The 144,179-nt window shown below is 40.7% G+C and overlaps 2 protein-coding genes across 4 annotated transcripts; one reads left to right on the top strand and one right to left on the bottom strand.

Annotated features, from left to right (window-relative positions):
* Positions 1-62,601: 62,601 nt before the first annotated feature.
* Positions 62,602-67,097, bottom strand: LOC128445065 (4-galactosyl-N-acetylglucosaminide 3-alpha-L-fucosyltransferase 9). 3 transcript variants are annotated; one of them, XR_008339241.1, is made up of 3 exons: positions 66,973-67,034; positions 63,872-65,911; positions 62,602-63,019 (listed from the first exon to the last, which is right to left on the bottom strand). XR_008339241.1 is itself a non-coding variant. In XM_053427825.1 (2 exons), the coding sequence occupies exon 2, from the start codon at positions 65,792-65,794 to the stop codon at positions 64,820-64,822; it is 975 nt and encodes a 324-aa protein (XP_053283800.1). In that variant the 5' UTR covers positions 65,795-65,811; positions 66,973-67,097; the 3' UTR covers positions 63,757-64,819. The 3 variants fall into 3 exon arrangements, 2 of the variants coding, with proteins under 2 accessions (XP_053283800.1, XP_053283799.1); XM_053427825.1 differs by lacking the exon at positions 62,602-63,019 and having other exon boundaries at positions 63,757-65,811; positions 66,973-67,097; XM_053427824.1 differs by lacking the exon at positions 62,602-63,019 and having other exon boundaries at positions 63,757-65,911.
* A 15,858-nt stretch (positions 67,098-82,955) lies between these two features.
* On the top strand, positions 82,956-143,249 carry LOC128444797 (chemokine-like protein TAFA-5). Its single transcript, XM_053427453.1, has 5 exons — positions 82,956-83,046; positions 103,523-103,672; positions 128,101-128,235; positions 142,861-142,997; positions 143,157-143,249. The coding sequence occupies exons 1-5, from the start codon at positions 82,956-82,958 to the stop codon at positions 143,247-143,249; spliced, it is 606 nt and encodes a 201-aa protein (XP_053283428.1).
* Positions 143,250-144,179: the final 930 nt, after the last annotated feature.

Below are 144,179 nucleotides of genomic sequence, written 5' to 3'. Positions count from 1 at the left end.
AGCAGCAGCCTCCTGGGGCTGTTAGCTGCTCACCTTCACTGATATTAATGAGCTCTCTCTGCTCATTTCCTGTATTTATTAACTGCTAACCGCCAGAAGAAAAGGGTGTGTGGATGTGAGTGTGTGCGTGTGTAAAGGACTCAGCCGTTTAAGTTTAATGTCGTGTTATATTTACGCAGACGAGGCTGTTTTTGTTTCTGGAAAACGAAGCAGTTCTGTTAATGATGATGATGGCAGCGAGTTTTGGGGATGACCTTGATGAAGGAGAGTTTCTAGTTGACAAGATGTTGCAGCTGCGACAGTTTGGTTACAGGCAAAGTGACGAAGATGCAGTGAAAATAATAATAGAAATGATAACAAAGCAGTGATAATTATAAAATGAATTCCATATAAGAACTTACAAAGCACCATACAAAATGATGTGAAAAATAAATGTAAAAAGAAAGAGGGGAAAAATGATCCTCATCTGGATCAGGATATATGAGGATCTTAAAAAGACAAAAAATATGAGAACATCATACCTCACAGAGGATTGAAATTGTAAGGATTCTTATTCTTATTATTGTAACCCAAATGAATTGGCTTTTTGAGGGTGCTAATTATTTGTGTTTTTTGGACATTTAGTGTTTTTGTACAACGTAGTGGTTTTGTATTTTCTTTTTGTGTCTCTTTGGCTTTTATGTCTCTCTTTTTTGAGATATTTTGCAGACCATGGGTCTCTGTGGTTTTGAATGGGTCTTTCATCATAAACCACTTCCAGCTGGTGCATCAGTGATTCAGTGTGACTGCAGAGAGGAAGAGAAGGGGTGTGATTGGAAAATGCCCAAGGTCAAAGGTCAGACAGGGAGTGCAGGACTCAGCAAATTCCACCACAGCATTTTTTTGTACATTTGATGACCTCTGACCTTGTTTGTCTGGGCAGCTACATCAGCTTCACCACATCTCTGTGATTTCTTGTGTCGTGCATTGTCTCTCTCTCTCTTTCAAAAACACACACACACACACACACACAAAATAAAAACCTTGAAGTCTGGCATTTGGGTTTAGTATTTACTGACTTTCTTTGTGTCCTCTTTTCCAAGAGGAGCAGACAATTGTGATGCTCATGATGGCGCTAGAGGACAATTCAGGGGATCCACAGAGACGGTTGGATTCATCCTCTGCAGACCACAAATGTTTGCCAAATTGGGAAAAGAGACTGGAGCATCGAGATAAATTACTCCCAAAGATGATGACAAATGCATGTTACATGAAACACAAAAAGAAACATTTTAATGTACATGTATTATGATCTGTCCAAACAAATAATCCATTTGAATAAATGCTCAAACTCTATTCTGTTTTAAATGCTTGTTTCTAATTTTATATGAATTAAATCAATTATCAGTCTACAGTTAAATAATTATTTATAATATTAGATGGAATATAATTTGCTTTTACTTTAGTAACTTTTAACTTTAAATTCATATTCACTGACTCCTGCTTTATAATTTGCTATTTAGAAATGACATTTCACAGCTCCTCTGTGCCCCCCAGTGTTGTTCCCCTTCCCCTTGTGTTTCTCCCCTGTGCAGGTGTGTGCCATCTCCCTCTGATGGCTGTGCGGAGGTGCGGCCAGGGACAGCTCAGCACCTCACCTGCAGGATATCTGCCCTGCTCCCAATCAGAGCCAGTCCGTCTTCAGCTCTAAAGGGGTAGTCGCCCGTTCTTGGCCGCTCTGAACAGTGCATTGAGCGTTTCCCCCCGTGTCTTTACTCGTGTCCGTTCACAGTGTTTCTCTTTGTACCTCCAGGATTCACCCTCCAGTTTTCCTGCCTTCCCTTCTCCTCTCATCCTCGTGCCACCTTCGATCAGAAAAGCACCTTGAACTGGTCACACTAAGCTCTAAGCTCTAATAAACACTAAGTTCATTTAAAACATTCTATTAAAAGTGCTTCCTCTCATCGAACCTGAAAGGCCAGGAGATAGTTTTACAGCTTCCTTCTGAGAGATGGACGGTTGTGAGTGTGAAAGCTTTCCTGCATCAAATCATCCATTCCAGCTCAGGATGACTTGATGGAAGAAGACAGGAGGTCCAGGAGGAGGAACAGGAGAAGAGCAGGACGTTCAGGCTCTGATGACTCAGTGCCTCTCAGCTCTTTACCCTGACTCTGAGAGCATTGACTCTGAGAGCTGGAGGCTTTGAGAACAGTAAAGGAGTCGAATCATGTTTCAACTCAGATTTATAATTCATTCGTGGAACGAACAGGACTGACACGGAGACAGAGATAGCAAAAAACAAAACCAACACAATGTCAGAGGACACAAAAGCATTTAAAATGAAATGTATAGTTTCATTTTTTAATTGTTTTTAACGATTATGTCTGAGGGCTTGATTAGTAGAAATCTGCATGAGGTGTCATCAATTTCCCTGAATCCCTCCCCAAATAGTAATGCAAGACTTTTTAAAACAAAAAGACAAACCCGCTAAAAGAGAGGGAATAATGGACTGACACCAGAGACACAATATCTTATTACACTGAGTCTGGTTCTGCCAGAGGTTTCTCCAAGTTAATGTATACCTGATGAAGGTGTAAATTAGCAAATCTCCAATATCAACATAAAGTTGTGTCTCAATGACAACAAAAGTGAGGCAAAAACATCAGGAGTATTTACTCTAGAAAGCTACGTACACGTGTTAGGAAAACACATTTTCAACATTTTGAATTAAGAACATTTTCTTCCAAAGCTTTGTTGCTAGGCTGCGGCTATAACGACGGGACTAGCTGGTTTACGCAGTAAGTAGACCAGCATGTCTCATTTCCGTTCAGCCGACTGTTGGAGGATGCAGCCGACGTTGGCTGGATTTTTTGCTGCCTCCAAGATGCCTAAATTAGACAAAGAAAAGCAAACATAAAAACATTGAATGAATGTGCTTTAAAAGATGATGAACCTTCTATAAATTATAAAAATACAAATATCTCTGTTGCTATATTATTGTGTTTTTTATTGCAACTTCCTCTCAAACAGTTTTAACTGTCTTTCTATTCATACTTGAATTGTATTTTTCTTTCCAGGTTTGTAAGGCACTTTGGTTTAACTCATGTTGTTTTTAATATACTATATAAATACATCTTACTTGACAGAAAAAAACAGCTCTGGCCTTCAGGAGCACTGTATGTTTGTACCATGACATTTTACCTTAATGTACTTTTCCTCACCTGTTGAATGAAGTATGAAAGGTCTGATGAGCACATGTTTCAGTTGGAACTCTGGAGATCATCAAACTGTATTTGGGTCCAAACTGCATAGACCAGTGCAAACTGTCGTCTCCACTGTTCTTGGATTGGTTATTATTAGACAGCCACAGACTTTCCAGCTTTAGTACAAGTTCCTCTTAGACCTAAAAACACAGGGCAGACCTTTTTAGGAGTTTCTTTTGACTCAGCCATTTAGAGGAAAACATTTAACTTTGTGGTAATGTGTGTATATGGCCTCTGATATATTTTTGTGCATCGTCCCAAGCTGAATATATGCAAAATAAATATTTTAAATTTGTATCCGCCTCTTTTATTAGTCAGAAGCCTGGTCTCCTTTGAAATGTACCTTCTGAAATTTTATAACCAAATAACCTGCATGAGAATAAAAGATACTGAATCAAAGTTTATAGGTCAACATGGCTGCACATTGGAACACATGCGTGGCTGTAGTGGGACCTTTTCACACAACAGGCCCAACTGGCACAAATCAGATTTCTTTCCCCTGATGTGGCCTATGTGACAATTTCATATCTAAAGCTGTTCTACCAAGGCCATAGGGTGGAACAATGCATTTTAGTAGGCAGAAAACTAGCAGGTTAAAATTCCTGCTGCCGCCCATGTATTTTCTGACACTCGTGCTAAACTGACACTTTTAAAATGGTTCTTTGTGATTTGGTCCAGGAGACCCTGATTGGCTAAACTGCTGAAACAAACACACATTAGATGTATTAACTGAGAGGCCGGATCACGTTCCCAGTCTTGCTTTGGAGAGAAAACATTTTCAGTTGTTCAACCCTCTGAACCGCACTGTTCGATGTCCTGCAAGACTTCAGGATTCAGTTTGCTTGTACGTTCTCTCCTCCCTAAGTGCTCTCTGCCGGAGCTCAGCAGTCTCCCTCTTAGGGAAATATCCTCCTGCATTCATTCTTATCGATCTATATAGTGTGTTGGTAACAGTGGCAGGGCGCTAACTGCTAAAAAATGATGGTGAACATCGTGTGACTGTGGAGAGTGAAGACTCATCAGTTTGTTCTTGTTGGATTTCACTGATGTCCTCCCTATCTGAACCTGCAGACTGTTTGAATCCAGATTTGGAGGTTCAGACGGTTCACCTCTGTGACTCTGATCTTTTTGGTCTCTGCTGTCAGCTGGAAGACGATGTGAGGGAGCTGATCTCAGTCGGCAGCTATATCTGGCGTGGTGGGGAAATCTGCAGAGGGATTTGAGCTGGTCAGTGAAGGATGCTGTAGTCAGACTGGACTTGAGTCTGACTGTAGGGATGTTTCTGTCAGAATAAATACTGCATTGCTTCTTTCAGCTGTTTCCTATGACTGAAAACTGGCCTTATGGTATTATTAAGTTATGTTTTCATCTGCAGGTTTGTGCAACGTTTGTTTGATTATTGATTTCTCAGAGAGTAATCCATGATTCTGGTGATCCAGTGAATTTAAATGTGGTTTCACAAGGGGACGGTTGGTTTTTGGTATGAACTGTACTGAGTGCCCTTCTGATTTTGTTCATAGACTTGAATGCGCCATGGGTGCTGATTGGCAGGGTTGGGGGTCTTCCATCTCAGAGGTATAATCGATCTTGAGGGCAGAGATTCAACATCAAATATAGGTCAAAGTGAACTTTTTCTGTTTTAAACCATCTTCCATAACCAGTACCTTGAGTTGTGAAGTCGTTGTTCAGACTTCCTTGTGTTCATGTACTTCGAAGTCAGAATGTGGACAAAACATGGACAGTGTAAATCAAATATTGTATTTAAATGTTTAGGGCTTTTAAACAACACCGTCCATACTTGCATAGTAACGAAGGGCAAAGAAAAAGGATTTGTGTCAAATAAATAATTTAAAACAAGTGCAAATGAATCATTACATTACGTTATGTTTACATTATGTGTTGACGTATAATTAGAGTTGTGAGATGGTCATAAAGTGCAGTACTGGTTTCGGTATCAAGATTCTGCTGATACGCAGTCACCAGTCATGAATTAGTCACTCATGACATTTCCTTGTGTGTTTATAGTACTGCATACTATTTAAAACCAACTTCCCAGAAAAACACTTGAACAAACATCAGTGTGATAAGACCTACCTCAAAATTACAGAAAGCATCTTTGACATTTGACAGGTACGTTGACATTTTTGAGTGGTCCACGTCCCATCTGCTAACATGGAGGGGACAGGGTTTACTGTACTGCAGTGATTTTCAACCAGTGTGCCGCGGCACACTAGTGTGCCGTGAGAGATCGTCAGGTGTGCCGTGGGAAATTATCTAATATCTAGTGTTGCACCGAAGATGTTTTCCGACATCTGCACATCGGTAATAAACTTGACTTTCACTGATATCATTGGTATTTGTGGTTAAACCGCTGGGCACGTGCCGCGGCTGGGGGAGCAGTCGCCCCGTTGCCCTCCTCTCCACGCCTCCGGAGACTCGGCGTGCGGCACGTCTCAACGTTTTTTGGGGGGGGGGGGAGGTCCTCTTCTGCGGTGCCTCACGGCTTCAGTGGTGCGGGGGCTTTCTTTCTCTTGGACCGCGGGGTGGTGTCCCCCGCCGGTGCGAAAGGCGGGCCGTTGGAGGGGACCGGGTACGGCGGTCGGCGGCGGCGACTCTGGACGCGTGTCGGGACCTTCTCGCAGATCACCTCAGCTACAGCGCCCGTTGGGGGAACCCTCCGTTCGCGCGGGGGGCCCCCTTCCGGCGGTGCGCCTCGGCTGGCGCCTAGCAGCTGACTCTGGTGCGGACCAGGGGAATCCGACTGTTTAATTAAAACAAAGCATCGCGAAGGCCCACGGTGGGTGTTGACGCGATGTGGTTTCTGCCCAGTGCTCTGAATGTCAAAGTGAAGAAATTCAATGAAGCGCGGGTAAACGGCAGGAGTAACTATTGGCACTCAAAACAGGTCAATCTGTTTTAGACAGGGTTAAAATGTCCTGTTTTAAATGATCCTTGTGGTATTTTGACAAAAATATGTTGCAGACATTTCATTAAGACCCCAAGGAACCATATCAACTGTGATAAAATGGGTATAATATGTCTCCGTTAAATAAAGTTTAGTTAAATCAAAGATTGTTTCATAAATCTGATTCAATACCTCATTAAAAGGTAAGAGTAATAAAGGGCTGAAATAATTTAAAATAGTGCTTTTTAATACATTTAGAAACTATAATACTAATTATATGTATTATATGTACTGTGTTAGGCCATAGAGTGTCATTTTGTGTCATTTTGGTTGGTGGTGTGCCCCAGGATTTTGTAAATGTAAAAAATGTGCTGAGGTAGCCTGGATGCCAGACGAACTTAGCCCCGCCCACAACAGATTTGGTCGGGCAGTTCGGTCTGGAGTCGCTCCATTGGGAAAAAATTATGGCCCGACCGGGCCAATCAGATTGTCAGGGCGGGCTTTATACGATGATTGACAGATGATCAACGGTAACGTAAGCCCTCGGGTTGAATTCGTTTTCAACAAACATGCCTGCCGCTGGCGAGCTGAGATGTGTAGATGCTGCCATTGAGTCTGTTTTAGAAGATATCGACAGCGCATTCATTTTGAAACAGGAACACAGAACGTGGAGGCTACGCCAAAGCACCGCGCTAATCCCTATCACCCCGGCGCTTGGCTGTTCACAACGGACGCTGAAACGACGCTGAACCGCCGGGCAGCGCTAATAATATCACCCGTTGATCCAGTAGATCGCTGCACGGCTTTGTGCCGGTCACACCGGAGGCTGAAGCACCGCGCTGCGCCAAGGCTGCCTCGCGGTGCTTCAGCCTCCGGTGTGACCGGCACAAAGTTTTAACATGGGAGTGGATGGGAGCCAGCTGTTATTTAAGGCTTGGCGCTGCGCTGAAGCGTCCGGTGTGAATCCAGTAAATAACTCACAATGCGTTGCTTAGCATACGTCACATACTACGTTGCTCTGATTGGTTGTAGGTCTATCCAATTGAGCGAAGAGGAATTTTACTTCCTGGTCAGTTGAAACACGCCCCATAATTTTTTCCCAATGGAGCGACTCCAGACCGAACTGCCCGACCAAAAATGTTGTGGGCGGGGCTAAGTTCGTCTGGCATCCAGGCTAGTGCCGCGGCTCAAAAAAGGTTGAAAATCACTGCTGTACTGTAACCAGCACTATAGGGGTGGATCAACATGATTTGGCTTCACTTTTAGGCAGCTGTCATGTCATCCTTCTTTATATACTGTTTAAGGTCTAAATGTAACTATTAAATTGAACTTATCACAGTAAATTGGTACTAAGTAAGTGTAGACACTGAATGGATGTTTGTGTTGGTGCTTCATTTCTCTGAGCAGAGTAATTGTTAATGTGTGAAAGTTGGATTTCTTCAGGCGATCGTTAAACTTTGATAATTTTTCATCCTGCAGACCGAGCTCTCCTCTCTCTGTGTCTCTGAATGAAATGAAAACGAGGAACATCCAATTACATAATGACATAATGCTGTAATTGAGGGCATAGCTCATTATGTCACATTAGTCTGATATAAATAGTGAGCTATTAGCACTAATTTATAAGGAGTACTTGTTGTCCACTGCGGCTCCTCAGTCACTACTGAGAAACAATTCAGTTTCGGAATGAGGCACCAGTTTGATAAAATGTCCAACTTTTTTTTTTTAATCTTTCTCAGCCAGAGCACTTTTTTTTGTCTGGGATTTTATTGAAAGGGCATTATTATGCATAGAGGTACATTTCTAGCAGACAACTGCTCCACCCAAATAGAGAGAGCTGCTGTTGACTTGTGTAATGATATAAAATCATGTGATAATGTGAATAATGTGTATGTGGAAAACCAAGCCGGTTCACTGAAGCTCACATGAGAGCTGCTTGATACTCGATGATACAGCTAGATGATACTTCTGGTGGTATTTAAAGAGATCCTAGCCTGTTTATGAAGTGAAAGTTGATAATTATCAGGTTTAGCATTGTGCTTCTGCAGTTTAAGTTTAAAACCTCTTTCCGAATCTTCTGTGTTTAAAGTGTCTGACACCAAAGTTTTCCCTTGTGTTTACCTCTGATCAAAAGGGCTCATTTATCATCACAGAGACTCTCTCTTTCTCTCCCCACCTACGTTAGAACAATAATATCCCTGCCAGGTGTGATGGACATCGGTGAGGTGGTGACAGCTGGCGTGGGTGTCCAGGCAGAAAGTGAAGCTGTAGCAGTGGAGACCAGCGTTGACATCAGGAGTGTTCATGGTGACATGGAGATGCCACATCCTTCACTTGCAATAAAACACCTCTGCTGTCCAAAAGTTTCTTCAAGGCTCAGCTGTGAGTGTGGCATCAAAAAACATAAGAAAACACTTCATGTCCAACACTGCGATTTATTGGATCAGTTTGTTTTCCACTTCTGAATATATTGTTTCTGGCTCGGTGCGCAGTAACTTATTGGAGAAAATCATGAGTCGGTTTTCTAAGCTCCCTGAGAACATATGAGGTTTGGTTTAGGAAGACATCTGCAGTTGAAGAGATGAATCTGGACTGAAGATGTTAATCTGTCTTAGCTTGAATAAACTCCTGGTAGAGGCACCGAAATCAGGCGCTGCGTTTCAATGTTGAATTCACCAATGCACATGCACTCAGATCCAAATTATTCCTGGGGGCCTTGGCAGCTGATTGGCTTAAAGTGTTAAAAATTGCTAAATGAAATGGTCAAACAAAGCAAAAACCACACAACCTCTTCAAACCATCAGCTCCCCTTGCTTTTACCCATATATGAGAGGTACAGTTAGAAAGACTGGATTTAAAGTATAGGTGATGATTGTGGCAAGATGGGTAGTTTGTGACTGGTTAGATTAGACTAACCAGTGTAATCAAGTAAAACAACCAGACCAGGGGTGTATGGCACAGCACACAAGAAGGAGACACCGCCACCCAAAGACACAAGCCCCCACCACCTTAGGCTCCTGCAACATATAGAGGACACACACGCATCAGTGGGGCGCCACACAGATTCCATCAAGAAACAAAAGTAAAGAGACATTCCGAAAACAATATTAATTTATATCAGGATCAGGATAAAATAAAAAAGAACCTTATCTACAAAAACCAAAAAAATCTAAATTACACAATAAATCTAAATCAAATATAGTCTACTCCGCACACTGTAGCAGCCGGTGGGATGACCTGGCACGTGAGTAACACCGGAAAAAAGGGACAAACCCCAGACAAACATGTGCACTGTGAAAAAGGCTCACCCTTAAATGGCAAACCCTCTGACGTGACACTTTAAATGAGCCAAGGCAAGATAAAGCAAAGTAAGACAAAACAAAGCAAGGTAAAGCAAAGCGAGACAAATCAGAGTAAGCAAAACGAAACCTCGTAATGAAGCAGCCCAACCCAGGCTCATTGTGCAGGTTGCAAATTTGATTTAAAATATGAGATGGCAAAGCATTCCATAATAGGGATCCTCTATAAATCAAACCATACTGCAATTGAGATTTGTTTTCATTTAAAGAAAAAGTAATAGGTGATTATATGAGAACAGATTAAAGAATGGAGGAACACTGTTTCTCACAGAACTGTGAACAAAAATGCATTTTACAACTGATCAACTGGATAAACAGTGAAATGTCTCATTCAAATACAAAGGCAAGATGAATTAGTTTTAACTTTACAGTCAATTATTCCCAAGACAGACTGAGAGAAAGAGGAGAGGAGGAGCTGAGAGGGAACAAGCTTAGAACTGAAAGGGAGAAAAGCTCTGGAGGAAAGTGATGCTGAACACTGCAGGGGTACATTCACCAGCAAGGGACAAGGGTTGAAAACAAATTTGAAGGGATTAGTCAGAAGATTAACATTCACATCGACAAAAGTTATTCATAAGAGAGCGAATCCCGATGAAGATCTGGAAGCTGAACACACCAGGTAAGTAAGCGTGGTGAAGGAGAGATGTAATCTGATGGCTTGATCACACTGGCCTACACTTCAATGTGTTTGTGTGTGTGTGTGATTAAAACATCACTGTGCTGGAGAAATAAATATATTCCATATGACAGCGTTACCTACAGACTTCCACAGAATCTTATTTTATAGTAAGTATTGATTCGTTCACTGAGGAAATTCAATTCCTCCAAATTGAAGAGTTTTAAACAAGCAGAACTTCTCAAGGCAAATCAAACTACAGTATTCTGCCATGACCTAAACCCAGGCCAACTTTGTTATAAATCTACTTTGACCTTGTCTAATCTGGCCTAAACAGTTATGTTTCAGTCTAAACCCACCCTCACCCGGTCACCTAGCCTGGCCAAACCCAAGTCCAATAAAGACAGAACTCAGTTAAGTTCAATCTTATTAATTCTATGGCTGTCAGTTTTTCCAAAAATCAAGTTTGAACAAATTTGACATGACACACATCTTCTTTGAATGTATTTGAATTTGATGTCTGTTGTTTTCATGGGAGTGTGTCTACTGCGTGTAAACAAAAGTAGACCTGTGTACTAAATGCCAGCACGCTACGGTATGAAGCCATTAATGTTCAATTAACAATAATAACCTTGTACAGTGGAAAATATTAATGTTTGTTACATATTTGACAGAGAGAAAGAGACACTGTGGTAAAACATAATTTCCCCTGTCTATTTTGCTATGAACCGCATCCTGCACGTGAAGAACTGTTGTTCTCATGTAGGAAACGCGCCTGAGACACGTGTCACTCTCTGCTCAAACCTGATAGTATGGCTGCCGAAATAAAAAGCAAGACGTTAAGCCGATGCACAAACGCGTGCTCATGCATATGTGAATTTGGCATTAGTCTCAGTTCAGTTAGGATGTATCTTCAGATCTTGGCACAGATACAAGTTCGTATTAAGACAAACTGTATAAGACATGAAAAGAGAGACGATAATGATAAGATAATTGGCTCCCGTGAATCGATACACAAACCCATCACAGAGAATCTTCCATCTAACTAAGACTCATCGATCTGCGCTGCAGTCGGACCCTGCGGGCGTCTGCAGCTGTAAATGTGCTCAGGGGAGTCTCTGGATCACGTCCTCAGTGGGCCTGCACCAATCACATCCAAGCTACCTTCTGGCAGTCCCTGAGTCACAGCTATTTACCTGAGTCAGAGTAAACTCTCTGCTGCTGTGCCAGATTACCAACCTGACAAATAGGCCAATTGCAGAGGAGCCAGAAAATGCTCATGCCATATTATGAGAGAATGTACAAAACTGGATTAATCACACATTTTTTTAAAAATCTCATCAGAGAAGTAGGATATTATATTCTTCATCTTGTAGCCCAGTCCAGAGACCTGCTGTCAATATCTACTTTTAAATACCAAACTGTTGTTGAGCTCATTTCTTGTAATATTGGGTTTTATGAAATTGCTTACATTTTTCTCTGAAGCAGCATAAACAAAACCATAGCCAAGGTCGGTGTCAGACAGCAAGTGTCAATCAGCAACCAAATACACTATTATTTCAGTTATCAATAGATCTGACAATTGTTTTTCTTTTAGTGTTTCAAAATTGTAATGTTTTTAAGGTGCAAAATCATTATGAAGCCCATCATAATATATTCACAGCTATGGGCACAAATGATGGAAACTAATCAGCTGAACATAAAAAAAAAAAAAAAAATAGAATACGGATATTTCAGACTTTAAGTTATAGTTACAGATATGTTTATGATTAACTTGATTTTTAAATTATATTGATATCTTTCACATCTGATACTATTATTTGCTCTTCCTTATAATACCAAATATTAAAAAAAGGTCCCCCCCATTTAATGCTTGCTTCACATATGCACTGTATGTGCGTGCGAATGGGTGGATGGAAAACTGTACTGTACAGGACTGATAATCAAGACAAGAAAAACACTATATAATACATTCCTCTTACAGACCATTCCATCTCACCTAAACTGTTGGTTGTCTATTTTAGAAGCTAGCTTGATTCAGGATAAAAAAGTATTTTTTAACTTGTACATGAATAACACATGTGGACTTGAAGCTCCAGTCGGTCATGCATGAGGTGGACAACAGAAACAAAGTGTCCGGGCTTTTACAGCCTGCTGTTAAACATCTCATGCAGGGTATTACACCGTGGTGCGTTTTACTACCTGCTGGCACAAACAGCCGCTGCAGGATGGACCCATAAATCCCTGAATAACAGTCGTATTAATGCCCCCATCCTCATAAATGTGATATGTTTCCTGCTGCTGACTGGATGATGAGGATCATCTGCAGCCACTGTCAGGCTTATATCGCTCCATCTAACAAACTGTCTGTGGAGAATGAGGAGGAAACAACTACACAGCCACGAAAGCTGGTGTGGATATCTGATTTGTCACTGTGCCAACATGTTATTACCTCTTTGTTGCTTTGTTTAATTTATCTAGCATTTATATTCTGCAGTGAAATGTGTCAGAGTTAAGGAGATGTCATTTTACACATTTTCACTGTGCTGCTTGTGTTTTGTCCTCTATGTGTGTGGTTATCCTGCTCTGCCCTATAATCTCCAGTGGTTTGAATGGTGTGTCTTATTCCTGGAACAAGTCATTGTGGTTAATTACTACATTCAAACTCCATTGTAGCAGGGTTTTAACCTTGGTTTTAGTAGGTTTAGTCTTAGTTTTACCCTGACTTTTATCCACATCTATATAGTTCTGAGTTCAGGGCGTAAATTAGAACTCACTTTACTGTAGTGTCTGACTTGTCTCAGCTGAGCAATCACATGTCAGATCCAATGCATTTCAGTAGTTAATACAGCAGCCAAAGCAATCAGCAGCATCACACTGCCAAGATGTTCAGCACAGTTTCTGAATGTTTCTGTTCAGTCGCTACTTCAGTTTGTTGCTTTTCCCATTGAAGCATTAGGTTGTAACAGTTCTGCAGCCACTTACTGTATTTATGACTGTTATAACAGTATTGCTTCTAGATCTTTTTCAACAGGCTTTTTGTAAGGAAGTTACGTGCTGACATGTGTGACATGGCTGATCAATCCATCCACCCTTAACTCCACCATACAAACACTTTATATTTAAGGGGAATATAACTTGAATGTAGACAGATTGTGTTGCATTGGGTCTTTGACTGGAACAAATTACCCTGTTATTGTTCTCTTCAAGCAGACACAACACTGTGTGAGTATGCGTCTACTTGTCTCAAACTGTGGTGCAGATGGCAGGTGGCACTCCATGCTTGGCTAGCATCATGACAGCATAACGACAGCTGATGACCTGTCAGCTGGACGTCTGTGATTGGCTGAGACATGGGGAAAGGGGTTCATGCAGATCCTAACCTTTCAGCAGCGACCGCTCTGAGTCAGTGGCAGATGGCGACTCACGGCTTCTGATGATGTTTAAGCTGTTAATGTCTTCAGAAGCTGTGAGACGAAATAGAGCTCCTGTATTCAACATTTCTGCAGCATAGGGACAGGGTATGAGGTCAGATGAATGTTTCTAAATACCACCTGTCAATCAAACATCACCTGACAGATTGCTGACAGGTGCAGACGACGTCAACACATCTATATCCTGTCACTTTTAGTTGATCTGGGTACCGACAGAAACCAAATTACCCTCCCATCGTCCTTTGTGTCTCACCAATGTTTGATGTGACATTAACAGGCTTAAACAGCAGTGCTGACATGAGAAACTAGTCCTACACACCAGACACATCATCTCTCTGACAGTGCACCCTCGAGGGCGACAGGTTTCCACGCCGAGTGAACGAAAGTGAGCCATTAAACACTTGACTTCCTCCAGCTCTGCAGAGCATGAATCAAACAGCAGATTATTAATTATTGACCTGGGAACAGGGAACGCACAGTCTCATATTTTAGGCGAATCTTAATTTGTGTCGATTAACATGTGAATCTTAAAAGAAATGTGTTCCATTCTCCCAGAATGTAATGTATTGTGAGGAGGGTTGCCAGGTTAGGTGGTTACTTTTATAAAATTTTAGCATTTAAAAAGGCTGGCTGTGATAGATTGAGATTGACAAGACAGTTTAGTCATCATGTTTTTTCAGGACATTATAGTTATTATTCTGTTAAAGCTCTGCGATAAACCCCCGATTTACATATTGTATCAAATCAGGATGACTCCTTCTTTGTCTTTCATCATTAAGGCTTCAGATCTGCACCAACATCCACTGCATCCAAAATACAGACGCTACCTTCAGAGGAGGACAGTTGGAATGCGGGAGTTTGACCACTGCTGCCGCTGAGCAACTATAGCAAACACATTGATCTGATATTAGAGAGAGCCACCACTGACAGGAGGAAACACCGCGTCCTGATAAAAAATACAGAATTGTTGCTGGAGCTTGTGTAGGCTGTTTGCAGCGTTGACTCAGGCAAATCAGCAGATCAAACAGTAGCCTCTGTATCTTCAGTGTGATAAATGATGATTGACAGCGCAGTTAATTACGCACAAAAAACCTGATGAGTGAAGAGCTGATCCTGGGAGCCAGAGTGAGGAGAATAATAACTGTAATCATTGATGCAAATACACAAATGTAATTGACTTCTGAAGGTTTATTGTTCCTCAACTGCAAAGAGAAGCAAAGCAGGTTATATTCTTCCACCAACAAGAGCAATTTCAGTTGACATACATAATTTTTTCAGACTAACATGAGGTCACTGTGACATTTACCTTTGACCACTGACATCTCAACATTTAATCCAAGTCCAAGTGACCACTGGTCAATATTTTAAGAAATTCCCTGCAAACAGATGTGTGAGAAATAATGTTTAATAACCAAAAAACATGTTTGGAGTCCACCGTGACCTTTTACCACTCAAATCTAATCAGTTCATCTCTGAGTCCAATTGAATATTTAGTGAGGTGATGTATACATTTTCTTTGGTTGATACATACCTTAATCACGTTTACAAGAACAAGAGCTCACTGTGACCTTGACCTTTGACCACCAAAATGTAAATCGTTCAACATTATGTCAAACTGAACACTTGAGAATATACAGAAACTCCCTCAAGGTGTTCCTTTTACGTTCACAATACCAACAACATGTTATGTGAGATCACCGGGATCTTGACCTTGGATAACTGAATTCTTATCCTTAAGTCTAATTGAACCTTTGTACAAAATTTGCAGCATTCTTGAGAAATCATGTGTTCACAAAATTGGGACGGGTGCACAATCTGAAAACATACCTATGGCCACTGGTTGTCACCAGCGCAGAGGCATAACAACACCATAAATATTAGGGCTGGGTATTGCCTACAACCTCACGATACGATACGTATCACGATACAGAATCCACGATACGATACGCATTCCGACACATTGCTTTTGAATAATGACCATGTCCTGCACAGAATTTACTACAACAGCTGTTCTTTATTATTCCATATAACAGCAAAGGTGAAGTCTTAGGGATTGCACTACTCAAAATACTTACAATTCTGGCCATTAAAAGATCTTAAAAGTAAAATTAAATAATTATCTTTCTAATCCCAATATTTAAAAAAAGGCGATGCAAAGAAAGAATCTGTCACCTTTTGGCATTATCGTGCACTGCACCATAGGTGAAGTTTCGTTTTCAAGACGGCCGTCAAAGCGTTTGATGGCGTATCGATACAGTGGCATCTGCATCGATGCGCGCATCGGCATGACGAAGTCACGATATATTGCCATATCAATTTTTTTAGCACAGCCCTAATACATATGTGCAAAAACATGGCAACTGAGGCAAAACCAACACAAAAAGAAAACATATTTTAAATAACTAGTTAAGCTATACGTTTTGTTTGAGATCGGCGAAGCATGAAATTCATGAAGTCATTCAAACCTGAAGGATCGTCCTCTAAAAGGTTGAAATGAGATTTGGATATTTTGGGACTCTTCTGAACACTCGTTGCTGAGGTATCTTATCTTTACTGCTCATCCAACAACTGTAACCATCAGCAGTTTGGACGCTTCCCCTCCTCTCAGAGTCATAACTCCAACATACATCATGTGCGGGCAGAAGTTTCACTCTTTCTCACTGTAAAAGTAAAGTTATCAGTTTCAAAGCACTTTAGAGAGACCCAACCTGCCTGGATCTGACTCATCAATAATGAATCAGTGAAAGACAAATACACCTTCAGAGAAATGAAATAAAGAGAAGCCTGGAGGAAACCAGAGGCAGCCACACAGGAGAGAGAGAGTTTGCAGCGAGTAAAAAAGTTTCGTGAAAAAAAAAAAGAAATGTTAAATGCCCTGGATCCTGTCCATTTACAGTCACTAGGCGGATTTATGCCAAACATGAGATGTCTACGAGGAAACAGTATTTGTGTTCATTTTCTGAAAGCTTACCGACACAGACCAAACAAACAGAACTGAGCTGTATCAACGGCTATATTGGGGCAGTGTAGCCAATAGCTACATGACACAAACATAAGCACTTGTTTATAATAGTTGACAAATACTACAATGCAGTAATCTTGAATGCCCTAGTTTCCAGGTGAGCAACATTGAGCCAACTTTAACATCTGAATTCATTTTGTACCTGTTCTTTTTACTTTGATAAAAATCAACGGAGGAGCTAAAGGGTGTAAAGACTTTAGGTGTAATGTGTGATCTCTTTTTGCTCTCAGTCAGCACTCATGCAGCAGAATTCCGGATTCTGGATTGTTTGTATGACCAGATAGTATTACAGAGGTCTGGTCTGCCGCTTGTGTGCATTAGTCTCACAGAGAAAATGCTCTTGTGAAACCACATGAGCTTTGCCAACAATCACGACTGCTAGTTGGTTTGATGTAAGTCCCAGTTTATTCAGTTTGGAGTTCAGTTTCTCTTTGAGCAGATTTTAACTTTTACTTTAAAGGCTGATAATCCAAAGTGTCCCAGGTCAAAAACTAAAATCTAATTGCACTTTTTCCAATCATGTGAAACTAAGAGACAAATAGTCCTCCAACATATATGAACTTTCATTGTCCTCCTTTTAAACATGTGGTTAGAGTTTAAAGAAACCACAACAAACTATTGTTATAAAACTAGAAACAAACAACATAGATGTCAACCCTGATGTCAGTTATTATTTCTCTATCAGAGCTCTTGAGGCTCTATAAAGTTGAGTCCACAGAAAAGCAGCTCAGCCCCTGTTCATACTAATATGGATATGTTACTAAACAAATTTTTTCTTCTACGTTTAAACCGCTCGTCCACATGCTAAAAAGCTGCCTTTGCACATTTCTACTGTCATGAGCATGAGCCAGGGACAAAATCAATGATGGCTATAAAATGCTTGACAGGAGATTTAACTCACTGTGAATGCTCACAATTTTCCTCTCTGTTACTTGATGGATAACTTATGTAGACTCTTGCGCCACCGACTGGCCCGGCATGGTAGTTTGACTGTTCTCGTCTGGACAGCGATATTTTGTAAAACGAAGCTCTTGTGGATGAAGATTTTTTTTTAAAGGAGGGAAAGTAACCATTCAAAAAAGATATCTGCAGTGGAGAGAGAGAGGGAGAGAAAGAGAGGCTGTGGCAAAGTTCAGACTCAAAGTGCTGATGCTGACGGAGCAGGACATGGACCTTAACACACCTACACTCCCTCCCAACAACCCGATCTCCCCCTTTCTCCCTAAGGCTGTAATCTCCTGAAAATAGTTGTTTTCTCTCTCGGTAGATTTTTTATCTCCTGATGCTGCTCTGATAAGCCTCCACATTATTGTCAGCATTGTCCTGCCGTGAAGCGTTGCCAGGGCGATGGTGACCTTGTCCAAGGGACTGCTGTATGACACCACTAATTAGGTTTGGGAGTTTGGGGTACTAAAGGTCCACTATGTAGTATTTAGGATGATTCATAGGTAGAAATGGAATATAATAATCATAGGCAATCAGGTTTTCATTATTGTACACTAACCTGAAAGTAAGAATCTTTGTGTTTTTATTACATTATAATGAACCCTTTATTTCTACTTTGGGAATGGGACTCCTCACATAGTGTGCTACGCAGTCTCTACGGTAGAACGAGAACAGACAGACCAAAATTGGGCTCTAAAGAGGGCCTTTCACATTTATTAGTGGGGAGAGAGGTGAGGGGTGTTCAATTGGTTGCAATCTGCTACCTTACCAGTAGATGCCACTAATTCCTGTGTTTAGATGGTGCAAATAGAGTCGTATTTCTAATATGATAAAGGGTTTTATTCTATATCACAAATCTTATAAAAAGCAGCAACCGGGTTCAGTTCATTTGTGGTGGCTCTGGTTTTTATCCCAAGTCTACCAGAATTATTTCTTGGTAGAGTAGTCCAAAGCATAAAAAATGGAAATTAATGTAATTGATAGAGCAGAGTAATACCAGTAAATGGCGTAAAGTTGTTAAAATTGAATGCTTAGGATTGTAAAAGACACGATGATGAGTCCAGCGTGAGACTTTAGATGAGCTCTATTATAAAGTTTGGCTGTAGGTTCAATACTTTATGTGGTACTAAGAGACCGGAATTGAACACTAGGAGAGTTTGAAGTTATGATATTAGAAACAGAAAGTGTGAGATATGACCTGCCGTGGTTATAAAGATATAATGACTTATTAAAATCCTTAATCTTTTATTAGCTTCTGAGTATGCACTTCATGTGGGAGGTGATAATAGATCAAATGCAAGATATTAATAATTCTTAACAGGGAAGGTTTTTTTTCTCAAACTGTGGGGTGGGAGAATAGAGGTACATGCAATCAGTTTTATCATGGTCAGATAGTGTGTCTGCAACCTATTAAATCAGAAATTGCAATCTGAAAACATAACGTAGGTCTCAGTCCGATCGAGACTGAGACACAGAAGCAGTTAACCAAGAGCAATATATAGTCTGTAATTACAAAAAATACGTCAGACTGACTGGCATTTGGAGGACGCATAGACAGTAAAAACGACAATTGGAAATGTCAGATGGAATAAGTTGAAGAAAAGATGCTTTGCTGCAATCTGTTGTTACCAACAAACTTACAGTTTGGCAGCCCTCATTAAACTGAGCTACTGTATCTGAAAGGTGTGATGGCCAGAGATGCTGTGTGAAGACATGCCATGTGTAACTGTGTCAGCTGGATTTCCCTGACAGGTTTATAATGCAGTTTGTGGAGAGAGAAGACAAAACAGAACGGGGTGAAATAAAGTTAGTAACATAGTCAGACATCTTCTGCTCACCACATTCAACATGCAATCTACAGATGGTGATAAATTAAAGCTAAAGAAAAATCTAAATGTGTAAGTTATGTTCCACCACAACATCTTCTCCATGTCATTAGTTCTTCAAAAGCACCGAACACTACCAAAGGGATGGCCAGCGTTCCTCTTGAGGACATTCCCTCTTTGGTGTTTTACTGATGCTGGTGAACACATCACCACAAAATCTCCCTTCACCACCTCTAAACTTAACAAAAACCTACTGAGGGACTAATAGGACATCCCAAGAGACAACTAAACTTCTTTCATTCAGACTATCCTCAGTGACCACTACAACCTCCTTGAACCTTCGAAAGAACCTCTAGAGCCTGGACATTGACCACTAAAATTACCGCTGCAACCTCATAGGGATCCTCCATAATTAGCTTAAAAAACACAGAACCTTATTTTTGTAAAAAACCTTCTAAAGCTATCCATGGAACCTTTGACCACTTTGGTGACCAAACCTTCCAAGCAACACCCGTAACAACCTGAACAACCTAGAAAAATGGCACTTTAATGCATTGAAAGTTATGTATTTAGATTACAAAATATGGGGAACTGTAATAATTTACAATACATATTTTAGCCACATTCTTGTAATTGATTCCAATAATTCTATTTCAAATTGCCTACATATCCAAGTACTTAAAACAACCTTTTGGTTTAGGAACTGCAGCAGAGCATTTTAGGTTGTTATTTAAATTTTGTATCCATTCAATGCTTTTGCAAAACAGAATGTACAATGACATTTTCTGAATTCTATTTCAAGAGGATTAGTTGCAAAGCAACAAACTAAAACGAAATGTTCTTTGGAACTGTAACATCACATTGTGTTTTTTTCTCATCTTCTTTCTCTTTTATACCAGCCATTCTCTCTCTCTCGCTCTCTCTCTCTCTCTCTCTCTCTCTTTCTTAAGTCAGTGTCTCTCTCTCTCTCTTTCTCTCTGGGTCTCTCTCTGAAACTGGTACATCTCTCTCGCGCTTAAAGCAGCCAGTCTGTCTCTCTTCCCCCCCAAAAAAGCGTCTCTTTTCGACCCGGACGCAGAAGGCACCCATTCGAAATTTCTCGGCAGGAGGAATTTTCTATTTGGTTTTCCCTGTAACTCGATGCAGTGGAAAATAAATTCTTCATTGCTTTAGAACTATCAGAGCAACACCTGTGTTCAGTCTACTTTAGTCAGCGTTACATGCAATAATAATGTAAGACAATGTTGCAGTAAATAAATATGCTTATCCACTTAAGGTATTTTGAATACTTCAACAAGTTATATTTAAGTTTTATAGAGAAAGATCTGAAAAGAAGCACACAAAATCAAAGGGACAAAAAAAAACACAGATAGTTTTCTGTTTTGTTAGATCAGTAGCTGGACACATTTTATTTCTCAGAGACTCAAAGTGCTCAGACATCCTCAGAATGTCTTTCCAAAAATCATCTCTCTTCTCCAAATGCTCCAGTTGCTGCCCTGAGCTCTGGGGGAACCTGCTCTATTTTCTCTTTGCAGTGAAGACGAGACGACTTTGAGGGAATCTGACAGAAAGACGAGCTCGAAGTTTAATCCAACACGACGACAGAACAGACAAACACTTTTCCCCTCACACAGGTGACTAATGAGAGCTGACTGGTTGACCTTGGACTGACCTCTGCTAACTGCCTCAGCGTGGCAGCTGAATGAAACCCAGTGAAATGAAGTCAGCTGTTAAAGCAGAAAGGAGCTGATGTGAATCCTCAAACAGACAGTGAGGATGTTTAAATAGACACATCCGACATGTGCTCAGCAGGTCCAGTGGAGTCAGACCTCCTCCGTGCTGTTCACTGTTACAGAAACGTGATGTGAAGCAGAAAATGCACTCTGCCCGATTACGCTCTCTGTGTGTGTTAGAGACGGCGCTGTGTGTCGACAAGGTGTCGCAGCTCAGGAGCAGCGAGGCGAGACGAACAGACAGCTTTGAACACACATTACAGAACATCCTGCATTTATCCTGCCCTCGTGCTGCTGGCTGGGGATGGAGGTAAATGGAAATTCCACCGATTTTCCACCTGATTAATTTATTTCAACCTGCAGTTTTATCATAATGTTAAATTTGGCAGACCATGTGAATGCAACAGAGTCACAATACCCAACACTACTGTCACTTCTGTTCCCTCATTCAAAACCACACTACTTGTAATAATGCAAAAAACTGAACAAAAAAATGTGCGCTGAGCAGAAACACTAACTTTGCATCACAAGATTTTTACCAATGCTCCAGTTTCTGTAAATCTGTATGTGCATCATAAACAGAACGTTTGGTCAACAACAATGAAACATGTACTTTGCACTTAGAGCCATAGCGTTGCTCTCTGGTATTTTATTCAGCTATTGGCCGGGCATGAGCCGATGATGACTTGAGCTTTAAATCTCGTCATCATATATTTTCATGTGAGCTGGATTTTATTTATAGAAATTATTGTAATATTGCGGTCTGTTTTTCCTAGAATATGGAAAGTATAGACCAGGAATACACTGTCATTTTTAGTCAGAGACAGAGATGGTCAATTAGCGATTGCATGAAAGACCCTACCCAGTTCTGTCTGCATTATAGGAAATATAGGATCCTGCATCTTTTGTAGAATTGATCATATCAAGTCTTGAAGAAATGATGTCTCAGCCTCTTCCACACACACTTTGACCGTTCTTTTAAAAAGATCTGTGAAGTGCAACATGAGAGGTCGACTGACCGTAAGTGACCTTATTAACAGGCATCAGTGTAATATAAATCCTGGGAGCAGTGAAGGAGAAACAGTTAAACCTGCTCTGGGTCACTTTTGTGCCTGACATTGTGCTTAAATTCATTTTAAATGCCAGCCTCAGACAGAAGTGCAGCACACACACGACATCACTTCATTTGATGCCTGCAACACACGCTGTGTTTTTTACAATCTGCAGTAATCAATATCCCTGTAGTTAATCTGACAAACAGATACCACTGATCAGCTCCTGGTCCCATTAACCTTTGACCTCTTAATTTTAGGACTGGAAGCATTGATGTTCGCTGGCTTCAGAGACCGATACAGCCACGATCAGGCGTGGCAGAATGACCTGAAGAAGTCTGGATCCATCCGCAGGTCAAAGGACAAGTGCTGCAAATTAAGAAGGGTCAGCGAGGAGGGCATTTGAGTGAGTGAGTGAGGAGAAAGATACCGATAAATCAATGGACAGAGGAGTGGGACTCAGATTGTGTGTGTGTGTGTGTGAGTTTGGAAGAGATTGTTGGACAAATTGATGGACTGGGGCTAAAACGAAAAGAATAAACAAAATTTAGCAAAACTGCAGCAATGAATCACAATATTGGACAAAACTATGGTCACAACAACAAAGAATATCCAACTAAATCCTCAGAGAATAGTGGAGAAATCAGCAGAGACTACAGGAGACATCGTGGCTGAAACACTAGAGAATGCTGTACAAGTTTCCGAGGTAAATCATTAGCTTAATTTTTAGGTAGGGCAAATGCAGAGAATGGTGCAACCAACAGCTGGAGGTTTAAAAGGTTTACTGTCACATGACTTCGCAAATCCAGTCCAGAATGGTTGAGAAACCACCTGGGGGCGGACAAGTTTTTCAGGATTCCGATGGCGTTTCGGAAGAAAAGCAGGTCAGACCGGGTCGTGATTAGTTTAGAGCAGACAGAGAGGCTGCAGCTCCACAGGCAGAGCAGGGCAGCCACTATCCAGAAGGTTGTTGGTCAGATACTAGTCTCCTCTAGTCTACGTATTAATGTGTGTGGTAATGGGGAATGTTTATTCTAGAAGTGGTGTGGTCATTAAGATTAGAAAAGAATAGAGAAGTCAGAAATAAATTCAGTGTATCAAATTAAGGCAGGAGATGGACATGCCTGGGGCACAGGTAAAGCAGAATTATGTTCTACAAATACATCAAGAAGATTACTGGTCAGATTTGGCCGTAGACACTGAGTTTGCTTTGCTGTAGTCAGTCTGAACACTCACACAACACATTGCAATGGTGCAGAAAGATACACTTTAAAAATCCTTCATCATAGTGTTAAACAAAAGCCTGATGTCTGTTTCGCTCCCCGGAGACTCCTCGGCCTCCTGCTGAGCGTCTCCTCTCACAGAGCCTCCTCTTCCTCTCCGACAGGAAACCAGCCTTTAAGACATCAGTGAGTTTTCTTCTCCTCTTCATTTCGTGCTGCTGTGTGGAGGGAACACTCAGCCAACTTCAGTGAACACAAAGGCAGAGCCGTTTGTTTCCACCCATCACACTGAGATTTTTGAGTTTGATGGTGTGATGATGAGGATGATGATAATGATTGAAGAGAAACTCTGGTTCACAACATAAGGACAGAAATACATTGTGAGAATGAAACATGTGAGATTCAACGGAAACTAGATCTGAATGTTATGAGGTAAATATCAGATTTTGCTGACATGTTGTGGTTTAAATGATCTGTATATAAGTTGTCCAAGTCAACCTATAATGTTAAGTAACGAAACTTATCATTTCATACTTGTCATTTTATGCTACAAAGATGTGTCATTGCATTTACTGTAATTAACCAGTGGTATGTTGTAAGCTTCACTGATCAACAGAACAAGTTGATGCTGGTTAGATTTCCTGTATCTTGGCTGTTTGATGGATGATTCTGTGGTTTAACAACGTAAAAAGTCCCATTTGACTGGTTTTACGTTCTATTTAAAAGGTAAAGGTGAAAGTGGAGTCACCACGGACATTTGGAACTGTTGCTATGTCATGTCTACATTGATCAAATGCAATATTAGGATAATGTCTCACATTAGTCGTTTTCAGACATGAACTCAGGAAAATGTCTTCACAATGGACAATGGCCGAAACTGAAGGTCATTTGCTTTTCTGGAGACAATTACAGTCTGAACAACAGAAGTGAGCGCAGCATTAATAGTTCCAGAGAAAGCTGAAGGTACAATGGTGGGAATTCAATGAAGTAAGTCGTCAAACAAGCAAACCTACAGTTCAAAACTTGAAGAAAGTACAAACCAGCAAAACGGAGCCTGGAGGAGATTTGAGGAAAAAACAGAAGAGAAGAGAATCCAGAGGTGCTAACAAACAATCTGACAGAGGAGAGTGGGGAGCACAGACTATCTTTGTCTGAAAGAACCAGCTCATTCACTACAGGGACTCAACAGTAAAGATAAAAAAAAAGAGCTTACGGACGGTTTATTTTGTCTGCGCCAGTAATAATGTAATTGTAGGGAAAATCCCCTTATACATTTTTTAAGTTTATTTTACACTTATTTTTAAGTAAAGGTAAAGAAACAGGCTGAATGACCATGTTAAATTATTGAAATAAACTTGTTTGCTGAAGTTTATGCTGAGAGGTGCTGCTCTGCTCATTCGTATTGCATATTTTACAACTACAACTAACTATCTCATCTTAAATGTTATATCATTATCATGATAACAAAATTGCAAATTCCCTAGTAGTTGACTATACATTGATTAGTGAGTGAACGGAACCAAACACAAACTATAACACTGATAATATAACTCATATAATGGCAGGTGCAGACAGAAAGTAACATAAGAGAGACACACAAGAAAAGATGTTTAAAGTAAAATGGAAAAGATAGAGCATATATTTCTATATATTAAAAAGTCCGTACAACAGAAAGATTCACAGAGGGAAAACAAAGATCCTGTAAAAAGTTCAAATCAACAAATTCTCTTGAAAGTGGGGTAGAATCATGACACAGGGATTATTTGGATCATATCGGAGAAACAGAAAACACTGAGATTGCTTGTATTTTAAAAGTAGATCATGTTTGAACAGTCTCAAAGACATTCAAAGGAATAATTCACAGAACAATTTAAATTCACTTACATCTACTCACCACTATGCTGATGGAGGGGTGGTTGAACTTTTGGAGTTTCATGAGTAAGCAGCGTTTTATGTTCTTATTCGACATTTACACTCTGTTTAAAGACCAAATGTCCGCTACCGGAAGTAGCGAAGCTAGCGGATGTAGCCACATGATGCTGTGCCCCAGAGTCGTGCATGTGAATGCACCTCATCGGAAGCTATCAAAGGACATTTAAGCTAAAATACGGTGTAAATGATGACGTTTCAAGTCGAACACAAACTTCGGGCCTTCCAGGCACTTGGATGATACAACATGAGCAGTCCGGAGCAATCCAATTTTAGTGGATTTGGCTGCAAAGCTGTTTACCCCTGAGACATCAGAAGTGTTTTTCTGGACTCAAACACTTCAGCAACCCCTCCATAGGCATAGTGGTTAAGGATCAGTCAGTTTAATAATCATTTCCTCCTTAAAAGAATATCATTAAGTTCATCTTATATAATTGTTGTTCTTCCAGTGGGTGAAACTGAAGCATTATAGCTGTCTTGGAGAAAAAATAATCATGATAATTACACTGTGAGGCAACTCCTGCCTCCAAAAACAGTTTGAAGACAGCAGAAATAGATTTTTTTTCCTTTGTTATCGTGCTGTGTTTTGTCCTGTTACTGAAGAAATCATCTTTTACAGGGCAAGAAAGTGTTGGAGTGATGAATAAAACATGTGCTTGGTTTTCTGATTCAAAGCAGCAGACAAACAGTTATCATCATGCACCAAAAACAACTGCAGTTGCACATTTGAAAGAAATCTGTAGAGCAGTTACACAAATTAACTAAAGTGTAATGAAATGATGAATAGATTTGCAAATGGGATGTCGGAGGACGTGATAAACTGAAGTAAATAAACGGAGGTTTTCTGAGTTTCTTTATTTTCACTGAGCCACGTTCATCTCATTATTGTAATGCAGGCACAGGACAGTTAGCCCCAGTTTGTGCCTCCTATGAATCATCACTTCATCTGAGTAACAGACCAACAGATACTTCAACTCAACTCAGGTGGAAACCCACTCAAGCTCAGATCTGACTATATTGAACAGTGACAGAGACTAATAGAAGGCACTGAAAGTGCTTAAGTCCACCGAGGCTACTACCCAATCCAGATACGTTAAAGCAGTGTTTCATATAAATTGTTGACTGTGGAGATGATCTAATTTGTCCAGCCAGTTTCACACTGATCATTTACTCAGATGGCTACCAGAATTCAATGGGTTCTTTTCTGACCCACCTGCAGGTGGAAATGTGTATGGTAGTTTTTGTGTAATCCTGCTAACTTTCAAACAAACAAGTAAAAACGTAACATAAACGTAATCTTGGTGGAGGTAGTAATAAAACAGACGGTAGTAGTCTAATTAGCCTTATTCCTTATCTTCCATTTTTTTTAAAGACCACCATGTCTGGCCATTGAAATTTAACGCAGATGTTAAAACAGGCTTAACGTCTTCAAAGTCTAATTGAGGGCTTCCAATTCATCAGGGATCATCCTCTTAATATCGTATGTCATCATATCCCAGTTGGATAGACAATCATTGTTTGGGCAGAAGGATGGAACTTTCAATAATTTATATAAATTTGAGTTTGAAGCACACAGTATATATTATGGATTTGTCTTATTATTATAATGACTAGTGCAGGAGTTCTTAACCTGCCTATTGGAATGGTCTGTTTGCTTGGCCTGCTGGTTGCAGCTTTCTTTCTGAAGCGGTTAGAGCCCAGTCCACAGAGCCCATAAGTTACCATAGCTGCACAAAAAGCTTTTCACGTGTTTATTCAAAGTTCAGTGAAGCTCGACTCAGATACAGAACCCTGAACTGAGAATCAATAGTTGTGAATTCAAAGTTGTCGTGATTGATGTCACTTACATTGATGAGTACCCGCCTGTTTATTCAAAGTGTATAGATATTGAACATATCACGTGTCCAAATCACACCAAACACACGCCAAGTGTGAAGCCACAGATGAACGATTCTTGAGACATGCATTCCTAATTCATATAGACAGACAGTGATATATAGAAAAAGCAGATTGATGGTAAGGCAGAGCTCTGTCCATGGTGACACCCCTAAACAGCATGGAAATGACCAATGCCCTGTCAAATGTACCCCTTAGCCCTCCCACTTGGCCTTAGCCCATCCAGATCTTCAAATATGTGACTGCAGCACATCTGTATTACTCTGTGAAACCATTCAAACTGTGACTTTTTTTCCGTTTTGAAGCAGAATTGGTGGACAACTTTCACTTTTTAGTATCTGATGACCTGAGTCTCTAAACTTGCAGTCCAGTGTGTGTGTGTGTGTGTGTGTGTGTGTGTGTGTGTGTGTGTGTGTGTGTGCGGATGCCAATGTCCTGTAAGTGAGGAGCCGGAGTGTGTTCAGAGCCAAGAAGTCATTACTGTGAATAATGACTTGCTGAAGGCGCTCGTGGCCTCCGTCTTATTAGAGCACTGATGATGACACCTCGAGCTGAGAGAACAGAGAGGAGGGGGGGGGGGGCAGGATCCAATTACCAACAGCGCTGAGAGCTCTCTATGGGTGAGCGGAGACCTCTGTGGTAGTGTAGAGCTCCGAGACACTTTTTGTCACTATTGGAGGTCAGAAGGGACATCCTGGTACTGGATGCATACATGTAATTCTTTTAAAAGCACTCCAGCTGCTGTGACCTTTGATCTTGTCAAGGTTGCTTTTTTTGAATCCATGCTTTTGTTGATTTGGATGTATGCTTTGGGTCTTTGTCATGCTGATAGGTGAAATTCCTCTTCATCTTCAGCTTTCTAACAGAAACCTGAAGGTTTTGCGCCAAAAGTGACGGGTATTTTTTAAGTGTTCATAATTCTTTCCACCTTGACTAAGGCCCCTGTTCCAGCTGAAGTAAAACAGCCCCAAAGCTTGATGCTGCCACCACCATGCTTCACTGTAGGTATGTTGTTCTTTGGGTGATGTGCAGTGTTGTTTTTGCGCCAAACATACCTTTTGGAATTATCACCAAAAAGTTCAACCTTGGTTTCATCAGACCATAAAAACATTTCCCCACATGCTTTTTGGAGACTTCGTGTATGCTTTTGCAAAATTTAGCCGGGTTTAGATGTTTTTCTTGGTAAGAAAGGTTTCTGTCTTGCCACCACCCCATAGCCCAAACATACGAAGAATACGGAAGATTGTTGTCACATGTAGTACACAGCCAGTCCTTGCCAGAAATTCCTGCAGCTCCTTTAATGTTACTGTCGGCCTCTTGGAAGCCTCCCTGACCAGTTTCTTCTTGTCATTTCTTCAATTTTGGAGGGACATCCAGTTCTTGGTAATGTCACTGTTGTGCCATATTTTCTCCACTTGATGATGGCTGTCTTCACTGTGTTCCGTGGTATATCTAATTAGCCTGGATGCCAGACGAACTTAGCCCCGCCCACAACAATTTGGTCGGGCAGTTCGGTCTGGAGTCGCTCCATTGGGAAAAAATTATGGCCCGACCGGGCCAATCAGATTGTCAGGGCGGGCTTTATACGATGATTGACAGATGATCAACGGTAACGTAATCAACCACGTCATCACAGTGCCCTCGGGTTGAATTCGTTTTCAACAAACATGCCTGCCGCTGGCGAGCTGAGATGTGTAGATGCTGCCATTGAGTCTGTTTTAGAAGACATCGACAGCGCATTCATTTTGAAAGAGGAACACAGAACGTGGAGGCTACGCCAAAGCACCGCGCTAATCCCTATCGCCCCGGCGCTTGGCTGTTCACAACGGACACTGAAGCGACGCTGAACCGCCGGGCAGCGCTAATAATATCACTCGTTGATCCAGTAGATCGCTGCACGGCTTTGTGCCGGTCACACCGGAGGCTGAAGCACCGCTGCGCCAAGGCTGCCTCGCGGTGCTTCAGCCTCCGGTGTGACTGGCACAAAGTTTTAACATGGGAGTGGATGGGAGCCAGCTGTTATTTAAGGCTTGGCGCTGCGCTGAAGCGTCCGGTGTGAACCCAGTAAATAACTCACAATGTGTTGCTTAGCATACGTCACATACTACGTTGCTCTGATTGGTTGTAGGTCTATCCAATTGAGCGAAGAGGAATTTTACTTCCTGGTCAGTTGAAACACGCCCCATATTTTTTTCCCAATGGAGCGACTCCAGACCGAACTGCCCGACCAAAATGTTGTGGGCGGGGCTAAGTTCGTCTGGCATCCAGGCTAATATCTAATACCTTGGAAATTATTTTGTACCCTTCTCCTGACCTATACCTTTCAACAATGAGATCCCTCTGATGCTTTGGAAGCTCTCTGCGAACCATGGCTCTTGCTGTAAGTTGCAACTAAGAGAAAGTCAGGAAAATCCACTAGAACAGCTGAACTTTATTTAGGATTAATCAGACTCACTGTAAATTATGGCAGGTGTGTACTGACTACTATTTAACATGAGTTTGAATGTGATTAGTTAACTTTGAATATAGCCACATCCCAAGTTATAAGAGGGTATGCACACTTATGCAACCCCATTATTTTCGTTTTTTATTTTTATTTTTCCCTCTAAAAGATTTCAGTTTGTTTTTTCAATTGAATTGTTCACGTTAAAGGTCACATTAAAGGTCGAAAAAGTTCAGACAGGATTTATCTTTGTCTCATTTGTTTACATCACAAGAACCTTGTATTTTAACAGGGGTGTGTAGACTTTTTATATCCACTGTATTCCGGTGGCCCCGTGACACGGAGCCGGTTGTGTTCTTGGTGGCTTCCTGCTCCTCAAAGAAGCCATGGAACCCAGCTGATCAGAGGGACGGGCAGAGGCGACACATTCCATCCGAGCCCGTGGTCTTTCTCGGCTCTGCCTCCTACGAAGATCAGCCGCAGGTGTACATCTCCTTTGGCGCTGCCTCCTACGAGAATCAGCTACAGGTGGACATCACCTTTGGCGCTCCCTCCTACGAGGATCAGCCGCAGGTGGACATCACCTTGGGCGCTCCCTCCATCCAGATGATCGAGACAACAGAGGACGAAGCTCCAGCGGCCTCTGAAGAAGCTGTGAGGAAGGAGCAGGTCCGGCCGGAGGAATCCGTCAGCTGCGTCACTGAAAACGTTCAAGCTTTCATGACGGATCTGAGTCACGAGGAGTTGGATGGTGAGGAGAGCCTGCAGGAAGTGGTTGAGCTCGTTTTCAAGAGGGCCGTGCAGAAATCACACTCTGCTGCAGTCTTCGCCGAGCTGTGTCAACACCTCTCAACAGTAAGTGATGCCTCATGACCGGAAGCTACTTTATCCTGTTTCTTACTTGGTTGAGAAGTTTATCTTTTTTGTGAACTAGAAGGGTAGCGATATAAAAAGTATATTTTTTTCAAATAATAAGAAAGGAAAATTAAAATAAGGATTTGTGATGATCAAAAACAAGGTAAACTTAGGAATACCTGAAATACCGAAGGAATCGTCACTTTGGTTAATCAAATAATAAGTTAATTTAGAGTTGACTGCATTTGGTGTTGATGTATAAAATGATTATTTGCATATAAATAATCACGATGTTTTCCTAGGTATGTGATTTGCATTTGTGTTATTATTTCTCTATGGTTTTCTCCTCTTCAGGTAGAAGTCCAATCCTTTACCGACTTGTCAGCCAGCGTCTCCTTCAGGTCTCTACTGGTCAAACACTGCCAGGCAGAGTTCAGGAAGAACTGTGACAGTGAGGGCAATTATCAGAAGAGTGGGTTCTGCCTGGAGCCAGTCAGGGACGTGAGGGTTATTGGACAGTTGAGGGAAGAGCAAAAGAACGCCAAACCTTCCGATCAGTTCCTCAATACGCTAAGGTTTATTGGGGAGCTGTTCCTCTCCAAGGTGCTGGCTTAGAAAGCCATGCACTGCTGCATTAGGAGGCTGTTGGAAAAAGGAGACGGGCTGTCTCTTGAGAGCCTCTGTGAGCTCCTCCAGCTGATCCAGCAGGACCTGGAGGTGGTGACGTCAAAGGAAGTTATGGACACCTACTATAACCAGCTGGACTTTATCGCAGAGAAAGGGAAGAGGGCACCAAGGCTCTCCCTTTTGTTGAAGGACACGGTTGACTTAAGGAAGTGAGCAGACTCCATCCCCACTAAGATTTCAATAGAAACTCATGGGGGAAATATTTGAAATGATTAAAATGTTCATATTTAATTTAGTTTTTTTTCTCTTCTTCCTCACATTTCAATTATTAAAACAAACGTGGGAACTATAACTTTACATTTTTCCTTTTCCCAAGAATCAACAAAAAGCACAGAGGACTGCAGAGTTCCTGGGACAAAATTTGACAAAAGTACATTACTGAACTGTTTTAGATTGAATCTAAATGAGAATTTAAGTAAAACAATTTAAGTAAAACAAGAGTAAATGTCACGATTACCTGTCCTATTTGAAGCAGTAGTAAGAGTATAGTGATGCAGCCCCTATAGCTCAGACAAGTACACACATGCTTATACACAAAACCACAAGGGGTCAAGGTCAGTTGATAGGTCATCAGTGCTGAAGTGTAAGGTGTAGATAAAGACAAATCAAATTAAATATAACGACTTTGACTCCAAATTATGGCAAAAGCGCAAGATAAGATAAGATAACATTTACCACTCAATTACAGCCGATGGATAATGTAGAGAAAACATTTGCAGCAATCTAGACACACTACACTAAAATATGTGTGGGAGGTGGCACCATTTCTAGTTACAATGTGAATTATATTAATTTACCATCTACTATGAGAAGTGAATGCGGGTTGAAAAACCATTTTTGAATAATAAAAGAACCATTATTGAATAATAAATAAATATAAATACAATTTCTAAAAATGTTAGGAGTGCAAAGCAGCACTGAGCGCGCCCGAGCACATGCATTTTGAGGCGTTACATCGTTTTGCAAAAAAATAAATAAATAATGACTGAGAAAATATTAACACATAGAGCTCTATGTGTCAATATTTCCTCAGTCAGTTCAGGCTTGGACTCTGATCATGAGACAGAAGTTTGGTGGTGATAGGACAATGCACAGTGGAGTATGACAATATCGTCTCCTTTGGCGAAGGATGAACCTTCGCCGTACATCAATGTTTACACGGTTTGAGGAAATGTCATTTTGTAATGGAGTTTAATCAAACTTTGACGCCACATCACGGTCACACCGTGCGACGAAAAATAGATCTTTTAATAATTGGCCATTAAATGCAAAATAGCAGGCTTCCTGTTGCGTTTTTCCAATTGCACCGAAGACTTTTTTGTTTGTCTGGTCATAATAAACCTGTGTATCGATTTTTGTCAAGATCAGTCACTGAACATGTTCCGGGGGTCTCGGGGGCACCATTGAGCCATTTTGCGAGGCCCATTGAAAATTCCTCCAGAATACGTAAATTAAATTGCCTGAATAATAATAATAATAATAATGAAAACAACCTAGGTCTGAGGAAATTATCTGATTATAGAGAAAGTTTTACCCTTAACGTCTTTGACCACGTCAGGCTGGTTTTGTTCCGTGAACAAAACCAGCCTAACTCTTTCGCCAGAAGATCAAGCACACTCATGCTATTCATTGGTTTGGGATCCAGTCTCTTGCAGTTTTCAATTCTAGTTTAGCGATATAATCTAACAAATTGATGGATTCAATCCAAAACACAATTTTCTTATCAGCTGTAGATGTTTGATTGGTGTGTGTGTGAAACCTATGTTATGCATATGCTGTGATGTTTCCTTTAATAAGGAACCATTTAAGCTTTAGTTCATTGCCTAGAGATCCAGTTTCTTGCAGTTTTCAATTCTAATTTAGCGATATAATCCTGAAAAATTGATGGAATAAATATATACATAATTTACTTATCAGCTGTAGATGTTTGATTGGTGTGTGTGAAACATATGTTATGAATATGCTCTAATGTTTCCTTTAATAAGGAACCATTTAAGCTTTAGTTCATTGCCTAGAGATCCAGTTTCTTGCAGTTTTCAATTCTAATTTAGCGATATAATCCTGAAAAATTGATGGAATAAATATATACATAATTTACTTATCAGCTGTAGATGTTTGATTGGTGTGTGTGAAACATATGTTATGAATATGCTCTAATGTTTCCTTTAATAATGAACAATTTAAACTTTAGCAGATCTAAGACGTTGATCTGCATACTTGTGCTCAGTTCCTTATCTTAAAAGCTCCATAGCCCAACGTGGGGCTCGAACCAACGACCCTAAGAGTAAGAGTCTCATTCTCTACAGAACTGAAAGAGCCGGGCTTCTTCCTTAAAACATAACAATAGAAACATCAGAATGCAAGAAATATGTTACTCTAGTATGAAAACAACCTAGGTCTGAGGAAATGATCAGATTACATAGAAAGTTTTACCCTTAACGTCTTTGACCCGTGTTCCGTGAATTAAGCCACCCTGAACAATGTTGCCTAACTCTTTCGCCAGAAGATCCAGCACATCCATGCTATTCATTGGTTAAGGATTCAATCTCTTGCAGTTTTCAATTTTAGTTTATCTGTATAATCTAGACAAATTGATCGATTCAATCCAAAATATAATTTTCTTATCAGCTGTAGATGTTTGGTCTGTGTGAAACCTATGGAATGTATATGCACTAATGTTTCCTTTAATAAGGAACCATTTAAGGTTTAGCAGAACTAAGACTTCAATCTGCATGCTTGTACTCAATTCCTAATCTTAAAAACTCCAGAGCCCAACGTGGGGCTCGAACCCACGACCCTGAGATTAAGAGTCTCATGCTCAACTGAACTGAAGTAGCCGGGCTTCTTCCTTGAAACATCACATCACAATAGAAACGTCAGAATGCAAGAAACATGTTTCATGAGAAGTAAAACACTCTTGTACAAAATTAACCTAGGTCTGAGGAAATTATCTGATTACATAGAAAGTTTTACCCTTAACGTCTTTGACCTGTGGTCGGTGAATTAAGCCACCCTGAACCATGTCGCCTAACTCTTTCGCCAGAGTTCAAGCACATCCATGCTATTCATTGGTTAAGGATTCAATCTCTTGCAGTTTTCAATTCTAGTTTAGATGTATAATCTAGACAAATTGATGGATTCAATCCAAAATATAATTTTCTTATCAGCTGTAGATGTTTGGTCTGTGTGAAACCTATGTTATGTATATGCTGTGATGTTTCCTTTAATAAGGAAGTTCATAGGTTAGGGATCCAGTCTCTTGCAGTTTTCAATTCTTGTTCAGCGATATAATGTAGCAAATTGATGGATTCAATCCAAACCAGAATTTTGAAAACCAGATGATACATCTCCTGCTTAAAAAGCAGTGTGAATGCTGAATGGCTGAAATGAGTAACTCCAGGAATAGTGCACCAACACAGTAGATGGCGGTAATGTTCCTTGATGTCGGTTGCCACATGCCAATAAACTGAGCAAAGAAGAAGACTTGATGAAATTCTTTGCTGAATAGAGCAAATATATAAAGTGTGGGTCAAAGCGGAATATTTCAACAAGTAGGAAAGCAAGGAAAAAACTATTGAAAAAAAATATCCTGAACATTTTGATAGATCAAGGGTTAAAATCGGTTGATGTAAGCAGGAGTAGTTGGAAATAGCATTTACAAAAATGTTGTATAAATTGTTACAACAATGCCACCTGGGAGAGTTTCACCCCCAGGAAATTACTTAAGCTAATGGTTAATCAGCAAGGTCACACTGGTTCATCAGATAACACTGGGCAAGAGACTGTTTCATTTTAAGAGGAAAATTAATTAAAAAAAATAATAAATATATATAAATACAAAATGTAGGACTGCAAAGCAGTACTGAGCGGGCCCGAGCAAATATAGTAAATATTGACACATAGAGCTGTTCAGGCTTGGACTCTGATCATGAGACAGAAGTTTGGTGGTGATAGGACAATGAACAGTGGAGTTATGGCAACATCGTCTCCTTTGGCGAAGGATGAACCTTCGCCGTACCTCAATGTTTACACGGTTTGAGGAAATGTCCAATTCTGAGAGAGAGAAAGAGAGAGAGAGAGACGACACCTTTGCAAGACATAAATATTCCTTTGATCTTTGAACAATGACACTGCAGGAGTGGACTTGTTTGTTTACGGCTCAGCATCAAAGGATTCACGGTCCAGAACATCATGTTTTAATGGCGGGCAATCAAACTTTGACGCCGCTCCATGGTCACACCGTTTGACGAAAATTGATCTTTTAATAACTTTTTATCTCCATCTTGTTGTGATGACACTGATCTCAATTTGAAGTTGATCTGATGAAAGCCCTGGTACAAGTATATCAAAGTAAAAATGTGGAATATGGCCAAAATGGCCCCTAAATGCTAAATAGCAGGCTTCCTGTTGAGTTTTTCTAATTGTTTGTTTGGTCATGATACACCTGTGTAAGGATTTTTGTGAAGATCGTCATTGTGAACACGTTCTGGGGGTCTCGGGGGGGCACCATTGAGACATTTTGCAACGCTCATTGAAAATTCCTCTAGAATACGAACATTTTCACCACTTTCTAACTTTCTGCAAATTTTGGTAAGAATTTGAGCATGTTAAAGCCCTCAAAAAGCCAATTCATTTGCCTGAATAGTAATAATAATAATCATTACAATTTCAATAGGGCCTACCACTGTCAGTGCTCGGGCCCTAATAATCATTACAATTTCAAAAGGGCCTCCCACTGTCAGTGCTCAGGCCCTTAAAAGAGCATATGATGCCAGGAAGTGAGGATTGTAGTGTTTGTTTCACGGTGTAATAAAAAAGATCTTTTGGGAACATGTTACTGCCCTGTGAGCACAAGGTAATTATCTAGTGGGAGCAAGATAAATAGGTTTTGCACACAGATTTTAAGTCATTTAATTTCTCAAGTTTTATGATTTCCCTCGGCTGAGCCTGTTTTCCTTCAGCACGCAAAACAAATCATTCCCCACAATCCTGTGTCTCTGGGCAAGAGCGACACAAATTTCATTATGTGATATTCACAGGTGAAAATAAAACTTGATTTGTTGAGTTTTCTCTATGCTACGGTACAAATCTGGTGGCTGTTTGCATCTGAGTGATTAAAACAAGATGGAAGCCCATTTCCGCCACTGTGATGAAGAAAATAAACATGCTGTATCTCATAATTATGACTTATTATCTCATTACTATGATTAAGTATCTCATAATTATGAGATACAAGATTTGTATTTTCTTCATCACAGTGGTGGTAATGGGCTTCCATAAAACACAAACATCTTCTTAGAATAAATATATTGTGTTCACAAGATTGTGGGCACAAGATGAGATCACTCTTATTTGTGCAAATCAATCAATCAATCAATCAAATTTTATTTGTATAGCCCATATTCACAAATTACAATTCATCTCAGGGCTTTAACAGGGTGTGACATCCTCTGTCCTTAACCCTCAGCAAGAGTAAGGAAAAACTACTAAAAACCCTTTTAACAGGGTAAAAATATGTAGAAACCTCAGAGAGAGCCACATGTGAGGGATCCCTCTCCCAGGACGGACAGAAGTGCAATAGATGCCACGTGTAGGAGAACATCATCAATAATCAAAGTCTCTAGCAGCATTTGATGAGGGTAGACATCCCGAAGGACAACCCCAACATGACATGCCAAGCAGTCCCGCTGCAAGCACAGTCCATGCTCAGCAACCATCCAGACCACGATGCACCATCCAGACCAGACGCCACTCCAGTCCTCAGTCACCGTCCACCGCCGCCCACCAGGACCCATCACAAGCCACCACGAGGTCCTGGTCCACCGCCCGTGCCCAATGCCAACGCGACACAGGGTCCGCCACCAGCACCACGATCAGCCCACATGACTCAGAATCCGCCACACTGGATCCAACACTGCGACCCCCGGTGCGCGATCCACAAACCGCAATCCATGGTGCGGCCACAGAGGCCCTGGATCTGCGGGTGATAAAGCAAAGGGATTCCGGGGAAGGGGGATAGGGATGGAGGAGAGGAAGGAGAAGCTGGAAAGAGAAGCTCCGTGTGTCATGTGTCATAAAATAGAACAAGTAACGTTCTGGCGCACTAATTAGCTCTAACTATAAGCTTTATCAAAAAGGAAGGTTTTGAGCCTACTTTTAAACGAAAAGATGGTGACTGCCTCCCGAACTGAAAGTGGTAGATTATTCCACAGCCGAGGGGCTTGATGGCTAAAAGCTCTGGCTCCTATTCTACTTTTAGAGAATTTAGGGACGACAAGTAGGCTTGAATTCTGGGAGCGGAGTGCTCTAGCGGGTTTATAAGGTACTAACAGCTCTTTAAGGTAAAAAGGCGCTTTATTATTAAGGGCCTTGAAGGTGAGGAGGAGAATTTTAAATTATATTCTAGATTTAACTGGAAGCCAGTGTAGCGATGCTAATATTGGAGAAATGTGCTCTCTTCTCTTTGTTCTCGTCAGGACACGTGCTGCGGCATTTTGGACAAGCTGTAGAGTCTTTAACGACTTACTGCTGGAGCCAGATAATAATGAATTACAATAGTCCAGTCTCGATGTAACAAAGGCCTGGACTAGTTTTTCTGCATCTTTTTGGGAAAGGACATGTCTAATTTTTGAAATATTACGCAAGTGGAAAAAAGCGGTCCTAGAAATTTGTTTTAAGTGACTATTAAAGGATAAATCAGGATCGAAGATCACTCCCAAGTTCCTGACTGTTTCATTGGAAGCAAGGGCAATGTCGTCTAGTGCAGCTATATCATTAGATAATGCATCTCTAAGGTGTTTGGGGCCAAGTATTATAACCTCTGTTTTGTCTGTGTTTAATAAGAGAAAATTGCGGGTCATCCAGGTTTTTATGTCCTTGAGACATGTTCGAAGTTTAGTTTATTGATTACTTTGTTCAGGTTTTATTGACAAATATAACTGGGTGTCATCCGCATAGCAGTGGAAATTTACAGAGTGTGTCCTGATAATGTTTCCTAGTGGAAGCATATATAATGAGAATAAAATTGGGCCGAGCACAGAGCCCTGTGGAACACCATGGTTAACTTTGGTGCGCACAGATGACTCATCATTAATTTGCACAAATTGGGAGCGATCAGAAAAAAACGATTTAAACCAGTTAAGGGCGGTTCCATTAATGTTAATTAACTGTTTGAGTCTTTGTAATAAAATTTGATAGTCAATTGTGTCGAATGCTGCACTGAGATCTAACAGAACGAGGACAGACACAAGTCCCTGATCTGAGGCTATTAAAAGGTCATTAGCGACTTTTGCCAAGGCTGTCTCTGTACTATGATTGGCTCTAAACCCCGATTGAAAAATGCCCCAAATGCCCATTAATGCTTTGTGTAGTGCACACTGAAACAACAAGGGGGGACACATATCAGTTTTTATACATGTGCTTACAAAATTACAGCTAAACTTGGCATTGTGCACAACTTCAGTGTCACACAAACGCCTCCTGCAACTATTGCTGTTGTACTACTGCCAGGAAAATGCATTTCTTCTTAACTTCTTTTTTGACCTATCATTACTGAGCTCTGAACTGAGTGTCGGCTATGTACAGAGAGGTTTTGTAAAAAGAAGGGAACGTTATGTGGACACACAAACATACACACACACACACACACACACACACAGTGAGCTCTTCCATATTTCATGAGGGGTTAGTGTTTAACACTGTGAGTTCTCAGGAAACACGACCATCCAGCAGCTGCAGGTCTCCACATCCCAAAACAAACTCTTGGATGGTTTCAAGAAATCCCGCACTATAAAAAACCTCAGCTGGCGTCAGAGCAGGGATGTTCAGCGCTGCCGGGCTCCTGTATGGGGAGAGCTCACGTCACGCCAAGACGAAATGGAAATGATGTTCTTCACCAGGCGGGCAGTGTGTCCATTCAGATAGTCTCACTCTGTTTATCAGCCAAACAAACTGTGTTTTAGTCTTGCTTTGTTATAAACACAAAGGAATGATGATGGAAATGAGTGTGACTGCCATTTCTTCAAGTTGCATCAGTTACAATTTTAATTGCGAGTTAAATCAAAAATACTTAGTTAACTCTCATCTGTCCAGAGTGTTTCATTACTTGAATCTATCCAGCAGAGATCAAGGAGTAGGACTACACCTCATCCACGCCTTCCTGGCCTTCTATAACAATAAATATCAATATATATGTATATATACAAATAAATATAATAAAAAAAAAAACTCCTAACGCTCTTCCTGGCTTTCACTTTCACAATCTTCAAAGAATCTCCTGCTGTGTTGTTCATGTGTGAGAAGCAGATTTCTTGTCTGAGAATGGCAAAAAGTTTCTTCCTTCCCTTCCTTTCACTTCCCTGTCGGGTCCTGAGGGGGGGTCTGTTGCGTCGGGGTGCTACGGCGGATTCCCACTCCAAAGAGAGGTAAGATTCCTTCAACCTCGCATACATCATTTGCATTGTCACAGCATTGATGGTGTGGTCCCTGCTAGTGAAACTGGGAAGAAAGGAGAAAGAAAAAGAGGAAGAGGGATGTGTTTGTTTTGTTGTACTAATGAGGAGTTCAACCTTGGCTGATACTGTAAACTGGAGGTAGGTACACACAAATACACACACCTTTCATCTATTGATTATCCATATTCTCACCTTGACTTCACATGTCATACAGAAAATCATCAGAGCTGCAAACAGACAGAGGCTGAACACACACACACACACACACACACACTGTGAATTTATATATCTCTCAGATCCCCACAATTCTACCGTACAAGAGAAGATGGTACTCACTGTAAAGTTTACCCCACTACTGTTGTTTGATGGCACGTTGTGTGTCCATGACTTAGGCTTTCAAACCATTTCTCTTCAAACGCTAACAAAACAGATATAATTCAAAAAGCATGAACAGCTCTTGATTTTTAAAGATGAAGGGAAGTTTCAGAGTTTTAATACAGAAATCAAAAGCTGAACAAGATGCAATGCTTTTTTTCTCCAACAACATTTAATGTTCTTGGAGCTTACAGTCCCTTGGGAAGATTGTTTGAGAGAGGTCTTTGAAAGGAAGCTCTGCAGGTACCCAGAACTGGTCAGCGACTTTTAGTGGGCTGATGGAGAGCAAGGTGCTTGCCAGTGGAGGTTGGGTGCTGGGGATTTGCAGCCCAATCTCCTGCAAGAGCCTTGAGTGTAATCGGCATCAAGGGAAAGAAGAAGAGGGGAGCAATCCGCAGCACCATGACAGGGCAGATAGGGCTTTGAGATGGCTGTAGGTCAAAAGACATCAGCGAAGGAGTCCCAAGAAGCTAGGCCCCTATGCACATTTTGGGGTCTGATCAGCCCCGGGCGGATCAACTGAACGAGGGTGTATGATGTTGAAAGACCCAAAACACACGACGATTCCAGGAACATCACTGAAGATGTGTCCAGAGGCATCAGTAGATGTGTGTACACGACGAAGTTGTGCACCATTTGCTTGGAACTCTTACGTGAAATTAGTTTTGTACAGAGGATCTGAATAGTCAGCTCAGATTAAACAACAGTGAAGCCAGAGGAACTGTTCATGAAGGTTGGGATGTAATCATGCAGAAGTTTAAACCTGATTTGAGCCTTTGAGATGAAGGAATTTGATCAGTCGATTCACTAACTGCAGTTCTCAGGTAAACAAATATCTATTTAGATATAAGTCTTTCAGTGACAATTGCAGGCACTCAAATGGACTGTTAAGACTTAGGGCCCCTTGATGAACGACTGGTCAGATGGATTAGAGAGCGTGAAATCCCACAGGTAACAGAGGTGATCAATGATCAATAATGCCTGCGGGGACCGGGCTGCGGGTTGTTAATTAAAGCTCAGGACAAACCGGAGCATTAGCTGAAACCCACAAACACATAGTACATGTAATGATTGTTTGCAGAGATTCTGCAGTACATCTCTTTCGGACCCTGAGGGACTTGACTCTAATCACAAGGTGCTCATCGTCTAGTGCAGTGATTTTCAACCTTTTTTGAGCCGCGGCACATTTTTTACATTTACAAAATCCTGGGGCACACCACCAACCAAAATGACACAAAATGACACTCTATGGCCTAACACAGTACATATAATACATATAATTAGTAATATAGTTTCTAAATGTATTAAAAAGCACTATTTTAAATTATTTCAGCCCTTTGTTACTCTTACCTTTTAATGAGGTATTGAATCAGATTTATGAAACAATCTTTGATTTAAGTAAACTTTATTTAACGGAGACATATTATACCCATTTTGTCACAGTTGATATGGTTCCTTGGGGTCTTATTGAAATGTCTGTAACATATTTTGGTCAAAATACCACAAGGATAATTTAAAACAGGACATTTTAACCCTGTCTAAAACAGATTGACCTGTTTTGAGTGCCAATAGTTACTCCCGCCGTTCACCCGCGCTTCATTGAATTTCTTCACTTTAACATTCAGAGCACTGGGCAGAAACCACATCGCGTCAACACCCACCGTGGGCCTTCGCGATGCTTTGTTTTAATTAATTAAAACAAAGCATCGCACCAGAGTCAGCTGCTAGGCGCCAGCCGAGGCGCACCGCCAGGGGGGATCCCCGCGCGAACGGAGGGTTCCCCTAGCGGGCGCCGTAGCTGAGGTGATCTGCGAGAAGGTCCCGACACGCGTCCAGAATCGCCGCCGCCGACCGCCGTACCCGGTCCCCTCCAACGGCCCGCCTTCCGCACCGGCGGGGGACACCACCCCGCGGTCCAAGAGAAAGAAAGCCCCCGCACCACTGACGCCGTGACGCACCGCAGAAGAGGACCTCCCCCCCCCCCAAAAAAAACGTTGAGGCGTGCCGCACGCCGAGTCTCCGGAGGCGTGGGGAGGAGGTGCGACGGGGCGACTGCTCCCCCAGCCGCGGCACGTGCCCAGCGGTTTAACCACAAATACCAATGATATCGGTGAAAGTCAAGTTTATTACCGATGTGCAGATGTCGGTAAACATCTTCGGTGCAACACTAGATATTAGATAATTTCCCACGGCACACCTGACGATCTCTTACGGCACACTAGTGTGCCGCGGTAGCCTGGATCCCAGACGAACTTAGCCCCGCCCACAACAGATTTGGTCGGGCAGTTCGGTCTGGAGTCGCTCCATTGGGAAAAAATTATGGGGCGTGTTTCAACTGACCAGGAAGTAAAATTCCTCTTCGCTCAATTGGATAGACCTACAACCAATCAGAGCAACGTAGTATGTGACGTATGCTAAGCAACGCATTGTGAGTTATTTACTGGGTTCACACCGGACGCTTCAGCGCAGCGCCAAGCCTTAAATAACAGCTGGCTCCCATCCACTCCCATGTTAAAACTTTGTGCCGGTCACACCGGAGGCTGAAGCACCGCGAGGCAGCCTTGGCGCAGCGTGGTGCTTCAGCCTCCGGTGTGACTGGCACAAAGCCGTGCAGCGATCTACTGGATCAACGGGTGATATTATTAGCGCTGCCCGGCGGTTCAGCGTCGCTTCAGTGTCCGTTGTGAACAGCCAAGCGCCGGGGCGATAGGGATTAGCGCGGTGCTTTGGCGTCGCCTCCACGTTCTGTGTTCCTCTTTCAAAATGAATGCGCTGTCGATGTCTTCGAAAACAGACTCAATGGCAGCATCTACACATCTCAGCTCGCCAGCGGCAGGCATGTTTGTTGAAAACGAATTCAACCCGAGGGCACTGTGATGACGTGGTTGATTACGTTACCGTTGATCATCTGTCAATCATCGTATAAAGCCCGCCCTGACAATCTGATTGGCCCGGTCCGGCCATAATTTTTTCCCAATGGAGCGACCCCAGACCGAACTGCCCGACCAAATCTGTTGTGGGCGGGGCTAAGTTCGTCTGGCATCCAGGCTAGTGCCGCGGCACACTGGTTGAAAATCACTGGTCTAGTGTCTCTCAGCTGACTTTCAAGACTGAAAAAGGTTGGAAAAGATTTTGGCAATTAGTCTCCATATGAGTAAGGTGTCTTCATTAAGTGTTGGCTCAAATGAAGACAGGAGATACGACAGCATCCCCCCAGAGACTAGACGGTGGTGGTGGAGAAGAGCCATCAGGTGGTAGATGGAAACTCTCAGCCCCTGTTGGGACCTGGTATTAACATCCATCCTGTTAGGGTTTAGTGGAGGAGATGGACCCAGGATGCAGAGGTTACAAACAAAAAGGTATTTAATATAATAAAAGGCTTTAAACAAGACAAAAACAAAACACTAACAGGTACGTACTGGTGACAAGGCGCACAGAGAACAAGGAAGCAGGAGAAGCTGGTCGAGACAGCAGAGACAAACAAACCATATCTATCACGTGTGGAAACATGTGGAAACGAGTAGCACAACCACGAGTAGAAAATAACGAGTACGAACCGACAGGGGACAAAGGGAAACACAGAGGCTTAAATACAGAGGAAAGGAATGGGCAATTACGCACAGGTGAAACCCATGAGGACTGGGAAGACAATCACCGAAAGGAAGTGACACACCCGGGAAGCTGGAAACACACAAGGAAGGAGAGACTACAAAATAAAACAGGAAACAGAACACACAAGGAGAAACAGAGTGCACACATGAAAACAGAGATCTAACAGTTAACAGAAAACACTACACATCCTATGAGATCTGATCACAAGTGGTGAGCTCTAGGTTCGTCTGGTCACATCATATATTAAAATACGTCTTGAACATGTCTCCTGGGACCACTTGTCATTTCTCTGCTCTATATCCAAATAATCAAGTACATCATTTATGTTTGCAAAGACCGAATCATGTTATTTTTAGCCAGTGTGACAGTGTGGCTTGTGTGTTGGTTGTGTGTGTGTGTGTGTGTGTGTGTGTGTGTGTGTGCGTGTGTGTGTGTGTGTGTGTGTGTGTGCGTGTGTGTGTGTGTGTGTGTGCGTGTGTGTGTGTGTGTGTTAGGGAAGGAGTGGTAGAGAAAGGGAAAGAGTGGGGCCAGGAGATGCTCAGTGACTCAATGCAAGTAGATTTAAAAGATTTCACTTGTTAGGATAAAAGAAAATCAATGTGTACTTAATGCATCTTGGGTGTTTTCACTCCTGTACATACAGCTGCTCACTCCGGATGGATGTGCATACCGGTCTGAACGAGGTCTCAGATGAGTTACTTTAAGTCAAGTGATATTACCGATATACAATCTATTCTATACTTTATGACTGCTCTATGCACTTAAATGATAATAGATATTTATTCTCTTGTTTTTAACTCTCTGAAAAACTTATTTTCTTGTAATATATATCTACGTTAAGAGACCACTGCAATGGATATGAAAATTAGAGTCATTTCACCTCTATAAAGGGATTGTGTGTTTTTGAGATTGATTCTGTTGGACAGCCCTCTACATCAATTTAAACTCCCTCCCCTTCTGAAACAGAGAGGTTTGTCTCTCTTTAATTAAAAGTCAGACTAATTGTTTTTTTGTGAGGGCGCTCCTTTCCCTCTCTCTCCTGCCAACCTTACATTTTTCAGCAACTCTTGGCCAGGAGGTGGAAGAGGGCCGGGGAGAAGAATGTTTTGGCAGTAAGCGTTAGGAATCCATTTTCCTTGGCCTGCTGCTGCAGTGGTGGTGAGGGTGGTGGCGGTGCCAGTGACAGGCAGCGGTGGGGGGAGATTAGGAGCCGATATTCTGCCTCCTCACCCGTCGCTGATAACACACAGCAGGATAATGGCTCTGCTATTTCTGCTGCTGCTGCTGAAATGATGTCCGCTGTTATCTAATTGCTGGAAGCTGCTGGTTAGAGCTCCAGGAGCATGGCAGACCCATCAGTCAGTATCAGTGATGGATTTATGGAGTTCCTGCTGGTAAACATCAGTGTTGGTGGTGCTGCTGTCTGACACATCGTACACAGGAGCGTCTGTCAGTTGTAGAGCTTATTTGTTCATTTGGAACAATGTGAAATTACTGATATTGTCGTATTTTATGCTAACACGTTCAATTTCAGTCATTTTATTGTGTTATTTAAAAAAATGTTCATGTTGGATACTAATGGATCCTTTCTAAAACATCAGTATTTCCATCTGTCATTCATCTGAATTTTGAAAGTGCTCTGTGACTCTGCTTGTGTCGAAGGCTGCTAAGCATTACATATGCATTAACTATCTTTGGGATATTACGAGGTAGCAGAACATCTATAAAAACAACATGTGACCTCAACAAACAGTTGCTTACTCATAGACCCAACAGACACAACAACAGAGTCATGTTAATGACCAAGTGATGACTTACCACAATATTTACTCTGCTTTCAGCTGATCATGGGTTTGTGTTTACAGCACATCAACACCTTTATTGACTCTTCCCACCAAACTTGTTTTTCTACGACGTTGTGTAATTTACGATGCCACCAGGGTCTCACCATAACAGCCAGAGACAAGCGAGTCGCTTTTCAGGATCTTTATTTCTTGCACGGCAAACATGAACTCAACAAAACTTAACGTATTAAAGTGTCCGGCAGTTAATACTGTGGTCCCGGCTTTCCAGCTCCACTCGGCTCTCATCGGTGTCTTATATCAGTTCTCTGCCAATTTTGTCTCACCCCGCATGTCTCTGTGTCTCCTCTGTGGTAGCTCTGCTGCTGCCTTTTGAACCAGAGGATCAGTTAGCCCACAGCCCTCAGCTGCTCCATGCCCACATACCACAATCACCAAATTCAGGCTTGATAACCATCTGGGAGCATTGTATGAGTAAACAATTATTATCTAATTCAATTATATTTAACATGTTTTTAGAGGCTTTATTGTCTCAGGATTGTGGAGGGGGCGGCACCCAAGTGGCCCATAATGACAAGTAGCCACTGGTTATATTAAAAGTTAGCATAAAGAACTTTCTCTCTCTCTCTTTAATTATTCATGTCCATTTTCAAGGCAAATAGTATACAACAACATATTGCATGCAGTAGTTGTTCCGCAACGCAATGGCAGCCAGTGTGGCCCTGAACTCCTAATCAAGACTTTTTATGAGCCTGAAGGAGAAACTCTCAAACATTTGTGTTCTCAACCACAGCCTCTCTGGATGATTTTTGACTATTTAGATAACATATGTATCGTGTTGAATTTCTAAGCAATGATGGTTTTTCCATAAAAAATGCGGATAGAATTACACATGACATCAATCACCACATCCGGAACTGGTTTTCACCTTACACAACATTGCTTCCTTGTCCAGTCTTTCCCCCTCCTCATCGTCTCATCTCTGACATGAAATAGGGTCTTTCTGCTTCCTTACTGTTCTGCTAACCTGTTGTACCCAGACGCAGCGTTTACCCTCTGGCTCCTCAGCTGTTCAGGAATCGGTTCTGCTGGGTCGTAGCAGGCTGTTGGCGCCTTCATGTGACTGTGTTTAGTGGTGCTGGAGTTATTAAAGACCGGAGCTATTTAAGTCTTGTGCAGCAGATGTGCACTCATCCGAATATGTGCTCATTAAAGTCACTCCATTCTATTCCTGAAAAAAAACATTTTTCATTCTTTTAATATTTCGTCTGTAATCTGAATTAGTCAGAAAATAATGGATTAAATAATATGCCCGCTCAAATCTTTATTTTACCGATCCTTCCTCTTCCTCTTTTGTTCTTGGTCTCCTCTAATATTTTCCTTCCTCCTTCTCCTCCATTTTAATAAAAACATATTGAGTTGTAATGCATTTTTTTTTACCTGAAATATTTAAATCAAGACAAAAAAAAAAAAGGCCAACTGTTAGCTTCAGTAACACCAAACCATCTCATCATGTCTCGATATTGAAAGCTTTGGATCTCCAAATTGATCATGTATATTGTTTCGTTTTTTCAGTTAAAACTTCATTTTGAATTCTGTTTTTCATTTTAAATAGTTCTTGCCACTGATATTTGTTCAAGTGCTATTTTTTCTGGCAAGTTTGGGTTTAATTATTTAAACAGGTTGAAACAACATTATTGACACCTGAGACTGACTGGCGATTGGTCGACTGTTTGTATAGGTTTGTGGCTTCCTCGACGTCCCACTGGCTCCAAAATGATCAAGATGTCAGTGTTCATACGAGTTGATATTATTGCTTAGTTGGACACGAGTCATCCATCTCCATATGCAGTCTATGAAATCAATTAAACAAACTGGCTTTGTAAGTCAGCATTGATCCAAAAGTTCCTTGATGTTTGTCTAGGTCCGTTCTTACTGGACCATCTTCAGTGCCGATGAACTGAAACACCCTAAGGAAGAAGATCAGAGTGAAAAAGGAATCTGCAGAAAGTTCATCTTAATCCTCTTGCAGAGAAAAACTGAAGACCAAACAGAGATTCTGACTGAAACATGTTCACCCTGGCAAAGAGAAGTCCAGGTCAAAGTTTCACATAACAGACTGAAATAATGAAAAGAAAATAGGGGTGATAATGTAAAGCACCAGACTGGAGGTTTGGTCGGGACTGCAGATGAAAATCAGCCTGAAAGAGTTAAAAACAATGAGAGCTGATCTTATTCTCCCCTTGCTACAGATCTCATTATTTTCCTGACCAAGAGAAAAATCTAAATTCTTCGGTTGATAGGATTTCAAGTTTCAGTCTATCTGAGTTCACCATCTTCCACTCTTTCAGGTTAGCGTCAAATAAAATGATTTGATGTATAAGTCCCAACAGACCATGTCCTTAAAGCTCACCTGACGCTGTTTCAGCGCAGTTTTTGGTTAAACTCCAGATTTTAATTAATATAAAACTAATATTCTTTTCTCTTTAGAATCCAGCCCAGAAACATTTATCAGAATACTTTGGTTGATATGAGAGTATACAATAAGCTTCATAGTATTAGAGAGTAATCCATCTGATCACTATGAGACACTCCTGATGGCTCCATTACTATCAATTATGATTATAAACCATCAATCCAATTTATTTGTATAGCCCATATTTACAAATCACAATTTGTCTCATAAGGCTTACCAAGGTGTGACATCCTCTGTCCTTAAGTATAATTTGGTATCATGGGATGAACTTTAACTTTAGTGATTGAGAGCAGTTGTTAGGTTGGAAGGTTCTTCACACCTTTAAGTTCAACAAACTTGAAAGATTTTCCTTTAAACTGGTCCAACAATTGTATTTGTTTACGTTGACTGAAGATTAAGATAAAAAGTAAATATTTACATATGGGCCTGATACTGTTGATAACTTATCAAAATCATAGTTTGTTAAATTCCTGTTTGTTGAGTTATGTCATTAAATGACTAACAGATCGAATCATAAATTATAAGTACTCACATAATCACAAATATTCACACTAGCAATGAACCTGAAAGACCCTGGTGGCGACCACGTCTAAAACACTAAGCAGCTTAACTTTATAAGCACTTTATTTGAATCTTCTTTTACAGTAATATGAAAATATCAACATGCGTAGCATGCCTAGTTTCCTTCACCTTAAGCGTTCTCATAGGCTCTGTTCCCTGCACTTGAACCCTTGTGCTGACAGTCATTTTTCAGGTAAGACTCTTGTTCAGTCTGAAGCTACAGTGACTGGTCCACACACAGCTCATATTGAATATGTGGTCTGTCCACAGAGGACCAGAAAACATCAGCAGTAAACACAAGGGTTGTGTTCAGGAAATAACTTTTAGTTTGTCCCCCGGCGCCACACTGTCAGTATGCTCATGAAATTACTGATGTCAGGAAGAGTGGAACTTCATTTTGGTGTCAACTTCTAGAGAAAATCTGACTAAATTATAAAAGAAAAGAAACACATTATTTTAGGGAACAATATTAACCAGTACCCAGTTGCTTATTAGCATGCATATTATTAGTATATTGGCTCTTTATTAATTATTATAAAGCACTTATAAATGCCTTATTCTGCACAACCTTATTCTACAACTACTAGGCCATTAACTAACAGTTTTCCCCCAAAACCACCTAATTACTGCTTATTGATTGTAAGTAAGGAAATTGTTGTACATGAATTACAATCTTAATGTGGTTTGTTCAGGATGGGCCTTATAAGGTTAGCCTGGATGCCAGACGAACTTAGCCCCCACAACATTTGAGGTCAGGAAGTTCTGACTGGAGTCGCTCCGTTGGGGAGAAATTATGCCCGGTTCAAAATCGACCGGACCAATCAGATTGTCAGGGCGGGCTTTATACGATGATGGACAGATGATCAACGGTAACGTAATCAACTACGTCATCAAAGAGCGGTCGACTTTGTTTTCCACAAACATGCCTGCCGCTGGAGAGCTGAGATGTGTAGAGGCTGCCATTGAGTCTGTTTTAGGAGACATCGACAGCGCATTCATTTTGAAAGAGGAACAGAGAAACGCGATCAAGGCATTTGTAGATTGAAAAGATGTTTTTGCCGTCCTTCCTACGGGATTCGGAACAAGTTTAATCTATTAGCTGGCCCCCATGGTCGCGAAGAAGATGGGACACGGGAATGTCGCGTTCCAACCGTGTTATTAAGTTCTTACAGGACCGACAAATGCGATACGATTTGTTTGATGTGTTGTGGAGCTGTAATCCTAAACGGAGAACTTGTTCGTACGTGCATTCACCTTTACTGTAACTGACTGCTACACCTGCCACTTTATGCATACTGTTTTATTCTGTTATTTTGTGTTGGTCTTATTTTTGCTTTACACGTAGCGACTCCCCTCGCATAAATACCTGCAGTTTAAGGAGCGGACCATGTTACAGTTTTTCTCAGTTGTTAACACACAAAAAGCGAAAATTCGCGATGATGTTTTCCTGCACGTGGCATCTATTGCACTTCTGTCCATCCTGGGAGAGGGATCCCTCACATGTGGCTCTCTCTGAGGTTTCTACGTATTTTTACCCTGTTAAAAGGTTTTTCCTTACTCATGCTGAGGGTTAAGGACAGAGGATGTCACACCCTGTTAAAGCCCTATGAGATGAATTGTAATTTGTGAATATGGGCTATACAAATAAAATTTGATTGATTGATTGATCATGCATCACGTCATGTCAGTCTTCTTTTGCTGTACAGTATGAATCCCCCCCACAGCCATACTCACTTCTATAGTGAACTCACTCCCAGACCTTTTTATTTGAAAACAACAATTGGCCTCCATGATCGTTCATATAAAGACAGAAGACGTGTTTAGATGTGTAAAGTAAAGCCAGGTGTGAGATACATGAATGTAAAACTATTCATGTTTTGATATTGCCATCTACTCAAATCAGTGATTGCTTGTTTTGTAACGTTTCAGTTCAGTTACACTGATGTACATTTCCTAGAAGATAGTGATATTGAGCAGGTACAACCCTAACCCTAACCCTATATTCTTCAGATATTCCAGTACAATTTTGCCCCTTAATGCTGGAATATAGTAGATTCTCCAGGATTATTAGTAAGTGGATGAAGCAGATTCCGTTTTGTCCTAAAATAAAATAAAAATGCTGTTCGATTCGAACCTGGCACTGCCAAAAGCGTTCACCTGATGGCTGCCGAAACCTTTCCTCTCCCTCTGGACCAAATTAGAACCCGTTATGCCATATTGTCCACTGGATTTATGATGTCAAGGTAACCAGTCGTTACCATTATTTGCAGATCTTACAGTGCCTTTCAGTTTCTCTTTTTCAGACACAGAAACCACATACCTGGGATCTAAAAGCATCAGACTTCAAAACCGTCCCTTTCTCTCTATAGCTGTGAATCGCCTGATTTCTCACAATCAAAAAATTTCAATTCAGTATTCAAAGGTTAAACCAATGAAGTGTCACCTCAGAGACGTTCGATCGCTTTGAGCTAATTGATCTTCGCAAACCTAAAAGGGAAGACCGTCCTTTGGACAAGGTGCATGTCATTTCACAGTGACACAGTATTGGTATGCCAGACACCAGCCAAACCGATTGTCTATTATCATGCCCTAGTCTCGGCATTTAGCTGTTTACAAAAATGTACATTAAGATATTGATGAAAGTTTATTTGTTTGTTTCTTTTCCGTTCTTAAGTGTCAAGTGTTGATGTTTTCGGTTTTCTTCCATACTTTGATCGATGTAGCTAGCATAAGGTTTGCAGAACAGTGCTGTCATTTTGTTTTGTTGTCATTAGAACATATTGGGGTGGTGTTGTGTTTACATGGTGCTGGGCTAATCTTGATGACGCAGCAGATGGTCAGTCGGACCAATTGTGTTATTCGATCGTTTATTTATTTGTTCCAGACATTTAATTGAGAGGCACAACTTTGATATCTCCCATCATGTTCAGTTGATTTCCCAAACGTCCACCAGGAAAGATTCAGTGAATGTGTTGTGTTGGGGGAACGGTTACCCCTGAACCGTTTGACCATGTTGTGCTGTCATGTTTCCTACCTGGGGGAGAAAAAAAAGAAGTATTTTTTTGTGGATTGCTCTGGCGTTGTGACTTCAGTTCTTGAGTTGCTTTTACAAGTTTGTGTAGAAGGAGGAAAAGGTTGAAAACAAGTGCTTTGTTTTATTTCATTTTTGTTCCACCATGCTTATTTTCTCAAAGTAAAGGTGGCTATGTCACCCTCCTCACTTTGACCATCACTATTAAAGAAAGTCTTGCTGATGGCAATGCAAGCCGTTAAGTCTGAGTTTGTGTCATTATCTGTGTGTCTGGTTTTACTCTTTCTAGCTCAAATGTGAACAAATTTTATCTGTGACATCCAAACAAAAAAGCTATTCTTGTCAATGTAGTTTGCTTTATTTATTTATTTCTAGTTACATTACAAATTTTACTACAGTAAGTGCAACTGCAATGTGTGCCAACCTTTTTTGTCGTAACAATTAACAAAAGTTAAAAGGTATCCAAACAATCCTTTTCAATTTTAATTTCAAGACGTTCTTAGTTCAGAAGCTACAATTCCATGTAGCTGACAACTGCTTGCAAGCTGTTAGTTAGGGCCCGAGCAGTGAATGGTGAGAGGCCCTATTGAAGTTTCAAGGATTCTTCTTCTTATTATTATTATTGTGACGAAACTGAATTGGTCTTTTGAGGGCTTTAACATGCTGAACTTCTTACCAAACTTTGCAGCAAATGGAGTAATTTGAAATGGGTCAGGCAAAATGGCTCAACAGCGCCCCCTGGAACAAGCCCTTAGGTTTCCCCTCGATCGATCTTCAGCAAAATCGGAACACAGGTGTATCGTGACCAGTCATAAAAAAAGTAGTTCTGACAAGTGTGGCATGTGAAAAGTTGTCCTCAGTAAACATGTTCCTAACTAGAAACATTTACAAATCAAACGTTCCATCAAATTCACACTTGCATACATGGGACATTTTTTACCCATGTGTGTAAACTTGATGTAGTAATACAAAAACTATTTTAGTTCAAAAATTAAGAGCGAAAAATGAATATAACGATTTGTGGTAATCAAAAACAAGATATTTGAATGAGTACTTTATAATATTAAATAATTAAATAAATAGATTTTAAAAGATATAGCAAAGAAGCACAGCCATTTATGAAATAACATGTGAAATGAAAACGGGTCATTTTTGACCCATGTTGTGTATCAAAGGGTTAAAGGCAGATTTTCCTTTGACCTTTATGTTGTCATCACTCCTTCTCCAACTCCTTGCTAAACATCTCCTCACAACCCACCAGATTGCTACCGAGCCACGACAGACGCATCATCAGGTAATTTACACAACTATATTCCCCCCCTGCTCTCTTCTTCCACCTTCATCATCATATCAGTTAGCTGGTGCCTGCATGCAAAAAAGGCTCCACAAGGGGCCTAAAGTCTCTGATTTGAAGCCCTGAACCACGAATTATTCCCTGGTTATTGGTAAAACTTGTCGGAAATGTATATAATGTTACTTTGAACTTTGCCTTAAATAAAGGCAGAACGCAGCAGGGGGTTGTTTCAGTCTGACACAAGACATTGTGTAAAGATTCTGCTCCAGAAAATGCATTTTTTTTGTTATTAACACATCAGAACAGGTTTCGGCCCTTGACATCTTTGTTGGCGTCTTCCACGTCTATAACATTTCTTTTGCATTCTGACATTTATAGATGTTTTTCTCAATTTTGCGTCCTTGATCACATTAGACGGATCGTGACCGACTTCTCCATTGGCAACATCAAGTCCATCGGCGAACTTTTGAAGCTCAAGATGACAATGGCAACCGTAATGCATGACTGCGTGGTCAAGCTGCTGAACCACAATGACGAAGAGTCTTTCGAGTGTCTCTGCAGCATGCTCACCACGATGGGCAAGATCCTTGACCTAGAGCAGGCCAAGGTGAGCTGGTCATAGTCAATTTAACATAAATCTTAAATTTATTTTATTACGGTCTTAGAAAGGTCTGAAGGGCTACAGATTGAAAGCTTCGAAATTTACAGGATAATATGCGGCTGGTTTCCCTTTCCAAAATTAAATATTAAGAGAAATGCGTTGTTTGCAGGGATGAAGATGTGATGTGAACTTTTTGTCAGCAGTGTTTTTGACATTAGTGCAGCCGAAGATCAGTTCATGTCTCTGCTTTCATCCCACCAAGATGTATTCTTCTGCACCTGTCAAATAAGTGATTTAAGAGGTGATTCTGATTTACAAGGACACACTTTCCAAGACATAAAAGAGATAAACTCCGGTGTTATTCAATCCCACAGCAGATGCTTACAAGTAGCTTATGTGGAAACGGGAATATCCCCTCATTGTCCCCACTGTGCCTCACTTGGTGACTCCCAGCTGGACTCAGCCGGAGTCCTCAGATACTTGGAGAGACATGAATGATCCCCTGGCCTTTCTGCTCTCTCTCTCTCTCTCTCTCTCTCTCTCTCTCTCTCTCTCTCTCTCTCTCTCTCTCTCTCTCTGCTACACTGTGATGTGTGATTCTTGATCCTCATCTTATACCAGTCACCCTGCAAACAAAACCTTCTGACCACGGAAACTTAAATAAGCTCTTAACTTCCCTATTGGGCTTGTTTGGAGTTTACTGTTTTCATGCTGCTGTTGATGAAATGTTCCGGTTTCATCTCGGGCGGTCAGGACTTTTCCAAGTGATAAACTGGACAATTGGTCAACTCTGTAGAATAATAATATCTGCATCTGCTGTCTCGTAGATTGAATGGAGACATGCTGAACATGAACTTCAAGTGTCAAATTAACCGTCTCTCTCCCTCTGTGTCTCACCAGCCTCAGATGGATCAGTATTTTATCCATATTAAAAAAATCCTCACAGAGGGGAAGATTTCATCTCGCATTCGGTTCATGTTGCAGGACATCATAGACCTGAGATTGGTGAGTGGGTCTTCGCGATTTTTCTTTCATTTGCACAATTGTAAAGAGTCCAACAGTCAAATTCTTCAAAGTAACATGGATTTTACCACAGAGATTTATTTCAACATTATACTATATATTCTGGTCATATTCTTTTTAACGAATATCTACACTGCTGTTGTTAAGGAGATCTAATGCTTTTTAGAAGGACTGATAAAGATAGATACATAGATCATGGCAAAGAAATGTAAATAACAGGGAAAAAAAGAAGAAACCTGAGGAAGACGTGACGACTATTGATCTTTAATGAATTCATCAGTGTGTCCCCAGTCAGGGAATATTCCTCTGTGATTGACTGATTCCTCTGTTTATGCAAAAATGTATTTAGCAGTGTGTGATCAAACCCACACATGCTCCTAAATTCTCTGATCTGTCAAAGATGAAGAGCAAAGAATCTGTTTTACACTACAGAATCTCTCTGATTCAGGTTTGAAGTCATTGTGGTTCTGTAAATTTTTTTTCTTCAGCACAACTGGGTGTCCAGAGGACCTGACCAGGGTCAAAAATCCATTGATCCAAGCCACAAAGTGGCAAAGATTGAAGAGCAGGAGGATCCGAGAAAAGTGCAGCAGCAACTCCTCGCCAAAGACACCAAGAGACAGCCAGGTCAGGCCTGAAGTTTAAATCCTCTTTAAGGCTTAGAATCACATCGACACAGCTATAGTGACTCAGTAAGCCAGTCTGTAGACCTCCTGTCCCTGTAGCCTGCAGAGATGATATTGTTCCCAACAGCAGACAGGAGGCCCCCTCCCTCCCATCTGCTAGCTGAGCTATATTTCATCTTGTAACACCATGCCACAGAAACAGTCAGATATGTCACTCTGTCTGCCACTTTCACAGCCGTTTGACTCCATTGTATTTCCTGTGAACTAATCTTAAACCTGTATTTCCCTGTTTGTTTGTTTTTATGTTTTTTGTGTTGGTGTGTCTCCACAGATCCAAGTGAGCAGAAGGATCAGCGAGTACAGAGAGAGGAGCCGGGCAACACTGTGCCCATGAAAAAGAAGGGTTAGGGTTAGGGTTAACCCTAACCCTTAAAATGTATCAAAACAAAACAAGAGAAGTTGAATATAGTATATTTTGAATATAGTATATTTTGTGAAATCAGCAGTGACCTCTGAGTAGAAATTGATCACAGACAACGTGAAAAGTTGCGTGGCAAATTTTTTGCTCTTTGCTGAATCTGGAGGCTGTTTTGAAAACTCTGTCTCGGACTTCCTCGTCCGTGGTTTCTGTTCTTACTTTTCTTTTGCAACTTTATAGGAAGAAACTTAAAAGATACATGTGTTCTCTTCGAATATACAAACTGTCAGATGAAAATAATGTTTCCTCGTCATCTCGTTATATTTCTCTCGTTTATGATGAAGAACAAGAGACGATCACATGTGTTTTTATGAATTTATTTCACTTCCATGAAAAATATCTTTACAGTGAATTTAAATCCTCAATGATCAAATCACATCTGGCCTGAGCAGAGAGTGTGTCATTAATCTACAGTTTATTGAGACTTTAGTCAAACTCGATTTTGCATTAAAGTTTTTCTCAGTTGTTAACACACAAAAAGCGAAAATTCGGCACAATTTGCACAACCTTCACTTCATGTACCAATCACTCGACCCAATTTGGCACTACTTCACACTGTTACGGTTTGAGGGAGGAGATGGACCCAGGATGCAGATGTTGAGTCTCCGACGCCGAAACACAGGGGACGTCAGCCGAGAGCCTCCGGCCTGGAGCTGGCACTGGAGCAGGGACTGGAGCTGGGTGCGGAGCTGGCACCGCGAGGATTTCCGACGCCGAAACACAGGGGACTTCAGCCAAGAGCCTCCGGCGCGGAGCTGGCACTGGAGCAGGGACTGGAGCTTGGTGCGGAGCTGATACCGCGAGGATCTCCGACGCCGAAACACAGGGGACGTCAGCCGAGAGCCTCCGGCGCGGAGCAGGCACTGGAGCAGGGTCTGGAGCTGGGTGCTGAGCTGGCACCGCGAGGATCTCCGACGCCGAAACACAGGGGACGTCAGCCGAGAGCCTCCGGCGTGGAGCAGGCACTGGGGCAGGGACTGGAGCTGGCTGGTGCCTGTGAGCATGCTGCTGGAGGGATTGGCTTCTGCTGTGGATCCCCCCTCTCCAATGTCCGCAACCCGCCAGAGGAAACCCCTTGAGGTTGCAGGGTCCCCAAAAGACCCCTCCGCTTCCAGCGGACAGGACTACGGCTGGGGCTGGAGGGCGGTGCCTGCGAGCTGGCCTTAGAGATGCGGGGGCAATGCTCCGACCTCTGCCACCAACCGCAGACCTCTGCTGCAGGTTGCAGGGTCCACCAAAAGCCAGGCGGGTTCCATAAAACAGGATAGACGATGGGACTCCATGGCTGCGCAGCTTCCTTAACCTCTCCTGCACCTCCGGAAGGTATTGCACGGTGTGGCTCACTCAAGGGCGATCCTTAAGCCAGGCCTCCACCACCAAGATCTCCCTCAGGGTCTCCACAGGGTCTGGGGATCCATCCTCCAGCTCGTACACCAGAAACTCAAAATAATAAACTTTTTCAAAAAATGAATTAACCTCTGCTGGGTCCATAGTTTGTTCGGTTTGTTCTCGTTGTTGTGCTACACGTTTCTACACGTAGACTTCTATAGGTTTGTTTGTTCCTGCTGTCTCGACCAGCTTCCTCGTTCCTTGTTCTCCGTAAGCCTTGTCGCCAGAGTTACTTGTGTTAGTGTTCCTGTTTTGTTTTTGTCTTGTTTAAAGCCTTTTATTATATTAAATACCTTTTTGTTTGTAACCTCTGCATCCTGGGTCCATCTCCTCCACCAAACCGTAACATACACTCCCTTATCTGCATTAGACTCTGACTTTCATTCTTTACACTTACATGTCAATTACACATCACCTTGTTGTCAAAACACTACACACAATGTTCAGTTGTTGCACACACTTCTCGAGTAAAATCTCATAGCATCAACCTACAACACACAAATACTCAAATCTCTAAACATTCAGGTCTGTTAAGCAATTTCACCGCATTTACACAGCCGAACAGGAGACTGAAATTGTAGATATGGTTCGTGAAAACAACTCTATCAGCCTCTCTACATTGGACCGTATTCTTCATAGGAATGCCATGCGGATGAAACAAGTGTTCAGGGTCCCATTAGAACGGAACACAGGCATGAAGGAGTTATTGCAAGAGTTTGTGCTTGTAAGTACCAACATTCAGCACTGACACATGCATGTATTGTACCTGTAATCCAATATTGTTCCTTTTCTACAGTGTGTAACTGTAGCCCACTGTGTTGACCTCTCAGTGTCCATACTGTAACTTGCATTCTCATGCTGTCTTTGTCAGCGGATCCACGAGCATGACACAGCTCATGTGTTGTACCAGTACATCTTTATTGATGAGGTAGGATTCAACCTGGTGAAGAGGAGGCGACGGGGCAGAAACGTCATGGGCCAGCGGGCCATTGTTGAGGTCCCCGGCCAGCGTGGTGGGAACATCACAATGTGTGCTGCAATGAATCACCATGGGATCTTGCACCGTCATCCCCACCTAGGGGCCTATACTGCTGCCCGTCTCCTCGTCTTCCTGGATGGCCTGCATGACCTGCTGGTACCACCTGGCCAGACAGATGACCCACAGCGGATCGATCACGTTGTCATCTGGGACGATGTGAGCTTCCACCGGGCTGCTCAAGTGCGTGAGTGGTTCCAGGACCACCCACATTTTTCCGTTCTATACCGTCCACCCTATTCTCCTTTCCTGAATCCCATTGAGAAAGTATTTTTCCGCTTGGAGGTGGAAGGTATATGAACGGAACCCACAGGACCGGCTCCCACTGCTCCAGGCCATGGAGGAGGCTTGTGGCGACGTGAGTGTCGAGGCCTGTCAGCATGTGTGAGGTATTCAGTTTAATGTGTGCAGTTTTGAGAAAGCCGTTATTGTTTTGAAATACGTGTGTTAACAATTGTTAAAATTGTAATTTTTGTGAAGGGGTTGAGCAGGCCGGTTTACAGTATTGTACTCTTCTCTGTGTGTACCGAAATAAACCTTTTTATGCTGCATATTTGTGTTCTGTTTTATGTTTGACTATGAAAAAAGTAGGCTTACACTGAGACATTTTACAAAAGGAGAAATGGCTCATTCTCCAGAGTCATTGTCATTCATATGGTGTGTTCCATTTCGATGATTGTGTTTTCAATTTTGCACTTCAGTGTGCTGTAAATGCTTGGTAGTGTGCAAGCAAATGCTTAGTTGTGTGTACTCAATGAATGGTATGTGTGTGTCATTTGAAAATATGGCTGTGTGTACCAAATGAAAACACGAGTTCCATTTTGTGAATAGTTAAGAGATTTGATGGCAAAGAGTCATCTTGCAAGGGGAGTGTCAGGTTTAGCATTTTGTGTGTGAGTTTTTCAGATGTCTGTGTGCAGTTTTGAGAAAGCCGTTATTGTTTTGACAAACGTGTGTTAACAATTGTGAAAAACTGTAATACTGTCGTCCCGAATTTCCAGCTCCAGTCGGCTCTCATCGGTGTCTTATATCAGTTCTCTGCCAATTTTGTCTCACTCCGCATGTCTCTGTGTCTCCTCTGTGGTCCCTTGCTTACGGACCAGTGCAATAAGACACCTGCCGGGACAAGGATAGGAGCAGGAACAACGACCGGACGCGGGCTGTGCGGCATTTCTCAAAAACTATAGTTTAACACCCCTCGCCAGCGGAACGAGGTAAGGAAGCTGGTCCAATTTACTTTACTGCAGGTAGCGTGGAACGGGAGTCGCTGTCACGTTAACGCATTAGACTTTTCTCATGGTGATTTGTTTGTTTATTGTATTTTAACGTTTGTGTTTGCATTTATGGATTAAAATATCGTATACTTAATGTCATTCCAGTTTTACGGTGTATTTACGGCTACAATGAAGTGAACAATAAAGAGCCGTGTGCCATCAGTAGAGAAAACTCTACGTCATGTTCGGGGGGGGGGGGGGGGGGGGGGAGCTGTTACATTAACTGTTTCTCTCAAAAATGCTAATCGTGTTGGTAAGCTCTCTGTGTATCCTTAAATTATTTTTACAACCCCGGCAAAAATCTTTTTTACTGATCCTCTACTTCTTCCAGCGTGCGTGCACTGCAGTTGAATTCTGTTGACAACAACTATGCGTCACAAGTGTCACATACTACTTTGCTCTGATTGGTTGTAGGTCTATCCAATTGAGCGAAGAGGAATTTTATTTCCTGGTTCGGTTGAAACTAGGGATGGGCGTTCGATTAAATTGTCTTTGTCGATCGTCGGGAGAGTTAATGACGAATTTTCGATTAATCATTAATATTTTCAAGTTAAAAAATTCACTATTTATAAGCTACATTAAAATGTAGTGAAAAAAAAGCGTGTTTCCTCATTGAGATCTTCATTACAAGATGAACAAAGTAGGCGCTGCCGTAATCTTAAGCAGCGGAGCCGACAGCTTGAAGCCGGTGCTACTAAACACAACTGACCCTCGTTTTTTTACCTCCAAAATAAAATAATAATAATATAAAAAAACATAATGTTAAACAACAACTACAAATATAAAATACTTAGGTCTGACAGGTTTTGCCAAATGTAACTCAAAACTATCAAACAAGTTACCGAGTCGAGAAAGCTTCATAAAAATAACCAGTAACTCACATACAACTTCAGCACCAGCCTACGGATTTGTGTTGAGAAAGATGAGCATGTTAAACTGCTCTGGGCTCAGACGCGAACGCAGCCTGGTGACCGTCAGTCCAGCCGCCGAAAAACCCGCTCTGAGGGGACTGACGTCGCCGTGATACACAGGTAGCTCCGTGCTAACTTGGCTAGCCTGGCCGCGGCTCCGGTGTTTGCGCTCCCCTCGTCCGTGTCAGACAACGCAGGCTCCTCGTCTCCCCCAGCCTCTGGGATAGCTTCGCAGTGTTGGCAGTGAACCAAGTCATTTTTTAACTCAAAATGGTCCGACGCTACACTTCGCCGTGACCTCTTCATGTTTACTTTGGAAATGGAACTACACGGTAACTCGCAGCCAGTCGCAGGTAACTGAGTAGGACTATGGCGTTTTATTCAAACACTGCCCCCCGTGGTCAAATGTGTAATTAGCGAATTTCTCGATGAAAAAATTATTTCATCGACGAAATTCTTAATGATCAATTAATCGATCGTCAATTAATTATGCCCATCCCTAGTTGAAACACACCCTATAATCACAGCCCAATGGAGCGGTATCAGACTCATAAGGTGGTAGTACCACAAGAATCGTCATTCTCCCTTCATAACACTTAATAAATATATTATATTCACATGTAACACAACACAAAACTACAAGTGTTAATAGTGTCCAAATAACTCTAAATGAAGTCTTTCTTACTCACAACATGTTCCCCATTCTAAAGTAAGATTTTCCTCATTCACTAGTAGTTTGACACTTATTAACCAACACAGGTTCTAAAGTTCCTCTTCTTCACACTATAAATCCATTATAGCACACAAATACCGCAAATAACAGGCACTATTCCTCAGTGATGGGTTACACCTTGAAAAAGGCACAGGTTCTAGAAGAACAAAGTTATCACAAGTAGAAATATCTCATTTATTAATGGACAACAAGATTTTCAAAAGTAGTTGTTAAAAGATTTTTTAAAGTTTCATCAAGGCTAAGAACAAATGTACTGCCTAGACTTCCTGTATACATTTAAGTTGACAAAGCTTTTTGGTGCGTAAAGGAGCACACAGATTTTCAACCATTTCTCTCTATATTTGTTATCATAATGTATGACTTATATAAATACTGGCACTTGTCAATATTCTATTTCTCACTTGCAGTTTTGTGTTCTGTTACATGTGAATAGAACATATTTATTACGTTTTGTGTTGGGATAATTACTATTCTTGTGGCACAACCACATTATAAGGACGCTACTGAGGAAAGCATATTAAGATTGTTGATGATAGGTGCATGTTTGCACATAATTAGCATAATCACAGCAATTACTGAAGAGTAGTGCATTTTTGCATTTTTTGCAATCATGATTACAGTTTGTCAGTGGTGTGACGACAGAGATGAACCACAGCAAATTTTTCTGAAGAGTGTAAGTGAATGGAAAGTGTGGGTTAATAGAAATATTCCTCTAATTATCTTAATTAAATAAATCCAACTCCTCTTTACGCAACAATGACAGTTCCAAGAATATACATGTTAGCATCACTCCAAACTGTCGGGTCTCTCTCATTCTTCTGTGTACAGCTCGTTCAACACGAGGAGCTGCGATCCATCCACAGTTTGTGATCACGTTTTATAATACGTACAATTTCATAAGATGCAACATTGTCATAAACAGCTGCTCTGAACATTTAGCTTGATGAGCTTCTTGTGTAAATGCAAATGTCTGAGTGAGAGCCTCAACAGTTTCCGCATAACCTCCACAGGAGCCGATGTAAGATCCTCCGCAGGATTCACTGCAGGCGGGTGGGTGTGTTGATGATGATTCTAACATGCTACATACACAAAACTGAAAGACAAACAATAACAAAACAAATATCTCCGGATGAAAAAGCGGTGCCATACGCATAGAAGACATCGCCATGTTCTTGGTGATTCATGTCTGAAAGGTTATCTGTTCAGACTATATTCTCTGAAGTTCCTTATGTCTGAGAACAGCTAACACCGAACATTAATTATTTCTTTAACCAAGATATCAAGGGGACAGTTAATTTGAGCCGTCAGTCAACTTTCTTTGCTTAACTTTAGTACATTCAGTCTGTAAAATGCTTTTGTGTCTTAAAGTGACCACTCTCCTTTAAAAGCAGAACTAATTATTAATTTAGTGTCTCTATCAGCTTTCCAATTTGCAGGAGTACTGCAGGATGCAGTAAAAAGTTGGTGTCTCCACTTTGAAATAATAAATAAAGCTCATTTGTAACCTTCCTATGAATTAATTTGTGTAATGAGCCGCTGCTCCAGTTCCTGTGCCGAAGAAATATGAAACTGCAGCTGATTAAATTAAAGTGGCGAGTCTCTGATTAACACTGAGCAGGTCCATACTCACACTCAGTTCACTGTTAACACATGATGCTGTGTGTGCACAGATTCTCTGCTCAGGTCACGAATGCTATGAATCAAATACTGATCTGAGCACTGAGTCTTTTTAGGATCGAACAGAACTTATATCTCTGTCTTTAATTCCCTCTTTTATTTTTTTTCAATAAGTTTCATCATGCTCTTTTTCTTTTTTTTATTCTTGATCTTTTCCAATAACATCTTATTTTAAGTTTGAAAAGAATGTGGTGCTCATTCTCGAGTCACAGCCTTAAACCACTGCAGAAGAAGAGGATGCAACAACATGATACAATTAATAAAGAACAGGTCACACTTTAATCTGTAGACTAATATTCAAAATTTAACTCAAGCTGGGTTTTGTTTTTTTGGAATACCTATACAGTGATGTCTTTTAAGTGTGCATTTTCTGATCCATGTCTGATGGCCTGGCAGTTAAAACATTATCATCTGTAACACAGAGGCAGACCGTGGTTCCTCAGATGAATGGCGTTGGGATGGTTTGGCTTGTCAATGGAAATTGGGCCCTGCAGGTGATTCTGAAAAGTAGGCGATAAGAGAACAGGATGAATCAAAGTCTCATGAGAACAGACGTCTCTTTGCCCCGTTGTTTACTGCTCGTCCCCAGAAGAACGAGATGTCGGCGAGCATCGTCATACATCCTGTTGATGAGGTTTTCTCTGACGGGTTCAACCACCGCTACAGGCTAGAAAACACAGCTGCACAGGGAAGCTATATGTAAACATTTACACCTGAGAACGACTTCCTGCTGAAAATTGCACAGTTTAGCTGCCCCTCTAATTATACAATAGGGAGGGAATTCTCTAATAAACACAGTAAAAAATTAGCTGGATGTAAATGTTTTTTTTTTTAAATAACAAGTTGCCATTACTAACGGGCCTGGAACACAAAGGATAGCTCTCCCACATCAAATAATTGCATCTGAAGTTAAAATGACACCATCGTGAACGATGATGTCATGATAGGAATGGAGAAATGGTTTTCAGCTGTGGAGGGGAAGATCTGATATCAATGCGAGTGTCCCATGTTGCTCAACTATAAATCCTATCGTCCTATCGACCCAACTAATCTGGATGTGAATGTTTCAAGACTCGGATGTAAAAACAAATTGAAAAATCCGTTATCTATACGCTTATCATTTGAGGGTGGGAGTACAGGAGCTGAAGTGTCACAATTTAACTAAACCAAAGTAGAAAAAGGGTTTTATGCCTCCATGTCGGCGACTGTCAGTGGCCGGAGACATTATGTTTCCTGGTTGTGAGTTTTTTTCTTTTTACTTTTATTTAAAACAAAACATGATAGAACAAAACGATGTTTTCAAGACAATACAACAATACATATAAACAATATAACAAACACTGACTCTTTACCTTAAAGGAATGTTGAGCCTTAAGTCGTCTCCGGCCACACAACACATTGCATCCTTTTGGCACCATTTTTAAATAAAATTATCCTTAGGCTTTGACTAAGGAGATGAAAACAGGAGGTGCTTCCTCCCCTGTCCTTCCCTCCACTCTGCTCTTTCTGCTGCTGTATATCAACATTTCGGCTTGTCTTACAATCAGGTTGAGCAACTGCAACTTTGAGGTGTTAGCTTTTTTGTGGCAGACTCCTAAAATGAAGGTAGTCTGACACCATGTTTCACCAAACTGTTTAAAAACAAACGGCATTGCAGTAAAAAGACTACAATCTTTTATATTCATTAAAACAGTGAAAAAAAAGTCTCCAGTTCCCCAAAAAATGGAAACTCATTAGACACAAAAGGAGTAATAGCAGTTTTTTTCCAGATAGTTTTGTCTAAAACCCTCCAAACTGGTTTCACTCCACTGTCCACATCCAGTTTCAGTCTCAACACAGTGTCCGCTCACCTGTTTAGTTTGTTTATTGTTTTTACATATTGTCTATAGATAGTTTTTCCTTTAGCTGTTCCATATAATAAGGGTCCTGAGGCCCGTTGCAGATTTAGAACGAATCCCACTTCTGGAAATGGATCAGAAATGGATTTCAGTTGGGACCAGCTACATCCACCACTTTCCTCAGGGTGGTAGTTCCATAGGTGTACAGCAAGCCGCTGAGATATCCTGAATATTCCATCTGGCTTTTGTGGCAAGGGGCAGGGGAGGATAGGAAATGTCTCTGAATGGTAGACGATGAAGTGGTTTAGGACTTTAGTTTCAGCATAACGTCTGAAGCATCTTTGTCGTCATCTCAACTGGCTCCGCTGGATCGTCTGAACAAATCATAAACAGTCAGCAAGTGAAGACATATTAAACCTTTCTCTGATGGATGAATGAAGCTAGAGTTTGTTTTTGTAGTTTTCATGAAAAGTACCACCCATAAAGATCATTGATAACATGGTATTCTTTGTCTTTTGAGATGTGGTCGCAGGCGAGGCAGACAGGTTGAATGAATTCCTTGGATTGTGTCGAAAGATGAGGAGTGACTTGGTAGTACTTTCTCCACTCAAAGTAACTCATGTATGCTTCATGATCCTTGTCCAGGTGCTTCAGAAACTTTGCCAGTCCTTCAGCATCACGGAAATCATTTACGTGAATGAAGGAACCATTGGGAAGGAACTGCTCATAGTTTTCTCTTGGTGGTCCCAGAACTACAGGAACCGCCCCCGCTAAGAGGGGCCAGTTGACCTGCTCAACAAAGTAGTCTTTGTTGCACGAGTTCTCAAATGAGAGATAAAACTTACAAGTCGCAAGGGTTGGGTAATACTTTTCAAATTCTAAAAAGTGCTCTGTAAAATCATTACCAAAGACATTGATCCTAATGTGTCGGGACAGCTCTCTGAAATATTTCTCTCTCAAAGCTATTCCAGTAGCTGGGTTTTTGTTACTGACAATCCAACACACACATTTGTCTTTCTTGGGCAGAACAAATTCCTCCTGCGTGTCTGTATTCTTGATTGTCACCTCATTCCTAACTGTGATGTCAGCATCTCGTCTGTAGCTCAGTGTTAAGTTAAACAGGTTTTCCAAACCTGGGATCTTTGCCGTGTTCTTGGAAGATTCCACATTGAACCAAATCCACTTCTGAAAATACGGACGTGGATCCTGAGGCAAGTTCTTCAAATCCCAGGAGATGTCTTTATGGAACAAAATGACTCCTTCTGCTTGGCTGTACAATGACCTGTTATTAGTCAGTATGCAGCTATCAATGTTGAAGTAGGTTTTGCATATTTTAAAATCCAACAGTACACCAAAAGGCCAGGTCCACAGCAGGACGATGGGCTTTTCAGTTGGCTCTGGGGCTTCAGAAGTTTTTTTCTCAGCCAATGTGGACATAGGTGGACACGAAGAAGCTGAAAGCGCAAAATATAGAAAGAAGACAATAGTTAAGCAGATAAGGCCAAGAAAAGCTACCTTTGCCCGGCCCAAAGCTTTGCTGAAATATGCTGTCATCTGTGGAGACAACAAAATAAATCGATGTTATCATCCATATCATGATCATTAAATCCTACTAGAAACAGACTTTTACCCATGCAGACAAAGAACAAATGCACAGTTGTGCCCTGGTATAACCTACAAACACTCAGCTACTTTCATTTTATTTGTCTTCGTTATTTTGACATGTTAACAGGACAGGAAGCATCAGATATAGCCTTCACATGATTTAATTCCCTAACTTACAAAAAATGCATGCCATTTTTATAATCATGCAACATTTTCAAATAAGCATTTACTCCAATGTTTTAAGAAACAAAAATATGTGGCGAATAAAAAAATTAAGATAAATGTTTAAAAAGAAAGGCACATGTCCACATTCTCCAGGCATTGATTTATCATTGGATGTGATGACTACAGTTATAACTGACCTCATTGTTGAGGATTTTGTTTCCATCCTTACACATAACTGTATATGCCACCTTATATTATGTAAATAATGCATATTGTATATTATATCTGTAGAGGAGAATAGTGCCTGTCAAATTCCACACATACTCCCTTCTCTCTCTACTGCAACTGCTACTACTTCTATTTCTACTTCTACTTCTACTTCTACTTTTACCTCTACTCTCCTCTCTGCTTTGAAACAGTCTAATAACCCTCTGGATGTAAGGCGATATCCTTGCTGATGTACACAAAGTTTATGGGTAATTTAATTTACCATCTTGTCCGATTTTTAAATTAATCTCATCAATAATTGCTATTCAGACGTGTTAACTGATTTTTAGAAAGTGATCACAAATTACATCCTATAAAACTCCACATCACAGAACATCAACCAGGCAGGCTATGGCATGTTGTTTTATATTATGGTAGATCCAGTCTTACACACATGTTATGTTATCATACAATAATGATCATGCTAGGGCTAACAGACTCGGTTGTTTATTTCTGTCCACATCTTTTTTATGGATCATTGCAACAATCATTTAGCATCTAAAGATCTTATACAGAACCAAACAATTGAATCACTATCATCTCAGAATAATAATTTTAAAAAAGACTGCCGTTCTCACCTTTGTTTAGAGTACCAGGACAGGGTGTCCTCTCACTTGAACACTGAAACTACAGATGGGACCCACCTCTTTTCCCAACAAGGCAAACCAGTTGTACTAGTTTTGTTCACAGCGTGACAATATTTTGTTTCTGTCACAGTGCAGTCTAGTGACAACAGTGTTGATTGTACTGAAATGACCACCCCACGTTACATTAGGTCAAAGTCTTAAGTGCTAAAGCAGTGCTGGGATATTGCAATGTACATTTACGTTGTTACTCCAACTAAGTATGATTTCATGCATCCCTAGGCCTACTTTACTACCACTATTCTCGTATCTGGTCAGAACAGTGATAGTAATAGATGACCATTCTATATCAACATGTTTTCAGCAACCTCCAAAATGTTCTTGTTCAACAGGCTCCCAGGTGAATCTGGGATATTGACTTAGATGAGACACCTAAGCTTTAGTTTCTTTATTTCCCATTCTAAAAAGATGTTGCTGTAGGTTAGCATGGATATCATGTGACTGAAATCATTTGACTTCATGGGGGTAATGTCACAGAAAGGGTTTGGGCAATGTCAATCAGAAACCCCCAATTGGAATTGCATGACCAGGTCTGGGATTCTGACAAGATCAATGTCAGAATCCCAGGATATAAATCGGTCATGAATGAAATAATGTTCCTAATTGTTAGCAAATTATGTTTGTGAGGCATTCCAGCAACAACATATGCATTGAGTTGCTGAAATTATGTTTTACTTTGGGACTTTTTCAAACATTTTCTAGTTGTCCGACTTTATCAAATATGATAGATAATATGGGACACCATGGTTTGGGTAAAGTTATTTAAGTTCTCTTATCGGTTGAAATATACAATTTAGGGCCTTCATAAAGTAAAACAAAAAGATAAACTAAAGAGATGTAGTATATGGTCAGACAGGAGTTAATGGTATATACATTCTGTCCCATTCTGATTAAACTGTCCCTGTCTAAACGGTTTGGCTAACTTGCAAAAAATCAGTTAGCTCTCTTTGTCAGAGATGATCCAAAAAGCACACAAGAATGTCTGTTCTGGGCTCTGCAGCCATTGGAGAAGACAATGGGCTGATCAATGATGACGATCTCTCACCTGCAAGGACTGTTTGTTCCCTGAGTAGCCCGAACAGAAGGGTGAATTACTAACTGAATAATCAGTTATTGTTTTGGTTTCTTGCTGTTGATTGATTAAAAAAACGTGATACACCTTGAATAGAATGGTTCAAATGAATATAATAATTTCTTTATTTAAGATAGGATTCTTTATCAAAAATAGGAGCCCTTGGTGAAGGAGGTTCTGTCGCTGCAAAATGAGTGTGTAGATATTCTGCTGGATCCATATGACTGATGCCCCACCTACTCATTTGATTAACCAGTTCTCTACTGTGCAGTTAAGCAGATTGAATTTGAAACAATGGATGCTGATATGTTATGAAAGTGCTTGTGATTATTTTAGAGCATCAACTCAACCCAGACACATTTAACAAGTCATTGAGTTTTAAAAGGCTGATAAAATTGATTATACAGTTGTAAAAATATTCACAAAATATTAAAAAAATGACACACCAGCAGTGTATTGGAACAAAACACCTTACACTGCAGTAAATAGTATTTAGTGGTACCACTTTATAACTTCATACAGGAGCCCCACGTTGAGTATCCAGTATAACCCACTGTCTGGTTTGTGTGTGTCTGCTGTGGGAAATGAAACAACAGTTCCGCTGATGTATCACCTCTGTGTTTCCTTTAATTAATGCTCCTCCTGTGCAGTAAAGTGAGTGTAATAATTCCACACAGGCCGCTGTGATCTGCATAATTTGCTGTCCTACCTCTGACTTAAAGCCAGACCATAAATCCAGCTGCGGCCCAAGCTTTAGCGACGCTGGCTGAATAATGTGGCGATTAGAGAGGGCGGGGTCAGGAGGAGATGGAAGGGGAGAAACGCACCTTAAATCCAATCGTCGCTGACCAAAATAAGTGTCTTACATTACTCCAGATTTCTAAAAGGACTCAAATGAGGGTCATAAATATTGTATCGTATTGTACGCCCTGCCTCACTGGTGATATCTGTTGGGAATGTACGTAGCCTTGAAAAAAAAAACTCAGATACTAAGGCTCAGAAGAAGGTCATAAATTCATTTTGAGATTACAAATTGATTAACATAATATCAAATGCTCTTTCCAAAGATTTGATGGGTATTTCAGACCCATATCACATCCTTCCACCAGATAATGAGGTTATCCATGTGTAATCTTTATAACTAACAAACATACAAACTTTGAAATTTTGAATTTCTCAAAACAGTGATCAAAAAACAGTTTCTGCAAAACCTGTGGAGGATGAGGGTAATACTTTAGTGAACTGGCTTCCAGATTGTCAGAGAATTGACTGAAAAACTCACATGTTGGTTTAATTGAGCAAATGGTTTGGGACCAAAATATTTTTGCTTAGCCGTTCAGACCAGATGTCCTGGAACAGTTCTGATCACAGCGTCTAGACTAAACCTGAAGAAGCAGATCTGGGCTTTTATTCTTCACATATCCGGAACAAGCTCCCAAAGCAGGCCTGACCCAAACATGGTTTATGACTGTTTTTAAACACTAAAGATTCACACCTAATTTCTGTATGAGTTTTTGTCAGACTTCTGCCAACAATCCAAGCATGAGAGAGAAAAAAGAACGAGACAGAGCTTAACTTCAGTTCACTCAGATATTTTATACTTTGCCTTTGAGAAACTTTGCTCTGCATAACAATGACAAGACACAGAATGTAAATTTCGGATTGAATTTGGGGGAAATGTGCTCAGTGCTGACCTGAGGCCAGTCTCAATCACTGCATCCCCCTCTTTTATAACAACATTAACTTCATCTCTCTCTCTCCCCCCCCCCCCCGGCTGACACTGTTTAAGACCCGGTCTTGTTTTACAGCTGTAATATGTGGTCGTTGAATTCTCTCTGCTTGTTTTTAAGACGCTTTGTTAGAAAAATCCATCACTCATCTTTACTTCAGGCAGAAGTGGAAATGAATCGTTTTACGCACCATTGAATTCTCAGCAAACACGAAACTGTGTAGAAAAGGTCAGAAGAATAAAAAGTTTCATTTTAAAGGCTGTTATATTAGTTATTAAGCCATCCATACATACAGAGAATGATTGAATGAATGTGTATTAGGTCTATAAGTGATCAAACAGAGAGAAGTAAAGAGAGAGAAAAACATCACAAATGTGGGATAACATCCACATTGAGCCAGACATCTGCTGGTATTTCTGTCAGTTTGGAATCTCTGCATCGTCATTTTGTTTAAAAACATATTTCAAATGCCCCATGAATTCTAGCACAATTTCCAGAAAAAAATTGCAAATTAATATGCAACTGCTGTTACAGTGCCTTGCATAAGTATTCACCCCCTTTGGACTTTTCTACATTTTGTCATGGTATAACCACAGATTAAAATTTATTTCATCGTGAGTTTATGTAATGGACCAACACAAAATAGTGCATCATTTGGAAGTGGGGGGAAATATTACATGGATTTCACAATTATTTACAAATAAAAATCTGAAAAGTGTTGAGTGCATATGTATTCACCCCCTTTACTGTGAAACCCCTAACAAAGATCTGGTGCGACCAATTGCATTCACAAGTCACATTTGCAAGTCACATAATTAGTAAATAGGATCCACCTGTCTGCAATTTAATCTCAGTATAAATACACCTGTTCTGTGACGGACTCAGAGTTTGTTGGAGATCATTACTGAACAAACAGCATCATGAAGACCAAGGAGCTCACCAAACAGGTCAGGGATAAAGTTGTGGAGAAATATGAAGCAGGGTTAGGTTATAAAAAAATATCCAGAGCTTTGAACATCTCTCTGAGCACCATAAAATCCATCATAAGAAAATGGAAAGAATATGGCACAACCGCAAACCTACCAAGAGGAGGCCGTCCACCCAAACTGAAGAGTCGGACAAGGAGAAAATTAATCAGAGAAGCAACCAGGAGGCCCATGGTTACTCTGGAGGAGTTGCAGAGATCCACAGCTGAGGTGGGAGAATCTGTCCACAGGACAACTATTAGTCGTCTACTCCACAAATCTGGCCTTTATGGAAGAGTGGCAAGAAGAAAGCCATTGTTGAAAGGGATCCATAAAAAATCCCGTTTGGAGTTTGCCAGAAGCCATGTGGGAGACACAGCAAACATGTGGAAGAAGGTGCTCTGGTCAGATGAGACCAAAATTGAACTTTTTGGCCTCAATGCAAAACGCTATGTGTGGCGGAAACCCAACACTGCCCATCACCCTGAGCACACCATCCCAACAGTGAAACATGGTGGTGGTAGCGTCATGCTGTGGGGATGCTTCTCTTCAGCAGGTACAGGGAAACTGGTCAGAACAGAGGGAAAGATGGATGGAGCCAAATACAGGGAAATCCTTGAAGAAAATCTGATGCAGTCTGCAAAAGACTTGAGACTGGGGCGGAGGTTCATCTTCCAGCAGGACAATGACCCTAAACATACAGCCAGAGCTACAAAGGAATGGTTTGGATTAAAGAATGTTAATGTCTTAAAATGGCCCAGTCAAAGCCCAGACCTCAATCCAATAGAGAATCTATGGCAAGACTTGAAGATTGCGGTTCACAGACGGTCTCCATCCAATCTGACTGAGCTTCATCTTTTTTGCCAAGAAGAATGGACAAACCTTTCCATCTCTAGATGTGCAAAGCTGGTAGAGACATACCCCAAAAGACTTGCAGCTGTAATTGCAGCGAAAGGGGGTTCTACCAAGTATTGACACAGGGGGGTGAATACTTATGCACCCAACAGATGTCAACTTTTTTGTTCTCATTATTGTTTCTGTCACAATCAAATTTATTTTGCTCCTCCAAAGTACTATGCATGTTTTGTTGATCAAACGGGAAAAAGTTTATTTAAGTCTATTTGAATTCCAGTTAGTAACAGTACATAATGGGAAAAAGTCCAAGGGGGGGGGGAATACTTATGCAAGGCACTGTATGTGAATATTATGAGTTGGTGCATTGAGATAAACTGCTGGTGAAGAAGAAGAGGGCCCATTTTCCAATCACACATGTCTGGTTACCTTCCACTAAACTGTGCATTTTAAACACTGCTGTTATATCTGTTACTGAGTTTCAAAATTTGACCCTGGAATACAGAAGGGAGCTGGCTGAGCGTGATTGTGCAGAGCAGGTAACCTTGGGATCCTGGGGGAAGACGATGAGACTGGGTTAGTGAAGAGCAGGCATACAAAAATCACAAACGTTTTCTGAATAGGACTGATAAAGTTCAGCTGAATACCAAAAAGGAAGGTGACGTTAAGGCAAGGAGTTGGCGATCAGACTGGAGGCTTGATGGGGGGAGGTGAGTGGCTCATTGCCAAAGGGGTGCATTCCAAAAAGTCTGTTTTGCTTAGGAACCTTCCGAACTGAATGAAATTACCTGGAAGAATTTCAACGGCTGCCATAATAAGAGCAGTTTGAATAATAAGGAAAGGAGCTTCTTTGCTTTCATACAATTCATTGCAGCAGTAACTTTTAAAGTGACACAACGCGTAGCTGCACCTAGACCCAGCCATGTCAATCAAAAAATCACAGCAGTTTTATCTTGTGACACGATCTAGCACTGATGTGAATGCTCACATTTTTCTGAGCTCATGTCTGTCACATTTGACCAGTGAACAACAAGCTGATTGCACTTATAGTTCACAAGATCATCATCAGAAATAAATACAAATATAAAAGTGATTTCATTCACCAAGTAGTGGAATGGAAACAATATTTTTTTTCTCCAGGTATATTCCTCCCATTTATATTGCTTTTTGTGGTAGGCCCCTGTCCCGTGGCTCTGACCTTCCCACCGCTCTCAATGACCCTGAACAGTCTGTCTCCTACAATAGAGTTAAGGTGTCTTCCATAACTACACAGTTCAACACAACAACAAGACTAATTTCTTTACTTTTTACAAAGACGAAATCTAAATCTGTCCCAGCCTATGTGTGCTCAGCTCCTCTCTCTGCATTGCCTTTGCCTGATGTCACATTTGTAAAACATTTCCATAAGCACTTTATTATTTATTGATTTGCATTTGATATCATGGGATTCTTACATTTTGTTTTTGGAAAGATCTTTTCTTCACAGGTTATTTACAGTAGCAGTATATTTGAATAGCTGTAGAAAAGCAATACCCATTAAGCAAGCTAAAGCAAATAATAGACCTAAATTATTATCTAAAAAGGACCAAATGTTTTTGTATGAACTTCATTTTTCATGTAACCAAGCATTCTGTAAGAAATATAAACATCTTCCAATTTCGTAATAAAGAAAACGGCTCACAAATCGGCTGAAAATTCACTTAGTAAATATTTTGATCCACAATCAAAATGACTATAGATTGTGTCCAGTGATATTTTCTTCTCTGTAGGAGCACTGTCCAGGTTTTTAGCAAAAGAGGAAAACTATCCTATTTTGTGTGCCTAGAACTTATTTCCTTTTGCTGAGTTATCATAAGGTGCATTGTATATCATTCCTGCTACTGATGAAAGGTCCATGTTTAGTGATATTTACAGAATTTGTTAGTGGTTATACTGTGGTCTATAAATGTTCTTAGGCAGACACAAGAGGCACTTGTTTATTTGTTGTGTTGGTTCTTTGTTGTCCCTAGAAGTTCAGATGCACTAGTCCATTACTATTTGAACCTCAGCATCTGGTGTCCAAAATTTAAAATTATACATTATATGTATATTTTTGTTATAATTTGTCAGTCAGTAGAAATAAAGCCTGAAGAGAAAAATGTGGGGTTGTTTTGTGTCTGTATAGACTATAAAAGGCACTTTGCATGTTTAAGTTTGGTACTTGTACTTTTACTTTTGATACTTAAGTACATTTCAACACCAGATACTTTTGATACTTAAGCACATTTAAAATGAGCTACTTTAAGACTTTTACTCAAGTCCTTTTCTTACGGGTGACTTTTACTTTTAGCGGAGTCACTTTCAGGTAAGATATCTGTACTTTTACTCAAGTATGGCTTTCAAGTACTTTATACACCAGTGGTTTTTACAAGTCTTATCATTGTGTTTTTGTCAGTGTCAGAAGGATAGAAGAGAGCAGGAGAGAGCAAAGCCTAGATGGACTGAATAAATCAATGTGCATCATTTCATTATAAAAACAGATTTTTCTTGTTTAAAAAAGTTTAAAACCACTACGTGGTGGTCCTTGTTAGTATTGTGGCAGTGTCACAGTGTTTATGTTACATGTCTGCTGTGGAACATTCCTTGAATAAAGTAGATCTATACTCAACTAAATGCCGGGACTCTATGTTTTGAAGCTGTGCGTCTTCTGGTCCTGGAATAACAATAAAACCTAGTTAAGACAAATGGATTCAGTCCAGAGATACAGATTTTACTTTGAAATTAAGTTGTGTTGCCATTATTTATGTTTGTGACATATTCAAAAGATACAGACATTTACTCTGTGCTAAAAGATCAAAGATGTTGCCTCATTATGAATGTAGGACAAAACATTAGAAATAAACATGTGACTGAGCTGCAATTTACAGGCGTAAGTTTCATGTTTCTTTGTGGGTGAAATCAGCAGAGGTTCAAATAGTTGATCATCAGATCATTTCCTCTGAGAGTCACTTTTCACTCTGCTGTGATTCACTAACCCAGTTGGTAATAAAATGTCATGCTCTGGCATCATGTTTAATCACTGATACTTAAGCTTTATTGCTGCTGTGTGTAATCAGACTGTTGCTGTCAGAGAGTCATATTTCACTATACTACTCACCAGTATACTCACATTGTTGTGAAGAAATGCTGCTTAAAGGTAGAAATGAAAATACACTCATTATCTACTTACCATTATGCTGATGGAGTGGTGGGTGAAGTGTTTGAGTCCACAAAACTCTTTTGGATGTCTCAGGGGTAAACTTTATTGCAGCAGAATCCAATACAATTTAAGTAACTGAATCCTTCTTCAGACTTACACAAGAACAGAGATAAAACAACAGAAATAAAACAATACATGCCTCCATACTGGTGTCATCCAAGCACTATCGGCATAGTGGTGAGTAGACGAGTGGATTTAAATTTTTCAGTGAACTATCCCTTTAAATACCAGACATCAACTGAAAACCAAGCTAAACGTGTTGGTCTGTTGCTTGGTCCAGAAGCTAATGTTTCCAGACTAATTTAATTATCTTTCCTTAAGCACCTCAAATTTCAATTGCTTGATAAGTGTACCTAGCCTGGATGCCAGACGAACTTAGCCCCGCCCACAACAGATTTGGTCGGGCAGTTCGGTCTGGAGTCGCTCCATTGGGAAAAAATTATGGCCCGACCGGGCCAATCAGATTGTCAGGGCGGGCTTTATACGATGATTGACAGATGATCAACGGTAACGTAATCAACCACGTCATCACAGTGCCCTTGGGTTGAATTCGTTTTCAACAAACTTGCCTGCCGCTGGCGAGCTGAGATGTGTAGATGCTGCCATTGAGTCTGTTTTAGAAGATATCGACAGCGCATTCATTTTGAAAGAGGAACACAGAACGTGGAGGCGACGCCAGAGCACCGCGCTAATCCCTATCGCCCCGGCGCTTGGCTGTTCACAACGGACACTGAAGCGACGCTGAACCGACAGGCAGCGCTAATAATATCACCCGTTGATCCAGTAGATCGCTGCACGGCTTTGTGCCAGTCACACCGGAGGCTGAAGCACCGCGCTGCTCCAAGGCTGCCTCGCGGTGCTTCAGCCTCCGGTGTGACCGGCACAAAGTTTCAACATGGGAGTGGATGGGAGCCAGCTGTTATTTAAGGCTTGGCGCTGCGCTGAAGCGTCCGGTGTGAACCCGGCGTTAGTAAATAACTCACAATGCGTTGCTTAGCATACGTCACATACTACGTTGCTCTGATTGGTTGTAGGTCTATCCAATTGAGCGAAGAGGAATTTTACTTCCTGGTCAGTTGAAACACGCCCCATAATTTTTTCCCAATGGAGCGACTCCAGACCGAACTGCCCGACCAAAAATGTTGTGGGCGGGGCTAAGTTCGTCTGGCATCCAGGCTAAAGTGTACCCATGTCACTAACTGACCGACACGTGCACAACGCCATGAAGCAGAAACAGTGCAGCCAAATTTCCTGATTCCGTGACAGACAACGCAAGTACAGAAAGATTAAAGTTAAAAAGACTAGGAACAAATACCGTTCATGTGTTTTGGGGTCATAGTTTTGATGAGAGGGCAGATAAGAGCGAGTGAATTCATATTTTCAAAGTGCAGCCTGCTCTTGCCAGCTTTTCCAGGATTACCAACAATGGCTTTACTTTACTTTATCTTGACCATGCTGTGACAATAATAAGACGCAACATCGAACAATCTGATACTCTACATGAGAAGGTGACGCTAGATGCTGCTGTGGTTAGAATGGCAAGATAAACGCCCGAGGCTGATGAATAAGAGGATGTAGATGTCTGCTTTAATAGTTTTAAATGATATACATGCACTGTAAACCACAGAACACCCTTGTGAGTGTAAGTCTTTTTGTTTTCCTGTGGACTGGTAAAACGACTGGTGCGATCCCACATTCCACATATTCTCTGCTCATCACCAAATAAACAGGATTTGTCAGAGTAAATCTGCCTCTGCTGCTGAGTTAATTTGGCTCCGGGGGAAGCAAAATAAAAAAAGCCAGACACCAAAGCAACAAACTGATACGGTGTTAAATAAGATTCTCCTGCACAGGAATCAGGAGAAACACTCCTCGATTCAAAACCAGCTGTGTCGTTGCTGTTGATTGTTTGCAGTTTTAATTGTGATGAATTTGCATTTGTCTCATGCTGAGTAAAGAGTTTCCTCTGCTTCCTTCATGCCTGCTGAAAATCATTATTTACTCTCAGTCTGGAGGAGTTTTGATGGTAAAGCACACATTGAGCTGATTTCCATGAAATAAACACAAAAAAAAACTAATGTGGCTTCTAATTGATTATTCATCAGAAACAGTCAACTCATTTGACTGAATGCAAGTCTGCAGCAATTTTGGAAAGAAAAAATAAGGAGGTGGAGAACTGATTATCAGGTTTTCCTCAGCAACAACAAGGAAACACTTAATGGTGTTGACTTTATGGAGGTTGCACGTAATTCACCATTCACACACAGTTTGAATCAAATTTATGTCTTGCGTCAGTCACATTGGTTTAGCTGCGGTGGTTTTGGTGTCACTTTTCATTAGAAATGTATAATATGATATAATAGAAACCATCTGTGGTTGTTCATTCACTGCTGTAGCATTGCACTGATGAACCGTGCACAGGAAATCAGACAATAAGAAAACTCATAAACTCGAATTCTTCAGAGAACTTTCTAATAGTCGATAAAATCGTTTACTTTTACTTTTACTGGGTGTTGATGGTGAAGCTAAATTAACCACTTTCTCCTCCCACACTTTGTTTGATGTCTAAGATGTCTCTTTATTAATGCAATAAATTTGCATGTAAAAAGAAAAGGCAAAATATTGCTCAACAAAATTCTGTCACTGATGTGAAAGCTGGCATTATCTAGATATTTTCGAAATGAACACATCAGACAAATTAGAATGTGTGCTGTTTGTGATTGCTGCATATTCATGGTTCTTCAAACTGTCAACTGACATCCTGAAATACTCCTTGAAGTAGCAGCGGTACCAGGTAGTGACAGTTCTCCTCTCTGCATCAATATATTATGTGTACCCCTATTTTTGAGGTGAAAGATGCACCAGATCCTCATGACTTGATGTTGGGTCCATCTTTCTTTTCCCAATCTGTCATTTATACTCATAATTTCCTTGCTAAATCGTGTCACCCTCAAGGTTATATATCTAGCAGATTAAACGTAATTTGTCAATTTTTGTGTATTAAGGGTCTCATCTGTGTTCATCAAATAATGAACATGGAAATAGTGAGTCTGTGTTCTGAAGTTCTATCAAAAACAACAGAAAAAAAGAAACAAAAATGCCTCCATTCTGCTCGTGTTGTGTCAGCAAGCCGGTATATTCATATTCACCTTGAAACAAGGATATTTTTACCACATTTTTAGCCTAAAAGGTTGCTGATATCTGCGACGAGATGCATTCAAAGACTGTCGGGCGTACTAACGTCTGTTAGCTTATCCACTTCCGGTGGACACTAGTGTAAATGACACCGTTTCAAGTTGAACATGAATGTCAGGGCTTGCGAAAACTTGGATGACACCACACAAGCAGTTATGTTTTTTCTGTCGTCTTTTTACATCTGGAGAATTAGCTCACCATTGAATTCACTTGTATTGTAATTTGTTGGAACAAAGTCTACCCCTGACACTCCTTAAGTGTTTTGTGGACTCAAACACTTCATCCACCCCTCCCTCAACATATTGGTGAGTAGATGTTGAGTGAATTTTTATTTCAGGGTGAACTATCCCTTTAAGAAAGATGCAGTTATATCTAGATTCAACTTCCTCCAAGTGGGCTGTGAGTTTGAGAGAGTTTGTGGTCACAGTTATTTGTCAGGTGATGATTTGAGGCCTAGACGGTCTTGATCTCCTCCTGACTTTCCATCCCGTCAGACGGACAGTTTTCATTTCCTGTGTTGCTATTGACACCAGATGAGTCCTGACAGTGTTTGTGTTGATCTCTTTCTCCAGACTCGTCTATGCGACACCGCCGGTCGTTGAGGGAAGGCTCTCTGGAAATCTGATCGATTGCAGAAAACATCAGCAATAATCCCCACCGGTGCAGGCCCAGAGACCACGACCTGACGGAGACGGGTCCTGGTCTGAGCAAAAGAAAGGCTGTGATGGAGTCTGTGTGACACACGCAGAGCTGCTGAGAGCTTTGATAAGAGCTTGAGCGTAACCTGGAGCCTCTGAGGCTGAACAATCAATCAGCTGGATTCTTTCATTCAGACTGAAGAGCAGGGGACTGCAGAGCTGTTGTCCTCATCATCAGACGTCTCCATCAACAGACAACCAGCAATCATTCATCATGGAAGACACATGTTCGTGCTGGAACATCTGGAGAAAAGACAATGTAATCAACAACTGTCTCCAGACAGATCCTCACCTTAATGTACAGAACATCCCATGATGAGCTTAACAAGTTTTATTTTTTAAATTCAATATCATTATTAATACAACTATTATTATTTATTTTTCTAGAACCAAAGATTTCTAGTACGTATGAATATTTATTTGATCATGTAAAATTGTCTTAACAAAATAATAGAAACGCTTCTCTTCATAATGCTGTACACTTCTTTAACACAGTTAAATTATCTAATACTATTAAAGCAAAATGCCTAGAAATGTACCGACCAATCAGAATGAGCCGGACAATTTAGGTACTTATCATTGAGGCAAAATGCCTGGAAATGTCCCACTCTTGGTGTTAGGGAAGTACAATACGTGGGACACTTCTAGGCACTTATCATAGTAGCAAAATGCCTAGAAATGTCCCGACCAATCAGAATGAGCCGGACGCGTCTAGACACTTATCATTGAGAAAAATGTCTAGAAGTGTCACACTCTAGGTGTTAGGGAAGCAAAATACGTGGGACAATTGTAGGCACTTAACATTAAAGCAAAAATGGCTTGAAATGTCCAGTCAAATCAGAAGGAGCCGGACACTTCTATGCACTTATCATTGAGGCAAAATGTCTAGAAATGTCCCACTCTTGGTGTTAGGGAAGTACAATACGTGTGTCACGGTTTGAGGAAGGAGATGGACCCAGGATGCATAGGTTACAAACAAAAAGGTATTTAATATAAAAAGGAGTCTTAAAACAAGACAAAAACAAAACAGGAACACTAACAAGTAACACTGGCAACAAGGCGCACGGAGAACAAGGAAGCTCCGGACGGGAAAGCTGGTCGAGACAGCAGGACAAGACAAACCATATCTCACGACGTGTAGAAACGAGTAAGAGTTCAACAAACGAACCGACAAAGGGCTTGGGGAACACAGAGGCTTAAATAGAGACACAGGGAAGGCTGGGGTAACTAGCCACAGGTGCAACACATGAGGACTGGGAAAGACAATCACCAAGACAGGAAGTGACACACCCGAGAAGCTGGAAACAACACACAAGGAAGGCGAGACTACAAAATAAAACAGGAAACAGAACACACAAGGAGACAGAAATTAACAAACTAAAATGACAGGACATCACAACGTGGGACACTTGTAGGCAATTTACGTTTAAGCAAAATGCCGAGAAATGTCCCACACCAGTGGTTACGGAAGTGCAATACTTGGGACACTTCTAGGCACTTATCATAGAAGGAAAATGCCTAGAAATGTCCCGACCAATCAGAATGTTAATGCACTTATCATTGAGGCAAAATGTCTAGAAGTGTCACACTCTTGGTGATAGGGAAGTACAATATGTGGGACACTAGTAGGCACTTTACATTAAAGCAAAATGCCTAGAAATGTCCCAAACTAGTGGTTACAGAAGTGCAATACTTGGGACACGTCTAGGCCCTTATCATAGTAGCAAAATGCTTAGAAATGTCCCACTCTTGTGGTTAGGTATCTACAATACTTGGGACACTTGTAGGAACTTATCATTATAGCAAAATGCCTTGAATTGTCCCACACTTTTGGTTTGGAAAGTACAATACGTAGGACACTTATAGGCCCTTAAAGGGGACATATTATGCCCATTTTACCACAGTTGATATGGTTCCTTGGGGTCTTAATGAAATGTCTGTAACATATTTTGGTCAAGATACCACAAGGATAATTTAAAACAGCACCCTTTTTACCCTGTCTAAAACACCCTTCCTCAGATTGACCTGTTTTGAGTGCCTGTTCCTTTGAAACCTAATGAGCCAGCCTTGTGTCTTCTGAGGCTGGGAAGTTATGTACAGATCTCTGCGGATCTGTGTGGATCTGTGCAGCCGACCACACATATCTTGAGTGCTTCATTTGGCCATGTAAGAGACTCCCATTTCGCTTGTGACGAGAGAAACATACGGAAGCTTATTTCCATTTGTTTCTGACTTAGAGGAACCATAACAAATCCAGAGTTTTTCGGTCGGTAGACATGCCAGATACCTAAATTAACGTCAAATGATGTATGTCACATGATTGGACCAGCGCAGCTCAAGTTGGCTGCATGAACTAGCTCGCAGGCGTCACTCCATCATTGGATGCAAATGAATTACATTATATTTGATAACTTTATACATAAATATATACAGAGAGAAATAAAGGGATGTCTAAATGTTATTTAACCAAATGGAAAGTATTTATTTGTATCATTAAGTGTGTACACTGCCATTTCAGTTTCTATAGAAACTCTGAATAATGTATTTCTTTATGGTAAACAACACAGTAATTAGAGCAGAAAGTAAAGAACACAACATATTGGATCACAATATCGTGTGAGTTCAGGGAAAACATAAAAATAGTAATTGGCCTGTGGATGACTGAAATAATTCATGCTCTCAGTGCTACGCTCCAACAACTGGAAGTTCTACATTTTCCTCCAACAACAGCGGTACACTGTTTGCAGCAACATTCCTATAAAAGAGGATTATACCTGACTAAACCAGTAGAGACTTTTTTTCCCCCTGCTGTATCATGTTTAACATCAAGAGCACAGTGAAAATTAGCATGTTCATGTTACCATTACTGCAGGTTTGAGTTGGAGCCAATAAAAACTTGTTTTGACCAGTTTCAAAGGAACATAACAGTGTTGTTTTAATTCATCATTTTAATTCATCCACAACCTCTGTCGTCCAATAAGACGACAGAGGTCCTTAACCTTAAAAAGATCTTACTACGCAACCCAAACATCATCTTTTTCTCAAACCTATAATCAAGTTGTGTTGTGTTTTTCCATTTAGTGGATGTTTCCACTTGTATTTGGAAAAAAGCCTTGCTTCAAATGATTACCCACATAATGTTAAGATATTATTTATTATTTCAAATAATGAATAATTTGTGTAAGTGGCTTGACCATACTCCCATTCAATTTTCTTTTGTTAATCAGATTTATTAAAACATCTCATAAATGTTTTATAAAGGGTGTCTTATTACAGAGTGGCATATAACCTGAATTATAAACTGCATACACTAAGACCAGGGTGCCCCTCGCAATGCCCTTCACATTCCAACATTTCAGTATTCCGCTCCTGTTGCACCGCGCGGGTCCCGGTGTATCTCACTGGATTTGCCCCAAGCAGACGGTACCAGTGACGTCAGAGAGAGAGAGAGAGAGAGAGAGAGAGAGAGAGAGAGAGAGAGAGAGAGAGAGATGCTGTGGAAGCAGCAGGTCGCAGAGGATCCTCAGACCTTTAGTGGCAGCAGCTGCATCTCCTCCTCCTCGTCTTCTTCCTCCTCCTCCACTCCATCACCACCGGGCAGCGGGTCCGCAAGACGACCTGCCCAGTGTGTCGTGGGGGGAACGTGCAACATGCCCGCTGAACACTTCCAGTCGGCCCAGGTGTCGCTTCTTCAAACTCTGGTGGGATTTACGCAGACGAGCGTACGGAGACTCTTGGTGGATCCGAGGCGCAGGGAGCTGTAAGTTGGGCGGTAAAGTGGGAAACTTCCCATCTGGAGCAGGTTTGATAATTTGATGGACGTGCTGCGGTGGAGGGGATCACCTCAGGCATCCTCACCCGCTGCTGCTGCTACCGGTCGCCGCTGCGCACCGTGACGCCCCGGGTTGCGCGGCGAGGACCCCCCGGCTGCTTCACCCGGAGAGTGCGGGGACAGAAACAAAAAAAGCCCTTCTTAAATATCCTCAACTCTGGATTTATCAATTCAGGCTCTTGTGTGGTTTCGTATCCCGGAGATGCCACCGGTGTCTCGCCTCCGTCCTCCTGTGGATGGGATCGAGATGGATGTGGCGCCTTGAGGAGGCACCAGCTCCCGGATAATCACAGCTCGGACTTTGTGGCTGCCGGTGCGGCTCTCGGCTCTTCCTCATGCAGCTCCTCCGGCCGGCCTGGGCTGTGACTGCCGCTGCGGTCTGCATCCTGCTCCTGCTGCTGCTCCACAACCACATCCTCAGAGAAGGTAGCTCACCTACTTTGGGATGTTGTGTGTTTGTGTGTGTGTGTGTGTGTGTGTGTGTGTGTGTGTGTGTGTGTGTGTGTGTGTGTGTGTGTGTGTGTGTGTGTGTGTGTGTGTGTGTGTGTGTGTGTGTGTGTGTGTATGGAAGGTCAACCCGAGGGCCTCAACAGGTCTCTGAAACATTTGCAGATGTTAAAGAAGAGACCTACATGGTGTTTTGTTTTGATTAAGAAAATAATATACAGTGTTTCGCATCGCGTGCGCGTGCAGCAGTGGACGACATGGTGATACAGGGGATGAAGGGCGGGAGATGGAGAACAGATCAGGGAACAGAGGCAGTGGAAGCTATAGGCTGTTTTTATTGGAAGGATCCAGAAAGATAAGAGACAATGATAGAGAGAGGAAATACTGAGACTCTGCCTCCCTCTCTCTCTCTCTCTCTCTCTCTCTCTCTCTCTCTCTCTCTCTCTCTCTCTCTCTCTCTCTCTCTCTCTCACACACACACACACACACACGCACACACAGAATTCAGTTAACTGTCGTTAAGATTTGAACTTTGTTTGTGAAATGATGCATTTTGGTCCTCTCACCATTTAAAAACGATCAAATCCATCATTTATTAATAGGCTAATTGTTTTTGTACGAACTGATTAATTTTTTTAGTCTGTAAATTCCAAGGGGACATAGGTGATAAATTCAATTATCAATAAAGTGACATTCCCGGTGTCTAAATGCTGATAGGAACATTAATCAGTTGGAGAGATAAGTTCTAAAAATTCCAATGCATTCAGTTAGATTTTAAAATGTGGCACAAAAAAACTTCTGGTCATAGCTCTGCACTTTTCGAACCAAAAAGCGATAATTATTGAACCATAGTGAAACAAACTAAATGTTAGGGCTGGCAGGCGCGGCAGTTCATAGGGAGAGCAGTCATGCCCAGTTGAGGGAAGCAAGAGGTCCGTCCACTCATTCCTTCTTGTTCATATCGACAGTTCACGGCGAGGGACAAAAAGACCTGCCGCTCCTGATGGGGCTGTCTGCCTCTGACTGAACTCTAGAAAGTGAGTTATGTGCATATAAGATGTTAAGTTGAACTAACAACTTTTCAGCATTGCTGAAAATCACCACAGAGAGATTGCTTTAATTTTTCCGTTAAAAGAGTCTGATGAAGAACTTAAAAAAAACAATTCAAGAATTTAAATCCTTTTAAGGTTTCAGTTGTCAACGATTTCTCTGGAAAACTGACAATACCATCTGCTAGCGTCCATCTGCTAAAATCCAGAGTAGACAAGAAACGAGTCTTCCATTAATTCCACTACTGTCAGGTTTTACAAGTAGCAGTGTCGGCAGAGCCTCTCCCATGGATTTTGCCTCTCAGGCCCAGGATGCTACTGTCTCTGACCTTCTGACCCTTCGACTGGACGTTGCACCGACATGCACAACTCAGGCCTTCAAAAACACTGCAAACTCTGTTTTTTGGGCAAGAAAATAATAAAATTAAGAACTAGAGCTAATAGAGACCCTAGACCCTGCCAAGGCGCAACAGTACCCTTATAAAACAACACATTTAAATTAACTTCATTCACATATTTATATCAAATTACCTACATACATAAATATCCGTCAAAACAAGCTGGATTTAAAAACTATCTTACAATATAAAAGAAAGCACCAAAATAATGACTTGTATAGACCCCCCTGATCTGGATTCACACCAACATTTTAAAAGGTCTTCCTTGGGTCATCCTCACCCCACCACCAGATTTGATGTCAATTGTTTGAGCTTTGTTTGCAGTAGAAAATGTGTCACTGTCTCAAGTGCAGAGATAAGTGTGTATGTTTGCATGATCCTCATCTCAACACAGACTGTATAACATGAAGCCTTGTTTTTTTTTTGTGAAGAGTACAGCCTTCAGAGTTTGTTCTCCATCTGTTGAATCGAGCAAAGCTTCCTTTGAGTTTTGACCTGTGCTAACAGAATGGATGTAAAAACAGTTTTCAGCTATAAATGAGACCAGAAAAGAAATAAACATCACAGAATCTCTGCTTTGCTCCTCAGCAGCAGTACTGATCCTGAGTGATGGCTCGTTATCAGAGCTTTCTCTAAAGTGCAGAGTGTCTCCCAGTGAGATGCTCTGCAGGAACAGCAGCAGCCTGCATAACCTTGCAAATTTAAAATGTAATGTGAAGAGAACAGTTTGGAGCACAGACAGTGAATTGACCACACAAGCTGAGTTGCACTGAGTTATGATTTCAAAGTGTCTGCACCTCTTCTTTTTAATTTTTAATTTATAATCCCCTAAAGCTGCAACGATTGGTCGTTTCATCAATTAGTTGACCTACAGAAAACAAGATAAACATTAAACATTTCCTGGCTCCCAGCTTTTATCCTTTTCTCTTTCACTCTTATAATTTTAAGCGGAAATTTGGACTTTTGCTTGGACAAAACAAAACATTTGAGGACGTCCACTTGGACTGTGGGAAATTATAGCAGGGATTTTTCACTTTCTGATATTCTAAAGAGAAATCAATGAAAATAGTCAGCAGATTAATCAAGAAGGAAAACAATGTGCATTGCAACCCTGCTGTATATTCTAGTACGAATGTGAAATTCTCAGCCGATGAGGTGTTTATAGGTAACTAAGGCAAACTAGCCTTGCTGCACATTTTCTCTTTTAAATTTTCTGGAAATGACACTGCATCAGTGGAGTACAGTGGCAGCTCAAGGATTCTCCTAAATCAGGGGCTATAAGGGGGCCACAATTAACACAGAGGGGCCAATTATATGTTCAACATCCATGCACAATTCCTGATTCAGTAAGGTGCACATTTAAGGCAATCCTTGTTTACTGTTAGCCGGCACACATCATTGAATATATTTAGAACATTTTTCCTTGCACAAGCACATTGTGTACTTTAGTAAATACAAATTCTTAACAAAGTCATATCTTTTGTTAGTATTATTTGTAAGTGACTAGTTTAGTTTGGGCCCCTGTGGCCTTGTCCATGTCTGTGAACATTCACAGTTTCTTGTGTCATGCAGTGCACAGCCTCAAACTGCTGCTCCACCTCTCTGACCCCCACTCAATAGAGACACATTGGGCCTGATCTACTTAGATCCCAATTAAAGAGTGCTAAATTGCATGTGCATTATAACAGATTGCACGTTTGGTTGGTGGGCGTTTTGCAGGTGAACTACTATAAATAAGTGTGTAAATGATAACAGGTGCAAACATGGTAGAGGCAGTAGTATATAAATGAGTTTTTTGCATGCGTTACTGGTTTCTGCCATATAGCATAAGGGAGAGCTGAGTGACTGCAAGCGCAAAGCAAAATTGAATGCCATGGAAATGGAGGTGTTAGTGGAGGAGGCAAACAAACATGTTGTTGAGCTACAGCAAAGAAATACGAATGTAACTCAAAGAAACGCAAGATGGGAGAGTATCTGCGAGAAAGTAAATGCTGTGTATAAAACAAAAAGAACGACAGATGAAGTTAAGAGAAGATGGCAGGACATGAGAAGGAGAACAAAAGAAAAATAGTTCATAATAAAACCTCGGCAAATAAAACAGGTGGGGGGCTGGTGGCAGAGACACCCCATCTTTCTGCTCATGTTAGCATCTTTAATGGGATAAAGTTAAAATCCCAGATGTGAAATTTGAAGGAAAACTTTAAAAGAAACGTGGAGTGAGTGAATTTCAGGAGGGGTTGCCTCAGTGTGAAACACTTTAATGAACACAAACTGCAGACTGAAACTTCATCTCCATCTGTTTACTGAGTGACTCCTTTCTTCTTTCTACTCGCTCATGAAGCTTGATTAGATACTGGAAACAGGCCGATGAATAAAGTAATCTATCTATCTATCTATTATGCAGACATACTGTTGTGCCTGCAGTGTAGAATGCTTACCTAAGGAGCCTTCAAAATCCAAATGAATCCTCTTTGCTTCATTAAGTAGAGCATATATTCATGGGCGTTATGAACAAACTGCATCGGAATGAAAGAGAAAAAAAGAAAACCGAAGGAAAAAAATAACAAACAGAAATTAACGTGGCAAAAGGCTGCAGAGGGTGTAATTGGATTTGAATAAATTCATCAGGAGGTGGAACAACAGCGAGCGGTGAGCAGCCCTGCGTGGGGCGGATGATGGTTATTGTTTAAACTTCTCACTCTTAAAAAAAGTAAAAGAATGAAATCCGTCACATGTGAGACAAAGACAAGATCCCCTGCTGGGTGATGGGAAAATCAGCCCTGACATCACAAACCAAAAATCCTCAATTGTTAAAAGTAACAAAGCCCTCTCACGGTTGTAATGATGAGTCGTGGCCATTTGGAGCAGAGTCGTTATGGAGCCTTAAATCCGCAGAGGAACACAATATCTGACTTTGTCCCAAAGGAGAGTCGATTCTTTTCTCTTTTCCTTCACACAGTCGTTGTTTTCTTTTAACCAAAGAAAACTGCCAAAGTAAAACTTTAAGCCAAACCATGATCTTTGAAAATATAACTCTAATATAAAATATAATATAATGTTTATTTCTTCTATTGTTTGTATTGCTCACGTGTAAGGGAGCACGATTATTCATTGGTCTTTACAGCATAAAGTGAATAAAACTTTAATATTTTACCTCATCCATGAACATGATTTGCGTACCATCAGCAATGTGGTGAAGACACCAACTCCCATGATCCCACACTGCTTCACGGAGTCATCAAACTATGTCTTTTGTTATAAAGAGACCCCTAGCGGCCGAAGTTACACATAGTACATTTAACAGATCACTAAACGTATTTATCCAACAGCAGCCATATAACTTTGTATCAGATGTAGACATAAATCATATCTTTCAAATATTCGCACACAACTTATTTGGTTGTTAACAAAAGATCTGATCTTGCAGCACAATCTACTTGTAGTGACTGCAGCAGTAGGATTATGTTAAGACTCACTGCATTGGTTAAGGTAAGGGATTTTAGACGAAAGACAAGCTAATTTCAATTGAATCTAAAATATGAACACAGGATCTCACCTTATCCCTTATCCAAAGTTCTTCTGTTGTCTTAACCACACAGGACTGTGGTTGCACTTGCCATTCACCTCAACCAACTAACTCTGCGCAATGATTGGCTCACTCACATCAGTGTTTCCATGTAGCAGTTAAACTTACTTAGACTTGTGCTGCCACAACTCCTGCCTCTTTGTTTGCGCAAGATTGGTCTGTCACTCAGCTCATGAATCTGATGGCATGTAATGACTCTTATTGGAACATTACTGTTGACTGTTGATAGGCTGCTGGCGTATACGGCAATTCTAAACAGTATATCACACACATACCAGTTCTCAAATGCAAGTACTGCTTCTCATTGACACTGCTGCTAAAGTAATGCAGTAATCATTTACTGCATTACAATTCACATCACAAAGAGGAACATTTCAATATCTTGTTCTATTTGTGTCTAACGACACTCAGGGCGTGATCTACTAAGATCCCCGTGATCTACTAAGATCCCAAATAAAGAGTGATACATTATCACAGATTGCACGTTTGGTTGGTGGGCGTTTTGTGGGTGATCTTCTAAAAATAATTACGTACATGATAACAGGTGCATACATGGTAGAGGCAGTAGTATTTGAATAAGTGTTTTGCATGTGTTACTGGTTTCTGCCACGGAGCATTCAGAGAGCAGAGTGATTGCAAGTTCAAGGCAAAATTTAATTCCATGGAATTGGAGGAGTTAGTGGAGGAGGCAAACAAACATGTTGTTGAGCTACAGCAAATAAATACTTATACAACTCAAAGAAACTGCTGAAAGGAAAGGCTGTGTATAAAACAAAATGAACAATCGATGAATTTAAGAAAAGATGGCAGGACATGAGATGAAGAACAAAAGAAGAAATTGCTCATAAGAAAACCTCAGCAAATAAAACAGGCGGGGGGCCAGTGGCAGTGATGCCTTTGACCAATATTGAGCAGCAGGTGCAGTTCCATTTCTGAAAAAAAAACACGTTCTCAGCCGTCTCCTCCTCACCACAATAACTGCAGCCATCTGTGCATAACGCTGCGCCGATTAGCACCTACCTTTCAAACGTATTAAATATATAGACACAGTCACAATCCTTGTATATCACATTGCATTTATTTAATTAAAATATTTGCATCTACTCTAACTTTGCCGGTTGTGTAGAAATACCCGATAATGCATATTCATTAAGGCAAGTGTATTAAATGAAGTGCGGGGGCTATTCTGCACGCATCCTCAGTGCGCACTGTAAGTAGATCAGCTTGCATGTTTGTACAGGGGAAATTAAGTTTGCACACGTTTTTAAACGCACAATCCTTTAGTAGATCAGGCCCCTAGTCATTATTCTGACTGTAAGTTTGGACCTGTTGTACCAATGCAGAATAAATCTGTAAATATGAATCAGTGACTGAACAGATGCCTCCTTGAGGTGTTATTACATCAAGGAGCCATCTGATCAGACCCCACATATATAAAAAATCGAGACATCTTAAACTGCCCCAAACATCTGAGCATTAATAGTATTAAATAAATAAACAAAAAAATGAAAATTATTTTTTTTTATCAAACCCACTGGCATATAACAAACAAAAAATGACTATAAAAGTATGAAGAAAGAGGAAAATTTAGAATCCATAAATCCATAAACAATTTACAAATGAATTAATATATAGTAAAATATAAGTCACATTCATCATTTCATGCATACTTTTTAATCTTAGACTGTTTCCATTGCACTTTTCCACCTCTGCCGAGCATTAATTTCCACTCTAAATTTGTAAAACAAAATGCACCTAAAAATAGATGGTAAAACACAGAAACATACAAACCGACCTACCCAACACCTTTCCATTTTTGTTCCTCTCTTAATATTTCCTGCCTTACAGCTGCTCTCAGTCATCATGTTAGACATTTCCAACTGATACCGCCTTGACTGGCATTAAAACATCTCCAAACACTTTCAGAGACTTTATGTCCGACCTCTTGTTGGATTCATAATTTATCTCCTGCTGCACAATAACAGACTCATTAACTGTCATCGGATGATCAGCGGACAGCCGCTGAGTCCTGTCAAAACCCATTTCAAACTCATCACTATTCCCCCGTCTTTACTCTGAGGATAAACACGGGGACTCCACTTGTCAGTGAGCAGGGGATTGAAAAAAGATTGTCGATAATAAATGCTCATATCAACCAAGACGTCAATTTATCTTTTTCCATCATCCTCTCCCTCATGAATAGATGACACTGGAGCTGTGACTGCACAGAAAAAAAAGAAAACAGCAACACGGGCACAGAAAGCTAGATGTGCTGTAATTTCATCGTTCTGCTGCGATGGGAGCGGGATGTTTAGAGCCTTAATGCTAATGTCACCGCATTCAGGACAACATTTTGATTTTGTGATTCATTCAGACAAATTCAGAATTTACAAAGTAAAATAAACGCACAAGAGTTCTGCTGTAGAGATCAGCGGGAGGAGATAGATCCCCGCAGGCAAGATGTCATTACACCAAGATAACTGCTGTAGGAGAAAGGAATCACTATGGTAATAATAATAAAAGTTCAACAAATATATATGAAACTATGCACTTTTCCTTGCAGGCTTTTCTTTATGAAGATTATAGATACTTTCCTGCAGGTGAAAAAAATTCACTGCATTACAGTTCTCTGTACATCTTTTCAAACTAAATCTGACTGTTGGCAGCAAAGTGAAACACTAAAGCTTCTTTCAGACATACACTGAAGTCTGGATATTCTCTTGAAATTATCCAGAGGGGCTGTATGTGAGAACAGAAATATCAGCATCAGAGGTCAGAGGCTGGGTATTCCTCTTAATATCACAACTTTATGTCTTCATTCTGGAAATCTTAGAATTTCTTTATTCTCAAATATGGCCCTAACATATTTTGTTAATATAACATTATCTAAAATACATTTTTATTACACTGATTCCACTCTCCTGAATAATAGTTACATAATTGGGCAACTTTCCTGTCACTCAAATGTGGCACCACTGCACACAGGATGTTTGATCTGTTCTTCAGCACATCTACCTCGAGCAGGAGCTAAGTGGATCAAACCTTACTTCATTTCCACACAGTAACACGGATCATAAAAGGCCGAGAGACGACAGCCCTGACTGCTGAGTGAACATTGAGCTCCATGCTCATAATGAGAGGTTCTAAATGCAAAACCTTTATTTGTGTCATCTGCATGAAACATTTATTTTTAATATTTAGCAAAGGTCACACACAGCTAAATGCACCACATTACTGTTCATGATGTGTCATCCTCAGCCCCTTAGACTTTAGGAAGTTCTCAATATTGCCCTGAGGGGATATTTTTTTAAATGATGCAGTTCTTGTTGTATGGTCTGAATGACAATAAAGTTCACTTTGACTTTGACTAGATACAACAACAAGGTTCTATCATCACATCAACATCTTGGAAATATATAATTTACTCACTTTTGATTTTGACCTCTTATTTTTACTTCATACTCTTGAACCACCTCCTTTTACAAGTTGTATAAGGTACAACAGTTCAGAAAACTGCCTTTAATCAATCTGCTCTCTCCTTTGAAGTAGTGGGGATGAATTACCTGCAGACATTAGATACTCAGGAAGCTTTGCAGTATTTACAACCAGCCTCAAGCTCTGGCTAAAATCAACACATAAGTGTCACCAATAATGTATAATAGTGTCACTAATGACAACTTTGTATTTACAGGACTTGTATGTATTGTATTGCCTCATGTAATAACAATAATAATTAATAATAATAACTACAAAAATAAAATGCTCGAGCATGGTGCATACGACAAAGGTTAGTTTGTAATATGCACACCGATGGGAAACAGCTCTTTGTCTTTATACATTTGGCTCACCCCTCCCACTCTGGTTGGGGTTGTTACAAAGTCAAAGGTTGGGATCTTCTGATCACATGAAAACAACAATGCCTAGTTAAACTAATTGGGCCAAGATTCATTCAGTCAGAATCATCAAGGTTAAATTGTATGAGATTAAATCATGATCAATCAAAGGGGAAGTAAACATGATCATATTGTGTTCACATGTTACATTTCCCTACAGATTCAAGTCTGATATCAGTCAAGAGGTCAGACGCAGTAACACCGAGTTGACGGGGGCATAATCGCTTTACATCTTTCTCATGGCTGACATTAAGGTCAGGAATTACTGATTTCATGCTTTCATTTCATCGTCCCGCTCCTGCCGACTCAGGGCTCCAGACTAACTTCTTTTACAAGCAGTACATATCCTCCTACTGAAAATATAAGGAGCACAATCAGAACATTTAGGGGCACACGTAAAATACCTACCTACCCCCCATTAAATAGACAACTTAAAGAAATTACAATGTAGAAAAAAACGTGTCAGTTTACAGAGGGAGATGGTAGTGATTGCAGAAGCATTACAGCAGGTAGAAGAGTTACAAATCAAGAAGGCCGTGGTCAGATTCATGCTCAGTAATCATGTTGTTAAAGTTATTTTCATCAAAAGTAGGCAAGATTTAGTTAATGAGATATCTGAGACTCTGTATAGATTTCGAAATATGAATATTGTGGCTACTTTAATGAAGTTACTGGATCACATAGAGGAATAAAGCAGAATAAAGGGGTGGATTTATTGGCTAAGCACTAAATCGTGAAGACGTCATGGACATTTCACTTGACAAATCAGAAGGAAAAACAATAACCAAAGTAAATATTATTATACAATGGCAGCTGGGATGTAGCTCACACAGGGAAACGTCTGTATGCAGTGCAGCAGGAGGTGAGCACAGTGTGGACAGCCATGGGAGCAACAAAGAGGAGAACATCTTGACCAGGCCGATAGGACAAACTGAACTCAGTAACACACTGCATGTAAGAAAATTACATCCTACAGGATTATGTGATTACTGCCAAATCATCAGTGGAGTATATAGCTTTAATGTAATAAGTATGTTGGAGAACGAGAAAAGCTAAAGTAGGAAATTGTAATGCATGCAGTGGAGGAACTGAGCTTGGAAATGATTGGAATAGGGTGAAAGCTTCATTATCGGAGGAAGACAATTATTTAATATGACCTAGATAACTCTGATTCACACACTCTCAAAACAGTAGGTTGCCATCTGCTAATAAACTTAACAAAGAAGAAGATTGGTGTGTGGCAAACAACATCAAGGTAAACTACTGACAGTATGTTGCAATATCCTACTTCCTGTCCTTCCTACTTCCTGTTCTTCTTCCCCATTACTTTATCCCTTTAACCTTTTAACTTCAAAGGGTTGGGGGAGTTTCCTCTCCCTATGATCCCACCTTTGATCGAAGGCTAGAGAACATATATGTTAGGCATTATCCTGATGTTGGCTGAACAATGTAGAAGATGCAGAAGAAAACACAGATCTATTAACCTTTTGATACATTGATGCTAAACTAGTTACTAAACCACAGTCACCATGGACTCACTCAGACTCAATCTGATTGCCTGCGCGAATCTCCTTCCGGTGACCTTGTCCCAAATTGTGCTGGACAGGAACTGCATGGCTGAGTCTCGTGACCAAGATGAGATCAACAGGTCCACTGCAAATAGTTTATGAAAACAGGTTCTTAAACTGTCCACCAGGGAAATCCCAAAAAGCATCAAGTCAATCATTTTAGATATCCCCAAGGATTAATTCACCTGTACGACCGGATCAAAGTCACTTTGGTATAGATGAGGAATTCGTCGTGAAGAACATGATAGAGAACCTTCCACAGTCCTTCTGTCACATTTCATCGGATGAATCAATAAGTTACTGTGAGAGCTTATGTGAATTCAGCCGGTTAATTGCGCAAGAGAATGTGAGCAAAATAAACAACCGCATAGGCATGATGCTTTCAGATGCATCTGAGGGAAGCCGTGATATTCCAGAAAGTTTAAATGCATTAATCGCTCTAATTGGCAATATAACAAATTGCTTGCGCACTTCATCCACCGCCCACAGTCAAGTGTCAGGTTCATAGGGAATGACACCTTGCCCAGAGCTCCCCTATCCGGCCTCTGCAGGTATTACTAATCGATCAGCAGATGTCATCTCTCAATCAGGCTATACTAATCAAGTGCAGATTAACTAATCTAGATGGAAATCCTTCTTTTTAACTATCTATCACAGAGGCACTAGTATTTAAAGTATACATTTATTTATTTATTAAGGAAAATGTCAGATGCAATGGATTTTCAAAGGCAGCACTGTTTACATTTTAAATGGTATGTCATTGTGTGTCGAACTGTCACTGAAATTAAGAAAATAAAAGGTCCACAATTTTCAGACTCTGCATCCATGTTTATTTACAGTCTATGGTCTCGATCATGAGACAGAAGTTTGGTGGTGATAGGACAATGCACAGTGGAGTTATGACAACATCGTCTTCTTTGGCGAAGGATGAACCTTCGCCGTACCTCAATGTTTACACGGTTTGAGGAAATGTCCCAATTCTGAGAGAGAGAGAGAGACGTAACCTTTGCGAGACATTAATATTCCTTTGATCTTTGACCACTGACACTGCAGGAGTGGAGTTGTTTGTTTACGGCTCAGCATCAAAGGCTTCATGGTCCATGTACGTTTGCGATACAGAACATCGTATTTTAATGGAGTGTAATCAAACTTTGACGCCAGGCCACGGTCACACCGTCTGACGAAAAAATCAATCTTTCAATAAGTTTGTATCTCCGTCTTGTCTTCTGCAAATTTTGGAATTAAGTTGAGCATGTTAAAGCCCTCAAAAAGCCAATTAATTTACCTGAATAAAAAAAATAAAAAATAATAATCCTTACAATTTCAATAGGGCCTCACGTCGACGTCTGTCAGTGTCTGTCAGTGCTCGGGCCCTAATAATAAAAATACTCTATATAATTCTAACATCAGCAGCCAGTCAACCTGCAACCTGTATTTTCTGTGGTAAAAATGCAGTGCAGTTAAATGTTAAAAGGGTCTTTAACTGCTTCGGAATCTGCATTGTCTCTCAGTTAATAAAAAGTACATGCTCTCTCTTTGACTCTGTAAATAAAAGAAATCCATATTCCACCTCTCTGCTCTCAGCGGTTGAAGTTTATCACATGCAGCTACAGAACAGACCTGCTGCACAGTGGATTTTTTACTTCAGTCATGTTGACAGCTCACGTACTGCACACGCGTATTCTCCAAACATGCTCTGCTCAGGCTTACACCAACAAGAGACAGGGGCGTTTTCATCCTACTGTGCTGTTGCAGATGGAGAATTACACAGGGCCGGTGATGAGCTGCAGCTAACAAGCAAACAGAAACCTGCCGTCGCCCTCTGTGGTTACCATGGGATACCTGGTAGCGAATGGCGTCTCTTGTATCATCTACATGCAGGTTGGATCCTGATTACTGCAGAAAGCTCCGGGGCTATTCCTGCAGCAACAGCTCTGATCTCAGCAGCTCAAAGACTTCAGGATCACTGACATCGAAAAGTGGGCCTGTGATGTTTAAAAATAAAAAAAGACAGCCACTGTTTCACCACTGGTCTGACACCTTATTTTGATTTGAGCTCTAATCTACCTTTACACTGACATCAGTGTGAAGCCCACCAGAAAGTGACACGCCAAAACTAATCTGCACACTATTTGGACTGGACAGAGACGAACATAGCCATTTAATGTTGTGTTAGCAAGGCCTAAAGCTATCTTAGCAATGTTTTAATAACCTAGCAAGAATGAAAATGTGACTTGCCAACTCCTGATATTCGAAGAACAGGAGTGAATATATACTTCTGAATTGAAAGCTCACTATCTGGACATTCAGCCAATGACTTTATTTTGTCTTGTAATGTATTCCTTCCTGTGAAGTCAGTCTCACTCCTCTGTGGTTATGTGTGTGTGTGTGTGTGTGTGTGTGTGCTTCCATCCCCTGACCTTTGTGTCAGATAGTACAACCCTCCAAGGGACGAGGGTTCAAATGTCCTCCCCTATGTATGTCGCTGGCTGTCCAGGCTTCACGGCTTCCACTGTGACCTTTGACCCTTTAGATATGAAGTGGACTGCTACTTCCACAGAGCTCACAGACACAAAGAGGAAGAGCAGGAGGTGATTAGCCACATCACAGAAGTGCAATGACAGAGATGAGATAGATTATTATTCGTTGGTTGGTTGCTGTAAGGCTAATGGGGTGGGTTTCCACGGGATCAGACAGAATGCAGCAGTCGTGTTAATGCAACCTGTCACATGCAATTATGAGCTTCTTCAAAACTGCAACACTAAGATCTGAGCTGTGTTTTTAGAAAGAAACTTCATCTTTAAATCTAGATTAAAAAAAGTACTTACTTACGTTTTCTTTTTGAGTGAATAATTTAGCTTAAAGCTCTTAAAGCCATTTTAAGTATTTACAATTAGTACCTATCTGTCTATATAGTAAATATAAGTACATTATATTCACTTAGTCCAACATCAAAGGTTACACATTTTCTTCAGGGGGTTTACTGTCTATAGAGCACCTGACACCCCTGTCGTTCAATTCAGATAACAAAAAAAGGGATAAAAACTGAAACATCCTCAGAAAGATCAGCAGAGACCCTGTCCGGGTTTTGTATTAACATCCGTACTGAGTGATCTGATCACTTGGGGTCAGCAGTAACCTCAGGTTTCAACACACCCAAAGCAGCCTGATTGCAGTCTGAGATCTGATCACTCAGACCACATTCAGAGGCAGTCTGGGACGCGTGTGCCCACATTATTTTTGCTGTGTAAATGTGAGTCCATCCCGGGTCACATATGAAGGACCACCGACTCAGCTACATTGATTTGTTTGTAATCACCGCCACAATATTACCACTGATCAACACATATTACCGCCAACAGACACATAGTCAGACTGAGTAAAAACAGCATAATTTTGACTTCACAAACACTAACAGTGTCATTATTTGCATATGAATTGTGATCGGATCTCCCAGGAAAGATGTTAATACCAGGTCTGCAGGGTCGGAGTAGGAATCCCTGTTCCAGGACAGACAGACGAGCCGTGGTTGTATGTACAGAATAAAGCAACAAAACAGTATCAGGATGATAGCATTAGATAAACATTAATGCAGAATAAGTTTCAGGAGAACATCAAGCTACTTCAGGTAAGACGAATATATTAAGATAAGACCAGAGCGATAACGTGACTTCCTCTCCATCATGAAGACCTGGCCAGAGCACACAGACACACAAGACACAAAATAAGCACATCTTTCACACAGATAGAAAACAAACACACAGGGAGAGAGAGGCTGAGTCTTGAAACTGCTCTCAAATCCAATGAGGCGTGTGTTTCAATTTAGCATTACAGTTTGTAATGTTCTCTCACTGTTCACTCTACCACAGACTCATCACAGTTGTGTGTGTGCAAACCAAATATATCTTATTCCCAATTAGTTAAAATGGTTAAATGCCACCCAATAAGACAAGGTCATAATCAGATAATTTAAGGAGAAATAAAACAACGTGAGCTGCAGACTACAGACGGCACAACCACCAACGTCTTTATCAAAAAGTGGTGAGATTGTTCCACACCAGCTGCTGGTGAAGTTAGAAACATTTAAAACTACACACACTGCCCCAACAGTAAAAACAGGTGTCCTCAAACAAGACTCAAATCTTAAGGATTATAACTTGTTAATCTGATTTACTATAGTCACTCACCCAAAAACCTCAGATTAGTGAAATAGAGTTTCCTAACTGAACTATTATGATGCCTGTGTCTGATAAATTACAGTTGAGCAGTTGTGATTGGCCAGTTTGATTGAGAGCCTACCTGGTTGCTGGTCAGTGATTGGTCACTTGTAACTTTGGCTCAGGCGTAAGGCCTAAAGGAGGTAAAAGCTCTCTGAGCAGCATTCTAGTTTGTTTCATGCTGACAGTCTTTATAGGACCCTACAACATAATCTTTCACCATAATGTTTGTAGCTACATGATTCAGATATAATGTCATTATGTTGGTGCATTTTGTGAGCAGCTTTCCATGAAGATTCTCAGTCAAAGTTTATTTACCTGAGTTTCACCTCTGATGGAAAAGACTTCTTCAGTCCTAACTGACTGGGATATAACGTCCCGTGGGGTTGCTGACACCTTCTTATGGCACTTGGAAATTAGTAAACAACTAAACTTGTGTTTATGGGAAAACAAATGGCACCTGAAATAAAAGAAAATGGGAAATAAACAAATGCAGCTCATATCCTTGCATATCACTCCATTTGCTACTAAAGTTGCAGATTTTTGTTGTAGCTCCATGATGGCCGTGAAATGTGAACTAAAGCTCTAAAAGAGCACACATAGGTTTGTAGTTTTGACTTGTTATCCTGTTGAGGTGGAGGAAAGAGAAGAATACTCCTCATCCCATAGACATGAATCCTCCTGAGCGATTACTCACCTGACGGACAGCGATGACTCGGAGACGATAGAAACAATAACACTGCGTCTTCATTCGATGTTCACATAGAGCCTGCTAACAGCGAACGCCGCTCGCCACATCAAAACCCTCTCAGCTGCCGAGTGCTGCTGCCGCTGCATCACGTTTCGGTCTGATGGGTGAGGCTTTTCACCCCAACAGTGAGGACTTGAAATAGCTACAGCTGCAGAAATGACAGAATGGATTTAAAGGGAAACAGCTGAAGGACAGCGTGACCTTTCAGACAAGCTGAAAACCTGTAAAGTAACAAATTACATTCAACAGGAAAACTTTGTTCAAAAAAATCACCTGCAAGTTTACAAAGGTTTTCTGTCCCTCGGCTGTGAGATCAGTATCACCATCAATGAGTGACCCTTCTCAACCATCCAATTAAGATCTCTTAATCAGACATCCCATCTCCCAGTCCTCATCATCACCTCCCGTGTCCAGGCCCTGGGGGAAGACCCCTTTTATTCTAAGCGCTTAATTTCTAGGACTGCATCATAGCAATCTTCTTCCGACTGGGTTCTAAGTGCCTGTTCAAAATAAATGTTATTTCATTCAAATTTACAAACTTTCATTTGTATCTCTATAAGCCTCTCACAATCAAGATATATTTGTTGTCTTTCTTTCTGGAACTACACTTACTATAATGATTTGGGAATGTACTCAAGAAGTATAATGGGCATCAACCCCAACCATTTCCACCCACCATATATTGTTTTAAATTGTTATCATAAGGAAGAATGCTAAATTAATCAGTAATTATTAATATACTCATGGTTGTTCAGACACTCACTGGAAAAGCTCTGGAACATCCTATAAAATTTGACATTAATTCAAAAAGAGTGGGGCTACGACTCAGAGGAGAAAGAGTGGGATTTTTGACTCAAACTGCTCACTTCAGTGAGGGTTCACTAAAATAATATAAAGCTGAAAGAGAAGCTGCTACTATTAATGCTATTAAATAATTGGCCAGTTTTTTTCTGCCTTCTTCAATGGGGCCTAACTGATTTGGTGGGCAAGGAGGTTTCTACTGCATGTTTATTTTACATGCATGCATTTTATGTTATTCAGGTTTATATTATGATAGTTTGTGAAGGCAGGCGTCATTTTCCCCTCAACAACAGAGCTGCGGCAGCTAATTTGTTACTTATTTCGGCAACAAATGACAGTGACTCTTTTTATTAATGGTTGACTGAAATGTACTTTTTGTTATTCATCAGCTGGTTGCTCCTGTTAGACTACCAGATATTTATAGATATTTTAGAAGAGTAAAACTTAGTCTTGGACATATTACCCACAGTAGATTTATGAGAAATTATGTCCAATTGTGATATCACTTACTTTTTTGTTTTGGGTCCAAATATTCTTGTTAGATCATTGGATTTGGTTCATGGGCAGTTATTTGCCTGCGGCTCTATAGGGTCCAGGGGGCAGTTGGTTGCAGACTTGTGCTGCCAGCTTTGGTTCAAACTTGGCACACATGGTATATACAAAACAGAATTTACCTTTACAGCTAATCTTAGATTCGTAAACAATAGATTGTGAAATCAAGTGCTTCACATGCGCAAAAAAGTGGCTTTGTATATGAAACTTAAATTTGCTTTAAAATAAGTGCTCATACTTGTTTCTAGTCCAACATCTCTCGGGTGGTGTCTATCGGCTTTAAACAAAAACGTGTGATCTCCACAGTGGAATCCACCCCTCACCTGAATCCTCTGGGGGATTTGTTGTAAACACACCTGAGGGGAGAATCTCCCGCTGCCATTTTCATGTGTGAAAATAAACCTCTGGAGAAAGTCCTGACCCAATTCTTCACCGAAGGTAATTTCTAAAAACGACTAAAGTTAGGTTGATGGAGAGCAGAGGCTGACATTTACACGTGTTGGAGGTGGTTGACCAATAACAAAAGAATGGGCCAACTGGCCAAGTGGGCTTCATCAGGGCATGGCTCTTAAAGGTTCAGTGTGTAGAATCTAGAAGTGAAGTTACATGTTGCAGCTGAACCCCTCAACCGACCATACCCTTCTAAATATTTCAAAAGGTGTTTAGTTTGTCCAGTCTAGGCTACTGTAAAAAACATGGCGGCCTCCATGAGATGACCACCTCCTGATGTAAATATAAAGTGTTTAAATATAAATGGCCAATTCTAGGGTAAAGAAAACAACAATTTCTACAAGTTAGATGAAACACACTAGTGAAAACAACTAGGATTATTTTATATTCAATTGCCAATAGATCCCTTTCACCTAAATCTTACAGACTGGACCTTTAACGAATTAGGGGATACAACCAAACCCTTTGTAGACAGAGACAGTAAAGAGGAGCTGCAGCAATTGAAATGAGGAAAATTACGTTTTCTGAACATTAGAGCTCATAAACGTTTTTTCAATTAATAACCAAACTTAAAATTATTGACCTGGAAATTACTACATAGGTGCTTTTATACATTCACAAATAATATGGGAGAAGGCAATTATCTAAGTTAGTTACTCCACACGTTCTTCAGTGGTTTTCCCTTAGTAAAACTTCGATGGAATTCTTGAGTGAGCAAGGAATACAAATATTAAGATGAAACAGAGGACCCATTCACATTGAAGACGCTGACAATGATTTCAACTTGGAAAGACTTCAAGATTAGAGAGTTTTGATGTTAACTTCTGATGTGCTGTATAGATAAACATGTGGTATCTGCAGCATAATTTATACGTCATGTCCTGTTCTCTTGCTGCTACACACTGAGACTGCTGTGGTGTACAGACATTTTCCAGAGTTTGTCTTAAAATGGCCTTTGTCTCCTTTAAAGACAAGTTGTGTGGTGTAGTTGCACTAGATACACATTTATGGCCTCCTGTGAGAGTCTGCTTGGATACCTGTATTGCAGCTGAGGAACTTGGTGTGTGCAGGAGAGTCAGTGTTTTGTTGAAGCCCCTTCTGTCAGTGTGTCAGCCCTACAAATCATGCTAAGCTGCAACTACAGCAGAGTTATGGATGGGGCCCTGTCGCGTGTTTACCACCACTGCAAAGAAATAAATGGCGTACATGTAAAACTTTCTTTCCTGGCTTTTATCTGACTTGTCAGTGTCAGTGCAGTGAGGGTAGCAACTGGTTTAACAGACAGGGATTACCAATGTGCAAAATAGCCTCAGTTTTGCTTATTACGTAAAGGTTATAGAGAGGCAAGAGGATTCATCTGTGTCATAGATTAACATTCATATAGAAACCAGTTATGTTTGTAAAGAAAATGCTGTTTTTCACGTACTATGAATTTTGCTGGGAAAAGTATGGCCTGTCTCGAGATCATATTCCAACAAACCTCTATGTGATTGTATGTAAACTCTCAAAAGTCGAAGTAGGTCACCACTTTTATCTTGCCGGTCATATCACACCTTGACGTGCTCTATCCGCATCAATATCCTCTTTGTTAAGATCTTATTGGACAAGAAAAACGTCCCTACTTGCCTGCTTCCAGGTACTCGCCTGCTGGAAAAGGGTTCACTTTATGACCAAAACAACCAACTACCCAATCAGAAGCGATGTTGAACTGTTGGATAAGTGTGTGCTTCTTAGAAAAGACTCGTCTTTAGACACCCGCTGTTGTTGTTGTGGATGAGGATGTCTCTGACCCTGCTGGCCCCCGTCTCACAGAACTGATCCCTCTCTTTTCTCTGCTCTGAGGTCCTGGTTGTTGTCGGCCCAGTCATCTGTGGAGAGGGAACAGTCCATGGCTCTATTGATGATAGTTAATTAGTATGCAGGGGGGGGTTTTGCTGTCAATACAGCAACCAAATATCCCCCCTCCAAAGACACAAGGGAAAGAGCACAACCAAGCCAAACCGAATAGGAGCAGGGGGGGTAGCAAAATTATTGCGCCGTCACGACAAAGAAATGTGGTGATTTTGATGATTCATTTTCCAGCTGCCTTGGTCCCTGACATTGTTACAAAAAAACCCAGGGAGGTTTAATTGTTACTTGAAAATGTTTTTACAATTTTATAGTTTAATGGGCCATTGAAGAGGATTCAGATGTTTTCAATTTCAGTTGTAGAGATTCCAAAGGGTTTTAGGTCTTATAAGATGAGTCGACACATGGTTGATGATTACGTTGGTGCTTGGATCCATACTACTCCATAGGGCTGGGCAATTAACCCGAAAATGTATCGAAACTGAAATGTATAAACTCTCACCGACCTAATTTTGCTAATGTTGGTTAATTTGGTTTAGTCTTTCACCAATGAATGCATTCATGAACTGTCAGGTTTCAGCTACGTTCCGTTCCATATCACCCTGCCCCGTGGCCTCCCTCCTCACTCCCCCTCTGACCTGCGCTCACTCTACACCTCAACAAAAATCACTAATCAGATGTTTTTAGGACAGGTACAGTACTTGAAGTTTACTTAGTGTATGTTTGATTCACTCTAGAGTTTATAAGACGCGTATTTCAACACATTGAAAAAAAATCACAAATTTTGCCAGCACGCAATTTAAATACCTCACAGAAAATACGAGGGGTAACGTAGACACTGCCAGAATGATCCTGATTTATGATCTGACGGAGACGAGCAGACACGCAAACATGTGCAAACTAATCGCTCATTAATCCTGATTGAGGTAAAAGTTTGGAATATTGACTTGAAGTCATATTGCCCAGCCCTACTACATCAGCAGAATAGAACCCTCGTCCAGTAAAGATTAGGAGGGACATAGATTTGGTTTCAAAGCATTTAAAAGAAGTTCACCTGTGAGATACACCTCCATTCTTTTATTTATCTTCTGACCACTCAGTGGTTTCATAAAGTCACACAAAGCATCTCAACCTGCATCAGTTTATGAGCAAGACCCTTAAACAACTAACAAGTGCACAATCAGAAATGCTGTCGCTATTTGTTAACTTTCAAACCAAAGGTATTAAAAGTGATTTAAACAGTAACAGAAACGTATATTGAAACATTGTGTCTGTGTGTGCATATCAAACCTAGTCATGGAATGTATTACATTTACATGATTTACCTTCTTGCGTCCCTCAGGTCAGCTGGCGGCGGGGACCTGTGAGATTGTGACTCTGGACAGGGACAGCAGCCAACCGAGGAGGACCATCGCACGACAGACGGCCCGCTGCGCCTGCAGGAAGGGGCAGATCGCCGGGACGACACGAGCCAGACCGGCCTGTGTCGAGGGTAAGATGCTCAGTGTCCTCTAATAACTGATTGTTGGAGACTCCTAGAAACAACAAGTGTCACATTTTGAGATCTTGAGATTGGCTAGGGGAATGTCATCAACTTTGGTACAAACATTCACTTTGACTCAAAGATTAACTGATTACATTTTGGTGGCCAAAGGTCAAAAGGTCAAGGCTACATGACCTTGCATTGTTTTGAACTCAATAAATCAGGAGTGCCTAAAGGGAATTTCATCACATCTGGCACTAATATTCACTTGGATTCAAGGATGACCTGAATAGAATTTGGTGGCCAAATGTAAAAGGTCAAGGTCACTATAACCTCCCAAAGCGCATGTCTTGCATTGTGAATGCAACCCCTGAAAAAGCTTAGGCACAAACATTGACTTGAGCTTGTATTCGATCTTAGAAGTTAAATGTCAAAGGTCAGGGTCACTGTGAACTCACATAGTATGTTAATGTTTTTCTTAAACATTCTATCTTATTCCACTGGGGCGCAAAGATGAACTGATTTTGGTACCTAGAGGTCAAAGGTCAAGGTCACAGTGACCTTATTTACTGTGAATGTGACATATTTATAACTGGTGAGTCTGGAACTTGGAACCCAAAAGCATAACTCTGAACACAGTCTGAGATTTCCAAAAACAGTGGTCGTTTTATTCCAATCCAGTTCGGTACACAGAGGCAAAGAGACAGTCAAGTACACAAGTGAGAAGTTACCTAAAGGAAAAGAGACAAGCAAGAGTGTCATAGTAAAAAGGAAGTGACATATAAAATGAAGTACTGTGTGTGTGTGTGTGTGTGTGTGTGTGACAATATTATTGATTAGATTTCAGTGTCAATGTGTTTTGGGGCTTTTGAATGTGATATCTCAAGACCTCTTGAAGGAATTTCTTCAACTTTTGATCACTTGTCACTTGGACTTAAAGATGAAGCGATTATTTTTAGATGTCAAAGTGAAAGGTTACAGTGACCTTTATATGAATCTGGAACAAAAGTATGCAGAAATATATACACAGAAACTGCACTGATTGACGGTGGCATACAACTGCAGTTATTCTCTTTATTCCTGCCTCTGTTTGCATTACACACTGACTCTCCTATCTTGCTATATATATATATATAAAATAACAGCATACAAGTGTTTTTTCCAAAGTTTCTGATTCTTTACATGTTTACAAAGACAAGCTGGATTGTTTCTCCACCAAGGGGTTTTCAAACTATGAAGTGCAAAAGGAGAGTAAAGGGGGCAGTTGTGGGGGAGATGTGAGGTGTACAGTGGGTACGGAAAGTATTCAGACCCCTTTACATTTTTCACTCTTTGTTTCATTGCAGCCATTTGCTAAAATCAAAAAGTTCATTTTATTTCTCATTAATGTGCACTCAGCACCCAATCTTGATGAAAAAAACAGAAATTTTGAAATTTTAGCAAATTTATTAAAAAAGAAAAACTGAAATATCACATGGTTATAAGTATTCAGACCCTTTGCTGAGTATTGAGTAGAAGCACCCTTTTGAGCTAGTACAGCCATGAGTCTTCTTGGGAATGATGCAACAAGTTTTTCACACCTGGATTTGGGGATCCTCTGCCATTCTTCCTTGCAGATTCTCTCCAGTTCCGTCAGGTTGGATGGTGAACGTTTGTGGACAGCCATTCTCAGGTCTCTCCAGAGATGCTCATTGGATTTAGGTCAGGGCTCGGGCTGGGCCAGTCAAGAATGGTCACAGAGTTGTTCCGAAGCCACTCCTTTGTTATTTTAGCTGTGTGCTTAGGGTCATTGTCTTGTTGGAAGGTGAACCTTCGGCCCAGTCTGAGGTCCAGTGCACTTTGGAAGAGGTTTTCTTCCAGGATATCTCTGTACTTGGCCGCATTCATCTTTCCTTCAATTGCAACCAGTCGTCCTGTCCCTGTAGCTGAAAAACACCCCCATAGCATGATGATGCCACCACCATGTTTCGCTGTTGGGATTGTATTGGACAGGTGATGAGCAGTGCCTGGTTTTCTCCACACATATCACTTAGTATTAATGCCAAAAAGTTCAATCTTGGTCTCATCAGACGAGAGAATCTTATTTCTCGTAGTCTGGGAGTCCTTCATGTGTTTTTTGGCAAACTCAAGGCTTTCATATGTCTTGTACCGAGGAGAGGCTTCCGTCGGGCCATTCTGCCATAAAGCCCCGACTGGTGGAGGGCTGCAGTGATAGTTGACTTTGTGGAACTTTCTCCCATCTCCCTACTGCATCTCTGAAGCTCAGCCACAGTGATCTTTGGGTTCTTCTTTACCTCTCTCACCAAAGCTCTTATCCCACGATTGCTCAGTTTGGCTGGACGGCCAGGTCTAGGAAGAGTTCTGGTCGTCCCAAACTTCTTCCATTTAAGGATTATGGAGGCCACTGTGCTCTTAGGAACCTTGAGTGCTGCAGAAATTCTTTTGTAACCTTGGCCAGATCTGTGCCTTGCCACAATTCTATCTCTGAGCTCCTTGGGCAGTTCCTTCGACCTCATGATTCTCATTTGCTCTGACATGCACTGTGAGCTGTAAGGTCTTATATAGAAAGGTGTGTGCCTTTACTAATCAAGTCCATCAGTATAATTAAACACAGCTGGACTCCAGTGAAGGAGTAGAACCATCTCAAGGAGGATCAGAAGAAATGGACAGCATGTGAGTTCAATATGAGTGTCACAGCAAAGGGTCTGAATACTTATGACCATGTGATATTTCAGTTTTTCTTTTTTAATAAATTTGCGAAAATTTCGTTTTTTTCTGTCAAGATGAGGTGCTGATTGTACATTAATGAGAAATAAAATAAACTTTTTTTGATTTTAGCAAATGGCTGCAATGAAACAAAGAGTGGAAAATTTAAAGGGGTCTGAATACTTTCCGTACACCGTGCAGAAATAACTGTAATCAGTTAGTAACTTTTTCCCACATATTACACAGAGTGCACCAAGGTTGGTACCCAGTTCACTTGACTCCTGATAGTCAGACACATACGCAGCCAAAATACACTCCAGATCTTGGCAGAGAATTCCCACATTTTAAAGTTATTCTGAGTGTTGGAGTTATATATGTGTGTAAAATTCAAACAGCAACTACTAATAGCTAGTTCAGTATGGTTAATATTCTGTTTCAAAACTGACAGAATTATTATCTACTTAATGAAAACAGAGCAAAGAAAAGGAAATACTCTTTAACATACATTAACAGGAACTGTTTTCGTGGCAGTGTCAGTCAGTAGCTTTTTTCTTCAAATAAGTTAGAACAAGAATGTATGCGCATTCTTTTCCGAGGCTAAATGGATTGCGTAGGATTCCTACTAAAAGTGTGCGTACGCACAAAAGCCGGAAATGGCGTTGGCCAAAGCTAATTCCGATTTATAAAACTGTGCGTACGCACACCTGAACGCAATGTTCACAGTCCACTTGGGAACATTCGTACGTGGATCTGCCTCCAAATCCGCCCTCCACACGCCCACCGTCAACCATGAATGGTCAATGCAAAGCACGGCACGAACATTAAATGATGCCGCTGACCAATGGGTTTCCATCGTGAGTCCTGACGGAGGCACGGCATCAAGCGATGTGAAGAGGAAGTGAAACTTTCTGACACTGACATCGAGGTGTTCGTTAGTGAGGTGAAGAGCGATTTTATGGAACAGCAGTGATGTCACTAATAAAGAAAATGCCCAAATGTCCTTCCATTCGCATGCACACATCGAGCAGATCCCCGCACCACTGTCACGGCAGTATTTATTTAATTAGAGAATCGGACCGATTCCCCCTCATCTGTGGGTCCTTACCTTCACTCTGGGATATTATTTGCAGGGTTCATACACATTTTGACCAGTGGATTTCCATGACTTTTCCATGACTTTTCCATGACTTTAAACCAAATTTCCATGACTGAACATTTTGTGAAATCTCGGTGTATTCGCGAAAAAGTGACAATTTAGTATTCAAACTAACAATGAGAATTCCAAGGCATACAGTATACTTTAAATTACACAAACCCAAGTATGCCTGCTTATATTTTAGCGTATTTCTTTAAAAGTATATGAATTATTTAAAACTCAGCGTAAATGAACTAGGGATGGGCATTCAATTAAATGGTCTTAATCGATCGTTGGGAGAATTAACGATCGATTTTCGATTAATCATTAATATTTTCATATTAATATTCACTATTTATAGGCTATATTAAAACGCAGTGAAAATAGAAAAAACAAAGCGCGTTTCCTCATTGAGATCTTTATTCGAAGATGAACAACTCTTGTGGCAGTTAAACGGGATCTGTTCACTGGTAACACTTGAAAATATGCGCTGCTGTACTCTAAACTAAGCCCCGTTTGGAGCTTAGCTGAATTTGACTGTTCTCGCCCTCTCAGTCAAGTTATTGTCACGCCCTAACTCCCGGAACCCCTGACACAGACCCGGGTCTGTCCGGGTTCCCCTCCAGGTGGACTGACGGTCCGTGTGCGGACATGAAACCGAGCAGCGCAGGTTAGCTTCGGGCTGCTTTCTCCAAATGCTAACATCCTCGCTGTGCTGCGTTCAAGGCAACTCGGATATTCCGACGTCCTGCCACATAGCGAACATGCAATAGTTTTCATCCATGAAAAAATAATGTCATCGACGAAACTCATCTTCTATTAATTATGTCCATCCCTAAAATGAACAACATGAAAATATTAGTATAACAAAATTCCATGACTTTTCCAAAACTTTTGGGAGATTATTTTTTTCCATGACTTTTCCAGGCCTGGAAAAATACATTTTAAAATTCCATGACTTTTCCAGGTTTTCCTTGACCGTACGAACCCTGTATTTGGAAAATGTCTTCAGTTTTTATAAGTGATCTCCTGTGCGCTCTGTGCTCCGTGCGCTCCGTGCGCTCTGTGGCACGGTCACGTTCACTGCAGTGAAAAGAAGTACTGAAGATATTATAGAATATATTATTAAAGACTATTAATGACTCGGCTCTGTAACTCCACTGTTAAATAGAATATTAACGTAATTAGCTGTAAGTTGTTTTATATATTTTTTTATTAAAAGGCTCCTCCGGTGGAGCAGATATGTCGCGCGAGCAAAACTAAGATGTTGGTTTTAATGTAAATGATGAAGTGGATCAATAATCTGCTTCAATTCAACACCTCATGTCTGCATCGCCACTTTCCCGTCTCCAAAACATTCGTACGCATGGGTCAGAGTTTGCTTAGAAATACGCAAATTTTCCCATCAAGTTCGTTTTTATAAATCCCAACTTTGGCGTGAGCAGTGGCATACGCACGTTTCAGGCCCCGTTTTGTGCGTACGCAACGGTTATAAATCCGACCCGCTGAGATATACGCACGTCTTCCCGCCAAGTTCGTTTTTATAAATCCCAACTTTGGCGTGAGCAGTGGCATACGCACGTTTCAGGCCCCGTTTTGTGCGTACACAACGGTTATAAATCCGACCCCTGGACTGTGAGGTTCAGAAAGCCGCAGCCCAGATGGGAACAGCCCAATGTTTCATTGCATTTCATCACCAGCTGTCTCTCACTTTCCCCTTCTTATTCTGTCTCTGTTTCTGCCATCTGGAGAAGATGTAAACAGCTGGAGGGATTGGGTCTACTCTGCATGGATTTACAGGCACTCCTGGTGATTTTCAGTGACTGTGAACAGTTGTTTCGCTGAGTTCAAGATCCTCAGGAGTCCACCCTGCTGCTGTCTCTTCAATAAAGCTTCACTTGAGAGATTTGGGCTGAGTGAGATTTGACCAAGATATTTTCAAATAATCAGTATCAAAATTGTATCTTGTTTACCAGCGGAACACTGATGTATTGGTGTCTGGCTTGTTTTATAACAACATATTGGGCTCTGATTATGGGGCGTGTTTCAACCGAACCAGGAAATAAAATTCCTCTTCGCTCAATTGGATAGACCTACAACCAATCAGAGCAACGTAGTATGTGATGTATGTAAAGCGACGCATAGTTGTTGTCAACAGAACTCAACTGCACGCACGCTGGAATAAGTAGAAAAAGATCAGTAAAACGATTTTTGCCGGGGTTGTAAAAATAATTTAAGGATACACAGAGAGCTTACCAACACGATCAGCATTTTTGAGAGAAACATTTAATGTAACAGCCCCCCCCCCCCCCCCCCCCCCAAACATGACGCAGAGTTTCTCTACTGATGGCACACGGCTCTTTATTGTTCACTTCATCGTAGCCGTAAATACACCGTAAAACTGGAATGACATTAAGTATAAGATATTTTAATCCATAAAACCAAACACAAACGTTAAAATACAATAAACAAACAAATCACCACGAGAAAAGTCTGATGCGTTAACGTGACAGCGACTCCCGTTCCGCGCTACCTGCAGCAAGTAAATGGGACCAGCTTCCTTACCTTGTTCCGCTGGCGAGGGGTGTTAAACTATAGTTTTTGAGAAATGCCGCACAGCCCGCGTCCGGTCGTTGTTCCTGCTCCTATCCTTGTGCCGGCGCTGTACGGCAGGTGTCTTATTGCACTGGTCCGCAAGCGAGGCATCTGGTGCGTCTATTAACATGGTCCGCTCCTTAAACTGCAGGTATTTATGCGAGGGGAGTCGCTACGTGTAAAACAAAATAAGCCCAACACAAAATAACAGAATAAAACAGTATGCATAAAGTGGCAGGTGTAGCATTGAGTTACAGTAAAGGTGAATGCACGTACGAACAAGTTCTCCGTTTAGGATTACAGCTCCACAACACATCAAACAAATCGTATCGCATTTGTCGGTCTTGTAAGAACTTAATAACGCGGTTGGAACGCGACATTCCCGTGTCCCATCTTCTTTGCGACTATCGGGGAGCTGATATATTAAACTTGTTCCGAATCCCGTAGGAAGGACGGCAAAAACATCTTTGCGATCTACAAATGCCTTGATCGCGTTTCTCTGTTCCTCTTTCAAAATTAATGCGCTGTCGATATCTTCTAAAACAGACTCAATGGCAGCATCTACACATCTCAGCTCTCCAGCGGCGGGCATGTTTGTGGAAAACAAAGTCGACCGCTCTTTGATGACGTAGTTGATTACGTTACCGTTGATCTTCTGTCCATCATCGTATAAAGCCCGCCCTGACAATCTGATTGGTCCGGTTTCTGTAGATGAAGCACATTATCTGCAGAGCAACATGTTAAAGATTGTTTTGTTAAATCGGATCAGTTAAAGTTGTTGTGTGGTTGGATCCAAACAGATTAAAGGTTGTGGTTGGATCCGAACAGGTTAAAACTGTTGGATTTGAACAGGTTCAAGTGTGTGTGGTTGGATCTGAACAGGTTAAAAGTTGTGTTTGTTGTCTGTCCTGTCTCTCCTGCCTTAGGATGATATTTTCAACAGCATACTTAGTTGGAAAACATGGCTAATTGCCATGACCTGTTTTCTGAGCTCAGAGACTCAACAGCAGCATTCTGTTTTATATTTCCCTACAGTCTAAAACCTTCTTTAACTCTAAGTTACCTATAGTTTAGGTTATAGAAAGCCTTTTGGTTTGTCTTCTTGGTTGAAAGACATTACATTTTCCTTGGATCCGTCTTCCAGCTCCACGACTCTGACATTTTCAATCTAAATTCCATCAGCAGCTTCTGGTCAACCACTGCAGTGCAATGATGAACCGTTAAGGTACATTGTACAACTAAAAACATGTGGACACCTGAACATTCCAGCCATGCAGGATAGTTGGCACTTGTATTTCAAAAATATAGTGAAACTTACATCACAGAGCCTGAATATGAGTTTTAAGTGAAAAATCATTGTGGATGGAAAATGTACTTTCTAAGGTATTTGGAGCAAACTTTGGCTTTCATCTATGTCTCAGTGTGACCTTTACAGAGCTGCATGTCGGTATGAATGTCATTTTGGGTTTGCTGTTACAATCTGCTGGAACACAAACTCTAAAGTCTCATGAATGTTTCAGGGTGGAACACAAAAATGTAGTGTCACAAGGCCAAAGTAAACAAAACATCTTCATGCAACCACATCACATGACCTGTACACAGAGGTGGGAAAACTTGTCAAATTATTTATTTGCATTGTAAAAAAGCTTATTTCACAGAAATGACCTGCATTATTTAACTTTTGGTATTTTTTCGAAATTAAATGTAAATGCTATTAAATAAATAACAACTAAATAAAGGTTTTAATTAATATAACTATAACTTTTTTTTAAAAGGATTATTCAATTACTCAATCACATTTAATTCTACTTAAAACAGTACACAAAAACACATTCTGACATTGCGGAACATTATTATAATTTGTTGTAGTTAGTTTTGCAACTGTTGCTGTGAGACATTTTTTTTCAGTGTACATAATTATAATAATAATAATAATAATAATAATAATAATAAAAGCTGTGCTGTTTTTATTGCGAAAACATGGTTGAAAAGTTAAATCACTCATTATGCTGAATGGCAACTGTTACAATATTATACTGTTGGAATTTTTTTAAAGACATGTAGCTTGCATGTTGCACGTTAATCTGAAATTTTCTTTTCTATTCACAGTTATTCTATAAATAGTAAAAAAAAAAATGCACATCAACATCTGGAAACCGAGGGTAGCATTTTTTTGTCTGGTCCGACCAAGAGCCGGGTAACAATCAGCAATGCTCTGAATGTTTTGCTTGAAAAATGAGTACAACATATGATCGGTTTTCAATGTAACTAATTGATAATTTGACTGATCGGTGAAGCTCTACAATTCTTAAAGCAAATTGGAAGTAGTTGGTGGAGATGATTCTAAATTTATCAGCTTTAAATATTGTCAGGTAGTTTAATTAATAGATATGTATTTTTTATAGTCATTAGTCAAAATTACATTTCCATTATTACACATTAATGCATGTCACCTCCTGTCATTTACATATATACATATATTGATGTGTGTGTGTGTGTGTGTTTGTGTCCTTTTTTTTTGGTGAGTCAAGTAATATTTTGCCTAAAAATATAAAAATTAAAGTGTGCAGTCGGTGCCAAGCTAGAGTCACAGTTTAGAAACGTTGAAATGAAACTAAGATTTCAGCAGCAGATATCGTGAGTCTGGATCTTAATAAACTTTCCTGAGTTTCTGAGCGCTGCATGTTGGTATTTATGTCAGTTTGTATCGGAGGCGCTCGCTAGCTTTGTATTATGCGGTTCTGCTTCCTGAAACCCACCAGCAGAGCTCTGACTGCCAAACTCAGTCGTGCGCTCACTTTCAGACTGGAATACCTAACAACAGTCTGAGTGTTTGCTCCTGTGCACAGGTTCCGCTCTGGATAGGGTAAATCCCAGCATGCATCACAGGGAGGCTGCATCGTCCAGAGGAACCATTCAATACTAGCATGTTAGCAGATGTTACTTATACACATCTTCTGCTCCAAACACAGCTGTGGAGAAAAAAAAAAACAGATATGACCTGCTGCTGTTTTACTCCGGACATTAATATTATCAGACTGAAAGCGTTGAATCAAAAAGGCCACAAGGCTGTGAGGCAGTGTGGGGAAACAAACAGATGAGACCTTTTTATTTCTCATTACATGGAGATGAACTGAAAAGGGCAGAGAAGCGGTGCGGTGCGTTCAGGGACTCTGTCTTGTCAACTATTGAGAATGATTCCTGACATCAGAAGAGAGGAAAAGAAAAATAGTTGAGAAAAAAAAGTTTGTATGATGAAGTTGAAGCACGAACATTGAGAAGGCTTTGTTCACCTGCACAGGCTTTATGTAAATATGAGTTATATTATATTCATATATACATTCTTAATGATTTAAAATTATGACTTCAATACCACACAATTGTATGAACACAGTTCCATAAATTAATTCTGATCTCATATTTACAGATATTTCATTTTGAGATCGCAAAGTTTATACTTTGTAATATGAGAAAATACTTACAATTATCTCATAATCTGATAATTCAGAGATTACATTATAGATCTTATAATTGAATTAAGACCATCCAATTTGTAGGTTGATCTTTTAATCAAGGGATCTGTCTTTTTTGGACAATTTATGATTATGAGATATGTAAATAAAAAAAAGACTTATTATAACTTGGGCTATATTTACAGCCAACTGTGAAACAGACCCGTGTATACGTAAGATTATATGGAGGCTATTTGTGAGTTATAACAATAATTATATTTAAATCATAGTCTTTCTCTGTACCTCTGAGAAAATGTAGTATACAAAGTGAAATAAAGGTGAATGTAAAAAGGACAAAAAGGAGAGGGAAAAAATGAATGAAGGAAAGATTTAAAAGTTAATCAAATTAGATGATTTTCTTTTCCCCTCTGAGGCGTACAAAACATGTTGAGTATCCACTTCTTGTTCAGACTGAAGGACTATTTTTATTTTTTCCCTTTCTTCCATCTGTATTTTCTTTGCCTCATTTCTTTTCATTTCTCTCCTTCCTCTCTGTTCATCTGGTCCTCTGGGGACAAAACAGCGTCCCTCCTTCTGGACCCTGTCTTTGATGAATGTAGCAATTACAAAATGGCCTCCTCTCTTTTTGGATAAATGAACTGTGCTGAGCGGCGGTGGATGGATCTACGTTTTGGTCGTTCATTAATCAGCGTGGTGATGCAGCACTCGCAGGTGTTCAGGTGTTCACTGATACCTGAGATTAATCCACTGCATCTCCATTACACACTGTTTGCTAATGTGAAAGCCTATTTTCTGTTTCTGACTGTTTTCTATAATTAACACCCTCATCCGTCCTGTGATCTTATTGGTCAGAAGACATACATGTTAGGGACAGTTAAGAATAACTATATGCTATATTTCTTAGATAAAAACAAAGTAAATTTAGAATTGCAAAGCAACCTCTTTTAATAGACTGTGTTGACCCCTGTAGGGTGGATTTATGAATGATAACTGCTCTTATAGCCAAAAACAATATCTTAATATATGTTCGTCTGTTCATCCAGTTCATCAGGGGTACACCTGTATTTTGGAGATTGTGTCCATTAATCAGATAAGAGTATACTGCTGGACCAGAAAAAAATTATCAAATGTATCAAAACTGATTGTGACCTTGGATTTTGGGCTGCTCAGTTAAATCAGTGTGATTTGTTTCAGGCCCTAGTTTGCTACTTTTATCAGATCCACTCTGTGTTTTGTTTTTCTCTCTGAATTATTGTGTTCAGTTTTCCAGATGATTTAAGGAAACAGCCGCATTTACAGCCTCGCTGTGAGGCGTCTGATAAAACACTGAGATACTGCTGAGGTAATGGAGTTGTTATGGAGGGAAGCGCCAGGTTTGGCCACTCAATCCTGTGATGCACTGGGATGATGACGGAGAAAGATAAATCAACAAATGCGGCTGCTGTCGGCTTCCATCCTCGCCTCAGGTGATTACATGTTGTCCCCCTCAATAACCAGGGCAGTGCTGTTTCTCACCACCCAGTTCTTTGAAACCCCCAACATGTCTCAGGGGGAACTTGAGGAGGTACAGTGCTGCACTACGGAGTCACAGGGAGAGAGGTGGTGAAATGTTTTCGTAAAAACTGAACCTGACCATGACAAGAACGTGAAACACATACAGACACATTATTCCAACTAGTCCAGTGCCCCTTCTAAACTTGCCTGCTTGTATTTGTCTGTGTACAGGGCAACTTCAGACTATTTCCCCGTCAGTACTTAACATACTGTCACTTTTTATTGTTTGTGTGATGGACGTTGTGTGCAGATCTTTTTATAAACAGACTATGGTGCAGAGTGAAGTGAGAAAACTTTGTGTTCATCCTTTCCGGTTTGTTTGTATTGAGTATTTTATAGTCAATGTTTCCAAAGATCATCAACTGAATTTGCTTAATTATAGTTCACCAATGTGGCATATATATATATACATACATATATGTAATTCAGCTTAATTGATAAAGCACTGCAGGAACAAAACATGTTGTGCTTTGTCTTTGAAAACAAATTGGTAAAGAGGAAGTGATGCTACGAATGTTGCTGCTATGATGGAGATCAGACACCCATGAATGTAGGTGTCAGTCTTCTATGGTGAAATATAAGAACTGTCATTGGTTTGACATAGTTGCCGACCACTGCTGTCTTTTTAGCAAGGACATAGAAGAAGACACGTTCAACTCGGTCAGCAGACTGAAGCCCCCACTGCCTCGGCCTGTACTGGCTGCTACAGAGCACTAGTCTCTCTCATCTCCCAAAACTCGCCATCGGGGCTGTACCAGGACAGATCCAGAGTAGATGCTGTATCAGTGGGCAGTTCAACCATAAACAAAATTGAACCAGCATGCTTTGCTTTCCTGTTGTTCAGGGTGTGTGTTCCAGGACTGGGCTTATCAAGCTCAATTCCCCACTGAGGCGGAGCAGTGCATTCCACTCTGTTACACCTTTGTTTCAGTTTCTGTCTTCACCCACTTTGCCCCATCCAATGCCATAGTTTGCTTTTGCTAGGTTGAGTTTCCACATTTACTTCAGTTGTTCCATCTTCCACCATTTAGAAGATAGAAGATATATTTATTGGTCCCACACACACATGCACACACACGACATGCAAATGGGGGGAAATTTGTTCTCTGCCTTTGACCCATCTGCTGAACACACAGAGCATTTCCCTTACATAGCAAGCAATTAAGTTAGCAACATGACCTCCAGGTCCAGCTAACATTATCATGTTCAACAGGATGGATCGTTGCTGTTGAGTGTTTGTGCAAAGCTTGCATTAATATATTTCCTGGACATATATCTGAACTTTGCACACATACATGATGCTGATATCCACCTCATTACTACTCCTTTTGCACAACATTTCTGTCATCTGTTATTTGAACTGTTAAACTAAATTCTAAAAATAACTCTGAATTAATTAAGGAGCAGCAGAAGTGTTTTCTTGTTCCAGAGCATTTCTTTTTCTCCATCTCAGTAAAAGTCTGAGGCAGTTGGAGAATTTAATTAAGTGTCATGGCTGAGAGGAGCTCCTGTTGTTCAATAGGAAATTGGTTTGATAATTGGGGGCTAAAAGGCTATCACAATCATACTAGTAGTCGGCTGCTCCAAAGGGAGAACTGATTACCTGGTTATTTATCAGAGGCCTGAGCAGACTTTAATTTTCTTCATCCTTCCCCAGGCTGAGCTCGTAGAGTGTAATTCAGTGCAGGGAATGAGGGCAATGTTGGAATGATGGCAGTGACTGGGTGAGGAAAGTATCGCACTAACAGCAGGGAATCCTCTTCTACCTGACTGAGTGTGTGTGTGAGTGTGTAGTGAGCTTCTATAGAGGATACCTGCTGTTCTCACCATTATATTAATACTGTATAAGGTTGTCATGTCATTTCATTTTATATTGCATTAAATTATATTTATATAATACTATGGTATTTGATAACTGTGTTGCATTGTTTCACATCATGTTACATTATGTCACATAATTATGTGATACTTTATGTCATGCTACATGCTGTGTGGGTTACTAATGTTACTGTACCTTAAGACAAGATAATGCCATGATTTAAAAATGTTGCATGAAATGACTTTCACCTGGTTTTAAATTAGTTTGCGTTACTCTACCTTGCATTGTGTTACCTTGCATTGTATTACTTTGTATCAGATTACCTCAAGTAATGCAACTTACATTTATGAATGTATTTGTTTCACGGTATGTTGAATTATAATGTGTAGTATTTAATAGCAGTACCTTGTATTGTGTTCCACAATCTAATCATGCTACATTTCATTGTGATGTATTGTGTTATGTTATGATTCCTTCTGTTAAACCCAATTCATGCTTCTGCGTCTAAGCTACGCTGTAGGTGCACATGGGTACGCACAGGGTTGAGCATTCATCGTTGTGCGTAGGTGTGTGTGTGAGTCGTGCTGCAATTACACCACCCAAACTCTAGTGCGGATCGAGCTGGAGTCTAAGCTGATCGATGTTGGAGAGCAATTTGTTTTTCTCAAGGAACTGCAATTAAGAAAATAAATATATCGCCCGTGTTCGTTCCTTCAACTCAGTTTAAAAATATTCGCGAGTCTGCCAGAAATGCGATGCTACCAAGCGGACCAATCGCAGCTCTTGTGTTCTGGGTCGCCTCCATGCATTGTTACATTTTTGGGGAGCTGCAAGTCAGGGTACGGTGTAGGGCTCTGCTTAGGGCAGACATCTACACTTAGACTACGGTTAGCTTTGATGCAGAAGCATGAATTGGTCTTTAGACGGTATTACTACTAGGGATGCACCGATACGCTTTTTTCACCTCCGATACGATAACGATATCTGAGGTGTAGTATCGGCCGATAGCGATACCGATATAAAATAACAGCGCGAAATGATGGTAACAAACTGTAAGTTTCATTGGGGGGAAAAGACTGGGATCATGAGACTTGACTTAAACATTTCTTTCCTATTTTTTTTTTAAAAACAAATAAACAGATATAAATATACTGAATTACTTATTTATTTAATAATTGTGCACCAGTAAAACAATCTTAATCATAAAAATATGGTGTGACTGGTTCAGTCAGTTCAATTAGGGATTCAAAATACAATGTAAAACAAAATAAATAATAAATTAATAAAGGAGCTGGAATTGAGAAAACAATAGCTTCACTAGCTTGGTTGGTAGACTTTCAAGATAAATAGCAATCATCTCTTTATATAGTTTAGTAAAAATGGGAATTAAACATCCATTACAAAAGCATCTGAACAAAACAATAGCTTCTCTAGCTTGGTAAAAACAAAAAAAATTAGAGGTAGTCCCAACTTGTAACTGGTAATAAATAATAAAGGAGCTGAAATTGAGAAAACAATAGCTTGCTTGGTTGGTAGACTTTCAAAATAAATAGCTAGCAGCTCTTTATATAGTTTAGTGCAAATGGGAATTAAACATCCATTACAAAAGCATCAAAACAATAGCTTCTCTACCTTGGTAAAAACTAACGCAGCCTAAACTACGCACTCTCATGTTGTCCATCGCCTTTCGCATGTTGCTGGCGTTGTCCCTCAGAATGACATGGACTTTATTCAAAGGAATTTATCACTTATTAAGCATTTCTTTTAGGGTAGCTTTAAACGCGTCACTGGTGTGTGACCCACGGTAGTTTTTTGCATTTAACATTGCACTGTGTGGCACGAAACTCTCATCCAGCCAGTGTGCTGTTAAACTCAAAAGTGACACGGGGGAAACGTCAGAGCTCCAGATATCTGTCGTGAAACTCAGAGCTTTGACGTTGTGACTCCCTCCCAAGCACAGTCAGACAGCAAATGGTTTCCTCCACGGGTCTTTAATGAAGTCTTGTTCTCCACATCAGACCGTGAAAACTGGGTTATACACGGTAACAAAGACATAACATATAGCGTTAGCTAACTAGCAAACACAGTATCAATAATTACAGTTAAAGTTAAAATAAATAACAAACAAAATACCTCGTTGGCTGCATGCTCTTGAAAAGGAATCTTCTTATCTTTTCTTACTTAAACTCTTAGACACGCGCGTAACTACATCTGCCTGCTTCTCCGTGTCTCTTCTTTGTGTTACTTCTCCGTGTTTCTTCTAGAAGGTTCTTCTCAAACATGCAGCTCAGTGGAGGCTTCAAAATAAAAGTCTTATCTCTAATTACAGCAATGATATATACAAATACAAAATAAACATTAGAAACCTTTATAACATATTACATTAATATAGTGGCAACAGTTACACTCCCACCAAATCACAAAACCTTACTTTGAGATTTCCTCATACATACTGACTGTTGCAGTTAAAGTCTTTGACCTTAAAACATTACACATCTGTCATTAACCATTACATGTGGAATGCAAAGATAAACATTAAACTTCTTCTATAGAATGAAGATAAACATTAGACATATTAAACTGGGTCTGCTTCAAGCAGAGTAACCAACTTATGCACAGGTCTCTCCAAGAAAACTGTCTTAGTAGTGGATTTACCCTTTTCATTAAATGTGGTGTCACTAACTAACAATCTGACCTTTCTCACCCTATCATCTGACCCTGGATAAACTTATTTTATTCTGGCCAGCTTCCATTCATTACGTGGGGCATGATCATCCTTTAAAAGCACAATGTCGTTTACTTTTAGGTTTCTTCTGTTCTTCTGCCACTTTTGTCTTGGTTGTAAACTCAAAAGATATTCCTTTTTCCATCGAATCCAAAACTCATTGGCTAGATATTGAACTCGACGCCACCTCTTTTGAAGATAAAGATCTTCCTTGATAAACTGTCCAGGTGGGGGAAGAATGATGGTGGACTTCATTGTGTAGGTTGAGGGTGTGTTTTCCAGATTGCCATACTCCCACCATAGGAATCGTAAGTAATCCTGGTCTTCTTTTTTCACATGAAACTGATGAAACATCCTTTCAATGTCACACATCACTGCGATGGAGCCCTTTCGGAATCTACACAGGACACCCACTAACATGTTTGTCAGGTCAGGTCCGGTGAGTAGATGATCGTTAACAGATGTTTCTTGAAATTTGGCAGAACAGTCAAATACCACACGGATTTCCCCTGGTTTTTGCGGATGATAAACTCCATGGTGTGGAATATACCAAGCCGGGCTGTGGTCAATTTCCTCTTCAGGAACTTTCTCTGCATCGCCACGTGAAATTATGTCGTTCATGAAGTTCACGTAATCCTTGTAGTATGCTTCATTCTTCTTTAGCCTCTTTTGAAGACAATTGAGACGATGTGTTGCACATATCTTGTTGTTCGGTAGTTTTGGTCTTTCCTGTTTGAACGGTAATGGCATTTCATAGTGCCTATCATCCTTTTGTTTGATGTTTTCTCTTATCTTTGACAGGAACTTGAGATCATCTTGAGACACAGGATCCTCTTCTCCAGCTCTTTCTGAGAAGTCTGACTCAAGGACCTTAAGGATGTCTGAGGGGTTGATTTCTTTGACTTTGGTTCTATTCACATAGTGTACTTCAGTTTTCAGACTGACTGAGGGGTTAATTCCTGGTGTCACTTGCCTCACTACTATGCGATGGCTGATTCCGATGGCATCTCCATAATCTACACAGGCATTCCCAGGGCCGACAATGCTCCACCCAAGGTCTGTGCGCTGTGCATAGGGTTCATTTTCTTCGCCAGACACAACTTCTCGTGGGAGTAAGGCTTGCGAGCAGTTGTACCCAATGAGCAGACCTACTTCACAGTCTTGTAAAGGTGCCACATTATCTTGGAGGTGTTCTAGATGGGACCAAGCTTTGGCAGTTTTAGCTGTTGGAATGTGAGTTCTGTTGGCGGGAATAAAGTCACGTGTGTAGGTTGGTGGTAAATAGACCTTCTTGTTGGAGTAAAAGCCACGGACTTGAAGGTTGTTTACTCTCTGAGAACTTACTAGTGTTGTTCTTGAAGTCATAGTAGAGAGTTTTAACTTGACTTGCTCTTTGTCGGCCTCCAAAGCATTAACTACTTCACTGAGAACAAAGGTCGTGTCACTTTGCGAATCCAAAAGAGCATATGTAAGTACTTCTTGTGATGGTTGAGCTGCAGATGACAGCCAAACAGGAATTATTGCAGATGTTTGTTTATTGTTTTCCTTAAGGATTACTCTATTTGAAGTAGCTACTGCAATTGTTTCACGTTGTGTTGCTTGGGGCCTTTCCCTACTCCATTCCTGCCTTGTAGTTGACCTGGCTTGACTTGGACTTTGTGTGACTTGTGGTGCTCTTTGTAGGCCTGTGTCTCTCTCTTCATGCAGACAAGTAGGATGGCGCCTGTTGCATGTGTCGCAAACACTCCTTTTGTTACAACTCTTTGAGAGGTGACCGGGCCTAAGGCAACCGAAGCACAGCCTTTCAGCTTGGACAAACTTTACTCTATCTGAGACGGCTTTTTCCACAAACTTCCTGCATTTGAGCAAAGTGTGCCCAGTCTTCTTACAGAAAGTGCAGGTTTTCACACTGTCTTCATTGGAGCTTGTAGTCAGTGTCTTTGCGTTAACACTTTGATATCTTTGTTGTTTTGGCTTTTCAATTTCACCTTGTTTCAGTGACTGCAATGATGTAACTGGATTACAAGCGATTTTCACTTCTCTTATCAGAAATTTGACAAACTGACTAAAGGAGGGGAACTTGCTGCTTTTCTCTTCAGCTTCTATGACGTTCCGATTCCATCTTGCAGTTAGCCAGTCAGGTAACTTTAACAGTATTTTTCTGTTTTCATTGCAGTCGTTTAGAATCTCCAATGCTTTGATGTGGACCATTGCGGCCTCGCAACTTCTGAGAAAATCAACAAACTCTCTGAGCTCAAAGCTCTCCTTAGTGCCGATCCTGGGCCATGCTTGGAGTTTGTCTCTGTATGCCTTTGCAACTGTAAATGGGTTTCCATATCTTTCCTCCAAAATCTCCCATGCAGACACATAGGCAGATTCAGTCCCAAGTAGGAAATAGCCATCCAGTGCACTCTTGGCTTGTCCACTTACATATCTACGGAGGTAGTATATCTTCTCCTTCTCTTGAATATTCTTCTGGTCTATCAGAGTTTGGAAAGAAAGCTTCCAGTCACTGTATTTTAATGGATTGCCACTGAATACTGAAGGTTCAGGAACTGGGATTCTGTTGGCACTTAAAGCATCTGCAAGGACCTTGACAAGCTCTGTTGTGCTTTCACTTGAGGAGGTTGTGACAGCTTGAGGGGCAGGAAACACAGGCAGGGGCAGGTGTCTTGTGGGGCTCCGCAGCTGGTTATCTGCAACCAACCCATGGCCTAGGATGTCTTTTGGTTCTTGGTTGTACACCTGCATTCTTGCTCGTGCTGCACTGAGCTCCTTCATGGCCTCCAAATGCTGTATTCTTCTCCGTCTTTCCTCAAGAGTTCTTTGCATATCTGTGTGCTCTTCTTCCAGTTCAGCTTTTATTTCAGCGTCCTCGTCTTCTCTCCCCTTTCTTCTCTTCACCTCTTCTGCTTCTTGCTCTAAACGACGCTTTAGAGCGGCGGCCTCTTGAGCAGCACTCTTCCTTTTAACCTCTGCTTCCAGCCGCTGTATTTCCAATTGTTCTCTTCCTTGTTCTTGCAACACTTCCAGAACAGCTTGGCTTGCAGCAGCGTCGGCGGCAGCTTCTTGACGTTTCACAGAAGACATGTTTGAATGCTCTGAGGCGCCCTTTAAGATAGAGGAGGAAGTTCCAGATTCACTCGTGCTTGAGTTCCAAAGAGAGCTTGCATCTGGACAATCTTGTTCTTCTCCCTCTGGCGTCTTCCCACTCAGACGACTCGCAGCTTTGGACACGATGAAGTTGAAAATCTCTATACACCGATCCACTCTTCGACGCATATCACAGTCTGGTGTTGTGACTCTGCGCAGCTCTTCATAAACACGCTGGACGTCTGCACAAAGGCCTCTGGTGTCGCCAATGATATCATGAAGCAGACCGTCTGCTAATGGCTCTGATGATTGTGATAATGCCTGCTTAGCTGATTTAACTTGTGTTCTCCATTTTTGGTAAATGTAGTTAAATCTTTGTTTCAGTGGTTTAATTTTCTTGTCCTGCATTTCTTTGCCTTTTTCTGTAAGATTACGGATCCGTTCACTGCATCTTGGCTGAGGCACTTCCTCTGGTTGGGCTTCAGTGTCTCTAGCTTGATCTTCAGCCAGCTCATTTTCACTATCCCTAACATTATCCCTTACCTGGGTTAAAGACTGACTAGGTTCTGCCATTATCAAAGGGTCTTGAATAGCTTATCCTAACTTACATGTAAATGTCAATAAAAGAACTCTAGAGTATAATAAATGTCTGGATGAATTGCTAAAGCTTACTTAAATCTGTATTAAATGTGTGTATCTGCAGTGTTTTAATATTTAAACTGAAAATATTATCATAAGCTATGATAATCAATAGCAGTAAATGCACTTAGAAAATGTATAAATTAAATCTCGATTCCCTTGGAACACTTATTGAGAACTTAAACATAAAATGGCAAATAGCCTTCACTTAGTATAACAACAAAACACACTTTAAATCAATATATTAGAAATTCAAAACGAAAAAGTATGTAGCCTACAACTTTAAGCCTTTAGCTTCTTAAAACTGGCTATACAGTAAATGGCAAGATTCAGTTGTACATGCTAAGCAAATAAGTTGCATTCATCACTCACACAACAGTACTTCAACCCACACATGAACCTTTAAGCAAACTTTAGCAAAGCCCTCTTCTTAGCCCACTCTTATTAGTGTCCAAGTTTCTTATGGATTTGCTTTCAAACAAATACTCAAACAGCGTGTGTGTGTGTGCGTCTTCAACTGTGTGAAAGTGCGTGATTTCGACTCATCTGCACGATCGTTCCAAGCACCGTAGCCACCACGTTGAGATTAGCTCTAGTCTTGACACTTCTTGCTGCTCCGCCCACTTGCGTCGACGAACAGTCCGAGTTTTCACTGTGACTCCCTCCCAAGCACAGTCAGACAGCAAATGGTTTCCTCCACGGGTCTTTAATGAAGTCTTGTTCTCCACATCAGACCGTGAAAACTGGGTTATACACGGTAACAAAGACATAACATATAGCGTTAGCTAACTAGCAAACACAGTATCAATAATTACAGTTAAAGTTAAAATAAATAACAAACAAAATACCTCGTTGGCTGCATGCTCTTGAAAAGGAATCTTCTTATCTTTTCTTACTTAAACTCTTAGACACGCGCGTAACTACATCTGCCTGCTTCTCCGTGTCTCTTCTTTGTGTTACTTCTCCGTGTTTCTTCTAGAAGGTTCTTCTCAAACATGCAGCTCAGTGGAGGCTTCAAAATAAAAGTCTTATCTCTAATTACAGCAATGATATATACAAATACAAAATAAACATTAGAAACCTTTATAACATATTACATTAATATAGTGGCAACACTTACAGACGTCTTTTATCCTCTCCAATATGTGTTTGGACACTTTACCATGCAGTTCAGGTAGAGCCGTCTCGACAAATATTTTTGGCTTACCATGTCATACCGTGGCTCCAGGTGGCTAATTAGCAGCCGAAATCCCTTGTCTCCAACAACCGACAGCGGTTGCCCATCCGTTACGATAAAGTTCAAAATCCTTTCGGTGATTTTGGTTGCCTGCACACTATTCATTGGAAATTAGCTGCTTCATGCCGCATCCTTTTTTTTATTCTGTTCAACGAACTCCGCGTGCTCTCTCACGTGAAATTTTTGTAAGTGCTTTATGAGGTTTGTCATATTATAACTAGACGTTTTAGTACCGCCCCTCGGAACATTCACTTTACAGATGTTGCACGTAGCCGTGGAGCTTGTTGGCTGAGGTAATGTGTAATAGCTCCAGATAGCCGATCCTTTCGCTCGCTCCATTTTGTAAACACCGTAGGCTCCGCACGGCGTGTTGCTTGCGTATGACGTCACTCACAGCGCACAGCATAGAATTACACTGAATAGATCAGCCGATATGGATCGGCCCATTGTCACCGATACCCGATCTAGAAATTTCTTCAATATCGGTACCGATACTGATACAAATATCGGATCGGTGCATCCCTAATTACTACGCACTACGTCACATTACATTACCTTATGTTGCGCTGTTTCATTGCATCCTGTTTTGTCATGGTATGTTTTTCATGCTTTATATGTAAAGGCAAGTTTATCTTGCATTGCATCAGTAATGTTACCTCAAATTATGTTAGGCTAATTTTCACTTTTAAATCAAACTTCAAATACCAGATCGTTTAAAAACCTAAGGCTAGTATCAGTGTTGCCATAGTTAACTTAGTTACTTTACAAGTTACTTGATTTTAAAAGTAACTAAGTTAGATTACAAGTTACTTGATTTTAAAAGTAACTAAGTTAGATTACAAGTTACTTTATTAGTTACATTCAGCAGCTGCCGACAACACCCCCGCCGCCTCAACATAAAAATGACAACCGGTTTGGCCAACACTAACTTTATTAGACACCGCCGGAGGCCCCCCCCCCCCCCCCCCCCCGCGTGAACGGAGGGTTCCCCTAACGGGCGCTGTAGCTGAGGTGATCCGCGAGAAGAGCCCGACACACGTCCAGAGTCGCTGTCGCCGACCGTCGTACCCGGTCCCCTCCAACCGGTCCCCGCCTTCCGCAGCGCCGACGGACACCGCCCCGCGGCATACTAGAAGGAAAGCCCCCGCACCGCGGACGAGCACCTCCCCCCCTAAAAAAACGTCGAGGAGTGCCGCACACCGAGCCTCCGGCGGCGTGGTGAGGAGGGCGACGGGGCGACTGCTCCCCCAGCCGCAGGACGTGCCCAGCGGGCTAACCACAAATACCGAAATAGTAACGCAAGGTGACTTGGACAAGTAACTTTAATCTGATTACTGGTTTGGAAATAGTAACGCGTTAGATTACTCGTTACTGAAAAAAGCGGTCAGATTAGAGTAACGCGTTACTAAGTAGCGCGTTACCGGCATCACTGGCTAGTATAGCCTCCTGCAGTGTTTATACAGTAAACTAATTTGAATAGCATGCACAGTCTTTACATGTGTATACATTGTGAGCTATACAATGCATTAGACCTTAACGCATGTGTAGTATTTTCGAGCTAATTCTGTACAGTGAGAGCAACGAGTTTTCACTTGATAATAGTGTATACAGAAGAATCCTAGCAGCCAGGACACTGATGACATACATTCTGTATATTCTACTCAGGAAATGTGTCTTTAATTTTTTAGCCCAGTTTGATATTTCCTCCTCTCATCTCTCCTCTCATTAATCAGGTTCATCTCCATCTGATCTCCCTCGTATGTTTTTCCCTCTGGGTACAGAAGCCGTATTTGATTAGATGCACACACTGTTGACTGCTGACAGATGTTTGTTTGATATTCTTCTGCTGAGGCATTGACAGTTTTTTTGCTTTGTAGTGTTGTACAATAATGATCCAGAGGGACAATGATGTGTGCTTGATCAATGTGACCTTTGACCTTTCTTCAGTGCTTTTTTTTACGTTAATTATCTGGGGAAGAATTCTTGAAAGGGAAGATCCACAAATGTTATATAATTACAAATGGTCACGATGAGAAACCGAGAGCATGCGTTACACACTGGAGGTGTGAATGTAGAGAGGTGTTGTCAGTAAAGGAGGGTCTGCACCATCAGGGGTCTACGTCATCGAGCTGCATGGTGGGACATGCGTAGACTGTTTTGGGAGTTTGACTAATACCAGGGTTGGAAAATTGGGATATCCATGAACATCCTCAGATTCTTTTCATTTATTTTCATCGTTTTATACACACTCATCCTCCTCTTCATCATCGCCTCCTCTCCCTCTGTGGGCCAATTGGGGAGCCACAATATGCAAATGAGGATGTGAGAATGTCCTATTTATTTATAAATAGCTGAGCTTTTGATGAGGAGGAGGTGTGTACAGTAAACACGCATGCTTCTGATATAGGACTGAGTTTGGTTTTAAGATTTTTTTTAAGTTTATTTAAGATAATTTAGTTTGAAAATTAACATTATAAAAAATAAAGTAGTATAAGCTGTAACATTAAAGGAAATTTAATGTTTATTTAACATTAGTTTTATTTGAAGAAAAAAATACATATTTCTACAATAACCTTCTTTTATAATATCATATTTAAGTGAAAATATAATTGATTTGTTAGAATACAATTCTAATTTAAAGACTTACTCATATCACGATGAGAGTTCAGTTGTTATTTGAAAATAAAGTGTTATACTATATTAATTTGACAATTTTACAACAACAAATGTTACAAGATAGAAATTAAGAAAAACATGAATCAGGTTCAAATTTTCAGGGTAAATGTATTTTTCTATCTCATGGTAATTAATGTGAATGTGTCTGTATGAAGGTGTATACATTTACTAACATGTATAAACCATATTGGATGTTAAGGTGGGATAACAATGTGTACACAGGAATATAGCTGTTAATATGAGGAAAACAATATGAGATATATAAGGTATGACAGCTCAAGAGAACAACTGGCTAATTACTTGCTCAAACTCTTCAAGTGGGGTGGCTGTGGCTGAGGGGTAGAGCGGTCCTCCCACCTGAAGATCGGAAGTTCGATCCCCAGTCTGACCCATCTGCATGGCGAAGTGTCCTTGGGCAAAATGCTGAACCTCAAACTGCCTCCCATAGAACAACAAAGTGCTCCTAATAGATGCACTTTATGAATGTGTGTGTGAATGGGTGAATGTAAAACTGTACTGTAAAGAGCTTTGAGTGGTCATCAAGACTAGAAATGCACTATATAAATCCAAAACCATTCAAACTCTCTTATGTCATTTGTCCGCTCTTATCTGATTAAAGTGTTAAAACAGTGACATTGAGGACAAAACCATCAGATATTTTGTGATAAAATCTGAGCACAGTCAGGGCCACATTGACAGGTTTGTAAAAATGAAAGCGAACCATCAAAATAGAAAAGAAGATGAGTGAAATTTTCTCACCTGTCTTTTCTCCCATTCCTCTTCAGTTCGTATCGTCAGGAGCCAACAGTGGTGTGAGATGACTCCTTGTTTGGACGATGAAGGTTGTGATCTCCTGGTCAATCAGTCGGGCTGGACCTGCACGCAACCAGGAGGCCGAGTCAAGACCACCACGGTGAGAAGTGAACTGAACTTAACCTGATCCAGACTTATCCACTTGTGTCTTTTGTGTGACTGATATTCCACTGGTATACTTAGATTGGGTCCTGCCGTGTGTCAAAACTGGTGTGGGGTCATTGTGAAGAAGGCAGGTGTACAGATACACATAGCTGGAAGACTCCTTTTATCATCCACATTACAGCCACAGATGCAAATGTTGTCCCTCCTGTGTAATAGGACTATCAAGTCTCACACACGGTTTGTAAAGGCTCTGTCGGTTTGGGGCTCTCAAGCTGTCATAGCATCCGATTTTCGCTGAATGATTATGATAATTCCTAATGGTAACAATACTTATAAATAATTTACATAAAACTACCAGTCAAATGGATCTTTAAAGTGTCACTGTTCTTTGACCAAACACATTAATGCCGGTATTAACACATTTACATCCATATTTATACAAATCTTAACATGGCTCATATCCCCTCCCAGCGCTTTAAACCTTCTTGGATCTTTCAAGGACAATGCTAACGCAGAGTCAACCATTTGAGATATCTCTGTTTTCTGCCATTTATATTTGAGAAAAGTTAAATAAACCCTCTAATAAACAGGGGAGCCACCACCACCACCACAAAACTCGGTCATATTCAAATCTAAAATAAACCACAGAATCATCAACCATTCAGAGACATGCCTTATTCTCTCCTGCCCCTTCACTGTCTATCTCACACACGCACCATTTGAACCATCGGCTGAGACAGTTGCCTGGGCCAGTGGTTTGTGCGCTGCTGCACCACCGCACTCTTCAGACACGGTTAGCACCGGCTGTCTGAGCACCAGCTGCCTTTACCTGTGGTTCAAACAGCTCAGGACGACCATCAGGAAACTTAGGAGGGGAGAAGCTTCTACCTCATTTGACATTTTGTCCAAAAGTGTGTGAGCTGCAGATGGAGTCGTGGCGCATAGGTAGACAGATAACTTAGCATTAGCAAATGTGTGTGTGTGTGTTTTTGGGGGGCATTTTTTGAATTTCTAGGGAGAGACACTTTACAGAATACTTAGGGATGAAGCTACAATTTAACTTTATTTATTATATGATTCATCTCTTTTAGCCAATGAATTAAACCTAAAATATATATTTTTTTAAAACAGGCACCATTTTTGAACAATGTAGTTGCTTCATCCCAAAAACACAAATGATTTTTAAAGCATTTAATTATTTAATGGATATTATCATAAGTGTATTCTTATTATTTTTTTTATATATTATTTTTTTTAAATATCAAAGGTTTGTCGCAACATCCCTAGATGACACACAGTCATAATACTGTACATACAGGATGGCAAATGGTACAAAAACAGGCGAAACTAGAGTTCAGAGCCCTTCATTTCCTTCTTTTTCTTCTGTCCTTAACTCCTTCCCTTTTCCTTCTGTAAGCTACTTTTCAAAGAAATAATTGTAACATAGGCTTCTCATAACATAAAAACAAGGATGCTGCTGACCCTTATTACCATCGCAAACAGTGTGTGCGTGTGTGTGTGTGTGTGTTTGTGTGTGTGTGTGAGTTTATGTGTGTGTGTGTGTGTGTATGTGTGTCTCTTGAATAACCTCAAGCCATGAGCACTCACTCCTCCGGGCCGTCAGCCTGCAAATCAGTTGATAAACAGCAGTTGTTTCCAAAGTGTCACCACTCACCTCATTCAGAATTTGATGATTTAAATCACAGCTCTTCACATTTCGTTTCTCTGTATCTGATGAGGCTGATCACCCGCTGTCCTCTGCTCTCCATGTTCCATTACTTCTAATAGCTACAGTTTATGATCATCTGCAGTTTCTGTGTCTTTACTTGCAGTATAATCTTGTTACCCACACTTTTATCAAATATAAACTGATAGACCACACATTAGCGCTCACCTGAAAATTGTCCTGTCCACTGTTTCTGGAGCTTTGAGCTGAATCCGACTGTTTTCAGGGCTGTTTCAAGAGACTTTGAGGGCCCCAGGCAAAAGGGATAGGGGCAAGATCCTAGTGTATGTGAAGGTTGTGGATACCTACCATTCATATACAATTGCTTACATGCATAACCACAAAAGGTTAATTAAATGTTCAATAAATAGTTGTGATTGCTAGTATTAGTCATAATAAACACACTCAAAAACATGCATACACACTCTTAGTGGGTGAGCAGTGGTGGCACTATGTTGAAGTAATGATACAATTGCATTGTTATTAATAGTTATCCAAAAGCAGTTACACTTTTCATATGTGAAGTGTGTCCTTTCCATGCTTAAAGCAGATTATAAACTAATTTAAACAAGGACACATATACAGTATACAGTTTAATAAGTGCATGATATAACACTCAAATAATTGTAATCTTAAATTACAATCAAGGAAATTAAGGTCTTAAATTTAACATAAATTGACTGCAAAGTATTACAATTTCATGTTATTAAGATGAATGTTTCTATCATCCTCACCAACAGTGATGATTTCTTCTATGCTGAATGTTATGTGGGCAGGACAACGCAGCGCCACACAATTCCCAGTCTTTCAAATCAGTGGTCAGCTATGGAACTGCAATGTGATGCCTGACAGTAATGTCTATCCATGTCAGGTGTAGTGTGTTAACCATTTAACAGCAGGGTTTTTTCACACACGGCTGCAAATTTAGGAAAGAAGCCCTGTGAAGCAGCAGGCACAGTGATGTATCATTTATATTCCTTTAGACTGCAGTGTGTTTTTAGAGAGAACACACCCATTGCACAGGAGGGAAGGATCTGTGTGGCAGGCAGAGCACAGATGCTAAAGAAATAGTTAAAAATCATACTTTTAATGTCCTCATTTTCAGCACTCCTTAAGGAAGTGTTACAATTTTAGTTGAATTGCAATTTCTTAAACTGGATAAGAAAAAAAGCAAAGGAATAAAAAAATCTAAATCAAAAAGCCAGAGTAAATCATAAACAGGGAATAGGTCTAGTACCAGGCAGGCGTCACATTTTGTGTGATTTATTTAAAAAAAAAAATCAAAACAAAGGCAAAAGCGTCTGCTGTTAAAAAAACAGGAACTTCTCCTGGTATCTGGCTGCCTATGCCCATCTAACCATAATATCCCCTGGTGCTCAGAACCTTCAGAACAAAAGCATACACTACCAAAACTTACAAAAAATAGCTAAAACAATGTTACAATTTTACTGTTGTTTTCTATAAATATTATTCTCAGAGAATAATCTACCTAATTATAGTAATTAAAACGCAAAGCTAAAAAACCTAATGTTTACCTATTCAACACTAGTATAACACTAGTATAAAGCTTGAACAGTTACCCTAACTAAATGTTATTATTCTTTTTACTATTAAGCTCATGAATAGATTTAAATTAATTATCTTCTCTATCAAAGAAAATGTTTTTTGGGGGTCTTTAATTACAACTATCGAGTTCTCAAAAATATCTTAAAAAGCATTAAATTTGACTTTACCCATGGTGCAGAATCCCTGTCTGAGCGTCTGAGAGCTAATGCAGCGTCCTGCATCACAACACCATACCTCCTTCTCTCCTCTCCTGCGTTCTGGCTGGTGGGTTTGAGACAAGTCAGTCTGCTCCCTGAAAAACGGCTGGGCCTGGTCTGTGTGTTTTCTCCTCTTTCGGGAACTTTTTCTGAAGCTGGACAGCAGAATGAGCAGCTGCTCTCTGATCACTGGAGCGTCGCTTCACGGCCTCTCGACGACACAGAGGGACGAAGAAACACAACTGTAACTACAGCACATCTCAGAGGAGGGACATGTTTGAGGCCTGAGTCTTTCCTTCATCTGTGACTTTTTCATTCTGCCCTGACTGACGCATAAAATCATTTGTTCTGCCTGTTTCTATTTGCTTAGTCACTATCTTTTAACGTGTTTATGTTTCATTGTTTTATGGCACTGAATTGAACTAGATTTAAATGTGTTTTGAAGGCAGAAATATACACTTTAAATAATTGAATTCACAATTTTAAAGGGACTTTTTTGTGAAAAAAATCACTTAATTTACATGTAACCCTGCATGTGTCCATGAATTAATCTTCTTACAGCTCAAACTTTTTGTAAATGGATAATTTCTGCTAATTTAATGAGGACATTAAGAACATTTTAGGCATAAATAACCCTAAACCTGGCCTGACAGCGTGATACCATGAGTGGTTTGTGATTTTGTTCTGTTCCTAAACCTGTACCATGATTCCGACTCCCACCCCAGAATGATGAACGTCTCCCCGGGCTCCGACACACAACACCGCTCTCCTCTCTCGTCTTCTTTCGGTTGAAAGATAGCGGCACACTGTTGTGTCTGCTGCCTCTGGCTCCTAGACAAAAGAATCTAGCCTTTTTTTAAAGGAGCTTCACACAAACAAGCTCCACTGCTAATGAAGGACAGCGGATCTGATTGCCTCGCTGTAAGGCAAATTAAATTACAGAGAGACGCAGCGCTGAGTGGGCGGACCGACACGCTGCTCTACTGTGTTTACACGAGGAGAGGAGCCAGCGTTCATTAAAACTCAGAAAGCGAGATCAGAGAAACAAATGACGTTCAATTAGCCCTGAGGAGGTAGTAGAGATAGAGTAGAGGAGGAATCTGGTGATAATGAGTGTGGAAGAGGGTTTGCTCCTTCACACAGTCTTTACCGACTCATCACTTGAGAAGCAGCTGTTGTGTATTGATCCACTTTTCAACATTGGGAACATTGACAGTCGTGAGAGAAACGCATGTGTCTGAAATGTGGCCAGCGAATACCTCCTTCACGACAAAACTAGCAGGCAAACGCAGGTTTTTAAACGTGCTGGAAACATACACACAATACACAAACATACATACAAACAGAATGTCTAAGTTTTCAAGGACGGACATGAAGGTAGACTACACATTAGTTTACCTTTTTCCTTTAATTCTGGACAAGAAGTTTGATTTTTTTTATATTTGAGTTAAATGTTAATTTGAATTTCGAAAGGTAGTCTGCAGTCAAGCCAAATAGCCAAGTATGAACATGATTAAACCAAATTCTAAAACTGCAATTTTTGTAATGTAACGTGGTTCTTTGACTGTTGACTAATAAGTAATTTCTTACTCTTTGAAAGAGCATTATATACCCAGAGAGTGATACATTAGAAAGGTGACAAATCCACAAACAACCACGTCTGTGAGGCCAGAGAGCAAGAGGTGTTGGACCCTGCGTCACGAGTTTTGTTCTCGATGTAACAGAGAGAAGACTCAAAGAAGAGCTGAAGTCTCAACACCTAAAACCTCTCCGGCTCTGCGGACTGTGATTCCTCAGGAGCATTTTAAACATCCCTAAACCGGAGTAAATCAAAAATAGGTTAATGGCTCCCTTTAATGTTTTTAAGAAGCCGCAGTTTTGCAATATTCATGAGGCGATATCTGGCTTGTTTTTGCTTTGGATGTGAAATAAATAGGAACAGAGAGCATTGTTTCTCATCACCAGCCACTATTCATCATAAAGCAATTATTCTGAAAACAAGGACGCCTGCTTCCCACTTTACTCCCAGCTGCAGTGTTTGTCATAGGATGAGCAAATAACACACACAGCTCTGATAACTGGGTCTGTGTTTGCCTTTGTACAGCAGTAATGTGATTTGAACTGATATGTTACTAACAACACGGTGAAGCTCGTGTCATCTGATTGTTTCTGCTACAGATTTAATTTATTTTTAATATTTTCTCTCTCTATAAACATGGTTTTCCTCTCATCCGAGACTCTGGTTTTATCTGACTCTGGTTTCATCCGCCTTCTGTTAATCTGTTTAAAGTTTTGAAAAACTAGATATTTTGAAATCAACGGTTGATGTCCTCTATTAACGCCGCCTGCTGATTTGTTTATTTTTATTTATTTTAAGTAGGGCTTCCCTGAATGCTATTTAGAGGATTTTTATCCAGAGAATTACCTGCAGATTTGAAGTCTTTCCAGTCAGTCAACCACGATACCATGACAATTACAACCGGGTCAAGCTGTATGCATGTGCAGCGCATGTGTGTGTGGCTTTTCATCAGCAGCCCAGGTTAACAGGTTAGAGCGGCTGCACTGCCTGCATGAGACATTTAACAGTTTAAATGTTTATGTCGAATATGTCAAATAATTTAATATTTTTAACCCTTCATGTTGGTGCAAAGTCAAAGCACTCCACAAACCTCAAGTAGCAGCTCTGAAGCAGACGTGCTCCCAGTGTGAAAAAGATCAGCAACACAACCAGCATGCACTGCACACCCACCCAGTGTGGCCAAAGAGTGTTTGTCAGCGTTGAATTCACATGGACCAGCCACAAGAGAAAAACATGACACGTTACAGTTGACTGCTAGACTTCTTACTTTGTGATCCTTTGTCATTATGTCTGGCAATCAGCTTTTCATGGGTCATCTTTACCATCCAACACAGACTCTTGACTTTTTCAACATCTGAGTGTGTGTAAAATATAAGCCAAATAACAAGGGGTTCTGAAGTAATTTGATGCTTGACCCTTTAAATTATCTTTGGGCAGTTTTGTGTCATCTATACTTATTCCAGTAATCTCTGTGTGTGGCTCAGATATCTCCAGAAACGTTAATTTTATCAGCTTCACATTTAGTTTGTATTGCTAAGGGCCCAGTGCAGTGTCAAATTTGGTGTGATACTGCATCTCAAATCAACTTTGAATAACACCAGTGCTCTGTAGCAGCCACAGCTCATCATGAGAATAGTGTGTGCATGAAATGGCAAAGACGGCTGATTTCCAGTTCACGGCTCTGCATACTTTGATAAGCTTCACTAATACATACTTTTAAAGGTTCAGAAAAGGAGTGTACCGTCTAAATATTTAAGTTTTTAAAGATTACATCTAAGTTAGTTATTTAAGTATTTTTACACCTACGAAAATCTTTTACAGAAATGCTGTGTGTGTGTAAAAAATGTCTGTCATTTTGAAACATTATAAAACTATAAAATTCTGTATATTGCACAATGTTAAAGAAGGGGGGGGGCAGTCCTGGATCTACCCCTTTGGCTGTATTCCTGCAAAAATGTATTAGGTCCACAAAGGAATTCCATTCTGTAGTTTTTGTGCACTCCTACTGACAAACCAGAAAACAAACAAACACTCAAAACATAACCACCAAGGCGGAGGTGATGAAACCGTATGCTGTTGCATTAAGATTTCGCTTCCTTAAAACAAATGGGCTTAGACCAAACCATTTAGAAAACAAGACGAGTGGATGAGCAGTGAACCTCTGTTTGTTTCCTCTGATCACCCTCAGCTCTAAATATAATAAACTTGCCAGCAGTTTCTGCTCTCTCTCATGTCTCTCTTCAGGTCCTTTGTGTCTTTCTCCTCTTGTCGCTGGCTCTTAAACCTGAGGAGTAATCAGCTAACAGCCCTCAGCCACCCAGTTTACTACCCTGGTCCAGGAGGAGGTGCTCACTGGGCCTCTTTCATGCCCACAGTGGCCCTATCATAGGGGCAAAGGAGAATACAATGCATGACAGGTGCTGCGTTCCCATCTTCTTCCTGTAATTGATCCCATTGGGCCATCAGGCTTTAACAAGAGCAAATTGAGCAGAGGAAAACTGTGTGGCCGCAGCTGTTGGTGTGAAGTCAACAAGAGGTGACAGGGAATGTCTGAAGATGACCGCACTCACCACAGAGGCACCGAGTGAGGCCCAGATCTGTCAGGTCAGTCCTGCCGACGACAAGATCACCTGCTGACATCCAGCGGTTCTGAACATCTGGGGCTCTACTTTGACAATGTGAGCACATGGAACAGGTGCATTAAGGGTGCTGTCACTTTAAAGGAGGTTCACTGCTGCATGGTTTAAACGGTCTGTAGTACTTATAGTTTTGGGAAGCTAGAGAGAAAACTCGGTTTCACTTTTTACATGAGCAGATCATTTTTATTTGTGTAAGAAGCAGAGTGCATGTTTGTGCACCTGCTGCCGTCGGGACACACTGTATAACCCGTCCCAAAATAACAGTGAAATACTGACTTCAGACCAGGTTTTTGTTGTAAATTTGCTTTCCACTGCCTCAAGAACGCAATGCACCAACACTGCACCTGACAACACCACATTTCAAGAGCACATTTTCTACTTCTATGACACCACTTGTGCAAACCTTCCTGTTTTGAATGGGCTGTATGCTTTGGCCTGTGTTAATCCTGCAGAGCTGCTCCTTGTCATTAGTGAGTCCTCCTCAAACACTTCCACAGTACACTGTCACTCTTTATGTTTGTTTGCTGGACGTTGTTTGGAAAATGATTTATAAACAGTCTATGGTGCAGAGGGAAGTAAGAAATCTTTGCGTTCATCCTCCTTGTTTTATTTGGAATGAAGCCGTTATGCATCCATAATCAACCGGATTTCGTTTTTGCACTGATTTCATAGTCATTGTTTTTTATAAATTGAAAATGAATTTGCGTTGTTACTGTTCACGTATTTTCGTTATACAGTTTGAGTATTTTACTGAACTGCTTTTATTTTCTTTGTTAAGCAAACAACACAATCTAAAATAAAATAAAAACTTCAATAGAGTATTACAGCAATAGAACATGCCAACAGCAAGTTGTGTCATGGCAACACAACTTGTTGTTGCCATGACAGAGATCAGTACCATATTTGAATGTCTGTGTCAGTCCACTATATATTGATAGAAATAATGTAATTATGAACTATGAATTATGTTGTGGCCCACGGGTTGCCAGTTGCCAACCACTGCTGTGGGGTGTGCAAGGACGTCGAAAAGGACACGTTCAGCTCGGCCCACTAACTGAAGGCTCACTGCCCGGACTGCGAGCAAAGGGGATGATGGGAAATTTCTCTCTGCTTAAATAGTCCACCTGATAAGGTGGGTGTGTATTATAGTTGGTTGTGGAGAGTGAGGTGTGTCCCATTATGTATGTCACATGATTGGACCAGCGAAGCTCGAGTTAGCTGCCTGAACTAGCTCGCAGGTGTCGCTCCCTTTATGTGCAGCACATTTCTATTTGAGAAGGGGTAATTTGGGGTTCAGTATCTTGCCCAAAGACACTTCGGCATTCGGAATGGGGAAGACTGGGATCGAACTGCCTACCTTCTGGTTAGAGGATCTTACCTCCTGATGATTCCACTGATCTACAAACCTGAGATATATTCAAATTGGGGCGGAAGATCCAGTTTGTACAGCTTGTAAAGACTCACCCATGAAGACTGGAGGCACTTTTATGTACTGACTAAAATGTCTGAATGTTTTTATAAATGAGAGATTTAACTATCTGATTATTATGGGTCACTGAGTGTAGGTAGATGGGCAAAAGTGCCAATTTTATCCATTTCAAATACATTTTACAACACAAGAGAGCGTGGAAAAGGCTCTGAAGGCTTTCTGAATCAACTTTAAATAATTCACATCCGCCAGCCCATTTGCACTTCTGCACATACGGCAGCATTAATGGACCAGAACAATAAGTGGGGAGGGTTATGCAGTCTGTGTAGCCATAATTTCCAAGATCATAAAGAGTACTTGCTTTTAGGTGCATATTCAATAATGTACACCCTGTTCGTGTAACAATCTCTGGGAGATGGAACAGTCTGTTATGATAAGTGTTTTCAGGTGGAGGAGAAGAGGTTAAAACTGCAGAATACTGTTCATCTCTTTAGGAAAAGAAGAAATTATTTCAGAGAAGTTGAAAGTTGTTTTCATTTTATTTCCAGGGCTCCTACGTGATCATTATAGTGTGTGGAGCCGGGGTGTAATTTTCTGTCGCAAAGGTGTAATCAGGCGTAGTAAGCAGAAAGCAGAACTCATTTGTGGCTCGCTGCATCGACTCCCCCAGGAGTTTTCCTTTTCTTTTTTCTCGTAAATAACTGTCCTTGAAAAAAGAGTGTCTGACTTTCCTGGACGTTTGTGTGTTGAAGCCTCCTGTGTGGTCCAAACCTGCAGAGGTCCATTTATTTTCGGGTCACACCAGGAGAAAAGGCAGGGGCAAATCATAGGCTGCTCATTCAGGCAGGAATGCAACGCTCCCTTGAGAAGGAGGAGAACAACTTACTTTCACTGTGAACACGGCATGATGCAGATTCTGAGACGGAAGATCTTTTTTTCCTGTCTTAAGAACAAGAGAGATTCCAGTCGCTGCTTGTTTCTACTATGTTTTCTTCTCAGGCAGAAACTCTCGGGGGTTAGTGCGACTGAAACCTGCCTCAAACACACAAATAGTTTGAGGAGGTGATGGAGCAGTCACATTACGTCCTCAGTCAGCGCTATGGTGAGGTGCTAGCATAAAGGTAGCATAACAATCCAAATGCATAAAGTAAATAAATAAGTCATTTTTAGGTTTGGGTTGCCTTTTGGTTAATTTGACAAACATCAGCAGCTGCAGATGAAATCATTATTCATGTTATGTCTTCTATGTTCTCTCTGCAGTCTCTGCCTGTGATCACCCACAGATTTGTTACAAGGCAAAGGAAACATCATCCTCTTTTTTGTTGTGCAACAATAAAAACCAAAGTGACAGCATACCATGTTGAAGAATAATCTCACAGTTTGTCCGTCGTTCATATTATCCATGATCCAGCTGTGATCCATCTCACAACTGTGAACTAGGACTTCCAGCACTTGGATCAAGAAGCTGGCGATGAGTCAGTCGGCTGAAGCTATTTCAGGTGCATCAGTTACAACATTGGTTTGGAGATATATTTAATCTTCTGCTGCTGGTTGTCAAAAATGATTTATAATGACACTCAAACGCTGTTTCGACTTCATTGGTGAAAGACGATCAAACTTGTTGGTACTATGGTTCAGCTCAGGGCCGGGTCTAGACAGGCATGTATGAGGGGGCAGCCACAAATCTTGAGGGGGCATTGTGCCTAACCCTAACCCTATTTAGTTTGAGGGGGCACAACATTTATTTGAGGGGGCCAGGCCCCCTCTTGCCCCTGCCTAGACCCGGCCCTGGTTCAGCTACTTGTTGATGTTGAACGGCAAACCTTGATAAGATCCAGTAAGGTTCAAATGCATTTGTATGGACTCTGGGAACTGGGATTTGAACTGGGAACCCTTGAGGTGACAGTGCTTACCTTTGCAACACTGTGCCACCCAACAGTGAATCAGTGTGTCTAATAATGTATTGATGAGAAACTGAAATCTGAAAGTGGCAGTCGTAGTTTTTGTTTTGGGTGGTTATTGCATTGTTCACTCTGCAGCGAGAAAGACAGCAGCAGTGAAAAGTGTTACCTCCTCTTCATTCAGAGACATTTCATGTGTGCACTGACTGCAGGAGTTTAAGCAACACATCTGAAATGTTACTAACACACCTTCCCCTCCGTGTTTAATCGTCTGCGAGCGGAGCGTTTAGGGATGGTCTGAATGTTGATGCTGTTTCAGAGTGATGTATGGTTCTCAGTGTAATCCAAGTCGTCCTTGTCTGACTCCTCCGGCTCTTTTAGGATTCCAGCTGCAGTCAAACAGGATGGACATGAATAATTCAGAGGTGAGCGGCTCAGAGGTGCCGCCACGGCTGCTGTTTCTTCTTCTTCTTCTCCATGTGAGTCTTCACCTGGAAGCAATTACAGAGAGCTCTGCCTCCGCCAAGGGGACAGAAATGAAGTGTCCTTCCTTGTCCCCAGAGTTTGGTGTTTTTAATCAGAGTCTCAGAGCCTTCAGCGGGACATGTCCACACGCTGTGAGAGTCAGACTCTACATGCTGAGTGCAGCCACCATCTCATGAATGTGCAGCATAGTTTAGCATTAAAAACACAGAACGTGTGTTGCATTCCACAAAGCAAAAGTAAGCATCTTTTACATTTGAATGTTAAATCAACTACAGCTCCATTCCTTGATGAATAACTATTATGAGGACTTCCTTCCTGTCTCCATAACTTAAATAATGAAATTTAAGTTGAAGACCTGTTTTCAGGTTTTAGGTTAAGGTTAGGTTACGGTTAAATGTGAGGCAAGATATATATATATATATATATATATATATATATATATATATTTGGTCCAGGTTAGAATAAGTATTAGGAAAAAAATGGACATCACTGTAATATTGTGTGTGTGTGTGTGTGTGTGTGTGTGTGTGTGTGTGTGTGTGTGTGAGTGAGTGTGTGTGTATTAGTGCGTAATGTGTGTAATGTGTCTAATTATTTCCGACCTAAAGAGCTTCCTGTTGCCCAGAAACTATTAAAGCACACTAATGAGTCACACCGTTGCACTGGGTGACATTTCCGTTCATCAAATTGAACACACACAGTTTATTTTGACTCAATCACACACACATTGTCCTGTGGCCAGAATAACTGAAAGTAGTCCCAACATACACTTGATTCCTTTTCAAAAGTAACATTTGCTGATAACCACAGTGGTCAGCTAATGCAAGTCTGTTTGTAAACAAAGAAAGAGTATATGTGTGACATTTTGTAGTGAGGAAGTCAAATGGACAAAGACATTGGTTGATTGTTTTTATTTAATCAGGAAAGGTTGTTTGAGATGTGACTCTGTGTCTTAGCTTTGTTGTGAGTTGTACTTTAACTCTGTTCCTGTTAATGTTTCGGATTCTTTTGAGTCGATATTTCAGCTCCTCATTTAGCCTGCTTGTTCCCTGCTCCTGCTGTGTCTCTAACATGCAGAGACGTGGAGTTGTATGAATTCCCATCCTGTCAGATGTGGCTCTGGGCTCAGTTTGAGTTCCAGCTCAGCTGCTTTAATTGGACAAAGGACTGCGTGGGTTTTTAATTCTGCCGACTGCGTGCAGCTCATTTCCTCTAATGAAGCCCAGCCGAGACGCTCGAGTCTGGAGGCACTCGCAGACACCACCAGCTGGAAGGAAAATAATTTGTAATGGGACAGAATGAACGTCATCAATACTTTTGTATGAATTATTTGTACCTATTTTATTTATAGTAGCTAAATTCACAGTACATAATGATTGGATGCACTGATTTAAATGCAATATTTTCTTATCCTATTCACAAACACACACATAAATGTACATATTTACATAAACATATATTCATATACTTTATATGACGTTTATACACGTGCTTGACTGCTGAGCATATAATTCACTATTGATCACTTTTTTTAGATATTTATATTCACTGTTGATTTATCTAAACATTTTGTGGATTTGGGTGCTGTTGAATCAACACCTCTCTTTCAACAACTAAATGTTATAAGCTAAATGTTTTCAAATTCTTAGTTTTTATTCTAATGAATTAGATAAGAAAATAAAAAATTTCAAATATTAATCAACTTTACTTTAATTTATAAAATGTTATAGAAACTATTTTAGAGAGGTGGTGATTAAACAATACCAAACCTTTAGTTAAATCGTCGCCTCCTTAAAACTTTCTACATCAGCATTTATACATTTTCCTACATGTTGATTCTAATTCATCAACTTAATCTTGGTTAATCTAGAGGATTTTCAACCATTTTAATAATGTGGAAGACCACAAGGAAGATAAGACTTTAGAGCGGCTGTGCCTCAGGTCACTGAACCCCAAATTGACCCTGACTGTGCTGGCAGTGTGAGAATGATGTTTCTAAGAAACGCATTATTTATACAAGTGCTGTATATGTGTGTGAATGGGTGAATGTGACTTGAGTGTTGTCAAGACTAAATAGGAGCAAATATAAATACCTATCATTTAGATAAGAACAGACAGAGATAACCTTTTTTTAATGTTAAAATTTCAGTTAAGAGACAGAACCCCACAGTGAAATATGGCGACGCCTGCGAGCTAGTTCTGGCAGGCAACTCGAGCTGCGCTGCGCCAATCACGTGACATACATCATGTGACATACATCATGTGATATACCTCAATCTCCACAACCATCTATAATACACACCCACCTTATCAGGTGGTCTATTTAACCAGAGAGACATTTCCCATCAACCCCTCTTGCTCGCACTGCTGCTGCAGTATGGCTACCTGTTGCTTCAGTCCCTCCACCACCCCAGCATCCACCTGTAGGCCCAGCATCCACCTGTAGGCTCCAACGGGGGGTTACAAGTATTTGCTCATCACTCCCATCATTCCTGTGTAATCATATGGGGGAGTGATTAAGTTGGAGCCTAGACGCCAAACACTAAATCTGTTGGAATAAATATATTACATGATCAAACGTGAGTTGTCTGACAGAACTAAATCATTAATACTAAACTATTTCAAAGCGGTGATTCCAGGGACTAGAAACACCACATCTTCAAAAATGACTGTGTTTGTTGTATGTTGAAAACCAAAACCAAATACAAGAAACAAACTGTGGACGAAGTCATAGCAGAGAAGATGCAGTGTATTATTTCATATTTAATCAAATGTTTTGTTGTGGGATGTCAAATCTGGTTGATGAAACTTCCCAGTCAGCTCGCTGTGACTGGCTATAGGCAGGTTTCTGCTCAATATTCCATTGCTGTTCATTTTACCCTTCAGGATTGTTTAATATTTATGATTTCAAACATTCAGAGCATGTCTTGATACTCCACAAACTACTACCCATTTATCCTCTAGTGTGGGGTCAGCATTCTTCCATAAAGCAACATGACCTCATCTGGCTCATGTAGCAGAATATTTTCTCGATGCTGGTCTCAGACCAGCAGACACTCTGACTGCCTATGATTTGTCTAACGCTGCTTATTTCTGTCCTCCAGGTCTCCTGACAGCGGCGGCAATGACAGACGCTCCCCATATAGGATTGGATCCCTTCGTCCATCACCCATTGTCCCTGAGCGGAGCATTGGCTGCTGCTGACGTCCAATCATCAGCCACTATCAGGGCGTCTGCGCAGGTTGCTACATTCACGGTTGAACTGTGGAAACTTCTGGCTGAAGTTCTTTCTGAGGAACTTGACTCACTTTATTTTCCAAGAGATTTGACTAATAGAGCGTGGAGAAGCTGCTGGATCGATTCCCTCTGTTTGGAACCAAACTCTGTTTCGTTTTTACAGACCAAAGATGAACAGAGCTACAACAATAAGACGTTTTATGGGGACGGGACTTTCAGAGCTCCCCGGCAACACAATATTCATGTTAAGAAATGAACACATTGTGATATATAAATAACTGAATTGAGAAATATTATTGTACACAAGTTGATAAAAGATGTAACTGTGTGAAGAACGGCTGTCAAAGTCCTCTTGGCAATGTCCATCTGCTTATGTGTGGATCATCAGGCTGGTGGAGATGGTAAGAAATTCATATCGGGCATTTTTGTGATAAGAACATATAAATGTGTGCTCTTTTAGCTGATGCCTGAGGACATATTTCAAAATGTCATTAAATCAGAGTCATTAAATCAGATCTCTGAGGAATAACGTCCTAACTAGGTGAATGTACTTTATAGAAAGTATGTAAACCGATACAGATAGAAAGTGTTTGGGCCCACTTTGATTTTATTATACACATGAAAATGTTTCCGTTTCCCATAGTTTCACTACGGTTTTATTTATACAGCTATCCATGTCACATGTCAGCCGACAACCAGGATGAAAGAGCCACTGATGACACTGATGGTTGAGTTGATCACAATATACACCTATACAATATATAAGAGATAAATCGAGCTATAGCAGCAGTTTGTCGTTCCTGTCTGAACTATCTCAGCAATTACAGAATGGATGGCCATTGAATGTGGTACAGATATCCATGGCGACTAAAGATATGTTATCATATGCACTTTATGTATTGGCATGAGGCTATTGGAAAAGAAGCGAAAAAAGGGAGTGAAAAGGATTAACAATGCAGCACACTAACTACAAGCCACAAAATCTATTAACATGTATTCAAAGTTTTAAATTGATTTGAATCTTCATTAGGTCCAAGTGCTTGAAAAAGGATGTACACTTAAAGCTAGGGTTGGTAATCCTGTAGAAGATAGCAAGGCTGCACATGACTCTAGTCACAGGCAGGGTGCACCTAGGCAGGTCGGCTAGTGACAGACAGGTAGGCCAATCCTACACACTGCACCTTCA

Source organism: Pleuronectes platessa, chromosome 7, assembly GCF_947347685.1.
Source record: "Pleuronectes platessa chromosome 7, fPlePla1.1, whole genome shotgun sequence".
In the NCBI taxonomy this organism is placed as follows: domain Eukaryota; kingdom Metazoa; phylum Chordata; class Actinopteri; order Pleuronectiformes; family Pleuronectidae; genus Pleuronectes; species Pleuronectes platessa.
The sequence above is the reverse complement of the archived record's forward strand: the minus strand, read 5'-3'. Positions and strand labels throughout refer to the sequence as shown.

Bases quoted from the DNA above. Each gene is read 5' to 3' on its own strand.
- LOC128445065 (XM_053427824.1), bottom strand. From the start codon at position 65,911: ATGACAGCATATTTCAGCAAAGCTTTGGGCCGGGCAAAGGTAGCTTTT.
- LOC128444797 (XM_053427453.1), top strand. From the start codon at position 82,956: ATGCAGCTCCTCCGGCCGGCCTGGGCTGTGACTGCCGCTGCGGTCTGC. The intron at 103,673-128,100 runs GTAAGATGCTCA...ATTCCTCTTCAG, and splicing joins CAGACCGGCCTGTGTCGAGG to TTCGTATCGTCAGGAGCCAA. The intron at 128,236-142,860 runs GTGAACTGAACT...TCTGTCCTCCAG, and splicing joins CAAGACCACCACGGTGAGAA to GTCTCCTGACAGCGGCGGCA.